Source organism: Durio zibethinus, chromosome 12, assembly GCF_047325235.1.
Source record: "Durio zibethinus cultivar Kanyao isolate XHJ-2024 chromosome 12, ASM4732523v1, whole genome shotgun sequence".
NCBI lineage: Eukaryota > Viridiplantae > Streptophyta > Magnoliopsida > Malvales > Malvaceae > Durio > Durio zibethinus.
The window spans coordinates 26,056,816-26,164,523 of record NC_143173.1 but is presented as its reverse complement, the minus strand read 5'-3'; the positions used below and the strand labels follow the sequence as shown (position 1 = coordinate 26,164,523).

General features: G+C 33.9%; 19 protein-coding genes, 1 non-coding gene and 1 pseudogene across 39 annotated transcripts; 7 read left to right on the top strand and 14 right to left on the bottom strand.

Moving 5' to 3' along the window:
• The first annotated feature begins 14,706 nt into the window (after positions 1-14,706).
• LOC111296978 (uncharacterized) lies at positions 14,707-15,840 on the top strand. The gene has a single exon (XM_022891494.2). The coding sequence runs from the start codon at positions 15,209-15,211 to the stop codon at positions 15,545-15,547; it is 339 nt and encodes a 112-aa protein (XP_022747229.1). The 5' UTR covers positions 14,707-15,208; the 3' UTR covers positions 15,548-15,840.
• A 135-nt stretch (positions 15,841-15,975) lies between these two features.
• On the bottom strand, positions 15,976-21,451 carry LOC111296976 (protein DEFECTIVE IN EXINE FORMATION 1-like). Of its 4 annotated transcripts, none has more exons than XM_022891484.2 (13): positions 20,980-21,451; positions 20,760-20,870; positions 20,517-20,599; positions 20,274-20,391; positions 20,005-20,165; positions 19,236-19,723; positions 19,043-19,113; positions 18,586-18,842; positions 17,818-17,999; positions 17,159-17,442; positions 16,949-17,066; positions 16,678-16,860; positions 15,976-16,548 (listed from the first exon to the last, which is right to left on the bottom strand). In XM_022891484.2, the coding sequence occupies exons 1-13, from the start codon at positions 21,063-21,065 to the stop codon at positions 16,231-16,233; spliced, it is 2,460 nt and encodes an 819-aa protein (XP_022747219.1). In that variant the 5' UTR covers positions 21,066-21,451; the 3' UTR covers positions 15,976-16,230. The 4 variants fall into 4 exon arrangements, with proteins under 4 accessions (XP_022747219.1, XP_022747221.1, XP_022747218.1 ...); XM_022891486.2 differs by having other exon boundaries at positions 15,976-16,584; positions 20,996-21,451; XM_022891483.2 differs by having other exon boundaries at positions 20,996-21,451.
• Positions 21,452-21,845: 394 nt separating this feature from the next.
• LOC111296977 (uncharacterized) lies at positions 21,846-30,078 on the bottom strand. 7 transcript variants are annotated; one of them, XM_022891487.2, is made up of 19 exons: positions 29,777-30,078; positions 29,526-29,696; positions 29,239-29,399; positions 28,430-28,568; positions 27,825-27,976; positions 27,390-27,473; positions 27,249-27,311; positions 26,748-26,876; positions 26,447-26,659; positions 25,869-25,988; positions 25,375-25,424; positions 24,342-24,504; positions 24,112-24,249; positions 23,407-23,529; positions 23,218-23,316; positions 22,852-22,941; positions 22,656-22,740; positions 22,432-22,565; positions 21,846-22,344 (listed from the first exon to the last, which is right to left on the bottom strand). In XM_022891487.2, the coding sequence occupies exons 3-19, from the start codon at positions 29,365-29,367 to the stop codon at positions 22,201-22,203; spliced, it is 2,055 nt and encodes a 684-aa protein (XP_022747222.2). In that variant the 5' UTR covers positions 29,368-29,399; positions 29,526-29,696; positions 29,777-30,078; the 3' UTR covers positions 21,846-22,200. The 7 variants fall into 7 exon arrangements, with proteins under 7 accessions (XP_022747222.2, XP_022747224.2, XP_022747225.2 ...); XM_022891489.2 differs by having other exon boundaries at positions 25,869-25,985; XM_022891490.2 differs by lacking the exon at positions 23,407-23,529.
• Positions 30,079-32,269: 2,191 nt separating this feature from the next.
• Positions 32,270-36,424, bottom strand: LOC111297854 (acetyl-coenzyme A carboxylase carboxyl transferase subunit alpha, chloroplastic-like). Its single transcript, XM_089741822.1, has 9 exons — positions 36,289-36,424; positions 36,138-36,237; positions 35,183-35,297; positions 34,944-35,098; positions 34,689-34,738; positions 34,532-34,602; positions 34,054-34,131; positions 32,845-33,985; positions 32,270-32,558 (listed from the first exon to the last, which is right to left on the bottom strand). Exons 1-8 carry the CDS (start codon positions 36,422-36,424, stop codon positions 32,921-32,923), a joined length of 1,770 nt encoding a protein of 589 aa, XP_089597948.1. The 3' UTR covers positions 32,270-32,558; positions 32,845-32,920.
• Positions 36,425-40,346: 3,922 nt separating this feature from the next.
• On the bottom strand, positions 40,347-41,018 carry LOC149515934 (aminoaldehyde dehydrogenase 1, peroxisomal pseudogene; annotated as a pseudogene).
• Positions 41,019-46,246: 5,228 nt separating this feature from the next.
• Positions 46,247-48,280, bottom strand: LOC149515933 (acetyl-coenzyme A carboxylase carboxyl transferase subunit alpha, chloroplastic-like). The gene is made up of 5 exons (XM_089741514.1): positions 48,114-48,280; positions 47,368-47,719; positions 47,207-47,281; positions 46,653-46,760; positions 46,247-46,516 (listed from the first exon to the last, which is right to left on the bottom strand). The coding sequence occupies exons 2-5, from the start codon at positions 47,686-47,688 to the stop codon at positions 46,403-46,405; spliced, it is 618 nt and encodes a 205-aa protein (XP_089597640.1). The 5' UTR covers positions 47,689-47,719; positions 48,114-48,280; the 3' UTR covers positions 46,247-46,402.
• Positions 48,281-48,382: 102 nt separating this feature from the next.
• On the top strand, positions 48,383-51,466 carry LOC111296964 (Cysteine proteinases superfamily protein). Its single transcript, XM_022891468.2, has 8 exons — positions 48,383-48,657; positions 48,762-48,918; positions 49,013-49,100; positions 49,637-49,700; positions 50,084-50,189; positions 50,303-50,357; positions 50,660-50,713; positions 51,173-51,466. The coding sequence occupies exons 1-8, from the start codon at positions 48,636-48,638 to the stop codon at positions 51,314-51,316; spliced, it is 690 nt and encodes a 229-aa protein (XP_022747203.1). The 5' UTR covers positions 48,383-48,635; the 3' UTR covers positions 51,317-51,466.
• Positions 48,446-48,518, bottom strand: TRNAE-CUC (transfer RNA glutamic acid (anticodon CUC)). The gene has a single exon. It is a non-coding gene; the product is annotated as a tRNA-Glu (tRNA).
• A 1,174-nt stretch (positions 51,467-52,640) lies between the features above and the next one.
• LOC111296724 (reticulon-like protein B12) lies at positions 52,641-54,492 on the top strand. Of its 2 annotated transcripts, none has more exons than XM_089741513.1 (4): positions 52,641-53,009; positions 53,306-53,486; positions 53,575-53,786; positions 54,039-54,492. In XM_089741513.1, the coding sequence occupies exons 1-4, from the start codon at positions 52,943-52,945 to the stop codon at positions 54,185-54,187; spliced, it is 609 nt and encodes a 202-aa protein (XP_089597639.1). In that variant the 5' UTR covers positions 52,641-52,942; the 3' UTR covers positions 54,188-54,492. The 2 variants fall into 2 exon arrangements, with proteins under 2 accessions (XP_089597639.1, XP_022746897.2); XM_022891162.2 differs by having other exon boundaries at positions 52,650-53,009; positions 54,018-54,492.
• An 86-nt stretch (positions 54,493-54,578) lies between these two features.
• On the bottom strand, positions 54,579-56,909 carry LOC111296723 (E3 ubiquitin-protein ligase HAKAI homolog). Its single transcript, XM_022891161.2, has 3 exons — positions 56,532-56,909; positions 56,190-56,248; positions 54,579-55,898 (listed from the first exon to the last, which is right to left on the bottom strand). The coding sequence occupies exons 1-3, from the start codon at positions 56,784-56,786 to the stop codon at positions 54,746-54,748; spliced, it is 1,467 nt and encodes a 488-aa protein (XP_022746896.2). The 5' UTR covers positions 56,787-56,909; the 3' UTR covers positions 54,579-54,745.
• Positions 56,910-58,214: 1,305 nt separating this feature from the next.
• On the bottom strand, positions 58,215-59,647 carry LOC111296432 (large ribosomal subunit protein eL33y-like). The gene is made up of 5 exons (XM_022890730.2): positions 59,525-59,647; positions 59,414-59,449; positions 59,085-59,313; positions 58,939-58,981; positions 58,215-58,502 (listed from the first exon to the last, which is right to left on the bottom strand). Exons 1-4 carry the CDS (start codon positions 59,554-59,556, stop codon positions 58,940-58,942), a joined length of 339 nt encoding a protein of 112 aa, XP_022746465.1. The 5' UTR covers positions 59,557-59,647; the 3' UTR covers positions 58,215-58,502; position 58,939.
• A 5,062-nt stretch (positions 59,648-64,709) lies between these two features.
• On the top strand, positions 64,710-67,947 carry LOC111296083 (O-fucosyltransferase 19-like). Of its 2 annotated transcripts, XM_022890137.2 has the most exons (9): positions 64,758-65,211; positions 65,326-65,566; positions 65,967-66,039; positions 66,142-66,212; positions 66,305-66,393; positions 66,479-66,611; positions 66,703-66,935; positions 67,023-67,499; positions 67,597-67,947. In XM_022890137.2, exons 1-9 carry the CDS (start codon positions 64,982-64,984, stop codon positions 67,847-67,849), a joined length of 1,800 nt encoding a protein of 599 aa, XP_022745872.2. In that variant the 5' UTR covers positions 64,758-64,981; the 3' UTR covers positions 67,850-67,947. The 2 variants fall into 2 exon arrangements, with proteins under 2 accessions (XP_022745871.2, XP_022745872.2); XM_022890136.2 differs by having other exon boundaries at positions 64,710-65,566.
• Positions 67,948-68,462: 515 nt separating this feature from the next.
• LOC111296087 (uncharacterized) lies at positions 68,463-75,523 on the bottom strand. 2 transcript variants are annotated; one of them, XM_022890139.2, is made up of 5 exons: positions 75,003-75,523; positions 74,380-74,558; positions 73,578-73,932; positions 73,262-73,382; positions 68,463-68,680 (listed from the first exon to the last, which is right to left on the bottom strand). In XM_022890139.2, exons 1-4 carry the CDS (start codon positions 75,420-75,422, stop codon positions 73,302-73,304), a joined length of 1,035 nt encoding a protein of 344 aa, XP_022745874.2. In that variant the 5' UTR covers positions 75,423-75,523; the 3' UTR covers positions 68,463-68,680; positions 73,262-73,301. The 2 variants fall into 2 exon arrangements, with proteins under 2 accessions (XP_022745874.2, XP_022745876.2); XM_022890141.2 differs by lacking the exon at positions 68,463-68,680 and adding an exon at positions 72,441-72,578.
• LOC111296086 (agglutinin-2-like) lies at positions 68,944-71,699 on the bottom strand. Its single transcript, XM_022890138.2, has one exon. It carries the CDS (start codon positions 70,208-70,210, stop codon positions 69,137-69,139), a length of 1,074 nt encoding a protein of 357 aa, XP_022745873.2. The 5' UTR covers positions 70,211-71,699; the 3' UTR covers positions 68,944-69,136.
• Positions 75,524-75,875: 352 nt separating the features above from the next.
• Positions 75,876-77,971, bottom strand: LOC111296085 (fructose-1,6-bisphosphatase, chloroplastic). 2 transcript variants are annotated; one of them, XR_016326211.1, is made up of 4 exons: positions 77,394-77,971; positions 76,783-77,006; positions 76,176-76,682; positions 75,933-76,082 (listed from the first exon to the last, which is right to left on the bottom strand). XR_016326211.1 is itself a non-coding variant. In XM_089741510.1 (3 exons), the coding sequence occupies exons 2-3, from the start codon at positions 76,605-76,607 to the stop codon at positions 76,011-76,013; spliced, it is 504 nt and encodes a 167-aa protein (XP_089597636.1). In that variant the 5' UTR covers positions 76,608-76,682; positions 76,783-76,922; the 3' UTR covers positions 75,876-76,010. The 2 variants fall into 2 exon arrangements, 1 of the variants encoding a protein (XP_089597636.1); XM_089741510.1 differs by lacking the exon at positions 77,394-77,971 and having other exon boundaries at positions 75,876-76,082; positions 76,783-76,922.
• Positions 77,972-79,614: 1,643 nt separating this feature from the next.
• LOC111296643 (uncharacterized) lies at positions 79,615-81,399 on the top strand. The gene is made up of 3 exons (XM_022891041.2): positions 79,615-79,773; positions 79,866-80,192; positions 81,018-81,399. The coding sequence occupies exons 1-3, from the start codon at positions 79,710-79,712 to the stop codon at positions 81,143-81,145; spliced, it is 519 nt and encodes a 172-aa protein (XP_022746776.2). The 5' UTR covers positions 79,615-79,709; the 3' UTR covers positions 81,146-81,399.
• Positions 81,400-83,669: 2,270 nt separating this feature from the next.
• LOC111297001 (laccase-7-like) lies at positions 83,670-86,815 on the bottom strand. The gene is made up of 6 exons (XM_022891519.2): positions 86,723-86,815; positions 86,146-86,297; positions 85,446-85,690; positions 85,174-85,302; positions 84,129-85,091; positions 83,670-83,858 (listed from the first exon to the last, which is right to left on the bottom strand). The coding sequence occupies exons 1-6, from the start codon at positions 86,813-86,815 to the stop codon at positions 83,728-83,730; spliced, it is 1,713 nt and encodes a 570-aa protein (XP_022747254.2). The 3' UTR covers positions 83,670-83,727.
• Positions 86,816-89,763: 2,948 nt separating this feature from the next.
• LOC111296390 (transcription factor MYB1-like) lies at positions 89,764-92,195 on the top strand. The gene is made up of 2 exons (XM_022890677.2): positions 89,764-90,173; positions 90,935-92,195. The coding sequence occupies exons 1-2, from the start codon at positions 89,855-89,857 to the stop codon at positions 91,807-91,809; spliced, it is 1,194 nt and encodes a 397-aa protein (XP_022746412.2). The 5' UTR covers positions 89,764-89,854; the 3' UTR covers positions 91,810-92,195.
• A 1,339-nt stretch (positions 92,196-93,534) lies between these two features.
• Positions 93,535-96,445, top strand: LOC111298009 (uncharacterized). Its single transcript, XM_022892682.2, has 2 exons — positions 93,535-95,024; positions 95,944-96,445. The coding sequence occupies exons 1-2, from the start codon at positions 94,576-94,578 to the stop codon at positions 96,182-96,184; spliced, it is 690 nt and encodes a 229-aa protein (XP_022748417.1). The 5' UTR covers positions 93,535-94,575; the 3' UTR covers positions 96,185-96,445.
• On the bottom strand, positions 95,765-100,823 carry LOC111298007 (serine/threonine-protein kinase BSK6-like). Of its 4 annotated transcripts, XM_022892678.2 has the most exons (11): positions 100,211-100,805; positions 99,903-100,123; positions 99,672-99,807; positions 99,431-99,564; positions 99,242-99,347; positions 99,072-99,157; positions 98,501-98,689; positions 98,090-98,254; positions 97,832-97,945; positions 97,126-97,373; positions 95,765-96,202 (listed from the first exon to the last, which is right to left on the bottom strand). In XM_022892678.2, exons 1-10 carry the CDS (start codon positions 100,290-100,292, stop codon positions 97,131-97,133), a joined length of 1,476 nt encoding a protein of 491 aa, XP_022748413.2. In that variant the 5' UTR covers positions 100,293-100,805; the 3' UTR covers positions 95,765-96,202; positions 97,126-97,130. The 4 variants fall into 4 exon arrangements, with proteins under 4 accessions (XP_022748413.2, XP_089597634.1, XP_022748412.2 ...); XM_089741508.1 differs by lacking the exon at positions 97,126-97,373; XM_022892677.2 differs by lacking the exon at positions 95,765-96,202 and having other exon boundaries at positions 96,875-97,373; positions 100,211-100,823.
• Positions 100,824-103,179: 2,356 nt separating this feature from the next.
• LOC111298008 (phosphatidylinositol:ceramide inositolphosphotransferase 1-like) lies at positions 103,180-106,761 on the bottom strand. 4 transcript variants are annotated; one of them, XM_022892679.2, is made up of 12 exons: positions 106,351-106,761; positions 106,173-106,262; positions 105,615-105,701; positions 105,446-105,514; positions 105,185-105,265; positions 104,918-104,989; positions 104,686-104,746; positions 104,489-104,591; positions 104,102-104,197; positions 103,969-104,015; positions 103,730-103,857; positions 103,180-103,632 (listed from the first exon to the last, which is right to left on the bottom strand). In XM_022892679.2, the coding sequence occupies exons 1-12, from the start codon at positions 106,381-106,383 to the stop codon at positions 103,552-103,554; spliced, it is 948 nt and encodes a 315-aa protein (XP_022748414.1). In that variant the 5' UTR covers positions 106,384-106,761; the 3' UTR covers positions 103,180-103,551. The 4 variants fall into 4 exon arrangements, with proteins under 4 accessions (XP_022748414.1, XP_022748415.1, XP_022748416.1 ...); XM_022892680.2 differs by lacking the exon at positions 105,446-105,514 and having other exon boundaries at positions 106,351-106,734; XM_022892681.2 differs by lacking the exon at positions 106,173-106,262 and having other exon boundaries at positions 106,351-106,734.
• Between the last annotated feature and the right edge of the window lie 947 nt (positions 106,762-107,708).

Here is a 107,708-nt window from a genome sequence, read left to right as displayed (position 1 = left end):
ACCATGTTTTTTTTTTTTATATTGATTCCTTATAAAGGAGAGTGTGGGACAACCCCATAATTATAAATAAGAAAAAAAGAAGAGCCCTTCCTTAAATAAGTTCTAATAAATTTTTGTATAATGAAAAAAAATTTATTATATGTTCTAAAAGGCATTGGTTAAAAACTTAAAATGTCACTATTTATTTCTTTTATTTTTTATAAGCCTTTTTTTGTCAAGTTTTTATATTATGTGGTTGGACAAAAAATTTATTTCCATTATTTGAAGATAAAAATTTATAAAAACACTTGATTGTATTAAATTTTTTTTATTTAATATGAAATAATTAGTTACTTAAGTACTTTCTCCATCTCAATTTATTTTATTGGTATTGACTTTTATAGAATTTAAAAAAAATTAATTTTAATATATTTAATATTAAAATTAAATTTTGTATAAAATTAAAACTTCATGAATTTTAATATCAAAAAATTTAAAATTTTGTAAAAAATAATTTTAAAATATAAAAAATAAAAATTTCAAATGTTCATAAAAAAATGATATAATTTGATAACATCCTAAATAAATTAAAAAAATGAGGCAGAAGAAATATATATTAGATGAAAATAAAAAAAGTAAACAAAGTATGAAAGTAAATAATTCGTACAAAGAGGAATAATGAGAAGATTGGCCCAAAAAAAAGGAATAATTAGGAGATGAGTGACACTCGTGCATACGTATGGATCAGGTAGGCTTACCTGCACCGTATGGTGCATACAGGTCAACATTCGACATTCAAGCATAGATTGATTTGGGTGCGCGTGGGAAGCACGTTTGAATCTCCAAAGCCCAAAGGGCAAAAGGCTGGGGACCACGTGAGAATGTTATAATAGGGCCAGTCTACCTATAGTCTATTCGATTTGATGATATCACCATCTGATGATCTGATTGAAAGCTGTAGTTATATTTTGTATTCCCACGTGTGCCCAAGAATGAGAGGAATCTCCCTCCCTTCATTCTCTCACCAAATTTCCTCTACATACGGTATTTCACCAAAAGAAAAAAACCAAATCGTATATGTATTCTTTTTATAATACAATGATAATATTTTTTAAATTTATTATTTTGATTAGATACTTTTTTATACTATTAATATAGTACATTTTAAATTTTATTAAAATTTTTTTGATGATCGAATTTTGGTTGTAATTATTTATTGATTGATTTTTTTGAATTAATTAATATGTCATTATAATTGATATTTGAAAATTATGTGTTTGAAAGAATTTATGTACATAATATATTATTTAATTAAATAAATAATAAAATAAAATGTACAAAGATAAATTAAAAACTTAAAAGGAAATTTTGATAGTAATTATTTAAAGAGCATATATAGATTAGTAGGCAACATTTTTTTTTTTTTATAATTATATAAAGATTTGAGACTTGTTTTTTTTAGCTTATAGGAGATTATGACATGAATAAAAAAAAATTCTTTTAATTGATAACTTAATTTCAAATGATAACACTAACAATTAGACTTGATTTTCTTTCCTCATTTTTATCTCATATCTTAATTTCAAATTAGAATTACAGAACTGTAAATTTGGTTCAATACAACAAATAGTTGTATACTACGTGAGAAATTTGGTGCGTAGCATGGAAATAAAAAATAATAGTTAAAAACAGAGAGAAGAGAGGAAGATTCGATTGACGAGGAAGCATTAATATGCATGCACGTATCAACGAAAGTGAGAGCCGCCGCTGAGTCACGAGTGAAATGAACCTGAGCCCTCGCCGGCTACCCTGAGCCTTTGCTAACAAAGGCCACCTGTCCCTCTGCGGGTCCACCACACCTCCTCCTTTCGGTTGCCCTTTCACGAGTGTCCCCAAAATCCAAGCTCCCTCCGTCCCCGCCCTCGCCCTCGCCGCAGTCGCATGTGCCACATGAACATCAACACGACGGTAAATTTATTAATTTAAAATATGATATAATAATATAATATAAATATAATAAAAATAAAAATAAAAATATAATATAATTTAAAATTTTAATAATTATTATTTATAAATTTAATAAAATAAAAAATATTTTATATTTTTATACCGATATAAATTATTATATATAATTTTTATATAAAACATAATATAAATACATAAATTTTATATTTTATTCTATATAAATTATCAAATGAAATATTGTGGTGGGTGGCCAATTTATAAGCGAGTGTATAATATCTTTCTGCATGAAACGAGGCGTAAAGGCTCTACCTTTACTTTTGCCCTTTTTTATTCAAATGGATAGATGGACAAATAGTTTTTGAGAAAAAAAAAAAAAACCCAAAGAGTTTAAAGCTTTGTCTCACTTTATCATTTTCTATCTAGTCTCTTGGCTTTTGTCTTTCTTGGGTTTTGTTTGTTTTGATTGATTATTTAGAAATTTTATTATTTATTTATATAAATTTTTAAAAGTGATGTGTAAATGCATGCAAGGTTGTTTTTGGAAGGGAAAGAAAAAAAAAAAAGATTCGGGACAAAAATTCAACTAGCTTGGGCAGTGGCCCCTGCCAAGTCCCTATCTTTTGTGCCACTATGGGAACATCCAACCATTGTTTTCAAATTTAGCTTTTATATATCTATTTGGTATTCGTATATATTTATGTATGTTTTCTTGTTTGCTTCAATTTTCAGATTGTGATAGTCCAACTTATTTTCACAGTCCCTACCAATGCTCTTTACATGTCCAATATCAGACTATAATTGACTATAACCCATGCATGTCTCTCTCCAATCAATCTTTTTTTTTTATGTAAAAAAAAAAATTTAAAGCAGAACGGGTTGATTTATCTTTAAGATTAGAGTAAATAGTCAACTTATAATGAAATTTACGGATCTTTAAGATTTTTTAGATCGTTTATCAACAAAAAATTATGAGATTTCAAATCTGAATACTTTATACACATATATTAAATCTTAATCACTTGTATCAACCTTTATTAACTTGTTTTTATCATTGACTAAGTACTTTTTTGTTGATATTTTTCTCACTAAATCTCTACTCTTTGTTTAATGCCCACTACTTCAATATCTACCTTATAATATATATATATATATATTATATTTACAACAAATTTTGTAAGTAAATGCTTGAAGACTTTATAAGAAGTCTTGATTTAATTCAATTGGTTATTCAATTTTCGATATCTATAATTTTTTTATCCACGAGCTACAATCTCTGTAAAAAAACACTTTGTCCTATTTTGTCTAAAATAAAGACTATAGGCTTGATTTATGGTTTGCATGTGAAATTTGTTGTAAAGTCGAATTTAAAGCATTGATAATTAAGTTTGTTTCACCTTATATGTATATACATGATGCAACTTGCAGGAGTAAAATATAGCCATTTCAAGATGAGAGCTACTGAACTTGGAGTCGGTCGAGCAAACTGTGAACACAGTACTTAAATTAAGCTGCATGTTCTTCTGTCATTGGACTCGAAATCCAAAGCTATTTGAGGGTTCACATCAGAAAAAGAAAAAAAACCAGTTTTTTGTGCCAAATTTTCACTACCGATGACATGGAAAGGAGCTGAATCTGATCATATTACTGTTCAGGCATGCAAACAAAGATTAGGAGTATAAGACTTTTGGATTTGGGGGCAATTTTTTAAGTTTGTTTTCTGTTCTTTAGTGAAGAACTGAAGATTCGGTAGTCAGACAAGTAGTTTTGTCTCTCTGATGCTTTATGCAGTGAGAATGAGCTTTCTTTCTTTCTTTCTTTTTTTAATTTTTTTTGTCATTTTCTCAAATGAAAAAGAACAAAAGAAATTCAGCCTCTCAGCATTTGCAATGGCAGGTCAATTAATGTAACCTTAATGGAAATTATCATGATTTATATTATGTTCATGTTATGCATCTCTCTTTAACATCATTAATTCATAATAATCCCTTCGTCCACCCACTGATGATTCTGATATAAATGGGGAACATATTTGAAGCAGAAGATGTGAAAGTCCCTAAATTAAGGGGTGATGATCATTTTTCCTGCTAAAATCATGAAGACCAATGAAGATTATAAATTGATTTGGAAACAGTGAAAAACCCTTGAATAATGCAAAGATAAACATGCGCACCAATGGATTCCACAAATTTGGCTAAACCCATTATATCAAATTATGTTGTCTTATTATAAGACTAAGATCATTATTGTCCATAATTACAGAAACCATAGTCACAAATAAAGTTATATTCTCCTTCTGATATACAGTTCTGCATGTTTGGAACAATATTTTCTTTCCTTTTTCCAGGAGAATAAGCTGTAAAGAAAAACTCAGACGCAAATACATGTCTAACTGTAGATAAAAAAGAAAAAGGTGAGCTCCATCATTACCAAAGAATTATGAGCGGCAAAAGGACAATCTAATTGAGTCCATTGGCCCACACAAAACATGCAAATCAGAGGCTTTTTTTTTTCCCAATTAATAATAAAAAACAATGTGTAGAAGAATGAATGATAGTTCCACTTTAAAGGCAAAAAAAAAAAAAAAAAGGCTCTAATTTGGACCCCAACATGTTCTCCCAAAAACCCCATTGTAATGAAGTAAGTATTTTATTTTGAAATCATATGCAGAAATCCTTTATCATGCAAGGCAAAAAAGTGATCGGTGCATGTGTGTGACAATAAAAAGGAATGCTCCCAAAAAATAAAAGATAATAGAAGGAATATTGAACCCAACTGCCATTTCTTCTTACGTGATATTCTCTATTACCTTTTTTTCCCCCATCAAAGGAAAAGATATGCTATATCTAGCTGATATAAGCTGCCCACCTGATCCCTTTTGATCAAGTTTCTTAGTATTCTTGCAAAAAGCTTCTATTCAAATATAGTGGACAGAAAAAATGTGAGATTCAAGTTTTATAAATAATAATAAAACTACTGCTATGTAATTATAGAGGCAGAGTGAAGGAATCCCAAGAAAGAATTGGGAGTTGGCATGTTAGTAAAGCCAGACAAAGTCATATGGAATTTGCAGAGATAGGCATTCAAGATCATCAAAGAGGATAGCTTCTAGGCAAACCTTCTTTGGGATTTACAGATATATTCCAAACGGATCTTTGCTTTGATGTGGTTATGATAAGGGCTAAGAGACCTACACTACTAACTGACATGCCTTGAAATTTACAATAAAATATAGAGCTTTTCCCCCCCCCTATTGTTGTTGTTTTATATATTATTAGTGCATGAAAATCATCAGTAGAAAATGTTTTTCAAAGGTGGAAGGGAGGGGGTAGGGAAAAGGCAGATGATGATTTTTTGCTTCTTTTTTTTTTTTTTTAATTTCCCCACTTGCTTTTTCTTTTCAATGTTAAAGTTAAAAGAGGCCAATGAATTATGCTCGCAAGAAAGATCCAATATTTTTTTCCCTTTCTGCCAATTTTTCTTTTAATCGATGGAGCCCAGCCTGTTGATTTCAGTGCTACAAAGATCAGACTTGCTCCTCCTTTCTCTCGACCTTAATTCAACTTGGAAACTTTTAGGCCCTGTAAGGCAAAAAAATGGGCCATTTTTGTATGGTTTTATGCCTACTTTAGCCACCACCAACTTGGGCTCCATATGCAGGTTCTCAATCCAGATTTGAGACTCCAGACCTGATGTGCTTTCACTGAACATGCTCGTCATACATTTAAACCAGTTAAACAGTGCTGAGATTATATACATTTTAGTATTTTAACAACTTTTTGTGATAGGCTCTCAACGAGTGCTCCTAACAAAGGTTTGAATGTTGAGCCTTCTACTCTATTTCTGAATGCTGGTAGTGTTAATTTTGCATGACTTTGGCCATGGCATTGACTTTTTTAGCAATCTGTGGAAGTAGTTTATTTGCTTCATTATATCACTGAGCTCCAAATCCACTTGAAAACTCTTCCAATTTTCTCAAATAACTAGAAAACAATCTCGACATGCAGCAGTGTTCACTACTGTCCAGGCTGAGTAATGATGCAGTGATTTTCTTACGAACTTTATCAACATATTGCCTATGATCAACCATGGCTTCTGTTAGAGCAAATACTGAATCTGAAATTATTATTTTTGGTAAATTTAAAATTTTTAAGAAAGGCCCTAAGGCCTATGACGGTGTCACTTTTTTTAAGGTTTTATTTGTTTCTACTGTATTATTTACTTAGAATGTATGCAAAAGGGTTATAGGCAATAAACTTCGAAGATACAATAAAGCTCAGTAATTGATTATATTTTACATTGACAAAATCAATCCACCAAGTAATTATTGGTATATCACAAGATCATTGACTTCTATAGAAGTTTTTTACAGTAAAACTTTTATAAAAGAAATTTGGAGTTTGAAGAAAGAGGGAGAGTTTTAAGAATTATTTTCTATATCTTTTTCAAAAAAGCCTTTTATAAACATATTAGTGTCTTTTACTATAGACATGACTGTCTATTTTGAATAGACAATAACTATTTGTAAACTGTTCATTTTAAACAAACTTATTTCTTTATTTTAAACAGACTTAACTATTTATCTTTTTTTTTTTTCCAATATGGGATTATTTCCTATATTTTATTTTGAAAATCTCTAACAATCCCCTATCATTTTCAAAATAATCCAGATTTATGATAACCTTGAAAATCAATTACATAAATGAAGATATCTTCCAATTTAAACATTCACTTAGTAAAACAAGTTAAAGTTAACTAAAATCTCATGGTGGACTATTCTTTGAACCGGCTATTTTATTTGGTTAACCGAACTTGTTTCACACAATGATTTTAACACCCAATGAATGTTTGGTATCTAGTGACATATTTATACCATGTGTTTGTATCTTCTTTTCGTGAATGCTATTAGCGCGAAGCTCTTAAGCTCCTAGAAATAGCCACATTTCACACTTATATAGGTAGCTCTTATTAAGAGTGTTTCTGTAACTATAACACTCTAACATATTTATGTTATGATCTATTAAGAATATATTACTCATCATTTCTTTACCATTACAGGTATCTAACACTTTACCAAAGATGGCATTAAATATTAATATAGTGTTAACAGTCATATACAGATGATGTATTTTGTCTTATTGAATTCAAGACTTGACGTTATATTAAGTGTTGAGCTGAGTTTCCACTATGGGTGATGTTACTTCATAAGCTTGAGCCCCATCTCTATTAAAGTCTTTTTTACCAACTCTCTAGCAAGACTTTTGGTTAAAGGATCTGTCAAGTTTTCACTTGACCTTATATAATTTATAGTGATCACTCCATCTGAAATTAATTATTTAATATAGCTATATCTTAATCCAATATGTCTAAACTTTTCATTATATACTTGGCGATATGCCCTTGCTAGAGTTGTTTCATTATTAAATAGGATAAAAATTAGAGAAATTGGTATAAGCCATAAATGTATTTCATATAATAAATTTCTTAGCCATTCAACTTTTTTAACTATTGCGAGTAATGTAATAAACTCAACTACCATGGTGGAATCCGTTATGCATGTTTGCTTTTTGGAACTCTAAGAAATGGAACCTTCACCAAGTACAAAGATCCACCCGCTTGTAAAAACATGAACTTCTATATTAGCAATCCAACTAGCATTAGAATATCCTTCTATAACTGAAGGATATCCACTATAACACAATCCATAATTGATTGTTTTCTTCAAATATCAAAATACTCTTTAATTGCTTGCCAATTCAAGTTACTTAGATTACTTGTGTACTTACTTAACTTTTCAACAGTAAATGTTATGTTTGGCTTTGTACAAGTCATTGCATACATCAAACAACTAATTATTTTTAGATATTGTTATTGATAAATTGTACTACCAGTATTAGATATTAATTTCAATTGAAAATATATGGATGTAGATACTATAATACAATCGAAAAGATCAAACTTTTTAAGTAATTTTTCAATATAATGCGATTGTGACAAGGTTATGCAACTACCATTTCGAATTATTCTAATTCCAAAAATAACATCTGTTACACTTATATCTTTCATTGAAAAGTTATTTGATAAAAATTTCTTTGTTTTCGTAACTTGTTCTGAATTAGTGCCAAATATTAGCATACCATCCACATATAAGCAAATTATAACTTTTTTGTCATTTTTAAAATTGTTATATATGCACTTATCTAACTAATTAATTCTAAAACCATTAGTAAGAATGATTTCATCAAACTTTTGGTGCCATTGTTTGGTGCTTGCTTAAGTTTATATAAGGACTTTACAAGTTTACAAACCTTATGCTCTTGACCTAGAATGATAAATCCTTCATGTTGTTTCATATATACTTCTTCTTCTAATTCATCATTTAAAAATGTAGTCTTTACATCCATTTGATGTATAATCAAATTATAAATCGAGGCAAAGTGAAATTACAAACCTTAATTGTAACAATTCTAGCTACTGGAGCATAAGTATCTAAGTAGTCTATCTTTTACTTTTGTGTAAAGCCTTTGGCTACCAACCTTACTTTAAATTTAATTATGGTTCCATCCACCTTTATTATTTTTTTTTTTTGAAAATCCATTTGTAGCCTATTGGATTAGAACCTAGTGGAAGGTCAACCAAAATTCAAGTGTTATTTTCCATTATTAAATTCATTTCACAATTATTGCTTCTTTCAAAAAGCAAACTTTGAGACTTTATTGCTTCTTTAATGTAACAAGATCAGACTCCACATTATAATAATAAGGAATTTTATTGTTTATGCTTTCACCAGTCATTTCTGCAAGGAACATAAAAGAATTTGATCTAAAATCTTTTGCTTTTTGAACCCTTTTGCTTGTCTTTATTTCTTAACAAAATTCATCACTAATTTTAGTTTGTTCCAATAGATTTGGAATTTCTTTTTCACTTGTAGGATGAATTGCTTATAGTTGTCTTGAAATATATTTAAATATTTTTTCATAAAAAATTGTATATCTTAATTCAATAACAGTGTTAATTGAAATTGAATCATTTGGTTCAAAAACCATGAACCTATATGCTTTATTTTTTGTGTATATCTTATAAATATGCATTATATTCCCCTTTCACCCAACTTTTTTCTTTTGGGTTCTGAAATTTTAACTACAGCCCTACATCTCCAACTTTTAAATAATTAAGATTTGGTTTTCTTTTCTTTCATTGGTCATATAGGGTTATTTTTCTTTCTTTGCTAGGAATTCTGTAGACACCTAATTTGGTCTAGGCCCAGATCAATTGGACCTGGTCCAAATGGGTAAGTATATATATATATATATATATATTTCTTTTTATTTTATTTATTTATTTATTTTTTGTTTTGTATTTTACATTTTTATTTTTATTATTACTATTTTATATATATTTTCTTTTCTTTTATTATTATTATTATTATTATTATTTTATCTTAGGTATTTATGTATCTATTAATATGTATATATTTTTATTATTATTATTATTTTTTCTTTTTTTTCCTGTTAATATTTATGTATTATCTGTTATTTAATTTTAATTTATCTGTTAATTTTTTTGATTTATCTGATTTATTTTCGTTTGATTTTTTTTATTTTTTTGATTTATCTGGTTGAAAATTGGATTGAGATTCAATCAGAAGAGTCCATGTTGGATTCAATGATTGAATCCTAATCCAAAGAGGAATTGGAATTGATCAGAAATTCTTCTGATCAATCCCTATAAAAGGGACCCTCTGGAACAGAACAGAACAGAACACACAGAAAAATAGTGAGTAAAAAACTACTGATTTGAGAGAAAAGAGGTGTATAGAAGAGTCTTTGAAGGCTAAAAGAAGGTTGAGAAGTGTTAGAATAGTTGTGGGAATCGAAAATAATTTTTTAGAGATTTTTGGCGAAAATTTTTCTGAAAATTTTTGGAAAATTTCCAGATTTCGGTGATTTTTTCGACGAAGGTTGAATTTTTCGACGACGATTTCGGCCAAATTTAAATTTTTCGACGAGCTGCCCAATTTTCGACGAAGGATCCCAGAAATCGACCAACTTTTTAATGAACTTTCGGTGAAAAACTCAGATTCCGACGAAAAATTCTAGAATCCGGTGAACATTCAATCGGAGTTCTTCGATCGTTTAGAGAGAAACGAGAGGAAAAAGAAAGAAGAGAGAGAGAGGGAAGAAGGTTTCTACCGAAAAATAAAGGGAAAAGTTTTATATACCCTCTTAAAACGATGTCGTTTTTACCTTAAGTGACCTAGAAGATCCGCGTATTTTACCGAGATCCGATCCGACTCGAGCGTCGATCCGTTTTCTGACCCGCGCGTGTCTTCCTCCCTCCGAGCCGAGCCGAGCCGAGATCCCAAGTCGCTTTTTCGAGCCGTTTTTCTTTCTTGAACCGAGTCGAACCATACTTTGAGCCGCTTCAGGTTTTTTTTTTGAATTTATTTATTTATTTATTTATTATATTAGGTTTATTTAATATTTTTTTTATCTTTATTTTATTTTTAATTTTGTTTTACTTTTCTTTTTATTTTTATTTTATTTTATTATTCTATTTTCTTTAAATAAAAATAAAAAAAAATTTTGGGAAAAAGTTGAAAGTATCAATTTTCCTTAAAAATAAATTTTCAAAAAAAGATTTTTTGGGAAAAGTTAAAAGTTGAAAGTATCAATTTTCTTTGAAAATCAAAGTTTCAAAAAAACATTTTTTGAAAAAAGTTGAAAGTATCAATTTTCCTTAAAAATAAAATTTCAAAAAAAATATTTTTGAGGAAAAGTTGAAAGTATCAATTTTTCTTGAAAATAAAAGTTTCCAAAAAATATTTTTTGGGAAAAGTTAAAAGTATCAATTTTTCTTAAAAATAAAATTTCAAAAAAACTATTTTTTAGGAAAAGTTGAAAGTATCAATTTTTCTTAAAAATAAATTTTCAAAAAAATCAATTTTTGAGAAAAAGTTGAAAGTATCAATTTTTCTTGAAAATAAAAGTTTTCAAAAAATATTTTTGAGAAAAAGTTGAAAGTATCAATTTTCCTTGAAAATAAAAGTTTTCAAAAACTATTTTTGGAAAAAAGTTGAAAGTATCAATTTTTCTTAAAAATAAATTTTTTAAAAAAATCAATTTTTGAGGAAAAGTTGAAAGTATCAATTTTCCTCGAAATTAAAGTTTCAAAAAAAATATTTTTAGGAAAAAGTTGAAAGTATCAATTTTTCCTGCACAAGAAAAATCCTTCTTTTCTTCTTTTTTTATTTTGATTTTGATTTTATTTTTCTTTAAATAATCCGACGATGGAGCATCTGCAAGTGAAACAGTAGTTTTTCTTGCATACTCTTGAGGTGAGGGAATTTTTTCAATTTTTTGCTAAAAGTATTAGAGTCAATTGAGAATAATTTCCAATAGTTAATTACTTGGTAAAATTTTAAGGCTTATCGGATAACACAAATTTAAGCTGGTACCATCTTTTGATGGGCATTGTGAGGGTGCTATAACCTTCCTAATACGTAACCGAACTCTCGAACCCTGTTCTGGTTAGTAGACCTGAACCTATTCTTTTAGGGACCCTTAAACTTAGATGTTCCCTAAAAAGACAGATTTTTTAGGTGGCCAATCACACATAGATAAAAAAGATTGGTGGCGACTCCCTAAAAGTCAATGTCTAGCGATAGATCCCTGGATCTAGATGTTATGATAAATTCTATTTAATATATGACAAACTGTTAATAAAGCTTCACTCTAAAATCTTTGTTCAAGACCAGAATATGATAACATTGGATTTACTATTTCTGTTAAGACCATGTTTTTCCTTTCAACTACATTATTTTGTTGTGGTGTATAAGGAGTAGTAACTTAATGGATTATTCTGGTAGATTCAACTAACTTGGACTATAACATTTTCTACCCTTATCCAACCTCAAACACTTGATAAAAAATTCGTACTAAAGTTCAATTTCAGATTTATATATTTTAAACTTATCATGTACCTTATTTTTGGAAGATAACAAATAAAAATAACAATATCTAATACAATCTTTTATAAATATGATAAAATATTTCTTTTCAGATAATGTAGGAGTGTTATGCATATTACAAACATTATTGTGAATTAACTCAAGTAATTTTGTATTTCCTTTAACTTTAGAAAAAATATTTTTAATAATCTTAGTCAACATACATGTATTACATTTATTAATATCTTGACTAAATTCAGAAATTAACAGAAGCTTACTCATAACATGTAATTTTTTATAATTTAAATTACCTAATCTATAATGTCATAAATATAAAGATTCAACTATGTAAGCAAAAACATCATTATTATTTTTATTAATACTATTGAGTTTGAACATTCCCTCATACATATACCATTTCCCAACAAAAATTTCTCCTTTAGATATAATAAATTTATCTACCTTAAATATAAGTTTAAAACCAAATTTGTTCAACAAATTTTCAGACACTAAGTTCTTCCTAACTTCTTATAGATAATAAACATCATTCAAAGTTAGAGTTTTTCCATAAGTGAATTCAAGATCAACGTCTCTTTGCCTTTGATTGTTACTATAGAAGAATTTCTTATGTAAAAGATACTACCATATTCATTTGGTTTGAATGTTGTGAACATACTTTTATCCTTGCACACATATTTTATTGCCCCAGAATCAATCCACCAAGATTCATCATTTTCAAGTACGTTGATCTCGAAAATCATGATAACAAATTTTTTCAGAAGTATCCCCTTTTAAGGAATCATTTTTCTTTTGTAGTAACTGATATTCTTTTTTGAAATATCATAGCTCACCACAATGGCAACATAAGCCTTTTTTATTCTTCTTGAGTTTAGGCCCATTAATAATCTGCTTGAACTTGAATTTCTTTTTGTCAAGCTTTTTAGTTTGTCTTTCCTCCAAAACATGAATTTTGGCATCACTAGAACCAAAATTTTGTTCTTACTTTATGTATTCCTTTTTAATTTAAAGATGATTAGCCAAAGCCTCAAGAGTGATTTTTTTTTTTTTTTTTATGTTTCAAACTTCTTTTAAAGTCCTTTCATGATGGAGAAAGTCTGTCTATTACAAATAATACAATAATTGTTCATTTATACTCATATTATATTGTTTAAATTGATTAAGCATTCTTTCAATTTTACGTAGTTGTTCAATCATAGAACGTTCATAAACCATTTGATAATTATTGAAATGACTAACGCGAAATTTTGTATTTATTGCATCTTCGATCATATACCAGGTCTTCAATTTGTTCTATTACTCCTTTGCAATAACCTCATTTAAGTATCTATCAAACAGATTATTAGACAGACCGTTTAAAATATAACCTTTACACATGTAATCTGCATTATTCCATTTCTACTTTTCTCTTGTTGCAGTAACAAATTCTTCTGTTTCATTTTCTTTTGGCTTGAAAATAGTCAGAACATATATAACCTTCAAGATTGAAAGTTGAAAATGCACATTTTTCTGCTATCTTTGAAAATTGCCACTATCAAAACAACCCAATTTGACAAAACTATAAGCCAATTCTTTGAGCGTTGCTTCAGTAGCCATTGTTGAACCAAATAAAATCTTAAGATTGTTAAAGCAACAATGAAAAATTGAAATTACTACTGTTGATAAATTTGAAATTTTGAGGAAAAGCTCCAAGACGTGTGACAGTACCACTTTTTTTAAGGTTTTATTTGCCCCTACCGTATTATTTACTTAGTAAGCATACAAAAGGATTGCAGGTAATAAACCTTGAAGATATAATGAAGTCTAGTGATTGATTATGTTTTGCATTGATGAAATCAATTTACCGAACAATCATCAGTGTATCACAATATCACTGAACTTCTATAAAAGTTTTTTGTAGTAAAACTATAAAAGAAATCTAAAGTTGAAGAAAGAGGAAGTGTTCCAAGAATTATTTTCTATATATTTTTTAGAAAGCTTAAAGAACCTTTTATAAATAGATAAATGTTTTTTTCTACAAACATATATCTCTATTTTAAATAGATAAAAATTATCTATTTTTAAACAGTTAAAACTGTTCATTTTAAATAAATTTATCTCTCTATTTCAAACAAACTTAATTATCTATCTTAACTTTTTATTAATATAAAATTATTTTTCATATTTTATTTTGAAAATTTCTAACAACTTCTTCAATGCTACATTAAAGCCAATTCTATCTAATAACAAGCCGATGACTTTGTTCATATTTATTGTAGTTTTGCACTTTTCCTCTACTTAGTTTTCAATTTTCCATCACTAACAATAAGGATATATATTCTTAATGGCAACAGCCATAGCAAATTCAGCAGGGACACTGGCTGCCATAATCAGCATCATTGGAACCGGTTGTTTTGTACAGTGGTTAGGATCTTTTCAGGCATTCCTCAGTGTCACAGCCATTTTCTGGAATCTGTTTGCAACTGGGAAGCCAGTTTTCTAAAATGTCAAAGAACATCATGCAGCATTTAAAAACAAGTTCACACCGGGGAAGTAATACGAAATGAACCGAAAAAGATCATTTAGCATTGATTCATGAATGGTACGGCAAGATAATTTAGCGACCTCATTCTTTGTTTTGTTTATGGCAAAAGTGTCATTGTACATTTTTGTTTGCCTTACGTGATCTGTCAATCACAAATCACAGCAGAGTGAAGAACATTAAGTCAACATATTGAAGCTTGATATAGTATTGATTTGTAATATAGTACATGAAACATTTATTACAATTTACTTTCTGGACTCTGTTTGTTTATTTTCTAATGCACATATAAGCTATTAGCTCAAAAAATAAAGAAAAAATACTAAAAAAAAAAAAACTATAAAACATAAAAGAAGTAAGTCCAAATTTCTCTCCGTCACATATCTCAGCGGACAAAGCCCAAGCTACTGTTGCATAAGAGACTCCGAACCTACTTTGATTCCTTCACCTCCAGAGACAGCAAATATTCACCCTTTTCAACTCTCTTACGCCACTTTCCTTCCTTGGAGTACATTATTAATTATATCATTCCAGCAAAGTTCCAGCCTTTCAGACAGGGAGTGACCGGATCCCAGAATATCCATCCCATCAAACCCAGTTTTCCCAACTACCTCTTGATTTAGTCCCTATTTGTGTGATTTTTAACCAAAACCCTCCAGTCAAACCAAATCAAGATTGAATTTTTTTTTTTTGGCTTAATTTATTACAAAGTTTCTGATCAGGTGATTCAAGTGATCAACTTTCTCAGTTTCGCTTTTTCTTTTTTTGTCTTAAAAGAGATGAATTTCAGGAGCTTGGAGGAGTTTTGGGCTTTTTATGTGAATGAGCACTCAAAACCAGCTACAAGGCGCTGGCACTTTGCAGGCACACTCTCGAGTATTCTAGTATTGATATATTCTGTGCTGTTTAATTGGTGGTTCTTGGTCTGTGTGCCCATATTTGGTTATGGACTTACCTGGTACAGTCATTTCTTTGTGGAAGGGAATGTTCCCGCCACTTTTGGGCATCCATTTTGCTCCCTTTTATGTGATTTCAGGATGTTTGGATTGATGCTTACTAGGAAAATGGATAGAGAGATCAAGAGGCTAGGAAAGAGACCTCTCTTACAGGGCTTCTAAGGTTCTCATGTAAGACTTTTTCTATTTAATTCATGATACAATTACTTGTTATCTGTTTTTCAAGATGCTGTAGGCTCTAGTTAAACTCATGTTGATTACATCTTGCTTCTGATAATGTTTAAACACGTTTTTCTTAAATTTATGATGAATAATTGAGTAGAATTCCTTGATGACTGCAATAATTATTTGACTCGGATGATTGTCGGTGTAAGCATAATTGTGGTCTTTCTGAGTGATAGGTTGGATATTTTTGGTTAAATTAATCAGAAATCAAATTATATTTATGGTGTTAATGTTTGCATGTCAGCTGAAGAATCAGTTTGTTCATACGATTTGCTTGTGAAAGCTTCAATTTTGGGTTTGGTTCCAAAGTAAAAATTTATAGAAGAAACGTTTAGATTGTTGCATTTGAGGAATAATACCATCAATAAAGCAGCGAAGAAAAGAGCATAAACAAGTAAATAGCTAATGTCAAAATGAAACTCAAATTCGACTATGATACAATTTCCGACATCCTTGATTGAAAAAGCAAAAAGGCCAACTTTTTAGACAAACGGAAAATCAATGCGAACTTGGCAGTCTAATTTTGTAGGATTTAATGCTCTAAAGACATCTATATCAGTGGCCTTGATTTAAGTGATGTAAACTATAGCATGTGTTGAGGTCCACTGCGGTGCAGTTTCTCACAAGTCAGTGTTTCGGGAGAATGACGGTAAAGGCATGGCCTCCTGTGGACGAAGGATGACAAGCACACCGAACATCCCAAGCATTGGGATGACGAGAAGCCACTTGAGTAGTTTGTAGTAATACATATGGAATGTGAGGGAGAAGTCATCAGAGAAATAGAGTCCATTCCTGTCGACCATCTCCACAACAACAGTCCCTGTTGTCCTTACCCCAACCGTCGGAAGTTTTATCCGATATTTTCCCGGACGCTCAAAGATCTGGCTTTGCTTTATCCTTCTTTCTCCTTGGTAGTTACCCGGGACCAACAATGTTGTCTGAATTGTTTCAGCACAATATCAAAATAAAGGAGACTGAAACAGTTGAACTACTTAGCCAAAAAAAGGAGAGGAAACATTTGAGTTGCTTTTAGCAAATCGTAATTTGTGTATGAAATGGAAGCTTACGGTGACATTATAAGGAGCTTGAAACCCTGATGGATATCTATCTTTATCCACAATCTCAATCTCCACCCAGAAGCTTTTGCCTTCCTCATCACGGAAAGCTCTTGATGAATGTGTAACATACACTCCCTCACGGTTGTGCCGGTTTGCAACATTGTTTCTTCCTTGGTTATTTGATCTCCATGCCTGAAATGTATTATAATTAAATTAATACCTAAAATTGTTAGCAAATGCACAAGAAGTTTGTCATATGTCTGGTTCAGATTTATCCTGCCTTCAGGGGATGATGTGGGGCAGGGGTTGAGAAGCAAAAGACATTTCCATTCATAGTTGTAACAATAAGATCTAGATCATCACCACCATCAACATTGTCTGCTAACACCATGCTATACCTGTCAAGAAATGGTACACTTAGAAGATAAATGAACATGAAAGAGCATTGATAAGGGTATGGAACCATAAGGCATAAGAATGAATAACTTACGAAGTTTCACCAATATCTACAACATCAGCACATGATGTAGGTCCATCTATCAGGTACAAATAACCATCAAAGGATGTTGTAACAATAGTGAGTCCCTTGCTTTTCTCCCCTCGTTTACTAAAGTCAACTAGAAGAAGTTGATTCATTACTCTCCCATGAGTTCTATATGGATAAGGACGAACTACTGAACCATCCTTTCCACTTAGAACATAAATATTCCCTGATAGCGTGGGAATTACAAGATCTGTGTGGCCATCTCCGTCAACATCACCAATGGCAGGACCCTGAGGAATGAGAAAGATATCAGATATATGATCTCAAAGAACTTCAAACAGGTATCCAATCATGATGTATATCAGCTCAGCACTAGTCTCTTTATGCATTATTTAGTTCAATTTAGAGGTTTAAAACCGGAGAAAGATACTTGAACAGATTGGTAACAATCATCCAGGGCATACACCAATGATCATGTCACATACCCCTTCATGCAATTATATAATCTGGACTAGCAATAAGAAAACATGAAATCTAGATGCAAGGAAAAGTAAAAGAGACTGGCTGAACAATATCAAACTATAAATGCATATACATAAACTATCTAACAAATGATCATACTAGCCATGTACGGGCAAAACTACAGAAAAGATGCTACAACTCACCTGGGGAACCAGACTCTTTACATGAGCTTCCCAAATTTCTTCCCCTTGTGCAGTCCATGCTGCAACATTTCCATGTGTATCTGTTGTCACTAGCTCAATCTTGCCATCGTCATTGATATCAGCTGCAACTACAGCACTTTGAATTTCCGCCATTTCAAGAGGAAACTTTTGCCTGACATTACCTGAATGAAATGAATAATTCAGTTGGGTAATTGGTAACAAGCATTGAAATAAAGTTGCTTACATAATTTAAAGTCAGTTTAAATGGGAAAAAACAAAGATGAAGATCTTTGCACAGAAAGTTGCTTTCAATGAAAAACATCAACCAGCATGAGGAGAAAAACTTTTAAAAAGAAACAGAGTATTGTAAGGAAACAAAGTGCAAGCATATTGCAAGTGGATATAGTTAATTAGGGTTCAAGAAGAAAAACTTAGAGTGGTACAGGAGCAAGGGCGTTCAAGCCTTCACAACACATTCACATATGAAACCCCTGAATCAAAAACATAAATCAGGCAACAAACTGAATGTAGAAAAAGAATAATCCTAAAGGAGATTCAGTAAAAAATTTGAGTCACAAGATAACGTGACATTGGAGTATCTTGGCAACTAGCCGCTTGAATTTGCATAGGCACAAAGGAGGGAATTTGCATTAGCTATGTTGTGATTGTGAAGTATGGTTGACTCCTATAAAACAAACTGTAAGAATTCTAAACTAACAATACAGGGGAAATAAATTAAAAAAAAAAGTGTCAATTGAAAGGGACTACCATGGTGATCCAATACATAGAACAAGCCATATGAAGTTCCAACAAGGATGTCCAAGTTACCATCACCATCCAAATCAACAACATTTGGAGAAGAATATATATGTGCACGGAAGTTGGCAGTATCTGTACTCAAATCTAAGTCCTTTGTCCACTTAACCTGCTTTGTATCAAGATTGAATACGACAATGCCACCACCAACATATTTTCCAATATCAATAGCTCCAAGTTCCTTCATATGCTCCGGGTTGTCATAATACCTAACAATTAATGTCAGTTTTTCAGCTCCTTCAATTGTAAAAGAGCATCCCTCCTTCCATGAGATACAAATTAACTTAAAACAGATTGTAAGATCTAAATATGAAAATGGAAGAAAAAAGGCTATTTTCAGGTTGCACTTGAAACTTGAGAGATAACCTAGACTACAAAGTCAGATTGAAAGGAAAGGAAGAGAACTTGCTCGTGATCAAAGAAGTAGGAAACAGCAACAATCATTTCTGAAACCCCATCATTATCAATGTCTGCTATGACCTGAGGACAATTAGAGAGCAAAATTTTTGTGACTGTTTAAGTAGAATTTTACTTGTGACTGGCAACAAAGTTCCTCCACTAGAAAGAAACACATTATCTAATCTATTGAAATTTATACTCACTGGAGTAGACAAGATATGTGAGTCAACATTCACATAATCCTCCATTTTCTCATGTTGTCCTTCAGTCCACTTCTCGTCTCCCCACATGGATTCATCAACATAATCATCATAATCATAATTATACTCATCAGCCAACTTATCACTATCACGGAATAACTCAAAAGATGAATCTGCATCTGCTTCTAACCCTTGATCATTTTCCACGGTAGCTTCCTGAACATTCTTTTTTGAATCAGAACTACCTTCCTGGGAACCTTTTGAGTTGTTATCTTCTAGTAGCCATCTCCCCACACTTGTTTTATTATTTGCTTCATTGTTTCCCACTGATGCAGTGTTTGCAGAAGAATTATTGACACCAGTTGGCAGCTTGATGGTATCTTCTATTTGACTTCCATTCTCTTTCTTTCCATTCTCTGTACTGGACAAGTTAACCTTGCTAGAGTAACTTGAACCTGTAACGTCAGATTCAGCTATACTTCCATTTGTTTCTGCAAGGATAATCAGCATGTATTGGTGTGAGTCATTTCATGGGAAGAGAAGGCTCCATGATATAAATAAAACCATGCAGAATAAGGGACTAAACTTTTGCGAAAAGAACAATATAATCCCCAATGAAATGTGCTGTGTACTTGTGCCTGCTTATTGTCTGCATATTACCATTATGGAGCAGAGTGCAAGGGAGCTTTCATAGCAACAAGTATAAAATGAGAGATTACGAAATTGAGAAATATCAGGGGTATAAAATTATTGAAACATGGGAATAGCATACGGTTCATGGCATTCATTTTAGCAGCCTGCTGGATAAGTAAATCATCATGGACATCTGGATGAGAACGGTCCACTGGATCAGGATGCAATCCCACATACCAATCTTTATGAACTTTTCTACGAGGTACCACCAATTTTTCAGTCATCATGTAGCCTGAAACCCTAAAAATATAACCTTGGGACAAATTAGTATGCCAACACCAGAATAATAAGTTCACATACCAACTTGAGAGCATTGCTGCTAATGAGCAATTAAGTAAGATAAATCACCTGAAAAAAAGCACTTCACCATTGTAGGTAGCCAGAGCAATTTCCCTCACACCATCTTTATCAATATCATACAACAGAGGACTAGAATGCACAGTTGACTGGTGAAAAGCAGGCCAACCTTACAAATTATTGAGAACTCAATTGCATCAACTTCAATCAAATTACTCTAGAACTAAATAAACACGTTCATTTCATAGAAAAACTTGATTTAACATGATTGGAGGAAAAACAAAGCATTGGTACCTGGCATTTTGTCGCCATCAGAACCTTCTAAAACTTCAAGGTAGTGAACAAATGTGGGAACAACGACATCAAGCTTCCCGTCACTACAAAATATACGATCATACTAGAGTCAACTAAATTATTATTATAATTATCAATTTACTCAAAAAAAAAGAAGCAAATTTCAGAAAATGAAATAAATTTAACATGGTAAAAACTCACCATGCAATTAAAAGATAAACTTAAAGGAAGAGAAAACTTCACCTATTGATATCGGCAATTAACGGAGTTGCATAAATGCTAGAGCTGACCTCTGTTTGCCATCTAAGTTCTAAATTTCTAGGGCACTGTGTGTTCAACAAGGCATCTTCATCCCTACACATTCATACAAACAAAAATTTCTTACAACAATAGCTCCTCTAATTGAAGAATCCAAAAAACACCAAAGAAGAAAAAAAAAGAAGTAAAATTAAGATCGCCGAACCCAAAAAAGGAGTTACATTTCGGGATAACCAAGCTCGTCATCAGTGGCGCGTCGTTGACGGAATTTATTTTTGGAATCGTCGCCATGAGAGAAACTCGGGGCGCTAATCAAAAGGAAAAGAATCCAAAAAACCCTAATCACGAAGGATTTCATGTTGTGATCTCTGCTTCACTCCAGAATTTTCGAGTGTGTAATTGAGAAGTTTCCAGATGAGAGAGAGAGAGAGTTCGGAAATCTAAGAAGTAGATGATCGATTACACTGGCTGTCTTCTTCTCAAGATTTCCGAGCTGAAAAAGGAGCTCTGAACATTGATGATTTTGACGAGATGTGCAGTGGATTCAGCTCAACAAAACCTCGTATAATTTTTATTTTTGGAAAAATTAATGTTTGAAAAGAAGAATTTTTAGTTGCCTTACGACTTCTTAATCTCCATGTCTCAGTTACGGTTGAGTACTCTAATGTTTCGCTTTTGCTCCTTTCGATATCATAAAAATGGTATTTATCGTATTATAATACTTTACAAAATAGAATGCCAAGGCTTTACCATGTCTGAAATTAGAGAGGGAGCAAATGAGTTGAAATCAAGTATAAAAATAAAATAAAATCCTATTTCATATACTTATATATAGTATCAATTTATTGATATATATTCTATTGGTGAAGATATTTTGGTAATTGAGTTAAGGGTTCGTATTTCGTAATCAATTCTTTCATTCCCTTTAGAACTTGTTTTATAAGAATGAAAAAAAGATTACCTTACTTAAATAGCTAAACCATGGGATAAAATAAATTAAAAAAAAAAAAAGGAAAAAACAAATAGAAATTGGAAGCGGGAGGAGGAGGAAGGAACTTAAGAGAACTTAAGTTCTGGAAAATGGCTACTTTCAATAGAACTTGAGAGATCACAACATAAGAAAAATTAACACTAATTTACATGGTTATCCTAATGCTAATCCTCTAATATGAACAACTATAAGAAAAATAGTGTACCACCTGGATCATACAACTCACCAGCATAGCACATAACTACAAGATTGACTAAAAAAGGGGATAGCTAATTACATGATACCAGTGTGACCTTTTACATGATGTGCTCAACAGCCCAAGTATGCACCTAACTTACCTACCAAAAGAAGCCTGAAAGCACTTTAACACACAGGCAATGAAAGGCTAACTCCAGCATCCAATACCTCAATCAGCTGCATGACAACCAGTATCCATCACCTACGTCGTACTGAATTTGTCTGAAGGTGGGCCTTGCTGTCAATCTTTATTCTATCAGCATACATGGGCAAGCGAATAATCTCATTAATCTCATTTAATACAATTTCCTCCGTGATATTATCCCTTATACTTCGCATAACCTGTTCTTGCATAAACAAACATCTTACTTCCTGCAGTTAGCTAAGGAAAAAAAATTAACTATTTGTCAAATTAGCAATGAGACGGACCTTCTTGAAAGTATTGAAATCGTTGGGAGTCGACTTATCTGTCCTGATCCGCATATAGACCCACACCTGTTGATCAAGATCCCAAGAACACTCGATAATCTTCCCAGAGAACGAAGGAGGAGGATCTGAAACATCTGCAAAAAATTTAGGAAATTAAAAAATAGCATCAACGGCAATGCTCTCAAATGAAGCAGAGAAACAGAATAAACACAATTCATAGCAACCTCTGAATTCAACTCTATGCCCTTCCATCAACTTCTTTCTCCCCCGTTCATAAAGAAAAAGATGTTGATGGTCGTCACTGCCAATCTGTCGATACATAAAGCTCTCAGTTTAGGGATGAATGTCTACAAATTTTTAAAGCCAAAAGAGCCAAACTTTAGCATAAAAAACAATTAAAAGAAAAATGAGAAACAAAACCTCAAATAAAAAGTCAACAGAGTTCATCTGAGCATATTTCCACTTCAGAAGGCCTTCATGGGTGCGAGGTACATAAGGATCATCCCAGCCCTGGCAAAAAAAAGCCATCAGTGACCACTTGCGCCTATAAACATAACAGTCTTTCCTAACAGAACATGCCTACTAAGCACCACAAACTTAAGAGTAAAGATGTATGAATCGGCAAGGATATAGAGTGTGAAACTGAAAAAGATAAAATTGGATGATTACATATGGTGAGGTACTAAATAATTGATTGAAATATCATTAACAAAACAAAAGGGGAATGAGTAAAACAACAAGACCGGAAGGTTTGACATTCATAATACAATAATCCTCTTCAATCACCTGAAAAATAAGACCATCTGCCTCATGAGAGAGCTTCGGGATAAATTCCTTCAAAACCTTATTTACAGTAGAGAGCAACCAAAAATCCTTCCTCCGCACCTGATAACAGATTTAAGCAAATTCTTAGCCTATCTCACAAAGGTAGGAGATAGATCAATATATTAAACATCGGTGCTCCTCAATACATACCCTGAAGGGTTCAAGGTCATATCTATAATAAGGATTCCTGCTCTGGTAAATGTTCTGGCGTTCATAATTTCGAGGCTCAATCACTTCTTTTTCCAGCATTTTCCATCGTTCATAGAAAGGCCGCTGCACCAGTTTTGATCTATAGTGTTACTAGATATGTTTTATGTGGATTTTTTTTTTTTTTTTTTACATAAGAGAAAATGGAGATAAGATGATTCTGCAAATTAAAAAGGCTTTTTGCCTCTTAATTTGAATCTACTCTTAGATCTAATAACTCCACTCTTGAATCTCTAGAAGAAAAAGAACTAGAAAAGAAGCAACAGAAATTAATACGGGAAACCAACAGAAACCAACAGACACTCCCCTGACAAATTTACTTTGCAGTCATCAAGTAATGTAACTGTTATCTTCCATTACCCCAAATGGATGACAAGCAGTTCCTACATCAAATAATGCTTGTTGGAAAACAGGGTTAGGAAGATCAAAATCCAAAGCAAAATTAAGACTACTGATCATTAAAGCCCTTATTACTGACAAGCCCAACTACGAATGTTAAAACAGAGTCTCCAAAAGCCTAGAGCAAAGTAAGGTAAAATAAATATATTGCAAGATATCAACTGAACTATCAGTTTCACAACACACTTACAACGCCAAAGATGACAAACAATTAAAAGAAAAAATTTGTAATAAATAAACACAACCAACCTCTATGATAGGCACATGGTTAAGTGCCATCATGTCATAGATGAGATATCTTCTCTCTTGCTTTTGTGAGTCTGGCAAGGTATCAATTATCATTTCCCCATCAAGCAATGTGAAATGATGAGTCCTGTCCCCTATACCCTTACAAGTTCAAAAAAATGTCATATTAATAAGACTCATGAAACACTAAATTCCCAGAGTTTTCCTTAGAAAGAAGATAAACAAATACATACTTCAATTGGGTGTCTGCAAGGAAATCTCATCTGAACTCTTCGGAAATTAAAAGTCCTATCAATTAAGTAACATCCATCAACAGTTATTAACATCAAATATCGTGTTCCATCTGCTTTCCAAGTGGCATAATAATAACGTTGTCTTAAAAGTTGTAAATTGTCCCTGCAAACGCAAAAATAGAGAACTCAATTTTATATAAAGATTCTGTACAAAAATAATTATAAAAAAATAAAAAAGAAAAAGAAACCACTAAATAGGACTAGCTCAACATTCACTTTTATCCTAAAAACAGTTAAGAAATGAACATCTGAAGCTGATAAATAAAAATCTTTTGGGGGGTCAAACCAGAGAAATGGAAGACATTCCTGTGTTTTCTACTGAATTTACATCACTGATTTTAGCTACTTCACTGTTCACATCCTACACTCTCTAAAATGGTAAGTCCTTCACACATGCTTGGGACCTTTTCTCAGCCAGTGTCGTACCTTCAGGCACATCTTTACCCTATTTTTCTTCATTATTATTTTGTACTAAAAATAGACATCATAAATACTTTCATTATCACCAAGGACCAAGCTAATCCCAAGAAAGAATGGAAAAAGAGAAATGATTAATGTGTCACCATAAAACCTTAGGAAATTTAAAGTATTTTCATGAATAAAATAAAAAAGACAGATTATTTAAAATGTAAATACATATTCTCAAATTATATCCTTTACATTTAACCTATCCACCACACTGGCAAGCTAATTTCTGACCACTAATTTTTAAATATTTATGTTTTATAACTTTAACATAAAACATAGCCGCTTGCACATCTCAAGGCACCTTTACTCTTTACTAGTTTAAAAAGGAAAGTTTCTGCATGATTAAGAAAACAGCTTAAAGCCTGATCACAGTTCCAAGAGATAATTCGCCTATTTCAACAAAACAAAATGAAGAATCAGAAACCAGCATACAGGTAAACTAGGCATACAAAAAAGACTTATAACCACTTAACCAAGAAAACAAAATAAAACCAAACGTATTAACCTGTTCAGTGAAACTGGATGTGATCCTGGAAATTGTGCATGTCCTCTAACCTGGTTTCAAGAAATGGCCATGCCAGAGCTCATGTTAAACCAAAACTGTAATGAACAATAATAATAAAGAATTATAATACACAAAGTAAACAATTAACTTAAAAAAAAGGCATTCAACTTTTCAATAATTTTTGGTTTTATAAAAGGGAAAAGTTCTCTTAATGTCATCGTTAAGAGAAAATATTCTTACAATCCTCAAATATTATCATTACAACAGTCATCTAACATATACAAAGCCTACTAACTCATCACTTAATTGTCCTCCACAAAATTATCACAGATACAGTAAAGAAACAATAAAAATCAAAGTGGATAGAAAAGCTACGGCATACTCCGCCTGTCACAAATTTGATGAAAACTTGCTGTCTCCAACTCTCATTGTCTTGACAATGTGAATAAGTAGATAAATATCAAAGAAAAAGAACTGGATTTCAGAGTACATACCCCAACATTTAACTTCAAAGTTTGGTAGCAAAATAACCGCATTGATTCCAGCTGGTCTTGAGGTATTTCATCTCCCAAAATGTCATCATTTGTCAACACTACGTCTGTTTCATGACTCTTCTGAAATGAAAAAAGACATTAAAGATGAAACCTAAACAAAATAATTGTTTCAGAATTTTGAGCAAAATCGAAACATCATATATGAAACTAGAAGAAACATAAACAAGCACACCTCAGTATCAATTAGCAATAACTTAACAACAAGGTTAACTTAATAAAATTTGTAAGATTTTTATAACACATAACAAAGTACTCACTAATCTACATGGTGAAGAAGAACAAAAGGAAGCTGACCACCAGCAAAGATTACTGATGTGACCAAAGAAGATTACCCCATGCATAATATTTACGATATGTTGTTTTCAGCTAAAAAGTCAAAACCTTACCTTTTCCATTTGGAAGATAATCAATGGATATTAAAAAGCTTTTGCTATCAGATTTAATATTTTTAATGCCCTTATTACAGTCAATAACACAAAAAAGATGAGAAATAAACAATACTGCAAGGTTGTCCGTACAGGTAATGTAGTTGGACCTCCATCATCATCATCATCATCGTCATCAGCGACTGCTTCACCATTGAGATCAAGGTCAGAAGACCTCTTCCACTCAGGAGTTGAAGGGCAGACAACCATTTCAGGCCTTCTTTCATGATAAAATGCATACAAGGCATCAATATAGTCTGGTTTGTAGATTCCTGGAGGACGTGCCTCAGAAAAAATTTTTATTGCCTGCACAAAAGGTAAAACAAAAATGATATTCCATTATGAATACCTAAATGATACTGAAAAAGATGAAATGCAATAAAAAATAACTGACCTGAGTAACAGACATTGATTGTGATCGCATGAGATAGTGAATAATCATGTATCCAGTGCGGTTATGCCCGTGCGTACAATGGACAAGAATATATTTCTTGGATTTTTGACGTTGGAGGAATTGCGACACCTGATAAACAAATTGCATGGAAAAACCCACAAATTTAATAACAGCACATTAGAAACAATTAACTTGTGAGATTCAGAATGCACACACCATATGTAGATCAGCAAACGTACTAGATGAATGAGAAGTGGAGAGACAGTAGTGATTATGAGATACGGTCTATTTTATGTTTGATACAAAAACATTGTAGTTTGTTGGCTTTGCCATGATGATAAGGAAACATATAATACCAGCCACAACTTCAGTCATCAATTAATAAATGCACCATGGGAGTTGATACTAAATCTATCACCGGAATTACATTTTAAGAAGAAATAAAGGCACATATTCTAGTAGATTCTGAAAATGATAAACAAGTGTCATAGCAAAAAATACCTCATAAACAAAGGCATTTACAGACACATTCTCAGGTACAGCATCCCTTCCCCTGCATTGAATCTAGAAGAAAAACTGAAAATTAAAACCAAAGCCACGAGCAACAAGCAAAGCAATAAACTATACTAACCCTCTGCTCACCTTTACATGCTTAATGCCTTCTTTCTTCAAGTCTGGAGTTTGATAGTAACGAGATGTGTTTGTCAAATCAATCACCAAACCAAGCTGAAAACAGAACATCACAGGTAAGGTAAATATTATTCTCCAACTAACAATCTCACTTTACAAGTCTTATCCAACAAAAACTGATATCTAACTTATTTGGGTGATATGCACAAAACCACAGTTTCAAGTCCTTAGAACAAATACTTTAGCAAAATCTTGAATAGCCATGTCCACCACCTTACTTTGTATAATCTCCTTAACATGACCCAGCATTTCTGAGCATTTCTACTCTTTCACAACATGCTGTTTACATAGTTGACATGATCATAAAAAAGATCCGCTTTGTATTTCATTGGAAAATTAAGATTAACATTGTGAAATAAGAAGAGAAATGCAATATTTACTATATACCTTTCTTCCTAAAACTCTTTGCTGATGAATCACTTGTTTAAAAGAGTATCTTTTACCAGGTGGAACACAGTCATTATAAGATTCACCAAGTGGAACCTTAGAAGGAATAATGCAGCCTATTTCCTGACCAGCCGAAGGACAATCAAGCCAACCTGCAAAAAGATTTGAAAGGAAAAAAAAATGCACAATGATTTAAGCAACAATGTAAATTTTAAATTTTAAATAAATCAATCAAATCGTCATCTTAAGAACAAAAATGAAACGAGTAAAAATTTCAAATTCATGTGTTTAATTTTTAGTCATGATACCAATGTCATAATACACTGTCTGAAAGGCTGAAACAATCATTCAAATCATCAACTTCAAACAATGTATTCATAAAATTCATATATTGATCACTGCTATCATAGATACCATTCTGGTAATTTGTTGACACACAAAAACCATTATAAACTATCAATTGGTATTAAAAACACATAAAATCAAAGATACAGATGAATAACAAACACAATCTAAAAAACACCACAATATTTGTGGTTATTAAAATACATTGACAATAACTATAAATCTATAAAGCAATTATTCTGCAATGTCAGGGATCTTACCAGGAGGGATCCGACTTTTATCGTAGAACTTGGGATTCCTATTTTGATAAAAGTGATCACGTACAGGAGGCGGAGAAACATGCACAGGATGGTCATCTGGTCGGTCTTGTTTCAATCTCTTCCGTCTTTCTTCACGTTCCTAACAGTAGCAAATTCCATTACCATGCATGAATGAACAGTGATGCAAAAATATGAAGACTACAAACTATATAAAGAGTAAAACAACAACAACACAGCATGACATGCTTAACATAGATAGGAAACAGATAAGGGAAGAGTAAGATGGAAAAAGAAAGAGGAACCCAATGTGCATGTTAATTAACAATTAAAATTATGGACACACAGATTTTTCATAAATACAAAGAACAATTGATCACAACTCCACTACAAATATAAGAACAACACAATTCCTTTGCACAAGAGCAAACATTTTCCATGCAATGAATATACAAGCGAGAATGTCTCTTCTCAGTCCTCCATGTTACCTTAACAATAAGTAGCTACTACCCGCGAAATCAACCACATTAATGCAAAAAACTTCAACACTACACATGCACATGAAACCAAAAATATTTGCCTGACTACAGCACCACCTCGCCCTACCCCTCAATCCCTGGAATGATTCATTATGAAATTCCCTAAATCATATTTATCAGAATCATATATATATATATATATATATATTCTATACAAATAAAACCCGGGAATTATTTCCAACCAATGATAGATATCAAGAGCAACTAAATGCATTCTTTACATGGAAGACAAATGAAGCATGACAAAACTAGAAGAGAAAATTCGAGGAGTACCCGCCGTGAAATTTCGACTGCAGATTCTACATGTTCTTTTGGTGCAGAGTAATGTTCTACATGGCTTTCATGTGAGTCTTCATCATCTTCAGGTAACGGCGAAGCATTTAAGTCCATACTAGCAATCATTCAGCATCTACCAAACACCACGAACTTAAAACCTATACCAAAAGTTAAACAAAACGAAAACAAATAAATTCTCTAATCAATTAATACTAAATCATCACAAATACAATGACTAGCTCTCTCCTATCAAATAAATTCATCAAATTAAGAGCAAAATTTACCTAACAGCTCGTGCTCTTTTCTCTCACACTTTGCCTCCCTTTCTGTTTCCTCATTTCGCCTCGTGCTTTTTTTTTTTTTTTTTGCTATAAACTATGTCTAGCTGGTAAGCGAAGTAGACGAACGATTCGAAACAACCCTAACCAACAAAATTATTCGCAAGCGACGCAATCCTTTTGCCAGCAAAAGCGAAACGGTTGATGAGCAAAGAGAGAAAATCGAAAAAGGAACACGAAATTAGGTTCGAACTCACCAGTAACATGAAATCGACGAAGAAATTACAGCGATATGACGGTTCACTATGTCGTTGAAGGCACTAAAATCAACTCATTTCGTCTTTATGTTTTTCCCGGAAAAAGAAATTGAAGCCTCTCTTGAATCCGATATTCACAATAAAGTTGTTCAGTAAGTCGCACGAACCCTACAATTGGGGTGGGGTGCCCTCCGGTTTAGCTGAAAATTCCCTTCGAAACCCTAGAGAGAGAATGTTGTAGGTTTTTGAAAGAGGAGAGATAGAGTAGTAAAAAACAAAAGTTAATAAATCACTCTCATGTCAGGAGAGAGAAAGAGAGAGATTTGATAAATAGAGGGGATAAAATTATGGCAATAAATTTTTAGAAAAAAAATTATGCCGATAATTTTTTTCCATATCAAAAAAAAAAAATGGAAAAGAAAATATTTCTCGAAATATTAAAGTAGCTACAATAAATGAGTTATTTGTGTAAATGGAATCTTACTGCAAAACTCACCCCAGTATTTATTTAACTAAGTAAAAATTGCAAATTAAATGACAATATTGCCCCTGTCAATATTTTCCATTCCCCGCTTTCCTGGCCATTTACCCAATTTTTTTTTTAAAAAAATAAAACAATAGATAAGTTGCTTAATTTGTTGTATCAAAATAAAATGTAAGAGATTTAATTATCTAAAAATACGACATAAATCATATATTTAAAATAATATTAATAAAAAATCTTTGAATTATATTCAATATCTAAAAAAAATGATAAATAATTATTTATTTAAAATAATATTAATAAAAAATCTTCGAATTATATTCAATTATCTAAAATGAGATCAATTGAATTTGAATTTAAAATTTTTAAAATGAGATAAAATGATATTTATTAATGATATTAATGATAATATGAAGTCATTGATCACGTAATTTATTGATAAATTTTTTTTATATTTTTATTATAAAAATTGTTGATGTAATAATGGAATATCAAGTTTCTTACTTATATTTAACCGAGCATGTTATAAATATACAACTTTTTCATGATAAGGTATAAAAGTATTTTTTTAATTCAAATAAAAAATAATTGTTATGGTCAAAAAAATTTTAAAACAGGAAAAGTTATTTCACCTTTAAAATTATAACAAACCATTAACTCATAAAAAAATTTTAAAATTTTTTGAGATTACCTACCAATAAAAATTATGAGGGTTTAAATTTAAATATTTTATATTTATATCCTAAACTTTAATAATTTGTATCAACTTTGAGTGACAAAAATAATTTAAACCCTACCATTTTGCTGATGCAACTAAATCAATGTATTCTTGGAGTATGCACGGCAAAATGAGAAACCTTTGAGGAACTAGAAACTTAGAGCAACGCGTCATAGGCCAAGAAGTGAGAAAGTGCACGTGGCCAAGCAGAGGGCAAAGGCAGCCCGTGATTCTTTCAAAGCCTAGGGAGTAAAAAGAAGGGGGGAAAAAAAAAAAAGCAAAGTGAAAGGCTAAATGAAAGCGGCAGGCAGAGCTATGGGTCTGGGGGAGCAGCAAGCATCGGGAACCTGCCGTGTCCCTGACGTATTTGCCTTTGAAATGGGTGAGTAAAAAATTCAATAATATGGTCCAATTCTAGGGTAAAAGGACAAAAAAAGGGGGTAGTGCGGCCAAAAATTCCAAAAGTAGAAGTACTGTCTGGAAGCTGGAAGGGAATCGATCCGTTGTCTCTCTTCCTCTACTCTCAGTTCAAAGAACCAAAAATACCAAAAGGCCATGGCCTGATTTCCAAATTCATACTCTGGTTTGATAGGCGGTGAAATTAATTTTGAAAAAATTAAAAATAGTTATAAAAATAAAATTAATTATTATAATAATAATAAGATTAAAAATAATAATATATGTATTTAAATATAAAATTAATAATACGATGAAGATAAAAATGACCCAAAAAAAAATGCTGTGAAACTACATAATTTTCACAGGAGATAAAACTCATAATTTTCACTGTAGCTTTTAACTCCAGTTGCTCACTGATACTAATCGTATCTTAAAGATGAAATCCAAATGAAAGAATAATACATTTAAAATGAAAAAATCAAGTGAATTTTACCTCACTGATGATTCGATAAGATTCAAATGGAGCCTCAATCAATTTCGCGTTCGCTTCCAAGCTCCAAATGGTCCATTTGAGTGGGCTCTTTTTTACTGAAGCTTACTAAGCTGAAAACCCATTAGGCTAGATTGACGTTCGAAGCAGGTCAGCCGAAATTTATTTCTAGTAAGCCAGGTGGGTATCTCACTGTAAGAATGATTATGAAAATGACAAGTGGTTTTGGCTGATTGTTACTGTTATGGCTAACCCATAGACTACTTAGGAAACAAGATTCTGACATAACTTGGCAGAAAAGTATATAATATGATAACATACGACTTGGTCTTCATAATTGTGCACCTGACAAGAAGGTATTTAATTTAATTAATCAAAACAGGGAATAAGAAAATGAGGGGAAAAGAAAAAGAGAAGTGTGTTGTTATTCCTGATATTTGGAAGCATGCCATTGGCTTCCCCTAGCAATCACACAAGATTTACAGTGTTCTTTGTAAAACAGGGACCAATTAGTGTCTTCATAGATGCAAAACCTTGTGGCCACTGGTCTGCATGTGACACTGGAGGATTTGGTGGCACTTGAAAGGCTCGAGGTTGAATAATTCCTCTGGAAGAGCTTGATGCAATTGTAGTTCTTCGGTCAAACTTCCAACACCATCTACATCGCTAACATTCTGACAGAACCAATATCCTGAAGAGTAACAAGAAATTATGAAACATAAAAGTCAATTATACCAATCAAGTAAAATAGCAAAGTTTGAAATAGCATAATCACTCTTTAATACAAGGTTGTCCATTTATGATTAATAGATGTAATAGTTAACAGCTATTTATTACATAGGGAACATCAAAATGTCAATGTCCTAATGGTATACGTCCTTAAGCATCCCAATAAAATAATGTCAGAAAACTCTATTATTCATCAGAAATCTAAAGCATAAAAAGAATGATAATGTATAGTGCCTGGAGCTACATACACTAAGAAAAGCTGCGGTTTGCACCCAAATTGATCTCTAGTCTAGGTTCCTCATACTTGGTTTCCTTTTGCAAACTTCAAACAGTTCCAGTAGAAGATTCTATGGCTTCAGATATTTCTGCCTTCAACTCTTCATGCTTCTCCTTCAATTCTGAGGAGCTGATAGCTTCTGAAAGTCTTTGCTTAATCTGTTGTTGTATAGCCTCAATCTTACTTTTTGACTTTATATCAGGTTTCTTTCCTGCCTTTGCTATCTGCAGCTTCAATGACTCGATCATATTTTTCAACTTTGATGAATTGACAACATTTTCAAATCTCTTGTTAATTTCTTCATTCAAATTATCCACCTTATTTTTGAAGGCTGAGAGTGAAGTTCGCTCACTTAGGACTTCAGCATTTGATTTTACAACCTCAACATCCAAACCCAACGAATCCAGAGCATTAACCATTTCCAATTCTATCTCTTTCTTCATTTTCAGAATTTTGTCCTTCAGCTCTTGATCTAAATCCACAAAACTGGATGAACCAGAATTTTGAACCTCAGCCTTTATTGCTTCAAGCTTCTCATTTATCTCAGGCCCACCCATGACTTCATTGAATTTCTTATTAACTTCCTGTTTCAGTGTAGCAGCCTCCAAGAGATTCTTGGCTTTAGAAAACTCCTTCAACATGTCAAGCTTATTTTTGAGGGTTGTGTAATTTGGAACTGCTGATAGACTTAGGTTGAACTCATATTTAAGCTTCTCAATCTTATCCATTACAAAAGGATTTATGAGTTGGTCTCTTGTATTTACTTTTGCAACTTCTTCTCTTAGCATATCAAGCCTGTCCTTCAAGCCCATGGCTTTAATGGCCTCAGAGTATTCATGATCAACCTCCCTTTTCAATTTTTCTATCATGTCCTTCAGAGCTAACTCAGGAGGTTTAGTGGATGATTCCTTGGCTTTCAAGATTTGCTGTTTCAGTTTTTCAACCTCAACCTCTAACTCCGCATTTGAGGTTCTAGGAATGGTTAGTTCTTTCTTTTTCATATTGAACTTTTTCTTCGGATCCACTGGGACACCTTCTTGGAACCCACCCAGATTCCTGAACTTATGCATGCGGTGCTTTAGTAGCTCTTCCGTGTCCATTTTTGTGAGCTCCTACAGAATAAATTTTTGTTACATTACAATACATTTCTTGATGAAAAACTAATGCTAGTGGAACTCACATCCATTGTTTCATTAATTGCAGCTTTTATTTGTTGTGAAGTCCAAGCTGGATCTGCGTAGGCACCACCCAGTGGTTCCTATCAAAAGTAAAAATAAGTGTCAGATGCCATGGAGATTAACATGAACTTCCAAAAGGAAACAAAAAATCTGGAGCAATATTCAACCATTAAAGCTGTACAAAGCAAATACTTTGAAAGCCAAATACAGCAGTTTCTTCAAACATCAAACAGAGATGTGAAATACATAAATCACTCTTCTATATTGTTGGCTTTTGTTTATAAAGAATACACTAAGGAAAGTGGAGCAATGTAGCCTTTAGCAGTCAACTTTGCTCTATGAAATTGCCTGTAGTAGGTTTAAGTTATCATGGTTTTTGTAAGGCATAGAACTACGAAAAAAGAAACAAAAACAGAAAAAAAAAAGGCACAAGCAGAAAAACTAGTTCATTGAAGAAATGAGAGTGACGAAGTTAGTTACACGAATGATTCCATCACAAATTTGCAGCTTGTACAACTCTGGAGCAGTAATCCTCAGCTGCTCAGCTGCCTACATAGATAAAAACGGTGAACGTTCTATCATCAAATGAAATCAGTACTAAAAGATAAGCCCAAAAGCAGTAATTGTTTTCAAAACCTTGGAGCAGCTTTGGCAGTCTTCCACAAAATTGCAGCACATGCTTCCGGACTATACCATTAAAAAATTAAATCAGAGAAAAAGAAATAAAAGCACACGTAGAAAATGCATCTAAAATTAACTCAGATATACAAGGAATAATAGACAATCTTACCCAGGTGCCATGAAAATTTCACACATTGTTTTGGAATGGAAGGCCAAATTGTATATAGTTAATTAATATTCAATAAAAACAATATTGAAAAACTCAAATCACCTGGCAACATAAAAGACTGCATTTTCCAGCTTTAACAACTTATTAGCACAGCCAATGGCCAAGGCACCACCAAAACCACCTTCCCCAATAACAATAGAAACAATTGGGACCTTCAGACCAAACATGGTCCTCAAATTATGGGCAATAGCTTCACCCTACATGAAAGTAACACATACAAATCAGTTAAGCCAACATTAAAAGTGAGTTTTGTAAGCTTCAGTATGCAATAGTGCTCATACTTGACCCAGCTCCTCAGATTTAAGGTCAGCAAATGCCCCAGGAGTGTCAATAAAAGTAACTATAGGGAACCCATGGTGATCTGCATAATACATCATCCGTAGAGCCTTCCTGTGTCTGTACGTATTTCCCAAATATCAGTTAAAAGTGACAATGATTCCCTCTTCTAAACAAATGGAAATTTCAAAGGTACTGTCCAATACGTAAGTTTTATTTAACTTACTCATGGGTAGGAGTGTAAATGATACATTAGTACTCGCAAGCTATTCGGGTTCGATTCGAAAAAAACTCGAATTCGATTCGATTATTGTCGAGTCGAGCTCGAGCTCGAATAGCTCGACTTATCGATCGAACCGAATTCGAGTATTTTTATATCTGATTCGAGTAGCTCGCGAGCCTAATCGAGCTTTTATATTTAAATATATTTTTATTATTTTAATTAATAAAATATTTCGAGTCCGAGTTCGAGTTCGAATTCGAGCATGAATAATCGAACTCTTGTCGAGTATACGAATCGAGCTTATTTTTACATATTAATCGAGCTTAATCGAGCGAGCTCGAGTAGCTCGAATTTGATCACGAATCGAGCTCGAGCTTGAAAAATAAAACTTGATCGAGCTCGAGCCGAGTATCCAGCCCCGAATTGTGAGTCGAGCTCGAGCTTCTCACTATACGGGACTTTCAGGATTTGGGGATGATCTATTCTTAGACTGAGACAACTCTTGCACAAGATTTTTACCATAATTCTGAATGGGAGGTAATTTCTTGCAAGATCGTAACTTCATCTGGTTGACTTTGGCTATTTCTTCAGAAATCGTCAGGCTCAGGCGCCTTGTTGGGGTGAATTTTGAGTGATGCAGCATGAATCTCCTCTTTTGTGACATCACTCACTAACGCTTCATTCATTGTGGGTGTAATACCCGAGATATACCACTCACTGCTTCTGTAATATTTTACGGATTGTAGGAAGTGAAAATGGTGGAAAAAGAGTTGTGTATCACACCCCGAATACCTTCATGATCCTCTTTCCACATACCACTATCATAAAAACCAATCCCTGAATTTGATTATGCCTTCGCCTCTGAACACACAAAGCATGGGAAAGAACTTGTCTTTTTATCACCAGCTTGAAACCGCTGAACCCGAGACTGACATCTCCAGAATTCCTCTTCCCTTTTAAGATCCTGCTTCAATGATTTCACCTTTACATGGTCATACACGGGCTGTCTAGCTAGCTTCTCCATTTCAGTAGCTCAACCCGGGGTTCCAAGCTATGTCACATCTGTCGTTTGCTCAGAGGGCAGTCACAGGTACGTCACGATTAGCAAATGCGATGTCTTGGTCTTTAAGCACTTCTCGGGTCATGGAAGGGGAGATCACCCACCAAAGAGAGGCCTTGAGGGCCTAATGGAGATGGGGCTTCCCCCTTTGTTTTTGCTTCTCCCTCTCCTATTCGGATTCTTCTTCTATCTTTTTCCTCCCTTTAAAACTGTGAATCCCCCCCTTTTCAGCTTGTATATTCATTGTTGATATATAGACGCATGCTGATAGAGTTTTAATTCAATTCCAATTAGTCATCCAATGCTAAAGATTAGCATCCAGATAACAATCATCATAATCACTAAGCTTAATCTCAATCTTTCAGCTTTTTCCTCTTTTTTTTTTAATTAATCAGATAATCAAAAGAAAGAAAAAGAAAATAAATCATAAAATAAAAATAAAAATGATAAATATGAAATAAAAAAAATTAAAATAAAAATGAATAAAAATCTCTACAACTGAGCTTTAATTGACAAAAAATCTTGGACAAAACGGGGTGTCTACAACTGCCCCTCTTTGCACATTTTTTGTGAAATAAAAATTGTGCAAAGACGTAGACACCCATTCAAGACTCAACTGGATTTTTGCTCATTTTTATTTATTTATTTTGATCAAATATCCTCTAAGCAAAGGCTCAATGACTTTGAGAAACATAAACAAAGTTCTAAATAGAGGCAACTTTTTTTTGTTTTCTTGCTTTTTTTTTTTTTAAATGATCAAAGCTCCTCTAAGCAGAGGCTCAACGACTTTGAGAAACATAAACAAAGCTCCCTTAAATAGAGGTAATTTTTTTTTTGTTTTTTGTTTTTTGTTTTTTGTTTTTTGTTTTTTTTTTGTTTTTTTTGTTTTTTATTTTTTGTTTTGTTTTGTTTTTTTTCAAAGCTCCTCTAAACAGAGGCTCAATGACTTTGGAAAGTAAATTGCTCTTCTAAACAGAGGCACCACGACTTTGAGAAAGTAAATTGCTCTTCTAAACAGAGGCACCACGACTTTTGAAAAGTAAATTGCTCCTTTAAACAGAGGCACCACGACTTTGAGAAAGTAAATTGCTCCTCTAAACAGAGGCAACGAAACTTTAGAAAATAAATGGCTCCTTGACAATCATGTCCAAAGGAGTTATAGATCGTGATTGAAGAAGTTTTGTAATGGGAACTGAAAGATTCACAATTTGAGTTCACATTTATAGGTTCAAATTCACAAGAACCTTTCAACTTCGTAAGAATTTACTAAAATTTGATTCTCAAAATTTCAGTTTCATTCAAATTTGCAAAATCTCAAGATTTGCATTTGCAACTTGCAAGACTTGCATTAAAGTTCCTCATTTGAATTTTGGATATTCACATCCAAAAGTTCAAGGTTTTTTTTTTTCAAAGATTTTCATTTGGCAAACTTGGAATTCATATCCAAAAATCTAAAGCTTTTCATTTGAATTTTGAAGATTCACATCCAAAAATTCAAAGTTTTTTATTTGAGTTCAAAGGCTCACATGCAATAAACTTAGAGTTTCACATCTAAGTTCAAAGGTTCTCATTTAAAACATTAAAAATTCATATCCAATAAGTTGAAGCTTTGTATTTTGAAGATTCACATCCAAAAGTTCAAAACTTTTCATTTGTTCGAAGATTCACATTCAACGAACTTTAGGGTTTCACTTCTCAAAAATTTTCATTTTGAAACTCAAAGATTCTCATTTGAGTTCTCAAAAATTCTCATCAAAATATTCACAATTTCTTTTTCAAGTGATTCAACAATTTGCATGAATGAATGTTATGACCAAAGATGCAAATGCCTTCTTAATGATGCAAACGCGGTAACCTATATCCTCATAGTGCCATGCATGTCTAAACAAAGTTTAATTCATCAAATTATGTGCATGTACTATTCAAGCGACAATGCCACCATGATGCATATAATACGAATGTCAATAATGTCATGAAATCCTAAATAATTGTGGAATATGGTCCTCAAGACCCTACCATCTCACATTCTCCCTTGTTCAGTTTCTCAATACTTTGAAATAAGTTTCATCAATCGATCATCACTTGACCACCATTCATAGACTTCTCAGCACTAAAAAAATTTCAGAACAAGTTTTATCCACCATCACTGAGTCATTACTCATAAGTGTCTCAGCATTAACCATTCCAAAACAAACTTTATCCACTGATTGTTTTCATCATTCAATCATAACTTGCAAGTCATATCGACCAATTCATCCTTGTACTCATCACTTGGTTATACCACTTTTCAAGATTTGTCCCATCATATTCTCCATTTGGTCACATCATATATCCTTTCAAATCATCTCTTTTAGGTTTTTACCATTTTTTCATTTTGTTACCACCATCATCTTAGATTTCTTTTCAAATGAATGCAAGATTCTTTTAAACACATATTCATTCATTCATTATCATTTCAATTCTTGACAAATACAATACAATCAAACATTCTCTCAATTCATTCTAGGGGTGTAACAATAAGAAAACACAAGGTGAATTATGGTAAAGATAATTAATGAAGATCTATTTTGGTACAAAATAAATGGGAAAGAAAATAAATTGGATACATGTCATTGGGATGGATGGTATGTCCAAATGATGAATATTCAGATAATTCTCAACATTAATCTAGGATTCTTTTTCAAAAACTCATTTCATTTACTGTTGAAATCATCTTGAGCTTGGTGAACTTTACCCCAGTCTTTGAGGGATCTTCAGATGTCTTTGATCTTTCATTCATATGAGCCATTTGACCTGGATCTTTTTCTACCAAAATCACCCTTTCAGGTTTTCAATTTGAATATCTTTTTTTTTCATTTTCTCATTTTTTCCTTCTTTCTTTTTTTTTTTCATCTTCTTTTTTTTTTCTCATTTTTCATCCATTGTTGATATCTTTCATACATCAAACTTTAAAGCAATGTAACATGATTCCATTGCTTCATCATGAGCATACATTCGCTCAACATATGATCATTCAAGTTGAGTATTCACACTTGATCAAAATGAACTTTTTAAGGTTGTTATGTAAGTCAAGGTGAAGGGTCATAAAAAAAATAGATATAATAAGCTCAAAACATGTATTAAAAAGGTTCAAAACCAAAAGATCATTTGATACAACTTGACATTTTACCCCCACATCGTTTCACTATTTTTTTCTTTCTTCACACAAAGGATTTTCATTACTTTACCCCAAATCATGTGTGACATTTATTTTTCTTTTGCTTTTCTTTCTCTTTCCATCTTTGAGACCTTTTGTGATTTTTTTTTAAATTACCTTTTAGTGTAGAAGGTGATCCTTGGTTAAGGTTCTTAAAAAAAAAAAAATCATGATAGGCTCAAAGGGATAGCAATAAATAATTTTTCAAATGGTAAAAGAAATATGATCATTTTTCATCTCAATTGTGAATACCTTTCTTAAACATCATTTATTGAATAAAGCTCATGAACCTGTATAAAAGATTACACATCTTCAAGATATATCTATTTCACCTCCGATAACAGCTTACTTTTTGCTCAAATCATCTTCTCATATTAATGCGGATGAGTTCTCAAAATTAAATCCCAAAATTATTGTTATCATTGTCAAATATTCATCATCTGAAATTTAAGAATGACAATGTAAAGTTATGAAAGGTAATAGGGCATGGAATAATGGTTGAGTGTAATGAAATGCATTAACTTGCCTTTATTAAAATGATAACAAGTGAAGTCATATTACAAAAAAAAATCTAACATTACTCGAAAAGAACTCTTAGAATGACAAGTAGCATTCAACCAGTTTTAACATCCTCTTTAAAATCATGCCCCTGGGCAACTAGGTGAAAGATTTTTATATCGCCCCATTGATTCATTGTGACTCTTCATATTCTTGATCCTCAAACAAAATGATTAGGCTTTTCCTGCCGAGTTCTAAAGATGCAGGCTTGACCATTTGAGCGGCTGCTTCCATTATCATGCTCCCTATTGTAGTGCTTCTGGTAAAGGCAATCTTGTCAACATTGAGATGAGATGCCAAAGAAATCATAACTTCCGGACCTGATCCAGTCAGAATGTTCTTGGAGGAAAACAAACCTTCCTACACACGTCAGTCAGCTCCAAACAGGTGATAGATACCAACTTGAAAGGTTTCAGTATTGCAGCATAATATTTTACTTCGCATCTAAACCTTCAGCAAGGTACGTATAATACTCAAAACATCCAGCAACATCATCGATGTCCCAAGTTGCTTCATCAAGTGGTTTCTCGTAATCATTTGCTCAAACTTTGTTAATTCAGATTTTTTCTATGTTATTTTGGAAACGATGGCCTGTAAATATTTGGCATAAATAGTACCAAAGACTGAAGCCCAATCTTTGCTTTTGTTTCTAGAAAGAGCTCTCTCAGCAGCAGCCACCGTAAGCTTCACATTTTTAGCTGTAGTTATTGGAATATGATAGATGTTCTGTTCAATTGTAGGATAGATAATTGAAATTCACTTCTTGAGAACAGGCTCTCTCCACTCACTGTCGATGAGTAACATTCGACTCAAAATTTAGACCACCATATTAAATCAGTTTGCCCTTTTTTTTTTGTTTCACTCTCATCCTCAAACCAGTGTCTAAGAAGCTTTTTTCTTTTTTTTCTATGATCTTTCCCTAATCTCCGTACTCATGTTCCTCTATTGCTCTTCCTTGATCAAAACTTACCATTCTATCATTGATTAACCGTTGCACCTCATGCTTTAGAGTAGTGTAATTTTTAGTGCAATGGCCAACAATTCTATAGTGATAGTCACAATGAGCCGTAGAATCATACCACTTAAGATAAGGTGGTTTGAACGGGTCCACATAGCTTGGAGGTAATCAAGTGACTATAATAGAGCTCTCGGTATCACTCCGTATAAGTAATGAGGATTGGATCAGACATAAGTTTTTCTCAAATAGTCCATTGCTCTCGTGAACCACTTTTCAGGCTAATAGGATGAATTTAGGGTCTTGCAAGAGTTTGACTGTTAAGGCTGTATATGAGAGCTTGGAGGATAAAAATAGGCTGATATATGGATGAATTAAGTGGTTATGGGGTTGATTGGTATGGATAAGATGAAGTATTGTTCACAGTAGGATAGTATGAAAAGTAATCTGAGGGTAGATAAGGTTGATATCCCCTGAACTATCTGTCAAAGCCTACAACTTGAGCTTCAGTCTCTTTCTTCTTGGGTGCCTTCTTGGTTTCTTCTCCTTTCAACTTGCCATTCTCAATGATTTCGCTTGAGATCACCATGTCAACGAAATTCTTTGTGATATTCCCTATCTCTTCATAATAGAAGGATTTCAAAGTACTGACAAATAATACGGTGGTGTCCTTTTTAGTCAAAGGAGGTTGCACTTGAGAAGCAATATCCCTCCACCGTTGGGCATATTCTTTGAATGATTCAGTTGTTTTCTTATTCATATTCTGTAAAGAAAGATGATCAAAGGCCAAGTCTATTATATGCTGGTATCGACTAATGAAAGTATAAGCCATATCGCTCCAAGAACCAATACGATTCCTGTCCAACTAGACATATCACCTAACAATAGAGCCAGTGAGACTGTCTTAGAATGCATGCATCAAGAGCTTTTCATTATTGGCATGGGCAGTCATTTTTCGATAATATATAATAATGTGAATTTTTGGACACTTTATACCATCGTATTTCTCGAACTTCAGCACCTTGAATTTTGGAAGAATAACCACATCAGGAACTAAACAGGACCTAGCAGCATCAACTGAGCTATAAAAACTAACTCTCTCCACTGCTCGCAGCATTTTCTCTAACATGTTCATCTTCTGTTCAGCTTTTGAGGCTTTTAAAGCCCCCTTCTCCTTAGGCCTCAACTTTTCTTCTAAATCATCCAAATTAGAGACTGATATTGGTTCTATTACCTTTTTAGTAAAGACAATAATTGTCCTTGACTTGAAGCTGATGGCATTCTGAGATATGTGTATCCTACAGGATAGGTGAACCGATGTGGTGGTAGACCTTGTGCAGATTAGGCTTGATGTGGCTCGAAACCAAAAAGGCATAATGGGTCATCCTCCTCCTATTGGCTAACATTCTCCTCTATTGCCTTCCCCTTAGTTAGCTTGTTCAAAGCCTCTAATATCTTATTCAACTCTTCTTTTAACTTCTCTTGAGCTTTCTCTAATCTCTCGAAATGATTAAAATTTTTTGTTCCATTTGCCTGACTTGAGCTCTTGTGTTGTATTGGTGAGTGGAGTTGCTTGGTGGAGCTATCCTTAAACCTCTAGCACCACAATTATGATTAAAAATATTATGCTATGCTTTATGTATGATGCTTTGATGCACGAATGAAATGTACATTTTTCTGAATGAAATCTAATATGAAATGGATACAAATGATTGTGTTAAAACATGATCATGAAAGTAATGTAGATGCATACAATCAGACAAACAACATAATTAGTTCCATAGATGAAATGAAAGTGATGCTGACGCATAATGTTACATATGATAATGAAAATGATGCACAAAGTTAAACAATCAAAATGATTAGATAAACACCCTTTTTGTATTTTAATTTCAGAGTATATCTATCATTGGGTAAAAAGGGCTCTATCCTAGATTTAGGCACTCTTAAGATTCACTATATGTGGTTCAAGGTTAAAATCTAAAAGTTTTCAAATTACTCTTTATCTCATTGTCCATCACAAACTAGTAAAGCACCCTAATCCTCACTCATTACAGACTACGAGCGAAAAATGTTCAATTTGAATGAGAGTATTTCACTAGCCACTGCGGAGGCATTAAACCTCACGAAAGCAATAGGTACTTTACTCTTTCCTAGAGGGACAGAGCTCGAGTATAGAGCTCATGTTATGCATATGCATATGAATGACATAATTAATAAAGTAAATAAACATGAATGAATAAAACCTCTATACAAAAGGTTCAGTTTTATTAGGCTTTTGGATAACACAAATTTATTTGTTGGCTTAACTCTCGGACTTCCCCAGTGGAGTCGCCAAGCTGTCATAACATCTAGATTCAGAGATCTATCGCTAGACATTGACTTGAAGGAGTCGCCACCAATCTTTTTATTTAGGTGTGATTGATCACCTAAAGAATCTGTCCTTTCAGAGAACACCTAAATTTAAGAGGTCCTTAAAAAAATAAGTTCAGATCTACTAATCATAATAGGGTTCGGGAGTTCGGGAGTTCGGTTACGTGTGAGAAAGGTTATAGCACCCTCACAACGCCCATCAAAAGATGGTACCAACTTAAACTTGTGTTATCCAATGAGCCTTAAAATTTTATCAAATAATTAATTATTAAAAATTATTCTCAATTGACTCTAACACTTTTAGCAAAAAATTGAGAAAATTCTCTCACCTCAGGAGTATGCAAGAAAACTATTGTTTCACTTGCAGATGCTCCATCATCGGATTATTTAACATTAAAAAATAAAAAAAAATGATTATTTTTGTGCAAAAAAAATTGATACTTTCAACTTTTTCTCAAAAAAAATATTTTTTAAAAATTTATTTTTAAGAAAAATTGATACTTTCAACTTTTTTCTAAAAATATTTTTTTTTGAAACTTTGATTATGAGAAAAAATAATACTTTCAATTTTTTCTCAAAAAAAATATTTTTTGAAAATTTATTTTTAAGAAAAATTGATACTTTCAACTTTTCCTCAAAAAAAATCTTTTTTGAAAATTTATTTTTAAGAAAAATTGATACTTTCAATTTTTTTTCAAAAATATTTTTTTTGAAACTTTGATTTCGAAAAAAATTGATACTTTCAACTTTTCCTAAAAACTAAAAACCTTTTTTTTGAAAATTTATTTTTAAAGAAAATTGATACTTTCAACTTTTTCTCAAAAAAATCTTTTTTGAAAATTTATTTTTAAGAAAAATTGATACTTTCAATTTTTTCCCAAAAATATTTTTTTTGAAACTTTGATTTTGAGAAAAATTGATACTTTCAATTTTTCCTCAAAAAAAAATTTTTTTTTGAAAATTTATTTTTAAGAAAAATTGATACTTTCAACTTTTTCTCAAAAATATTTTTTTTGAAAATTTTTATTTTTTGCAAAAAATAAAAATAAAATAAAATACTCTTGAAAATAACTAACACATAAAAAATAAATAAATAAAATACCCAAAATATATATATATATCTTGACTTGAGGAATTCGATGCGGCTCCACTAAATTGTCCATAGCCTTCACCAATTTGATACGATCTCCCCCATTCTCCACGAAAGAAATAATGGTTTGAAGTGTTGCTGAAACACCAGCTAGTTTGTGTTCATCACTACATCTGAAATTTACTGGTTTGTTAGAATTACTCAAAATAAAGAAGTGCTTCTTCCGCTTCCTCCATGATATCGAAGCATCATCCTCATCGACGTGGCGTTGCAGTGCCATGGCTGGGAGAAAATCAAAAATATTGGGCAGACCCAAGCTCTCTATTATTTCTGATATGACGTGCCTGAACTTGGTGCCAAGGCTGGGAGAAAATAAAAAATATTGGGCAGATCCAAAGTCTCCATTATTTCTGAGATGACGTACCCGAACTTGGTGCCAAGGCTGGCCATTGACAGGCGATCCAGCCTTGTGGCATAGCTTTGCTTTCTTAACATCCTGCACTCAAGACCATAGGGGTTAGCCGCTAATGTTTAACCAGCAAGCATTCGTGATCTCCTTCGTTGGGTAACTTTGTTTTGGCTCGAGAGGGTGCCTCCAGCACCTCGATCTAACGAGATGCCCTCAGGGTTTTGATTTTGCGATAGACCATGATCCTGGACGAGACTTTCAGGATTTGGGGATGATCTATTCTTAGACTGAGACAACTCTTGCACAAGATTTTTACCATAATTCTAAACAGGAGGTAATTTTTTGCAAGATCGTAACTCCATTTGGTTGACTTGGGCTATTTCTTCAGAAATCGTCAGGCCCAAGCACCTTGTTAGGGTGAATTTTGAGTGATGCAGCATGAATCTATTTTTCTGTGACATCACTCACGAGAGCTTCATTCATTGTGGGTGTAATACCCGAGATATACCACTCACTGCTTTTGTAATATTTTACGGACTGCAGGAAGTGAAAATGGTGGAAAAAGAGTCGTGTATCACACGCCGAATACCCTCATGATCCTCTTTCCACATACCACTATCATAAAAACCAATCCCTGAATTTGATTATGCCTTCGCCTCTGAACACACAAAGCATGGGAAAGAACTTGTCTTTTTATCACCAGCTTGAAACCGTTGAACCCGAGACTGACATCTCCAGAATTTCTCTTCCCTCTTAAGATCTTGCTTCAATGATTTCGCCTTTACATGGTCATACACGGGCTGTCTAGCTAGCTTTTCCATTTCAGCAGCTCAACCCGAGGTTCCAAGCTATGTCACATCTGCCGTTTGCTCAAAAGGCAGTCACAAGCACGTCATGATTGGCAAATGCAATGTCTTGGTCTTTAAGCACTTCTCGGGTCATGGAAGGGGAGATCACCCACCAAAGAGAGGCCTTGAGGGCCTAATGGAGATGGGGCTTCCCCCTTTGTTTTTGCTTTTCCCTTTCCTATTCGGATTCTTCTTCTATCTTTTTCCTCCCTTTAAAACTGTGAATCCCCTCCCTTTTCAGCTTGTATATTCATTGTTGATATATAGACCCATGCTGATAGAGTTTCAATTCAATTCCAATTAGTCATCCAATGCTAAAGATTAGCATCCAAATAATAATCATCACAATCACCAAGCTTAATCTCAATCTTTCAGCTTTTTTCTCTTTTTTTTTTAATTAATCAGATAATCAAAAGAAAGAAAAAAAATAAATCATAAAATAAAATATAAAAATGATAAATATGAAATAAAAAAAATTAAAATAAAAATGAAAAAAATCCCTACAACTGATCTTTAATTGACAAAGAATCCCGGACAAAACGGGGTGTCTGCATCATCTATGGTTCCTATACCAGTAACAATAGCTGGATCATCATACCCTGCTCGATCTCCGTGAAGCTCCACAAACTGGACATATGGGAATATACAAAAGACATTTATTAAGACAATTCTTTACCATCCACAAACTGGATGTTAAAGATAATATTGATGAGAAAATGCAACAGTTAATATCCGAAAGTTGAAGAGCATGTAACCACCAAACCTTATCGGTAATGCTAAACACATGATCAAGGAATGTAGGTCTGTTGGGGTGCCGGGCAATGTTCACACGTTGTATTGGGATCAGATTCGTGTATAATTTCTTTAGAGCCTGAAATAAATACAGAAAGGGTGAGAAGAATTAGATGTGGAAACCACCAACACGTTGATATGCAAATATCTTCCACAGATCATCAGCATCTTAAAATGCACTTAAAATTTGATAATTTACACAAAGCTCATCCTCTGCAATAAGTGAATGAATCCAAAACTAAAATCAAGTTCTAAATATTCAATAATAAATGCCATAGCAAGAACAACAGCAAAAACTTTGTTTGCCCAATATGAAGAATAAAACTTCCAGTTCCAGGCTTAAAATTCAGCGTTGGCATAATTACATTTAACCCACATAAACAAATTCCATACTTCAACATCACTCTCATTAACAGGCTGAATAGAAATTGATTCAGAGAATTATAAAAACGTATAACTTAGAAATTTCATCACTAAATGGAAGCAACAAAAACACTCACGATGTCTCAAACTTAATACTCAAACCTGTTGATATTTATTTTCCAATGATATAATCTGATCAGTGAAACCCAAACCAACTTCGTTTGCCATCCTCCTCACCTGCATTCGAAACAAGCGCAACATTGAATCAAAGACGAGCATATTATTATCAACTAAATCAACAAAACAGTAAAAATAAGAGTTACATCAATAATCTTCTTCTCTAAATCAACAAGGGGCTTCTCAAAATCCAAAGTAACAGGCTTTTGCTTTTCTTTCAATGGCTTAAAATGTGAGAGATGTGTTAGGACTCCGCCTTTCACATTGGGATCCGGATCTGCGGGCCACGGGTGTTCATGCTTCTTTATTTTCCTCATCTTCGCAGCTACAGTTACATCCCTCCTTTTCACGGCAAACCGTGCCTTCCCAATGGTTTTAAGAGGGATGCCATCACTCACGCCATTACTGGAGCTCCCGAGAAGAGTGGAAGCTGAAGTTCCAGTAAATGCAGACGATATGGAAGCCATCTTCCACTCCAAAATTTGATTTCTCCAATCTCTATAATCAAAATCAAAATAATTAAATCTAAAATTTTCAATATAATGTTTAGAAAAAAGGAAATTTGTCAAAATAGTTTAAACAGTAAGAAAAAGGAAAAAAATTAATAAAGAAAGTTCCTATTTTTAGCATCCTCTGAGCACACGGAGTAATATTTTGATATCTGATTTTTCCATAAAAATGTCCCAATAAATTCCTCTGAATATTTAGTTTACATATATTTGAGCTGAATATGCACATTTTTAACTGAAAAATACAAACTTGAAACCAAGCAGAACATCATTAAAATATATAAAAAAAAGAACAATCACGACGTATGGATTATGAATCAGCATGCATCAAAAGTAAATTTAAAAAAAAAAAAAAAAAAAGCTGAAACTAGTCGGGAAGTTACCAGAAAGTGAATGAAAGAGGAGGTGAGAGAAAATAGTTGAAAGGTTGGAGAAGAGAAATGGGATTTTATTAATTTTTAAGGAATGAGAAAGAGAGAGCTTCGCGGAGATCGTCAATCCAAGGGCTTGTTTGGTTTTACTAATTTTTTGTTCTAACATTAAAAAGAGAGTGGGTGGTGCCATGTCGATACTTCTTATACGAGGCCAGATAGAGAAAGTGAGTTTGTGCTTTGTTTTAAAGAGCCAACATTTTTGGGTTTGGCCGTAGAAGGAAATGGGTGTTAGTGTGTTACCTCACCATCTGGCACGTGTAGGATGGAACAAAAGGGGATATTTCCGTTGCCGGGACTTGAACCCGGGTCTCTCGGGTGAGAGCCGAGTATCCTAACCAGCTAGACTACAACGGATTCTTGAAATACAGCGCTTCTGTTTCCTATAGACGACTGGGCAGAGATTTACTCGTCGCCTTATCCAATGCTCCGCAGCAATTTTCATTGTCATTGTTTTCCTATGGTCGATGTTTGATGGCGGACAAGCTTCTTAATGGTGATCTTTAACTTGTCAATTCAAACCCGGGTAAATTTTTTTTCTTATTTTTGGTATGAATTCTCAGATTTGTTTTTTTTTTTTTTTTCTGCTAAAATAAGCAGAGAACATTCTCGAGCAAATCAGAAATGGGATTGCAAAGTTCGAGCTTGTGTCTTCCCCTGTTTCGTCTATTGCAACTCCAAGCGTCTTTCACACATTGCCCACAGCTTTCCTAGGAAATAACAGCAATCGATTCTTTGCTAGAATTGGACCTTCTCTGTAAAGCTCTTATTTTTCCTCATTCCTTGTCTTTAACCCAAAACCCGTCTTTCACAATCTCATGTTTATTTTTGGTCCGTTTTTGTTAATGAAGGGGAGGTGAGTCGCCAGCAACGAGGAAAGTTGAGCATTTTTCAGTTCACAAAGTTACTGGGGATGGCCGCTGCCTATTTCGAGCACTGGTAACACTTGTCTTTGTTTATCACTTGACTCTGGGTAGCTTTGAGTGAATCGGAATTCGGGGTACCATTTTCACATGTATTAAATTAGTTTACCAAGTTGCCACATTCAAGGAAAAAGGATGAAGAATTGTTTACTTTTTAAGTGGTACTTTTAACAGTCATATCACTTCAATCGAACTATTCAGGAGAAAAGCCAATGGTTGGAGTTGGTAGCTGTGGATGATGTTGGTTGAGTCTGTTGGGATAATGATGTTCTGTTTTGATCCTGAACCTATAATGGTAGTTTCACAGCAATCTTTGCCTTCGAGTTCTTCCACTAACAAATGTTGGTTTTGCTATTTGTCTGTAATTATATGAACACCATATATAATATAATACTACCTGATTTTGCACTCCATTTGTGCCAAAACTTTTCCTTCCCCGTTATAGACTTTCAGCTTAACTGATATAATAATGAAAGAACAGATAAGTGACCTCAGGAAATTCAGAGATATATCATTGTTGCTCCTGAACTAATTCTAATTGATGGGATTCAGGTCAAAGGGATGTCGTTCAACAAGGGTATTGCTTTAAGCCCCCGGGAAGAGAGATATGATGCAGGTATGATTCATGTACTTCATGTTCACTCAAAGTAGCTGTCGCACATACCATCTTTCTTTAATTCTTTTGCTTTTCTTCTTTGAATTCTTTTAGCAGTTCCAAATATCAAGGTAGTGTGGTTGAGTTTAGTGAGATGTCTGTTACTTTGCCTGAAAATCTATTCATATTTCTGCTCCTCCACCCTTCTTCCCCACTCTTCCTCGTAGACATTTTCAATGGTTGAGAAGCAAGGGCTTATTCTTTAGTTTATTAATTCAAGATTCATGGAGAAACCAAAAGCATCAGCATGATTACACGTTCTATTTATTTATTAGCAAGTTATTTAGTCCATAGGCTTCAAACTTGTTAGATACAGTACTAAACTCAGATTCATATCATTGCAGATGAATTACGAATGGCTGTGAAAGAGGTTTTATGTGATAGTGGTAAAGAGCGGCAGCAGTATGAAGATGCTTTGATTGCAATTACAGTAGAGGAGTCTTTGAAACGGTTACTCTCTAATCTTGCTGCTGACTCATTGAAACTTTTTAGACTTTTAGCTCTTAATTTTCGGATCCATTCCTTAGCATACCCTTGTTATGAGAATCTATCAACTTCTGCAGTTACTGCCAACGCATTCAACGACCTGATTTTTGGGGAGGCGAGTCGGAGCTCCTGGTTAGTGTTCTTTTGATTTATATTTATTAGACTCTTTCTCTTTAACATAAACTTCACTGCTAATGTATTAACAAAGTTCTGAATAAGATGAGTTGTTAATGTGTTTGCACCAACTTCCTCTTCCTTTTATTTTTATGGGGGGAGATGTTCTTGATTGCTAAATTAAGCCTTAAATTAATAGTGTTTATGTTATTGAATTCGTGAAGAGGCCGTCCATTTTCTCATAACTCATATCTCTATTCTCTGTGCACTTGTTTGGAGAAACAACAGATACTGATTAACGTCCATGAACTCTGTCCCAGGTGCTTTCAAGACTGTGTGGTCAGCCAATAGTTGTTTATATCCCAGAGCATGAGGTATGTTGGTCTCCAGGGGGTAAAAGTTGTCATGTTTGTTAAAATTTTAGGCCGGTTTTGAAGCTTGATTTCCCCCCTGTTTTAATGATCTTTACATCCTATCTTTTGTTGTTTAATTGTGTTAAGCTGTGTGTGTACGCCTAGGGTAACTTAAACTTGCATATTTAGGCCTTCTTTTTGGTGACATTTACAAGATCAAGTATTGTTTGCTAACCTTTATTTCAAGTTTCGTTGATGAACGAGTGACACGGGTTCTAATTGCCTATACAATCCACTGGCCTTATATCTGTCAATGAAAATGAATTGTTGCTAGAGCCAAGTTGATCATTACGTATGTACATGCATCAGCCTGACTTTCTCCACATGATTGTGATGATTGTGTGTACATGCACTTGACCTTTTTATCCTCTCAGTTTGATGCTGCATTAATATATTTATTTTGTGTTTACAATATTGCAGCATAGAAAGGCTGGTTGGGGCTCAGGTTTTATTCCCATTGCAGAATATGGAGCTGAGTTCCGCAAGGGCTCCAGAAAAGGAAAACCGAGGAAAGTTGTGAGGCTCCTTTATAGCGGTAGAAACCATTACGATCTACTTGTCTGAGAGAATTTGCTACAAATGAACAGATTAAAACACTGAATCTTACCAATAGAATATGATTAACAGAACAGAGTGGGGTGTTCTCAACACATTTTTGTATCTTTATTCATGGAAGATGTACCATGTCACTCTCTCTTTCTTGCTCTTGCTCTATGTTTCCAGGTTCATATCAATTTCACCAATTGGTTTAGCCAGTTGATTCTCCTCCTAAATAACTTTTTACGAGGAGGAAAATTTGTTTGAACTCTGAAATTTCTTAAATGTTTGGCCGGTGGTTACTGTTTGAACATCGATTGTGATCTAAGTTTGATACTAATGCATTTGGTACTGAAATCCAAAGTCAGAATTCATTCCCATGCCTTCTTATTTAAACATGACAAAGCTTGCATTTCAACCTCCACTTTTTCCCAAAAGAGGGCCCCCAGAGAAAAAATATGGCTCAACAGCATCCTGAGGGGTTGCTTTCATTGGATGAGACAGACATGCAAATGCTTTCAGATATGGAAGATGAGGATTCGAAGGCTGCAATCGCTGCCAGTCTGATGGATTCTTCCCCAGCTACAGCCAGTGCTGAGGCTAGCACTCCTAAAACTCAAAATAAAAATAACCAGGAAAAAAACTGCATAAGAAATATTCTTTTTATATGTATTTGCTGGGCTAGTGACAATGATTCACGTCAGATTTTAGATGGTTTGAACAAACATCTTTGGCGCGAGGTTGATGCATTGTGCAGTATATACATTCATTACACGTTTTCATGTCGAAATTTAACATTGTAAAATGCAACTTTTCTGAGATAAATCCTCGTAGTTTTGCTGATAGTCTATAGATTATCTCTGCTTCAGGGTTTCAGCCATGGTTCCTTTAGTTTCTTTTGGGGCATTGTTGGTTTATGCCTCCATGTTTTAACTGTGCCTTGCCAACACATCACATAACAGGCAGTTTTAAAATCGGTTCTGTTAGATAACATTTCCCTTGACCGTTTTGAACGCTTTGGTCGTTTTCAGACAAAAGCCAAAACCGAGGTCAGGAAGTGGCTATTTTCTGTTATGAATGACGACGACCTTCGTTTTCCCCGAAATGTGCCGTCTTTCTACAACATTGCCTGCTCGTGAAACATGGTGTAGAACATCCAGCTGGCCAACTCGAGTACGATAATAACCTTGCTGAATTCCAAAATACCCCACCAATCCAAACCCTGAGAGCACTAAATTTTACTATGAACTGTAAAGTATGTATTATAGTTCATTTACTATGTTGCATTTTAGGACAACCTCGTCAAACAACAGGTCTAACCTTAAAACTTCTAACATCGTAGGAAACAAGGCACATGAGAATCTGTTGGGTGGATAATATTTGGAATTTGAAAGAAAAACAAAAAGAAGAAAATTTGGAAAAGGAATGAGTGGGATGACGCTTTTAGGCTGGAATCTGTGGCCACCAACCTTGCTTTCAACAGCTATCCCCATGTAATTCCAAGGACATTGATAAAAGTTTAAGAAACCTGTTGCTTTTATATCTTTTTTTCCTCTGAAGCCTGATGATCATCTCAAAACCATCTATATTTTGGGTTTAAAAGATCTGATGATATTTGATTCAACTAAAGGGTCTACTTCCAGTTTTTTATAAATGGGTTTACCTAATCGATTGTTTAACAGACAGAGAACCGTTCATGAGATCCTTGGGGGAGGTTTAGGTAAAGTATCTTACTTTTTCAGTATTGGGTTTTTAATTTGAATTCATTTTGATAAGCTAGATGGAATCCCCATAGAACTTCATTAGTTTTGTAGTTCTTTCACTGTGAAGTGGATCTTCCCTGATCCTTTCTGTAACTTCTGCTTTACATCTTTTGGATCAAAGATGTTGCTTGATGGTATATGAGACTTCTTCTTTAATACAGTGAATGACAATCCTTGATCTAATGTCATTTACCGGTTAGTTTTAGAGTTTATGCACATCAAAAAGGTTGATGATTGTTTTTGCTTTGAACAGTAGCAGATGTGATGTTGTGGAGGCGAGGGAATTTGACTATGGGGATCTTGATGGTTACTCTGACTGTTTGGGTGGTATTTGAGAAATCTGGCTACACTCTGTTGTCACTTGTCTCTAGCGTTCTCCTCCTTCTCATTGTCATTCTATTTCTCTGGGCCAAATCTGCTGCAATTCTTAACCGGTAATTAATGCAGTTTGCTACTCAAACTCAGATATAGTTTACTTAAACCGGTAATTAATGAAGTTTACTTATTGTTGTTTTAAAATAGACCTGCTCCACCTCTTCCGGAATTGTATCTATCAGAAGAAATGGTAAATGAAGTGGGAGCTTTCATCCGAACCCATGTAAATGATTTGCTCTCAGTCTCTCAGGATATTGCATTGGGCAAAAATGCAAGGTTGTTCTTCAAGGTTGCTACATACTTGTTGCTGATTTCTGTTATTGGTGGCTTGACTGATTTCCTTACTTTGGGTTACACCAGTAAGTTTCAATTCCAATTTGTTATCATCATCATCATCTACAACAGGGGGGGGAGGGGATAGATTTTAAGACTACCTTTCTCAGACTACTTTCGAGTCCCAATAGGAAAGTAAAGAAGAATTTCATGGTACATGCATTGTTTCTCTTAGTGTTTATAATTCTAGAGATATTTTGAGTGTACGAATCTCAGATTCCAGTACCATAACTGTTTATCCATTTTCCTTCTGACAGGCCTTGTTGTTATTCTCACAGTTCCAGCACTCTACGAGAGATACGAAGACTATATTGATTCATATGTCATAAATGGGTGTGGGAAAATGCAGCAGTTGTATGTGGAATTTGATTCCACGTTTGCGAACAGAATCCGGAAATGGATTTTGGAGATGCAGAAGTTAAGCTGATTTCCTTTGTTTCTTCTTAAGTTTTCTTCTTTTCTGTTTGCGAATACCAGCGTTTCTTGTTGAGCATCAGGGATGTGTAGAAATGCATTTCCTCTCTGATTTATTGTTTCCGGCGTGTGAGTTCATTAGGTTTTGACCAGATCCTATGGAAGTTACCACTCAATGAAATTATTTTTAGTGAAATGAATAGTTAAGGAACATCTAAACAAGGAAATATAGTTTTTACTTTTTCAGACATGTTATACTAGTTAATGTAGGCAGGTTGGCCTGTCATGATAATCCTTTACTCTTTCAATGGCTCAAAACTTGAATAATCCGATCTGAACCAAAAGAGAGGCAGTGGAGAAAAGGATATTTCTGTTAACAGTTGAATATTATATAGAAAATTCCATTGAAGAACCTAAAGGAAATCATAAATTTGCAAATTAAATCTAAATGATATAACAGGGAGCAGAATGCTCTTAAGAAATTAAGATATGGGCGGCCCATTACAAAGCTTAATCAAAGACCCAAAAGGAAAGAAGATCACATTTTAACAGCAAAAAAAACAAACAATTTCTAGTCCTGGCTACCTGCAAAGCCATCATGGTTCTCATGTTGCCACCCAAACCCTTGGCCACCACGACCCATATCACCAGAGTGGAACTTGCCTCGTTTAAGTTGTGACATATGATGCAGAAGTGGTGGAGGTGGTGGCGGAACTTGCATGGGCTGTGGTGCCAACATACCTTCGCCATCCCTAGGGTCTATGGCACCAGTACCTTGGACAGCTTCCATCACTTTGTTGGCTGATGCCGGGGGAGGAATCATTGGTAAACCTCCAGGATTTCGCCCATAATCGCCTTGATAATTTGCAAAACCCTCCCCCGTCATGTGACCAGCTGGCATAGATTCAAAGTGGACTCCAGGTTGCCCTCCATTCCACGGCTGAGGATAAGCTACTGGATAATTTACCCCCCCAGCTGGACCCGGTGGGAAACCCAACAATGACCCCTGTTCAGAACCAAAATCTGGTGCTGAACTCGGCCTGGCCATCTCATATGGAGCACCATAAAATGGTTGAGCTCCATCGGATGGAAATGGAGGAATGCCATATGGAGTTAACATAGGGTTCGAATTCATTGGCATAACAAAGTTTGGTGGTTGCGTAGAATGCATAGAGGGGTATTCTGAAAACTGGTTCTCAGATAAAAGTCCCTGCTGCTTGTCAGAAAACTGGCTAGATTCTGGTTGTGGGGTGCCCGGCCTGTCAAAACCTTGTTGGAAGTGGTTGTGAGGGCCAGGTCTGTCAAAGCCTGGGGGATGGTTATTGTCTGGTTGGGGTTCTAATGGATAATTGTGAACTTGGCCAAATACTGGCGGCCCCTTCGGCTGCATCATTGGCCTTGGAGGCAGTTGTTCTCTGGGCTGCTGCCAATAAGCTTTGTCTTCAGTATCATGGAGCTGGGGGTTTGAGCCAGGAGAAATGGCATGCCTTGAAGGACCTAGAACAGTGGAACCTGAACCTGTAGGTTGTTTAGCACTCTGAACCTCTGATTCTTTACCACCTTCCTTCTCTGCGTTAGGCTGTAAAAGGTCAGCATGGCTCTCATGGATATGAGATTCAAATTCGGTCTTCTTCAAAAACGACTTAAGACAGTGAGGGGCTGCACAGATGAAGATCCCCTCCATTATCTTGATTGTCTGAATCTTCTGTATACGTTCATCACACCTGTGCAAAAAATAAGAAACAATAATTTTTGTCAATGTCAAGTTACTTGTGTTTAAACTAACTAAAAATTAGTTCATGAATCAGGTAGAATCTGACTTTTCCACAAGAAAACAAACAAACACCAGAGTATCAGGGAAAAAGCAAAAAAGACAAGAAACGCCCCTAAACTATTTGATCATGGCTGTGATTACTCATGAACCATTCAAGAAAACAAATGGATAAAATAGCTATGAAATTCTACGAATCTTTAAACACAATTTTGCATTAAAGAATTAAGAAGTGATCACTTACAGGTAGCAAATTGAATCACTCCTTGCACAATCCAGGCAGAAGGAATGCTCACAAGGACTCTGCAACCAAAAGAAAAAAACATAGACATTTTCAAATACATAAAACAAATACCAATATACGAAAGAACTCCTAGCAACAACTTTTGCACAATTGCAACCCTTAGCCAACAATCAAAACCCTAAAGTTTCAAGTTTTCGCTTAAAAGCGAACCTAATATTCAATAGTCTATACCAAGCAAGGAAACTATTATCTATTCATTAGTTAGTATTACTCTACTCTTTCACAAATTAATTGATTTTAATTCAAAGCTAAATAAACATAGTAATAATTATTAAAAAGTACCAAGCGGCCGTAGATCGCTATCGGAAAATCGCAGCGAACGCAGAAGTGGACTCGCTCGCCAAGCTGGCGACGGGACCTCCGACCAATTGTCTTCACGAGCGAGGAGGAGGTGGCGGAGCCAATGCTCTTGGCAACGGGAAGGTCGGCGAGAACGAGGTGGTCGGGGCACGCTACCGTCACCGTTTCCACTGGCAAGGGCTTCACGGTGCTGCCAGCGTCGGAGGATGGGCCCTTGCTTAATCGGATTTGAAGCATCTTTTTTCCTCTTGTTTCTTCGACTATTCCACGAAATCAAAATCGAACCAAATTTCTTTTCCTTTTTTTTTTTAAGGGACAATCGAATCAAATTTCGCACGGCTCTCAATTAATGAAACTTGTGAAATTGCAGTTTGGTCTTATACGTAAAACGCTTTTTTTGGGCTCCTGGATTAAGGCCTGTCTTCTTTATTGGGCTTTTTAGCCTTTTATCTATTAGCATTTCTAAATTTTTTGGCCAATCAATGAAAGCCATTTGGAATTGGAGTAGTGGATAAAAAGACTTTTTCTTTTTTTTTCTTTTATATTTGATTGAAAAAATTTCACGATACAAAGGTGATGGTAGACTTTTTTCAAAAGCTGAGCTATTCGCCCATCGTCCAAGTTTTGCAAGAATTAAAAAAAAAAAATTTATTAAATGAATTTGAACATAATTTCTAAATTCCTTTATATTTTAAATTTTAGATTGAGTACTAAACAAAACAATTAAAATTTGTTTAAATTTTGAATTGAATCTTAAACAAAAAAGTTAAAACTTAAGCCGATCCTGTAAGATTCAAATAAAATATATAATTAAAATATTATAATTATATAATTATATATATTAATTTTTTTTATTATATAAATTAAATTTAATAAATAAACTTACAATTTATTTTTTAATTTGAGCCTAATTTAAAAAAAATTTTAAAATCCGAAATATCGAATTAAACCAAGCTTAAACAAGAATATAAATTCAGACAAGCATAAAATTTTAATTTGAATAAAAAATTAAAATTTATTAAATGAATTTGAATATAATTTTTAAACTTAAATTTAAAAAAATTAAAACTTGAGCCGACCCTAACAAACCTTAATAAAATATATAATTAAAATATTAAAATTATATAACTATATATGTGAATTTTTATTTTTATTTCTTTTTAAAAAATTTTAATTTTTTTATATAAATCAGGTTTAATGATGGATTTACTATTTTTTTTTTTTCAATTTGGATCGAACTTTAAAAAATTTTAAAACCCAAAATATGAAATTGAACCAAGATTAAACAAATATATAAATTACTAATATCAATCATAAGCTAGATCCAAACCCAGTCCATGAACAACTCTAAGTGATTGATAATAAGTTTTATTAATTAAAAGAAGTGAAGGTTTTATTTTTTAAATATTCAATCAAAAATTAATGTAAGATTTAAATTTATAATTTTCTGTTATTTATTTTTTTTCAGATTAACATATTGTTACCATGCTATTGTCATAACCTCACAAAAACAAGATTGGAATTTTTTTCTCATAATAAGATTTCTTTTTTATTAATAAATGAATTTCAATTGAAATTTAGATATAACTCTAGTGGAACCAAATCCTTGACAACAACTACCAAGGAAAATACACTAAAATCTCTTTTCTAGCTACAATTAGATCATGATCAAAGTGAAAACATTCATTCATTTTATTTAAATACATTGCTATAATAACAAAGCTCCAAAAAGCAATAGAGCAAGATTTTCATGTTTCAAAATAAGGATAGTAGATCAACAAAGATTCCACTTTTAGAACTAACAATAATCATTAGCATAAGAAATATTGTAAGTTTTGAAAAAAATCATTGAGCTCTCAAATACAAAAAGACCAAAATTTAACTCTAAATTGAGATTCAATCCCTACTAAGCCTATCCACTTGCAATGCCTATCCTTCATCTACATCATCCCACTGCAAGACAAAAAATATATATAGATATATAAAATTAATGTGCATATAACATGAACTCTAATAGGAAAATGTATGCAAAATTGATTTCCATCCTACTATGACCAGCATATAAATTCATTATAGCATGAGATAATGAACTAATCAATCGACAAGATCAAGAGGAAGTACAAATTGTAACTATAATTTAGCAGAATTTTCCATAACCATTCCAAGTTTCACTATCACTACTTTAATCATGGAAAATCCAAGACAAATTTCAAAACTTATTTCATCATCTACATACAGGAAGCTATCCACAACAGTTTAAGAATCCAGAAATGAGCATCACTTGAGTATAATGTTATCATATTAGAATGACTTCTCAACTACACATAAAATGGAAAATGCTGTTAAATAGAATAACAGTCAGGGGAGTGAAAGAATCGTTTCAAATTACCTCAAATGTTGCTAGGATACATGAAAACTCTCACTTTATCACCCTATTCAACCAAAACAAGAAACCCAAATCAGCAAAACCAAAACCAAACAAATCTGATACAAAGAAGCTGATGAGTAATTAGCTGATTACAATTGGTTAATTACCATGGATTTGGGAGGGAGGTTGGACTTGAACTTAGCACGAACAATGCCACTGTTACCATGAGGCCTTGTTACTTTACCCCAAATGCAACGATAACGAGACCCATTCTTCTTCACTTTGGCCTTGTAAATGTACGCCATTCGCTTCCCACAGTACCATCCTACTTCCTCTTTCGTGTTCACACCTTCGATCTGAATCAGAGACGTGTTCGGATACTGGTTCGACTTCGACCTTTAACAAAACCACACCAAACCAAAAGCGGATTTTTTAAACACCAATCCAAGCACTCCCTTACCAGCTCAACAGACCAAAAGGGAAATTTTGCCGTTACCTCTTGTAGCCCAAAATGGTTCCACGAACGTAAAGCCTATTAAACAGAAAAATTAAAGACCAAATGGAAAAGAGGAATGAAAAATAATTTTGGGATTTCAGAGATTAAGACCTGACGCGCTCTCCTTGGCGACCTTTCACCATTTTCGATTCGAAGAAGCCTCCACCGCTGCTTTGTCTGCGAGGAACAAAAACCCTAGCGAAAGAGGAATTTTATCTAGGACGGGAAATATTACGGTGCGGGTGGGCGAATACTTTTTTGGTGGTCACGTGAGGTGCAGGTGGGATTTCTTTTGGGTTTTGGGCTAGCCATTAGGCATTTGAGTACCCATTGTCTTGGGCCACCCCTGACCCGATATTCACTGGTTTTGGACCCAGAAATGAACAGACAATTCCTTGATTTTCGTTCTTATCGAGTAAAAAGTAATAGCGCATGGACCCAACTTGATTTATTATCTGTTAATCTGTGATATCATTTTTAAAATTATTATAATAATTTAATTATAAGATGATTTATTATTAAAATAATTTATTATTTTATTTAATCAAGAATCATTAATTTTTAATAATTAATACAAAATAACATAACACAATTATATGAATTATCTATCTAATGAACACGCAATCAACACCTCAGCAATGTCTCAACCATCGAATGTTATCTACATTTTTTGCATAACAGAATAATGTTAATGAGTTATGACACGTTAAGATTTGGTATTATGACAGTGGGAATAAAATGAAATCTGATCATTATCGTGATACACATGCACTGAACAATTGTCTATTTTATACCTTATTATTCCATTTATCTATTATTTTCCATACTTTCTCATCAAATCAGATTCCCTTTTGATCCTCTCCAACCTTCCACCTTGGCTTTACAAGGCTGGAATACTTTGGCATGTGAGAGTGAAGTCCCATTGTCTCGTTTCAGTTTTCTCTCTGATTTTCTAGCACATTTATACATTTTCTCAATTAGTTGAAAGGCTATTTAATTTTTAATTTTAAAATTCAATTTAATAGACATTCATTTGAAACATATCACTTATAATTATTATAATATAATTAATCAATCATAATTTAGCATTATGTAAGACTTATTAAAAAATTAGATAAAACCCATGTTTTTAAGTGATAAATTCTTTCATAATTTTTAATTTTGATTGATTAATTAAGTATTGTAAAAAATATATATAAGTGATATAGATCTCAATTCATTAAAACTTTATTTTTTGTATCACTAGATTTAAGGTCGGTTTATATTGATCTATCAAAATCTTTTTGACAACTATATTATATATACACCATCATATTTAAGTTGAAAACTAAAAAAACAAATAAATAAATTTAATTTTTCTTTTATAATAAAGGCAAAAGCTGAAGTAAAGAAGTAACATCATTTTAATTTTTGAATAATTTGAAGGAATTTTCAATAACGTCAGTAAATTTCAATAAGAAATTAATAAAGTTATTAACGCAACGGACAAAGCAAACAAAAGATGAAACAACTCCAAAGGACAGACATGACACGACATGCGAACTTTTCACACTGCCTGTGGATTCCCGCCGCGTTGAAAACTAATTGTTTTGGTCTCTTTCGCGCTTGATTGCCACCGCACTTTTGAGCTCGCATCACATACGTCGCAATCTATCATACTATTTTGCCAATCCAAATCCAAATCAAAATCGTCGGATCACATCACGATTAAAAGAAAGAAAAGCAATCGTCTCTGGGATTATCAGTTCATGATTTATCGTAACTCCAAATGCATCTAATCATAGCTGGCTGGAATAAAATAAAGGATAAAAAATAGAAGATGATGAAACGCAGTCAGTGGCCCGACGAAAAGATTGTACTATGAAAGACGCAAAGAGTGAGAAAAGTGCCACGTGTCTTTTCCACTTTTAAAAGTAGACTTTGTAAAATAAATGCAGTGTGTGGGATTTTTAGAGTTTCAAAGAACCGAGACCGTCATTTCGGTACGAATTTTTTACATTGAGTTCCCAAATTGCCCTTTGCAATTAGTATTTTTTCAAGATAATTCATCTAGGGGAGTTTGTGTTTTGGGAAAAAATAAATCAAATTTTTTATTGTTAGATTATAAATATTATAAAAATATAATATTAAAATTCATTACTTACGAGTACTAATGAAAAATAGTATTAAAAGCAAAACGCATATAAAACTTTTAATAATATTAATGATATGCACTTGAATATTTAAGTTTAATAATAAATAATACTTATTTTATACATAAAAAAATAAAAATGATATTAATAAGTTTAATTGTCTAATCAATATTTTAATTAGATTTGATAATCTTAAACATAATACTATGATACGATATAAAAATAATATGAATAAAAATATAAAAATATATAATTTAAAATTTTATAAAAAATTATAAATAAATTTAATAAAATAAAAAAAATTTTATATTTTTTTATTAATATAAATAATAATACATAATTTTTTATATAAAATATAAAATAAATATATAAATTATTAATATTTTATATAATATAAATATATAAATTATCAAATCTAATTTAAACTAAATCTACAAGAATTCGATGTATAAGCCACTTGATTTGGGCGTTAATATCAAGTTCTGTACAAAGACATTCCTTTTGCACGTAGTGATGGCAACGGGTCGGGACGGGTCAGGTTTTTGTTCGCCTCGAACTCGACTAGATTTTAAATATATAATACTCGAACATGTACTTGACCCGATAAATTTTTTTATTTTTAATACCCAAATCCGACTCGATCCGACATTATATAAAATCAAATTTGACCTAATTCGACTCAAAATTAATAAAATATTATTTTAAATATAAATATAAAATTAAATATATATAAAATATATATATAAATTAAATATAAAATTAAAAAAAATAATTTTTTTATATATATCAGATCGGATAAGATCAGGTTTGTCTAAAACCTAACCTGAACTCGAAAATTTTTTATCCTATCCAATCTTACTTTATCTGATACCTAATTTTTAAAAATTAAAAAAATTAATCATAAATGATCGAATCGAATCAAAATCAAACGATTTAGGGAGTTTTTGACTTCCCTATTTCCACGGCGAAAATGATGAATCATCACAAAATTTGAAAAGATGAAAAATTCAACTCATAGATGCTAGAGTACTTACCAGCACGAGTGTACCAAAACAAGAGTTTTATACATACATGGGACTGTTGGCTTGCTTTGTCAGTTTATGCTAAAAGACAAAAAAAAAGTCACCGTCGAAACCGACGTCACTGTCTCTATCTGCAATTGTTTTCACATGGTGATGTTTAGTTGCTTGTTAATCTGAGATTACTTCTTCTAATTAGGTTGACAAATTGTAAGTTTTAGGGACCCAAGTTGGTAGTACGGAGATAGTTTAGTTTCATTGTTCACATTAACAAATTAACTTTTTTGAAATTTAGTTCGTTGAGTTCGAAAAAAAAAATGGAAAGAGAATTAAATGATTCATAATAATTTAAAAAAAAAACATTTTAGTACAAAAAATATGGAATATAAAAAGAAGAGAATATATTATAAATGTTAAATTTTAAAATTTAAACTTATTAAATATAATTGTTTAAGTTCCAAATTAGTTCCTTAAACTCGAACAAAAAAATAATAGAAAAACAAAAAAAAAATTTAATGATTAATAATAATTTGAAAAAAAGATTTATATAAGATATCACAATATTAAAATAAAAGAATGTATTGTAAATGTTATAATTTAAATATCAAATTTATTAGATGTTGTCATTTCTTTAAGGTGATTGTATAAATTAATTAAGTTTCGGTTTAGAAAAATTAAATTATTGCTTAGGGATTCAACAAAGTGTATTATGATATTTTAACATGGTTTGGCACAAAATAAGATAAAGCACATGGTGTCAAAAGCATTAATTAATTAATTAAATCATATTATCAAAAGGATTTTTGTTATAATATTTTGATGGGTTTTTATTTTTTAAGTGTTAAATTAGATTAATTTGATTAAAAGTGAAAAAATGAAGAAAATATTACTTAAATTCTCCAATAAAAAAAAAAAGATCTTGTTAGAGTATTAACTTTCCAAAAGGATTATCTTAAAAAAAATTTCCAAAAGAATAATGTGAACATGTAAACATTTTTTCATTGTACTTGAGAAAGGCTTTCTTTTACAATATAGTAAAGTTGACTCTACCTTTGCAAAGTGATCCTAAATTTGTTGTCAAAGCAATAATTTTTTCAGACCTTTTGATGGTTTGATAAAAAGAATCTTCTTTTTTTTTATTTAAATTCCTCTTTTTGCATGTTCTTTTTAGAGAATAGCTTGGACTTCACTTTGAAGTATTTGGACCCTCTTTTTGTTTGTTTATTTTTCACCATCTAAGGGTTTTTTTTTTTTTTTCTCTTCTCTTTATTGGAGGATTAAATTTGGCAAAATTTTCTCAAATTGCATGATTTTTTTTCTTTTGGCATTCATTCACCTTAATTTTAGAAAAAGAAAAGAAATTGGAAATTTATTTTTAGTAAAAGAAATTAGTAAAGAAAAAAATATAATTGGACGGATGGAGTAATATACAATAAAAAAAAATGGCCATCCAATATGTTTAGGCCCCTTTTGGAATAGGCAGCTACATCAATGCAATGCAATTTGACACGTTTTTGTCCTTAAATTGCATTGTAATTTCATTTGGATAAAATATGTAATGTCTCTATTTCTCTAGTTTTATATCGCATATTCCAAGATTAATGGGAAATCTTAGGATCCAGTGGAAACTTTTGAATCATAATCCCCGTTGTACTTTTTTTTTTCTAAAGCATTCTAACATAATTTTTTAATTTAAATATGTTTATTTTGTTATTTTATATATGTTTAAAATTAATTTATTTAAATATCATTTGTAATTATTATAAATATTATATATTAAATTTCAAATAATTTTAATTATTATTTTAATATTCAATAATATGCATAGGATTTTTAATGATTATTATTTTTATTATAATTTATTTTATTGTTATCGTATTTACATCAAAACATATATTTTTATTATTACAAAAATTGATCTTACAATCATTATTATTTTCAATGTTATTAAAATCAGCATATTCAAATGAACGTTTATATGCAAGAAATAAAAATCCTTCTAAAAATGATAAAATGGAGGACATTTTGCTAAGTTCAACCAAATAACTCAACGTAACAATGATTGAAAAAAAGAAAACCGAACCGACCATGCTTCGGACGAAAAAAAACATCCCCATAAAAACATGTCCCCATTTCCCAATCGACAATCGTCATGCTTTATAAACTGAGAGAAAAAAAAAAAAAAAAAAAAACACAGAGAAACCAAAACATAAAATCTAGAGATAGAAAGTGCGGCAAACACCTATAAAAAGAGAAAAAATTTCACACCTCTGCTTCTGCCTTACATTTCGGAACCCTCTGTTCCCTCCTTTTCCTCACCGTCTCTTCTTTTTTATTCTTTTCTATTCCTTTCCGTCGAGTCGAGTTGTTTCTTCTTCTTCTTCTTATTCTTCATTGTTTTAAGCTGCCGCAATACGATGTCGTCGGGAGGTGCAAACAACTCGGCAAGCGGAAGCCCAATACATGGTGGATCCACCACTACAAGACGACGCGTGGCAGATCTTCCGACAGTAGAGTCTGACATCAACAGTTCATCTTCTTGTTCGGACTATTACACCCTCGCCTCCAACAATGAAGCAGCCGACAACCCCAACGGGTACATTCCCTCCTGCGGGTCCCATTGTTTGCACGACCACCCCGTGATCAGGTATCTGCTGCTTCGCAGGAAGTTATTCTCTTGGGTGCCCGATACGTCGTTCATCTGGATTGACGACACGTGTCATCGGGCTGTTACTATGGCTCAGAGTTTGATATCCTGCAGGAACATGGGCCGTAAGATCCTTGGAGTTCTGTTGTTTGTGGCGGTTGTTTCGTTTTTTCTCAAAGTCTCGATTCTTAGTAGCCACGTCGAGGTTAACGGCAAATGGAAAAGAGAAAACGGACTTGTGATCTTGCAGACGTTTAAAGAGGATTGGACCTTGGCCCAACGCGTTGTCACCGAGACCCATGTCGAGTCCCGAATTGAACGCTCCATGCCCAAACGCGTTCTTGAAAGGGTCTCCGTAAGTTTATCTTGTTTTGGTTTTTTTTTAATTATTTTGTGATGAATTTTTAACGGTCGATGAAATTTTTATTTTTTTTTTTGGCATTGAATTTTATCGAGGAGTGGTGGCTCTGACCAAACAGCGACTTTCCACCGTTTTTGGGTTACTTTATCATGACCATTTGTTGAGTTGGCTGTTATGTAATTGGTTGGCTTTTCCTTGCGCATGCACATGAACATTATTTGCAATTTCCTTTGGACTTCCATCTCTGGAATTCTACATCTCTTAGAAAATTCTTACCTGTTTTTTGTTTGGTGTAATAGTAAATGAAGTAATTTTATTTGTTGGTTTAGCTAGGGTATTCTTTTTCTATTGTTCATTAGACTTACGTGTTTAATTTTACTTGCCTTATCTACAGAGCCCAGAAATTTGGATGAAACCAAACAGTGACAATTATAAGCAATGTATATCTCGACCCAAGAATCCAATAAGTATGTCATGTTCCTTTCTCAACTTGTTAAGCATTTCCATCTATTAAAAAAAAGAGAGATTTGTAGGTGATTTTTATCAATAATATTCTGAACTGACTTCAGGGACCGGATCAAAGACTAATGGTTATATTATGGTTTATGCCAATGGTGGACTGAATCAAATGAGAACAGGAGTAAGTTTGACTCTTGGCTGGACTTGGCTTGACCTTTGTTTTTTTTTTTAACCTTTTAATCTTTTCTCCAAGCTAATCGTATTGACTTACAGATATGTGATATGGTTGCTGTTGCCAAGATAATGAATGCCACCCTCGTTCTTCCTTCTCTTGATCATGAGTCATTTTGGACAGACCCAAGGTAACATTAATCACTGTAGTTGTTTGATATCAGTTTTCTTCTTTGCAAGCTTCAAAAAGTTAATTTTTTAATACATTTTTTACAGTGATTTTAAGGATATTTTTGACTGGAGGCACTTCATCAATGTATTGAAGGATGATATTGAAATTGTTGAGTATCTACCCGTTAAGTACACAGCAATAAAGCCCCTTGTAAAGGCCCCTGTTTCCTGGTCAAAGGTATGGAAATGACTGAAATTTGTCAAATGCGTGATGATACTTCATTTGATTTACTATTACTGGAATGGTGTCTTAGATGCTTCTTTTGCAGGCTAGTTACTACAGAAGGGAGGTGCTCCCATTACTAAAGCGACATAAGGTGATCAAGTTCACGCACAGTGATTCAAGGCTTGCTAATAATGGCCTCGCAACCTCCATTCAAAGACTACGGTGCCGTGCCAATTATGAGGCTCTCCGCTATACGAAAGAGATACAGGATCTTGGGAGGACATTAGTTGATAGACTAAAGAACAATAATGAGCCATACATTGCTTTACACTTAAGGTACCTACTACCTACCATCATTACTGGCATCTAGTAGAATTTCTCCTTACGAAGTCTCTGAGAAAAATAGGCTAATCTTAATTGCAGGTATGAGAAGGATATGCTTGCATTCACAGGCTGCATCCATAACCTTACTGCAGAAGAGGGTGATGAACTCACAGTTATGAGATACAATGTTAGACATTGGAAGGAGAAAGAGATAGATAGTGAAGAGCGGCGAAGTCAAGGGGGATGTCCAATGACCCCTAGAGAGGCAGCCGTGTTCCTCAAGGCCATGGATTACCCATCCAGCACGCCTATCTACATTGTCGCAGGAGAGATTTATGGCAGCAATAGCATGGCAGCCTTCCGATCAGAGTATCCAAATGTCTTCTCTCATTCTACTTTAGCAACTGAAGAAGAGCTGGAACTGTTCAAGCCATATCAGAATCGCCTTGCTGCCTTGGATTATATTGTGGCACTTGAAAGCGACGTCTTTGTTTATACCTATGATGGGAATATGGCCAAAGCAGTACAGGGGCACAGAAAGTTTGAAGGATTTCGAAAGACCATCAACCCTGACAGGTCTGTTCAAATTAGGGTATTAGATTGATACATGCAGAATATTTCTTGAACCAGGGATATTAAGACCACTGTACTGACATAATCTCTTTTATTTCAGACAAAATTTTGTCAAACTCATTGATCAGCTGGATGAGGGTGTAATATCTTGGGAACAGTTTTCTTCGGAAGTAAAGAGTTTACACTCTGATAGGCTTGGAGCACCGTACCTAAGACAGCCAGGAGAGTCACCACGACTAGAGGAGAATTTTTATGCAAATCCCCTTCCTGGGTGCATCTGTAGCAGTTCTTGGGAGCAGCAAATTAGCAGCCTGAAGCTTGACCAGAAGTTCAGATCAAAGATAGCATATTAGTTGGTGGATTGTCAGTTGAATTATACACTGCCCTTTGCAGGATGGCTGATAGGGATTCTTGAATTAAGGTGCTTTCCCCCTGGTAGGGAGACTTGCAGCAGCCACCTACACGGCTGAGAAATCTTACGGTTTCAGATCTCTCATGCGATTCGATCTCAGCTGAATTATATGATACCAGTTTCAGTTTTGTTAGAGGACCCAACCAGCAACTTGGTAAGCAGAGAAGATGATGTATAATTCTGAGGCAAATTAGGTTAGTTATACACGCACAAACTGATCATACGTCTCAGTGGAATCACAGCATTGACTTATTCATTATTCTTTCAATAATTTGGTTGTAAAAAAAATGCATTTGCCAAATTACCCTCTTAGGAATTCGGATGTAATATCTGAAATGGTACATAATAGAGATTGTTTCCCAAATGTTACCAAATTTCCATGCATGTTTGCATATTCCATTTTTATTCTTACCAGCAGCTAGTACCTTAACAAAAGATGGAAGCGAACTCCCTCGAATAACAATAGTAGATAATAAATCCTAATACTTTGGCAACATTTCTTTCTGTGCCATTATTAGGTAGAGATAAAAAGTAGCAGAATTGAAATCCATACGAAAGTTCAAAATATATATTCATATATTTAATTTGTGATGAGTAACACGACCTGTCAAGACTAATGATTATGAGAAAAAGAACAGCTAAACAAACATGGTAAGCTAACCACCTTCACAAAAGCCACATAGTTGAGCACTCACTCGACTGGTATCATAATCTCATTAGTTCTGAAAGCAGGCAAAGTCCAAGGAGTACGGAGTGAAGCTGTTGTCAGTACCTGGCAAAAAGACATTTATGCCTTGATAGCCAAAACATAGCATATTATATTAAACGTGAAATCAATTCATCCATCACTTAACGATACAAAACAAGGTGCATACATAAGACAGCCTACCGCACTGAGCATGATGGCCAAAACCACAAGATAGACTTGTAGTGTGTCCCTGCAAAGACCTTAATTCATGCATTTATCCTCAAATCAGGTCAGAGTTATAGATTTCTTACACAAAGACCATAGTCAGGAATTATGTACAACTAAGGTTACCACAAGCAATAATGCAATTTCTATTAAAGGTAAATCTCAATGCTTCCAACATTAAACACTATGTAACAGAGAGCTACATTTTTCACAATTGGTCATCAGCTACAAGCACACACAAAACCTACAACTACAATTACAAAAAGATCATCAATTTACAACATAAAACATCCAACAGAACCCAAACTCTAACGTCTATTTCTTGCTGTCTTTGACAGCTTTGTCTACTACTAATTTGACCTTTTTGTACTCAAAATCAACAGGGTGCACACCACACTCTTCAGGCACTACTGGGCGCCTATTACCAAGGATGGTCCATATGTATAGAACACAAGAAGTTGTCAAGGCTCCACATGCACCACCGAAGATGAACAAAGCAAGCACTTTCCAAAAACAATTGCTACTCTTGTGCGCTGTTGTCAGAGATTTGGTGTTCTTTGCAATAGCCTTAGGATCAACTGGTTCAGAATGCATCCAATTTGGAACCGGTCTTAGGTTAAAACTCCACAAGTAAATAAAACAGGTCTGCGAAGAGTTCCCATTTGAAGAGCTGAAGCCCACAAACACTTCCTCATCATTCCATTGTTTTGACAAGTCGATTGAGTATGAAAGTAATGGATCATCGGGTCTAGTACTGCTAGATTGTCTCAACCTAATCTCTAGTCTCTTTGAACTTGCCTCATAATCAATCCAAGAATGTAATTTTTCTCCGTTGTTCAATACCAAATTGACAGAGGATAGATTTCTCACTTTAACTGACACAAGACTACCCACATCAATGCCCAAATGATTTTCATTCAAATCACCATACTTGGCATCTTTGAAGGTATCAAATTCTACAGAAACAACATCACTTTTACTTTTATCCAATCCAAAAGAAATCCCAAACGAACTATTGCGCAATACATTAGCAACAAAACTACCAGGAACCATAACGAAAGCCAAACCATCACCATTTTCATGGGACATTGAAAAGGAAAAGTAAGTTGAAAAGGAAGCAAAATTCCTGGCTTTACCTTCAACAAGCATGATGGGTTTCTTATGCATAACTCTCCCAGCACTCCAACTCACTGAGTTAGTAAGTTGAATCCAAGAACCATCATTAGCAACATGCGCATCCCCATATAAAGCAATATTGGACTCAAAATTTGGATCTTTAGCAAAACTTTTGAAGGAAAAAGAGAAACTTTGGTCTGCAGCTAGGATTTTGAAGAGGAAAATAAGAAAAGTTAGGGCTGTGAAGTAGTTGAAAATGGAGAATGAGGCCATTGCTGAAGGGGGTTAGAGCTGAATCTAAAGTTTGGAATTTTCTTTTAGTTGGTCTACTAAGATTTGCTGGGTGATTATTCCATTTACAACTAGGTGATTTCTTTTCCCTAATTTTTTTAGGGTCTTGGGTGAAGAATCACAGTAAAGAAAGTAAAGAACTGCGGGGTTGGCTTGGCTTGCGAAAATTAAATAATTTTGCTTCTTTCTTCAAGTTTTTTTTTATCCACTTTCTCTTCAAATTTTTGTCCACCGGGTAATATTATAATGGACATTTTTCAGTTTTGCACTTGTACTTTTTCTAAATTCTCAAATGTACCCCATGTTTTGTATATTTACATTCCTATTCACAAAAAATCATTGATTCTTGGGTTGGGTGTTGATGAACCCACCCAAGGTTGTTGTGCAACGTTCCTGTCTGCCTGGCCTGCGCACTTTAGCAAGCTAAGCTTTTTCCAGGAAAAAACCAATGTAGGCGTGCTCTTATCTTGTTGGTAAAGCAACGGATAAGTCTTTATAAAAATGATTCAAACTAAATTCTAGTGTGTTTGAAACATTAAGGAAGCTTCGAGTCTTCGAATTGACCCTTGTCTGTCGCAAAGGTTTGGATAAGATTGTGAACAAAGGGTTGGTGACTTTAAAAGAACCCTTCATCAATGACTGGTTGTTATATTTACTCCGGGGTGGTTTGATTCGTGAGCCTGGAAGAGAAGAATCTGCAGATTTTTTGCTGGCTTAGGGCCCTCAGGCCGTAAGGCGTTGTTAAATCTGAATGATGACAAATTTAAGACAATAACCTTTGCATTGATTAAGCTTCTAAATTGATTATAGTATAGTGGCAGATAGAATTGACCAACTGTAAATAATCGAGCAAGGTAACTTGTATGATGTGAACTTCTTTTGAAACCCTACTCCCCACGCACAACGAGACAAAGTTTAGAACCACAAGCACATCAAATTTGAAACATGTTAGGGGACCACTGGCTTTTGAGGGGCGAATCTTGTGACCAGTATTGTCTCTTTGCTATTAAGATTGATTTTCAAGTTTCAACCCTATCAGGTTTGGTTGGTTTTCCTGAGATCTTTACTCTGTTTCTGAGGCTGTCATTAGATCAAAGAAATCAACAAATGAATCCAGGACACAAAAAACGTAAGGTTAGCTTGTATTTTCCAGGCCAACATCTATTTCTTAGATTAAGCCAAAAATGGTTATTATCCGAGCAGATATGCGAGTCTCTTTAGAGACAGCAGATCAAATCATAGATTAACAAGCAATAACTTCTCCAAGAAAGAGCTAGGTTTTACCATATGCTAGGAGGAAAGTGGTTGAAGTGTGCTTTGATAATGTTCTGGCAATCAATCAGAGCGTGACAGAGAGACAAAGAAGAAGCTGAATGAAGAAAATAAAGATGTGCATCAAGTGGAAACCAACTACAGTGTAAAAGGTAGCATGGTTTTTCAGTCTAGATCGGGGACAGATTATATTTAAGAAGAGGGGACGGATCATATGGAAGAAGCTGGCGCATTTAAAATCGCTAAAGTCTATACATGTCTCAGAAATAGAGCATTAGAGGACCACCCTTAATCCAAGACAGACCATGCAACATAAACTTCCACATTAGTGGCTTTAACAACTGGATTCCATTTCAACTACCCCTCATTTTCTAAGGATCATTGAATTGTCAGGTGAAAAATAACATATAAATTACGTATATACTATCAATTTTAAGAAACTATGACAGAAAAAGAGAGAGAGAACAAAGCTAAAAGTTAAAACCATGTAAGGACATAAGGTAACCAATTTCTTAATAAACATTAGACTACAAATTAAATAATTTAATGCGAGTATCATCAATGTGACTTTGATTTAACCATACTTCAATATTAAGGGGCAGCTATGTCAATCAAACTGCTCCTCAAGTTAAAATTTGAAGTATTGTTTGTTTTTTTAAGCAAGTTCCTGTAAGCCTCCTCAAAAAAGGAAAAAAAAAAAAGAAGAAGAATAAGAAGCAAGTTCCTGTTATCAGCACACAGTGCTGTGGCTAGCAAAGTACAGGGAAGGGGCGAGGGACAGTTATGATATGGGGAAGAGCTACCTTTAATCCATAGCTCAAGACCCAATCAAAGCAAAAAAAAAGGAAAAAAAAGAATGTTATGGCTGTCCTCAACCACATATTAAGCCTCAGGCTTTGATGGAAAAAGGAAGGGTAAAAAACAAAGGGTTAATTAATTTGCTGACTTTAACAAAGAGCGTGAGATGATGTTCTTGCTATTGTCCAAATCAATTTCAAAGACGGCAATCAATTCACTCCATGAGAGCTGTCAAATCCAACTTCCAAAGGTGCCTGCCCATTAACCCTTAGCTACTTAACTGGCAAAATCAAAATTACGATATCACATCAACAAAGGAAGTATGATTAAGGGGACAACTCGAGAATGTGAACCAGTTTTATGAGGATTCACAAGTGAAGATACATAACTCCAAGGTAACAAAAGCTTACAATAGCCAAGCTTCAGCCCGAGCAAATCAACTATCGGCCGGGAAATAAAAATAGGCAGAGCATCACCTTCAGACACATGCACATACAAGCACACACAGTTCTATACACATCAGACAGAGGTTAACATCATGAATCTCTAGTTTTATCCAGTTGCCTCCTCAAAATATACATTGTATTAACCTACAAAGTTTTTGACAGACTTGCAACGTATAAACTTTTAAAATATATTCAAAACGGAAAAATATTCTTCAAATTTACTTGGCTAATTATGAATGTGTACTTAGTATGCAAAAAATGTATACATCCTTGAGGGCGAATATGAATGTGATATATGAAAGGATAATGACTTGACAGGTTATACAAATTCAGAAAAATTCTGATTACCCAATGGCAAGGTACAATCGATACGGCAAGCAACTAACAGAATGATCTACAAAAGCTTACAAGCAACGATGAGGTGTATTTTATGACTTATGCCACAATCTACACTCCATGTGGAAGAAAAGATACCCACAGAATGGATAGCAAAAGGTCATGAGCTCAATTAACTTACTCTTTTTAACCATAATGATTATCAGGAGAGCACATTCATATCACTTTGTTTCCAGAACAATATCCTTGACATCTAGCTCTACTAAGCTTTCTTTCCCAAATAGTGTAAATCCCACAGTTGCCTGCAAGAAAACATGTTCTCAATTCAAATTCTAATTTGATAGATAAAAACACAAGTATCCACCATCATCTGCAGAAAGGACATTTTAGATTTTTTAAGGCTATAAATTGGTTTCAAGATTCTTTCAAAAAGCATGCAAGCACATTAGCTCATGTATGACTTAGTAACCACTTGTTCACCCCTATGAATGTCATACCTTTCCAGTTTTGCGGTTCAATTTCTTAAGGCTGCCTACAAATTCTGCAAAAGTCCCGGATAAAACTCGAACCATTGAACCTGGGACAAGTAGCTTCATATCCTTTGCTCCATTTGCTACAGTATTAGAATGCTTTCTAGATTGTCGTTTTTGCTTAGAATCCAAAATGGATGTTGTAACACCATTGGAATCTAAATTATATTCTATATTCAGCTTATCAGACATGAGGGTTTTTTCTCCTTGCTGTTCCTCCTGAAATGCTTGATCGGCTTTTTCTTGTTCTTCTTTGGCCCGCCTGAAGATTGCCTCTATGTCATCAACGGACACTGGCCTAGGTTTGTTTATTTGTCTTTTTCTGCAAACCATGTACAAACACTTAATATACTAACTGAAAACTGAAAATCAAAGAATATCCAAAAAAATGCTAAGAATTTAGTATTAGTTTTGTAAAATATGTATTAATGTATATAATTTCCCTTGAGTTTTCTTCGTTCAGGTCTTAGTGCACCATCTTTACAATTTCAATACCTTTGAAATCTTACATGCCTCCAAACAAAACACAAAAGAATCATGAAACCAACAATTTCAATTAGCTTGAGGTAATTTGAATCACAAAAATCATAACTATCTTTTTAAAATTTCTTAAGAAATCCCATATTTTGTCTAAACTCAAGTAGAAGAAAATATCAGATGTTACCATCTTCATGCTACGCAAAGGTGCATAACAATCTACCTTATGATTTGTGACATATGGTTCTAGCAAATTTATCAATTTTCATCAAGAACAAAAAGTAACACTCACGTATTTCCAACCTTGAAACCAACAAAACCACCAACACCGTCGCATTCTCTTATGAAGTCATGAATCTCTTTGTTCAATACACATCTTAAGAAAACACACCCTGGAAATAAGGGCTTTGGTTTAATTGATATAGAACCACTTTTTAATCTCTTCTTCTCCTGAACAGCTGGAGTATACATCTGAAGACCAAAAAAAAAAAACACTAATCAATGTAAGTATATATTATATATGTATCAATTTCTTGATCCTTTCTACTCTAATATCTTATAATCATAATATCTTAAAACAATAATGCCTAAAATGTCTTAGGAAAATCTTTAGTTTTACATACAAGGAAGTTTGGGAAAGGGTGCTTCAAACATTGGATCCCAAGGCTCCTGCAAAAGGGTAACAATGGCTAGACCAAGTCCAAGCCTATAGTATGTCTCAGCCTCTTAGCAATGTTTAGCACAAACAAAAATTTAAGATGAATCATTAACATGTTCTCCCAATTACAATTCAGTTAAATCCTCCAATGAATCCCAATATAAGATTAAAATGCTACATATAAACAACAAAACAATGCATTTTATGTTTTAGCAGTCGACAAATTAAAATGACAATAAACTAAACTGCATTTGTACCTTGAAATCGAAGTCCGGGAAGTTCCTAGCGAGTAAGCGAGCCATGATCTCAGCTGTCTCGAGACCTCTAACCCTGGAGACTCGAACGACCCACCACTGAGGACCCAAGTGCGCCAAGTTATCAAGATTGAGTTCCTCGGACCTAGAACCGTATCTCTTCTTGGGTTTTTTTATGAGCCTCTCTTCAACTTCTTCTCGCCAATTATACCCTGCTTTGCTCTCTCTTCTTTCGTTTCTTAGCTGCCTTTTCTCCCTCGCTGATAACTGCTGCTGTTGGACTTGGGTGTTGGTCGAATCAAGAGACGCAGAGATTGGTGGGAGTTGAGGGGTTTGTTTGGCTGTTGAAATTTTGATGGAAAGCGAGTGGAAAGATGGTGGAGAGAGATGGCAAGGACTCCATAGAAGAAGCCCCTGCTTCATTTTTTTTCTTTTTATTCTTTTTTGTTGATTTCTTTGAGCCTCTGCTGTTATTGCCTATTTTATCTTCTATCAGATTATATATATCTTTAGTTTAAACCATAAATTCTTACAATATTTATAATTTTTTCCATTATCAAGCATTGACCTCTATCCTTGGAGATATGGTTGAAGGACCCGAGGTAGCGACAGAATTGTTTTCCTGGTAAAACACTCTTTTCCTGGATTTGCAGCAAAAGATCGAAGGAGTTCTCTGGAGCAACAGAATTGTTCTGCTATAAACTAAGCTGTAAATGGTGCCATTAGTTTTTCTTCGACGGAGTAGGGCCTCAAATGAGATGGACAAACCACTTCTTGATTAAAGGCATTAGCCATTTCAAACAAGTTTTTAGTAATTTTGGTTCAATGAATATTGATTGATTAAAATGTAAAGATAGTTACTTAATTCAGTGACCTTTCTGCTGTGCCGCCAATCAAAGATTTCCCCAAAATTTACAGAATAAGGATAACTTTATCTTCATCTTGAATTGCAATTTAATGTATTTCCTTGTTTCCATAAACAAAAATAGTATCTTTGATTTTGCATCTTATTCAAGCCAAGTATTTGTCCAATTTTTCTACCTCTTCTTGGCTTCCAATATAAACTGGTACACGTTGATGTATCTGTTAGAAGAACACAAAAACAGAACACTGATTATTATAATTACCGGCAAGAAAAGGAAATCACAAACTAGTTAGTAGTTAAATGTTTCTCACCTCAACAGGTTGGATATTAAGGATTCTTTGATGTCCGTCAGATCCTTTCCCACCAGCTTGTTCCACAATAAAGCTCATTGGTGCACACTCATACAAGAGCCTCAGCTTGCCATTTTTGCTCTTTTTGTCTCTGGGGTAACCATAGATTCCACCATATAGCAGTGTCCGGTGGAAGTCTCCAACCAAGCTTCCAATGTATCTAGCAGAATAAGGCTTGCCACTAGGACCAGGGTCTTTGAGGTCATCAATGTACTTCTTCAACTTGTCATCCCACAACTGGTAATTTCCTTCATTGAATGCATATATTTTTCCAGCTTTAGGAATCTGAATGTTCTCTTGAGTTAACACGAATTCACCATACATGGGATCCAAGGTGAATGCGAATACCCCCTTTCCTAATGTGAGCACGAAGATTATAGAGCTCGAGTACATGCAGTAGCCTGAAGCTAGTAGATTACTCCCTGGTTGGCACACGTTCACAACACATCTTTGTTCAGATGAATCAAGCTGCAGGCCATGCATGAAACAATTAGGATTTTCTAGGTAAAATTATTTGAGATTTGCATGTGTTAGAAATTCAATGAAGTACTAGATATGGAGCACTTACGGTGGAATCGTCACCGATATCTGCCAGGCATTCATCATTGGGCTATATATTCCAAAAATAGAACCTGTGGATACAGCAGCATCAATGTTGGATGATCCCTCAAGTGGGTCAAATACCACAATATAGTTTCCAGAGTAACTCTCTTCTACTGCCACTGGCACATCTTCTTCTTCTGATGCTATAATCCCTGTCCTTCCACTTGATCTCAAGCAGTTGGAAAATACCTGTACGTGCAAAACAATTAATCAGTTTCTTGGATTTCGCCTGGTAGCAAAGAAATCTTATCCTAAAACAACTATTGCCTATTTCTGCCAAATGGCCGAAGCAAAAGTAATGCCAATTTCAATAATTCTTCAGTCATAAATTTCTGAAAGCCATTTTTTATAAAACATAACGTGTAGATAGCCAAAACAGCAGGGCTGCTATGGTATTTAAAGTGAGAACTGTCAAAGTGTCCAGTCTCCGGAATTGAACTGTTTAATGAATGATATACAACCAATTGACAACTATATTAAGAACTGACACAAGTTTTGAGAATGTCCATGTTGTTTAATTGCAAAATATAATTCATAGAAACTGAATTCATGGTTGATAGTATTTGATAACAGGACCTCATTTGAGACGACGTCAAGCCTCTTCTGATCCTCTCCTTGCACGTTGACAGCGCCCTGAACACCAGTCAAGCTGGAAATGCTAGCCCTTTGCACCAAAGAAGCAATCTGCTTACATGCCATAGAAATACTGGAAATCACAATAGTGAGCTCTGCATCAATAACACCCCCTTGTTCCTGCGTCAACAACCAACTTGTTAGTGTCTGAATTTCAAACCCAATTTTCTTCGTTTTTGCCTGTGATGCTGTCCCCACACCCATGCACCAAACCCCGGCAGCAACATGCCTTCTCTTGATAGTGTTACTGCTATTGCTGGGGTATGAGACAAGGGTTTTGGAATCAAAGACGCATAACTGAAAAGGAGACAGACGAGACAAAGAACGGGAGCCTGATAACAGTAGTTGAGATGATGTCGTTACTAAGGCTGCTGCTACTGCAACCATAATTTTGGTTTTCTGCTTTGTTGTTTACTTCTTCTTTTGTTCTTTTTGATATCTGTTATTTTCTTTCCTGTCAGAGCAGCCCAGCAGTGCGGACTAGGATTGCAATGTGGACGCCGAAGCTGGGATTGTGAGGTTGCAAAAACAATTTCTGTTAATTTGGGACCCACTTATCCCCCTTTACGCATCCAGTTTTGTGATCATGGTTCATTTAACTTGATGCCTCCAACGGGACGAGCCTGGGATGCTTATAATTTACAAGAGCCAAACCAAGTAGGCCCCAATATGGGCTGTATACACTTTCGTGGAAGTCCAACCATTGCAATTCAGTCCAAAACTTCTTGGGTTAGGGCTTGGTTAAATTAGCTCAATCCCCGAGGAAAAACTTGGTTTTGTAAGGCCATCTTGTGGGAAATAAACTGATGCTTTGGTCTGATAAAAATCCAAAACATGGTGAACATGTGATGATCCGGTTTTCATTGGGACTTGAGTTGTTCATATTTTATTATATCTTTTTAATAGTGAGAGATAATATTTGTTTAAGTTGAATTAGATCCCTCATTCCTTTATTCTTAATTATTTGAGCCAACTTTGTTAACTTTATTCCTCCTTGGTTATCAATATCAGTCTCCACCTTTCACTGATGCGCTGCAAGTTCTTAGGAATTGGAGTTTTAGAACCTAATACATCCTTGGAGACCAAGACGAAAACATCATCATCATCATAGTCCATGGTGTAAAAAGTAAAAAGAATGAAGATCATTTGTCATTTTAGATGACGTTGGCAAATGCAACATTATTCCTAGAATTTCCTTGAAAGCTTTCAAAACCCTGGTCATATTCTCGCGTAGCAGAGACACCAAAACTGAGGAACAAAATGAAACTTCTTTGCTTTTTAATTCAGGTGGGTGCCACCCCTAATTTTCCATGAAGACCAAATGACTAATGTTTATGAATTTCCCTTTCACGTTCACTGTCAGCACAGCAAAGTTGACAGATGGCCGAACCAGCCGAGCTTCTCGATGTGAACAAGAAAACCAACAGAGTCTTAAGGAAAAATAGATGACTTTGAACCAAATTAAAAAGGGTTGACCCATCAATTTTCCCAGTATTTAATGGCTTTTCGGCTTTCATGTCTCTCCTTTTTTTTTAAAATGGAAATTGTTCCAAAAATTAGCAAATATAGGTCAATACCTTCATAATTATGAATGACAACAGAAATTAACAAATTAGTCAATGATCCTGAAAATCAAAATGGAAATATGTGTATATTAAATCTCAATTGGATACTTTAATTTCGTTAAAATTCAATCATAAAACGTAATCCTGACACAATAAACATCTTAACACGCATCCAAAACTGATCTTGTGGGAAAGTTTTCAAATTTTCGTTTTTGATTGGCAAGAACTTCAAAAGAAAGAGAATATAGTATTCGAAAGTTAGGCATTGAGACAATGGAGAAGGGCCGAATAAGCTAAGCCAAGTTGTTCAAAGTTTCAAACATTAAAAGTCTAGAAACAAAAAAAATGGAGTGGAACTAGAAAATTCTTGGGGTTGAAATTTGGAAAACTGGAGCATACAGACAAACAAACACGTCCTTAACTAGGTATCAAACAAGGAAACCACGTATCCAACAAAGAATCGACTCCAAAACTTATTAAAGAAATGAAAAAAAAGCTTTGAAAATGGCGTAAAGGAAAATTAAAACTAAAGACTCGAGAAATTCGAAGGAGAGACTGGTAAACGCCCAAACGCGTCTTAATTGTTTGATCGTTCACATTTCTTCTTCTATATGTACCAAAATAAATAAACCGCTCATCAATCTCCATCTCATTTCACAGAAACCTAAAAGCTAGCTTGATCATCAATTTAATCATGGTTTCTTTGAAATACCCCTTCTTCCTCTTCCTTTCTTCTCTTTTCCTCCATGCTTCTCTAGGTGCGTAATTGTTTGATAAGTCAAATGGTTTGATGCATCAAATTACATATCTTTTATTTATGTTATATCTTTGTTTGTTTTTCTCTTTGCAGCTGAGATTGTTTGCGAAGATTTGCCAAAGGGTGTGTGTGCGTTTTCGATAGCATCTTCCGGGAAGAGATGTTTGTTGGAGACAGCGGTGGAGAAAGACGGGAACGTAGAGTATCAATGCAGGACATCGGAGGTGGTGGTGGAGAGGATGGCTGAGTACATTGAGACTGATGAATGTGTGCGTGCTTGTGGGGTTGACAGAAACTCTATTGGCATTTCATCTGATTCCCTTCTTGAACCACAATTGACTGCCAAGCTTTGTGCCCCGGCTTGCTACCAAAACTGCCCCAACATTGTTGACCTTTACTTCAATTTGGCTGCCGGCGAAGGTAACAATTGCCACCGCTTTCTGTTTTATGAATGAATTTCTAGAAGATTATGAAATCTGTCCTCAGTTCTTTGCTTAAGCTTCACGTTTCGATAACCTAATACTAAAAGTTTAATCACATCTAGAGTAGTTTAGGGAACATGTATCTTCCTTTACAATTTTTCATGCATGTTTTCCACTTTCTGATTTCTTTTGTTTTTACATGTGAAAGTGCTTTGATGGCGATCGAGATGGATTTTTGCTTATCACAAGCCCAATTCAATTTTATATAATAAATACTGATCTACTCAATATTAAAACATTATTTTTATATTTAAATTTGATCCATATATATATATATATATATATATATATATAAACATAATCAATCTTACTTGATTTAAAATTAATAAAATATTATTTTTTAATATAAAATATTATTTTTAAATATAAATATAAAATTAAATAAATATAAAAAATATAAAATACATATATATATGCTTTTAAAATTAAACAAATAACAAAAAATATTACATATATATATATATAAAAGATTGAATCAAAACAAATTTACTTAAAATTCGAATTCATCTTTTTTTAAAATTGACTTGATTTAATTTTGAATTTGATATATATATATATATATATATTTTATATCAATTTTATAAGATTAAATCAGGTCGGATGCGGATTAGATTGCCGACTTGCTGTCATGATGCTTTGCTTGTGACATTTTACCTTTTTAAGGAATCTATATTGTTTGGTAAAGAAATCTCAATGTTCCTCGAGACCCCATTAATTAGAAATGAAAGTCGAAGCCTATTAATCTATGATTGCTTGCATGCAGGAGTGTTTTTGCCTGATCTCTGCAACGCTCAGCGCACCAACCCTCGGCGTACCATGGTCGAACTCTTGAGCTCAGGCGCTGCCCCTGGTCAACCGGTCGGTCTAGCTCCTGCGTCAGCTCCCCTGTGATAAAGTTACTTTTACAATAATGGTTTCATCAGAATTGCTTTGCTTCGAGATGTAAATTGGTGTGAGGAATAATTTAGTGAATTTTTAGAGAGGAGGGAATTTGAGGTTTGTTTATATGAGTGGAGTTGAATGAGGGATATGGTGTGGTGGGCAGCAGGCAGCTGCTGCTTCCTTTTCATTTCTTTAAACAATCATATTTGTTTTCCATTCGTTATAAATGGTGATCCATAAAAATACCATACCAAATTCATAAATTAGTACTTCTTATTCCTTAGTATATGCTTTACGATCATGTAAGAGAAACGTTAATAACATGAAGAATAAAAAATGGATTAAGAAATCAGATTTAACAATTCATATATTGTATCACATTCGTGATATTTTAAACATATATAAAATATAAAATTTTATCGTATCAAATTTGTGTGATATATCAAAAATAAAACATAAATTTTTTATTTTTATCAAATTAATATATAATTTTATTAAAATTTTAAATCATATTATTTTAATATCATTTTCATGTTATATTTATAATTACTAAATTCATAAAAATATACAAAGATAGCTATTATTTATTTATTTATTTTGGAGAAAGATCCATCGTTATTATTATTTCGTGTCTCTCGTATACTAGCCCATCTAATCCATCAGATCAAATTTTGGCCCAAATTTTCAATGATCAGCATTTTTTGGTCCAAATCAGTGTCCTGTAGGGCCTACGCGATTTCTAAATCCTGGTTGCCGGATGCTAATTAAAAAGCCCAACCAACAAACACTTTGCACGGAACAAAGGGTAAAGAGAATAGGATCCCTTGTAAAACTAATTTAACTTTACATTATGGGGCTAAAAAATTTTAATTTTATACTATTTCATATTTTTTATATAACTTATATATATTTTAATTCACTTGTTGAATTTTATATTCTATTCATGTGAATCATGCATACCAAATTTTAAGTTAATAAAAAATAATTATTGATAATAATAAAATTTTAACCGTTAATATATATTGAAAAAAATGCTCTTATTGATTGAAATAATAGAGATATGAGATCGACTTTAAACTTTATGTGTACGACGAATACAAGTGGTTTGTTAAACCTAACAGTTGGTTAGTAAATGCATTAATTGTTCATGAAGTTATTAAAAAATGTAAAATAATTTATATATATATGAAGAACGATTCATTTATATTTTTTAGATTCTTAAATCAAAATTATTAAATTTAAAAATATTTTTTATTCCAATGAGTTATAAATTTATTTTTTAGCTAAGAGTCCAAAAAATATATAAATTATATTAATACAAATAGATCTCATATATATATATATATATATATATATATATTAAAACAGTGGGTAGCCCTCATAATTAGAAAATTATTAACAAAAGATTTTATATAAGTTGTTAAGTTATAGAAGCTTCTGTAATGGGGACTCAAATACTCACCTATTCAACTTTCAAAAAAAATATTAACGTTTGTCGTTTGAGAGGACAAAATTAAGACATGAATTATTACGTATCAAGTTTATAAAAGTTTTCAAAGAGCCCCCAAATAAAAAGTTTTTGGAGTTGGGATTTAACTTAATTTCCAAATGAAATGTTGTCGGTTAATTATTCTTCATGTGTTCTAATTCTTATCTGAATTTAGAAGCTGCCAAATTTGTTCTTGGTTTGAATTTTATATTTTATAAATAATTTCGTATATTTGTTTCCCCTCTTGATACGTGTAAATTTTAATTGCATTAATATTTTTTGGATAAGAATTTCGATTGCATTAATATTACTAAGAAATTGTTAGTATTTTATTTTCATTTGCTTTAAATTTTAATATTTTAATTTTTTTTATTTTCAAATTATGATTTTTTTATAATAAAAATGCTATAAATTATAATATTATCCAATCCATAAAAACTAAGTGTGGATATATAGCAAAAGAATAATAAACAATGAATTATTCAATTATTATATCGAGAATAACTTGACTAGAAACACTGAAAGTGAAAAAGAAATTCAAATTATAAAAAGAAAAATAAAAATAAAAAAGTTAAAAGGGACATAAATTTCCTTAAATTATAATTTAATAATAATTTGAGTCATTAAAATTTTATTAAAATCATTTAAGGTTTTAATAATCCTTAAATTATAATTTAACAAAGTTTAATCACGTAAAAAAAATTGAATTAAGCAATTCTTGAATTACAATTAATTGAATTTTAGAGTGATCTTAGAGAGAAAGTGGGAGAGAAAATAAAAAGAAAAAGAAAAAATGAATATCTTATTTTTAATTTATATATATATATATTAATTGCACAATGTAGAAAATTTTTATTTATTTTATTGATATCATATGAAATTTTATTTTTGTTAAAAAAATTAAAATTGTTAATTTTTTATTCAAATAAAACTTAATTAGATGTAAATAAATATGAAAAAGATTAATTAATTACAATAAAAAAAATAAAAACTTTGAATGGTTTTTTAATTATAATTCAAAGTTTTTTATACCCTTTAGAAAAAAAGCACTGTCATCTAAGAGAACTTCAACTTCTTTCATCAATCTATATCTTTATAGATGCTAGCATTGTGGTAGATCGGCCGGGGGTGGAGGCAAGGTTGTCTCCGGAGTTGGTCCGTTCTCAATCACGAAGGCGGTGGCCAGGCCCGTTGACAAGTGCATGTCTAGGTGGCAATGCATTAACCATACACCTGCACAGTAGAGATCATGAATAGAAACAACAATATTAAGTTTAATCTTTCAATGCTTTCACAAGGGGCTAGACAAAGAAATTAAAAAGAAAGAAAGAAAGAAAGAAAGAAAGAAAGAAAGAAACATTGAACCATCACTTTCATCACTGCACTAGAGAAAGGAACTCTAATACTTGTATAAACCAGGTTTGGAAGTAATTCCCTTGACATGGTCACAAAATTTGACTATCTAACTTAATATGAAATTAAGTTAATGATCATAGAATTAACCTGGATTATTTGCTCTGAATCTGATGACAGCCCATCCTCCTACTGGCACACCAATAGTGTTGCGAATTTGTGGGTTGATAAAATTGAGCTTCTTTCTATCCGTGGCGGGGTTATAGTTTCCAAACCCTTGAGCCAATACGTAAAAGTCAAAGCCATGGAGGTGCACGGGATGATTCTCCACTGCAAGGAGAGCTGTGTTCTGAAAGATTAACTCCACAGTTGAGTCAAACTTAAGCTTGGTGACCTTGGTTGCTTTCGGAGCGAAGAACAGAGATGGGTTATTGATGTTAAAGCTTGCGTTGGTGTAGTCAAACTGAATTGGGGGTTTAGCAGGGAAATCAGTGGTGTAAACTCCTCCGACGTTGAAGTAAAAGGCTTGCAACATAGACAAGCTGATGGGAAACACGAAGGACTCGTTGTTCATGCTGGCAGAGAGTTTCGTCCCAATTGGACCCTCGCAAGTCGTGTTTGCTGGACATACCTCGAGCCCCAATCCAATGGTGATGAACATTTGGAGGTCCACCATAAGTGGGACCGGGATCCAGTGAGGCCCACCAACCAACCCTGTAATGTTGGTGAAAAACTTGTTGGCCGTCGGGGTGTCGTTGAATGCAGGGAGGGCTGGCATTACCGGTGTTGCTGAAGACGGAGCACCTTCATATACGACGACACCCCTTGTTGTAGTACTATCAAACGGTATAACAGCTCCAGCTACACTTGCATATGCTCTAGCGGCCATGTAATACGACCCAACCTGCTGATCGGCGGTTAGCAAAATGTCGACTGTCTGGCCAGGGGACATAACCACGACATCAGTGACATAAGGCTTGGTGTAGCTGGCGTCAGTGGCCACAACTGTCATCTTGTGATTCGCTATCTTGTAGAAGAGCTGGTTATTGAGTGCAGCGTTGATAATGCGTAAGAGATAGGTCTTTCCTGGCTCCACCTTAAGCTTGTACATTTCTGATGGTAAACCATATAATTTAATTTAACATTAATTACTAAAATCGGGTACGTGCATAGAGATGTATTGGTAATCACTTACGGTTTTTAGAGCATGGGTAGAGATCACCAGGACATCCATTTATCGTATAAGCATCAGAAATGTTAGGAAGAACGCCAGTGGCAAGTGCCTGGTTCTGCACATCAACGACATTAGCATTCCACCACTCACCTGCAACGCCATTGATATTTTCTGTTAAGCCAATTGCTTTTATGGAATTGCAACATTATGAAACTATTTGTGATCAACTAATAGTCTTAGACATTCTTCAGTAGAATCTTAGATCCTGTTATAAATTGAAAGCGATTAACTACCTAATATGATCAGAATTTCCTCGTAGGGCTTAGGGAATGGGTAGGACTGGCCGGCTCTGGGGCGAATGATTAGTGCACCGTAGATGGTTGCACGGAGCCATGACACATGAGCATGCCACCAGAGGGTTCCCTCCTGATCAATGATTGTGAATTTGTAGGTGTATTGACTTCCGGGGCAAATTGGACATTGAGTGACCATGTTAGGTCCATCTGCCCAGCCACTCAGTTTCTGAAACACTCCATGCCTGCTCAAACAATCATTAGTCCACCAACACAACCGATACCGATAGTCAAATTAACATATGAATATCAATATCTATTAGTATAAGAGAAAAAACTAAGCTATAAATTTAGTTTTAGTACTAAACATATGAATATAACTATACTATCAGTTGTTGGAGTTGAGCATTCTTTTTTTAATTAAATCTCTCTTCTGAATTAATAAAACAAGAACCGACTTCGCTTCAAGATGTATGGACAGTGATGTTCATTTTCTTCACGAAAACACAAAACATTTTGAAGAATAAGTAAAAAATAATTACACAAATGAATTAGCAAACTGACGCTAGAAACAGCTAGCTCTTAGCAGGAAGGGAAGATTTGATTTGTTATTATGCTTCATTTTTCTTTGTCAAATTCAAATAAAAAAATTTGGTGAAAACTAATTAAATTCTACTTGTATCTTTCATGAGGATTTTACCAGTGAATAGTCAAGTTGTAAGGTGACTTGTTAAACACATGAACAATTAGTGTGTCACCCTCTTGAATGTCAATTGTTGGGCCAGGGAGGCTGCCATTTACTGCAGTTATCACTTGGCTGTTGCATAGCTTACTAACAGTTAAATTTTGCACCTGCCAACAAATTAAAATAATAATGTTAGGGACAAATATTAATACCAGTCAAACACTAATCACTTTCCTTCAGAGAAAAAAGGTTAATAGGGAATCTGCCTATAAGGGCAAAGAAGGTTGAGCAATAAACAGCGACTAATGACCTAAGTATGTACCTAATCAAGGTTGCTAATCAAAGAGATAGATATCATTAAAGGAATATCCTAAAGGGTATTTGAAAAAGCTGGTACGATTAACTTTTAAGTTTTTAATTTCTTTTTGTATATATTCAACGTGCATGGTGTTACTTGGCAAGGCCATGATTGCAATGACAGCCAGGTTGCCCTGAGCTTGAGTTGCAATGCAAAAAATTGACCCTTTGGTTTTTAAAGGAGAGGTTAATTCAATTAATCCATGAAAAGAAATGAAAATGGATTGTGGATTACATAGAATGTGTGCTCCACTATTGTTGCAGCTGAAGCTGTTGAAGCAAGCAGAAGAAGCAAAGCACAAGCAAAAAAGAAACCAGGGCCCCCCATTTTAAATGAAGGGTTCCAAGTGCCAACCAAGACGAAAGAAGAGAGGAGAGGGAGAGAAAAATATGGATTTCTTTGCCCTGAATGAGAGGGTAAGAGAAACGAGAGCTTCTATTTATATTAGAAGTGTGGGGTTTTTTCTTTTAACCTACGTAAATATTTGTCAACTATAGCCTGCAATATCCAGAATTTAAAAAAGAAAAAGATGGGCCATAGCATTTGGCACACGATTGCGAAACAACCTAGCCATTGGAAAGTATTTTCTGCTATTAGAATTTTGAGTTGGGCAGTCAATGAGTTAGTCGAACCTTCGTTAATTAGGGGGATTAAGTTTGGCCATTGAAAAAAAAGGCTTCCTATGCAGAAGTATATGATAGAATCTTGGTTGTTCAAGCAAAAAAAGTCCTTCAGAATTTGAAATATTTTATCTGTAGTCCAAAGGGCCTCTTCCCATTTTCAACCAATATTATTGCCTCAGTCGAATTTTCCATTGGGTTTTGGGGTAATCTATTAAAAAGTCTGCTGGCTCGTCCTGCTGGCTCGTCCTTTAAGAAATCTAATCACAGTGCAATTTTGAGGCAAAGGGCACATCAAATAGGTGTTGGTGCATAGTGCTTTGGGTTAGTAAATATTAAATTACTAAATTTATATAAAAATGATTGAACTTAGATGGGAAAAAGAAGGCAAATATGCATATAGCTATAGCGTATACGTTTTTGGTTCTAATTGAAAGGAGTGCTCAAGTTTATTAATTGATTACTTATTCAATATGGAATTAGTAAGCTCAATTAGTCATCCTTAATGATCAAACCGTCACAATTACAATTGTGGAAATCATCAATTTAATTTGGTTTTTTAACCAAAGGTTGTGAATTGTGATAATAAGATGTGCTTCGGTTCTTCATTAGGTTGAACAGTTAACCCAACTCTCTGGTTCACCTTATAATATGCAAAATTTTAAACAATCTCTAAACGTTGAACCAACTCCATTCAATATGTACAATATTAAAATATAATGTAGATTTCCATTTCACCCTTTACTTCAACCTCAAAATACAATAAATATATATATAAATACTCAAATTTAAATTTCAAACTTGTGGAACATCATATTTTAAAAGTAACATAAATAAATGGAGTCTACTTTAATGTGGGATTGGTTAATACTGAATAAATTACGTCGTCTAGCTTACTTCCGACGCCCTATAAATACTTGAGGTTAGTAAAGCATCACATTAGTCTTAAATTATTGCAATTTGTTATCTTGATAGTCTTTGACTCCTTGGAAAAATATGATATTGAGGATAACAAATAATTGTACAAAAAAAAAAAAAAAACTTCTTATTATGAATCATAAGTCAAGTTCTCAACTATTTATCCCCTTGAATATTCAAAATTTCACTAAAAAAATAATTTTCTGAATTTGGCCAAGTAAAATCAGGAAAAATGAAGAAAAATGGTGTATATAATATACCATGCTTGGATTGAGTCAACCCTATCTTAAAATCCATTACTTTATTTAGATTTAATGATTCATATAGTTATATAACGTAAAATATTAAAATTTGTATGTTTATATTATTTTTATACTAAAATTATGTATCTTAATTTATGTCAATACAAAAATATAAATATATATTTTTTTAATTTTATTAAATTTATGTATAATTATTGCTAAAATTAATGTGGTGTTGTTCTGGTGTCATATTTTCGTTTTATATCCATATTGTGTTATCATATAATTATAATAAATAAAATAAATAATAATAATAAAAATATAAATCTTGATTCAATTCCAACAAACTTGCATATAAGTGACCTAAACATTCCGAAACAATAGAATCAAAGCCCTGGAAAATCTATTCTGGTCTGAACGTATTCTCTCAGCCTCAAAAGCTGGAATTAAATCAAAATAATATAACATGCCAAAATCAACAGTCACATTTTAATGTCAATGTTAACTATTTGAACTTTGTTCATTATAAATTTATTTTTTATAAAAGATATTGTAATTTAAAAATAAAAAAATTTAAAATTTAAAATTATTAAATAATGACATCAAAATAAATCAATCGAATTAAATATAAAATTTATTATTAACATTTTTAATAATCTATCAAAGTGGCCCAAAAAATAGACATGACTTGCCATTAATCCAAGCCCAGTCCAACAGCCCAATTGCAGAGTCCATAAATTATTTTTTAAACCAACAAAAGGAACTTTATTATTATATTTTTTGAAATAAAGTAAAATTTATAAAAAAATTTATAATACTAATAAAATTTATATATCCATATACAATTTATATTTGATATAGTTATCGATATATAAATTTTATATATTAATAAAATAATATGAATTATATTATTTTATTAATAAAATAAATTAAACAATATCATAGATAAATTTTAAAAAAATATTAATTTTTTATAATTATTTAAAAGATAAATATTTATTAATAATATATAAAATTTATACGTGAATCAAATATAGATCGATAATAACATAAATAGCAGAAATTACATGATGCTTTCTTAATCTTATTCGAATTAATGTAAATAAATAATAATCTTAATCATGAATTATAGTTGTTCAATGATCCAAACGATGTGACATGTCGGCTGAGACCTGAGGGCAGCAGCTTTCCCGCTAATCCAAACCGCGGTGGCCGCTCAAATTTTCAAGGTTGAAAGTGTTGCGATTTGTCCAAATTGGATCAAACGTGAAAATACAAAACTACCCTCCCTATATATCCTTCTTTTAAAAAAATAGCTCGGCATTTTATAAAAGAAATCCAATTATTGACTATATTTGTTAGATAAATGCAATTTGTTTAATGCTATTTTTAGTATTATATTTTTTAAAATTTGTTGGGCATATCCGTCAAGAGGGAAAAACTTTGAGGTTAAAGCCGTCAAACAAGAAGATTCCCCACAACACTCGCCTGATAAGTCTATTTCAAGTTGTCTTCGTTGTTCACGTAATAAACACTCTTTGCCGTTAAGTCTGGTACTCAACGGACTGTCATCACTCTCGCACTAAATGGAAACGGAAATGGAAGCCGTTGAAAACGGAAACGACACGACCGTTACCGAAATCAACGTCCAATCACCAGCAGCCCTAGATGGCGGCGATGAGGGAAGCCGCGACGATTTGGCGGTCGGAGAGCGAAGGCGAAAAGAGCGAGTGAAAGGGCCGTGGTCGCCTGAGGAAGATGCCATACTGATTGAACTTGTGAGCAAGTTCGGGGCGAGGAATTGGAGCTTGATTGCGCGCGGAATCGCCGGTCGGTCTGGCAAGTCGTGTCGGCTTCGTTGGTGTAATCAGCTCGACCCGGCCGTTAAGCGCAAGCCATTTACTGGTACAAAGTCTACACCTTTATCGATTTTTGATCTTTGCATGTGGTTTTCTATTTTTATTAATTTTTGGGAATTGCTTGGATTTTTTTGCCTGTTAGATTCATGTAATAATTTGAAGTTGACTTTTTAGTACTATGTTCAAAGTTTAAGGTTGACTTTTGAGTACCATGTTCAAAGTTTAAGGTTGACTTTTGAGTACCATGTTCAAAGTTTAAGTTATGTCATGTAATTGTAGCGAAAAGTATATCAATTTCCCAAAATTCGGATCTTTTTTTGTGAATTTTGGGGATATGTGTGAGAGAAACAGAGATACTAATGTAGAAAGTGAAATCCAAGTAGCTAGCTTTTGCAATGTAGAAGCTTGATTCACATGTTTCTCGACCAAATTGGACAGGAGTCTAGTTGTTTGGAGATGTGAATAATTTTGGCAAGCATCAGAGAAACTGATTGTCTGTTAGGGAAGCGTCATTGCTCGTAAGAAAGTAAGAAGAAGGGGAAAGTTATCTTGATATCATATGCTTAGTGTTCGAGCAGAAATAATATGTATTATCTTTAGGTCAAAGCGTATTGTGCTCATAGTTATATCCATATACATAAGTTCAGGACGTAGCAGCCAGTATTAGCTTGCAACTTTCACTTCATCAATGTTTTTACCGTGTATGCATATCTATGCATTTGATAGTTGGTTGGTGTATTTAGGCTTACATACAGGAATGGAAAATATGCTTTCTGATAAACTGTGCTGATAATCATGTTGCTGCAGATGAGGAGGATCAGACGATAATTTCAGCACATGCAGTACATGGGAACAAATGGGCAGTGATTGCAAGGCTTCTGCCTGGAAGAACAGATAATGCTATTAAAAACCATTGGAATTCCACACTGCGGCGTCAGTACATGGAGCTTGGTAGGGTAAAATCAAAATCTGAAAATATGGTGGAAGATGCTAGCTTGGACAAAACCAAGGCATCATCTGAAGAAACTCTGTCTTGTGCGGAGGACAGTTCATTCAGATCCCTGGAAGGAAAAGATATAAGCTCTTTGGAAAAGTTAGATGATCAATTAAAGGACAAAGACCTAACAGGGATTCAATCTAGTCATGAATCAATTGAACCGCCTACTCTTTTCCGTCCTGTAGCCCGTATCAGTGCTTTTAATGTTTATAATAATGTGGATGCACCAGAATTTGTTTCACCACGTTCAAGGCCAGTTCCAATGCTAGGAACTCCAATTCAAACATCAAAGCCAGATGTTGGAATATGCAAATTGCTTGAAGGAGTTTTCACTGAACGTTTAGTGCCTCTACAATGTGGTCATGGCTGTTGTGGAACTCAAAATGGTAGAAACCTAAATAACTCTTTGCTGGGGCCAGAATTTGTGGAATTTTCAGAACCTCCATCTTTTCCAAGTTATGAATTGGCTGCAATAGCCACTGATATAAGTAACCTTGCTTGGCTGAAAAGTGGATTGGATAATAACAGCATCAAAGCAATGGATGATGCGGCTGATGGTACAGCATTTCATAGATCTCAAGTGAGCGTGGGGCATTTTGAAGAGGGCAGAATGGATGATCATTTACGCATTGAAGAGAAAAACAAGAAGTTAATGAGCACAATGACCAACTTGCTGTCAACATAGAATAGGAGCAATCGTACTTCCAGGTTGAGACATTGCCTTGTCCTTGGTATGTATTATTATGTAGAAGCCAAGAAGGTGGTCAGAAAAACGATAAAGAATGATAGTCAAGGATTTTTAATAGCCTCTCAATTAGCTTGGTAGTGATGTGTGATCCCGGTTTCTCTGTCTTTGAAGTAAACGCAGTATGGTACTGAAGTGAACTGTAAGAAGTGCTTCATTCTTTCATGGTAATTGCAAAGCTTGACCTACATGCTTAAATGGTCATAGCAGTTGATGAATTTGATTCAGGGAAGTTTTTTTTTACCTATTCATGTTACAAACAAAGCCTGTTAATACCTTTGTACCAGCAGCATGAATTGATGGCAAAGTTTGGACATATTGATTTACATTCTGATTACTATTCTTCTTTTTTGTTGTGTATCTAGTTTTTTTCCTATTGAAGTTCAATTCAAGCGGATAATGTGGGCAAATTATCTTTATTTTCTATTGCTAGCAAATCAGAGTGAAATGTTTAGAGCTGGGATGGTGCTGATAGAAAGTGGAAGACATCTGGTTTCAAAACTAACGAGTGCCCTTGGCTAGTGACAAAAGCATGCTTATAACCCTTCACTCACAAGTTTCTAAAAAAGAAAGGAAAAGAAAAAATTGCTTTAAATCTTTCCTGGATACAAACCACCCTGAAAGAGACGCATACCAGGGGCTGCTTGAAAGAGATAAACACGTGGCATTGCATTTGCAGAGCCGCTTTTTCTTTTAAACCTGACGTGAAATATCAGCTTGTGGTACCTAACTCCGAATCATCCATCAGTCTATTTTCATGCCAATTCTGTTGGTTTATGAATAGACAGATTCAACTTCATGCACTGAATCTTTGTTTTTTAGCTTTGTGTGTGTGTGTGTATTCTGTGTTGGCTTGTGTTTACAAGGATGAATTGAATATTTGTCTTAGAGACCTAATCCTGGAAATTTTAACCAGAAAAGTTCTAACCATAAGATATCATATCTGGTAAACAAACGCAAGTAAACGCCAGACTTGATGGATTGTGCACTCTTTTGAGTTTGAACCTAAACACCAAGGGACCTTTTAGAAAGAGATTAGAGAAGCAAATTGATAAACCAAAGTGAGGTACAACTTGGATCATTTATTGATGTTAAGATGGAGGGTTTTCAGTTTCTAAAGACAAGGGAGAATTCTTGGTAGATGCTTGTCTTCTTTTAACAGCTCTAACAAACTATTCCTGAAAAAAAAAGGGAAAATAAATAAAAAAAGGGAATATTAGGAAAACAAAGATGGCAGATTCAACAAAAAGAGGCTTACCAGCCCCACCACCATGTGCACAGTTCACTTGCTCCTCTTTAGTTCTCGATGGGAAATGGGAATTGCTGGAGTGGAATGGTTGATGATGTTCCACGCGATCCAAAACGGTTTTACTTCTTTTTTGGGGTTGTTGGCTGCAAATAATTTTCATGTCAACAGAAGAAAAAAAATCATAGAAAAATTAAAAGTTCCTTTTAACCTCTCTCTGGCTAGACAATGGAGTTCCCAACAGATTTCCAATTACTCCATTAGTTTGGAGTTGAAGCTTCAGACTTCAACTTTCAATTAGTAATTGGTGAAGTAATTGTTCACCATTGGTTGAAGCCTTCAAAGCCTAATTGAAAGTATTCATGACACCAAAAGGAAAAGAAGAAAATAAAAGCAATGTGGTACTGAGCTTTTTTGCCTTAGTCGGCAAATAAACATGTCTGGTCCATTTTCATCGGATTCTCAAATCCCTTAAATTTTGCTCTCAAAGCTCAGTTTTCCAGATTACCAGTCGTGTCTTCAAACCAATTTCACATTTCCCACAACTACATAAATCAAATTACTTCATAAAATTTGTAATTGATGATTCATACGTCTAAGCATTTGATGCATGATTCATCTTAATATAAACGCTTCTAACCTTTTTTTTATCAGGTGTTTTGCTTGTTTTATCAGTCTCCATTAACGGTACCCTAATCCACCCATTTGATACATCAGTTCATCATCACTGTTCTCTTGCCTGATGTGATCACTGATCAAATTATTAGTTTACTTCAAAACTACCCATTGCTTCTTATCCAGGGTTTCTTGTGTCGTAAAAGGATCATGCTATGCTAAGGAGTGTGCGTACATCGAATCTCAACCGTCTGATTATCTTAAAGATTCACACATCGCTAAACTGATACCATCGGACGTACAGATTCTGCTCAAGACAAAGATCCCAAAGTACCAACACGAAATCTTCCAACAACTTTGTTTCTCTGTCTCTCTTTTATTTTATACTTTTTAATTGTCAAATAATGTGAATGAGAAGCAAAGATACCTCTTCTCAGTTCTATATTCACTCATTGCACGTTTCGGTTCTTCTTTGTAGTGCGTGTCTAAGTCTCAACTCTCAACACTTCTAGCAGAGCATGAGTCCTTTGTCTTTGAACAACTCTTGTTCTCTTTAAGCTTCTTGTCATATTTTCACCTTTTGGTTTCTCATTTATGGAGGTTCCAATTTTTTTCCATTTAATAAATTTTATTCGTTAGTGAAACGTTAATGGACGCAAAGGGTAAAGAGTCACCTAATCCAATAGTAACTTCTTTAAATGCTCACATTTTATCCAAACTTTGTTCAAAACCCACTCAAAAAGCTTGAAACTTTGAACCTATTGAGTATTGATCCTCAAACCTTGAGAGTTTAAGCCTGTTATGCTCTTTACAGAGCCTCAGCTCCAAGTTTCAGCGTTTCCAAAATGTCATCATTAGAGATGTCCCATATCGATTTAGAGCAAGGAACTCACCGCCGGAACTGGAGTGACGTCAGCGCCGGCGAGGCTAGCGTATGCTTCTCGGACGCCGAAGAGGGTTCATGCTACTCTCAGTTTTATTCTACCACAGGTGGCTCTTACGATGAGTACAGTTTTGCTTGCGCTTCTGACGGAGAGATTGGTGACGTGCCCGATTCCAGGAGGCTGTCTTCGGTCTCTGATTATTCAGTGGAGGTGGAGATTCAGAGGGGAGTTCCTGAAATTAAGGTGCATTTGGCGAAACTTGAGAAAGATTGTAGAATTTGTCACTTGGGTTTGGAAAGTAACAGCCATGAATCTGGTGTTCCTATTGAATTGGGCTGTTCTTGTAAGGATGATCTTGCTGCTGCTCATAAACAGTGTGCTGAGGCTTGGTTCAAGATCAGAGGAAATAAGTAAGTAAAAGAGTTCTAGCCCTTTTTTACTTGTTCACTTTTATGTTTACTTTTGCCTTCCTGGTGAAATTCTAGATGTCTAGTTGGTAACTTCTTAACATTATGAACCTTTTAGTGAAAACTATCTTTTGTATATCATAATTGTAATTTGTATGTATTGTTCTTTTGATGATTGCTTAGACTCGGGATTACTGTTTCCTGATAGTATTTTACAATTTACTATTTGTATAGAATTGTTTTAGGTTTTAGTTTTTACAATCCTAGTTAGATTAAGTCATAAGGAGAAAAGATGCGAGTGAAAAATAGAAATTTGCTTAATGGAGAAGAAAGTGGGATGGATATTATATTTATAAAGGAGTTTGATAGAAATTAAAGTAAAGCTAAAGGCTAAAAGCATTAAGAACACCTCATGATATGTCTGACGACACCGATAATTCTTTGCTGTTATGTGCTTTTTTGAGGTTTAGGAATCTCTCTATCCTTTTCCTTCTGGTTCTCTTTCCTTGTAGGAAAGTGGGGATTTGACCCTCAGTGTTGCATTCTTCAATCTTTGGTTGAAGATAATTGCTTGCTAGTGCGCCACTTTGGAAAATTTTAATCCACAGTTACAGATTCCTGATTTCTTGCTTGACATGATTAGGGATTGTTGATGTTTTAGATACGAAACCATTGGTGCAAGACGTTCCCTGATTCTAGTTATTATATAAGTGGCAGCTTTAACTTTTAACTGAAATGCAGGGTGTAATGATTGTGTATTGTATCATTAAATCTATAATGCTGCATGTTCCATTACTCATTCAACATCATTAACCATTATCCTTGCCTCCAATGGTATATCAGCTCCTCCTCGTACTGTGTTTCCTTGATAGTGGGACTTTTTCTTTTGTGATTTAACAGTCAGTCTGCTTAATTTTGTTAGGACCTGTGAGATTTGCCATTCTATTGCACGCAATGTAGTTGGAGTGAACGAGATTGAGTCGACAGAGCAATCAAATGAGACCAATAGTTCCACGGTAACAGCTGCAGTCTCCGGACCAGCACCCCATACAGACTCTCGAAACTTCTGGCATAGCCATCGCTTCCTCAATTTTCTCCTTGCTTGCATGGTATTTGCATTTGTCATATCATGGCTCTTTCACTTCAATGTGCCATCATCCTAAAATCCTGTAGCAGAGTCCCTGAACGAAATTGAAAGAATGACAAATAAAGAAACCGAATTACTGCCTGGAGAAATTTGTTGCCGTGATGATTAGTAATGGATAATCTAGAGTCTTGTGATGCTTAATAGATGTTATAAACCCCTCTTCTTCACCATACTTGTAGAAAGCTTGTTATATCTAATATCTGCACATTCATCATAATTATCAAAGCTGTGTCTTGCTTTAGTATTTTAAAGTAGGCAATCAATATATCTGGTTTTAGACGAGTTCTTGATGGATATGGTCTTGGTCTGTCATTTGTTATGGAGTCGTGATTGGTAAATGCAAAACTAACACAAACAATTATATTGTCAGGTACCAAATTTAGTGTGAAAAAATATTTTTAAGTATATCATATTTTAATATAACTAAAGTGTATTGGCTAGTACCAGCTACAGTCGGTATCAAAACAAAATTAACTATAATTTAATTTCAGTTAGACATTCTTCAATATGATAATTTAAAATCTTGAACACACCTCTCTGAGAGATTGAACAAACATGAAATATCAAAACCAGTAATAAATATTGATGAATTTTGCACCAAAATCAGTTGAAACTAACAAAAACAATTAATATTATCAGGTATCAAATTCAATGTAAAATATTATTTTTAAATATATCATATTTTGATATTATTAGAGCGTATCAATCAATACCAAAACAAAATTAACAACTATGTATTAAATTTAAGACATTCTTCTATATGATAGTTCAAAGCCTCTAACACACCTCACTAGAAGATTGAACAAACGTGAAATATCAAAACCAACAATAAATATTGATGAATTCTGCAATGCAGCGAAAACCCAGAATGCTAAAACAGATGGAAAATAAGGAAAAAATGTAAGAGCCTAAAGAAAACTATGGGAAAAAATATAAAACAATTTTAAAAACATTTACAATTTTCAGTTTTTGTTCCTTTCGGCTTCGAAGTTGGTCCCATCTTTGAGCATTTCTTGGGCGTCACTTTCCATCCCTAGGCTAAACAGGCAAGCCGCTTGTAGATACAAAGCAGTAGGCCACTCAGGAGACACCTCCAGCGCTTGCATAGCATCCCCAAGGGCCTCTTGTGGCCTATCATTCATCAAGTAAGACAAGCAGCGTCTTGCGTAGACGGTTGGCGACACCATGGTCCCGCCATCAATGAACTACATAAGGCAGACAACATCTTTGAGTTGAGTCTATCCCCGTAAAAAATCTTTCCTGTATGGTTTATTAATGCACAAGTGTTCGACTTGAAAATGGTACTACATTAATAATGAGTTGAGTTCAAATTCAATGCCTGCTACTAGCAATAAATTTTCAGAAGAAAATTAGGTGGTGCCCATGTGGTTGATAAAGAACCTTCTCTGTTTTTTTGGAAAACACTAACCAAGTGCTTCACCCCACCCAAATCCCCATTGTTTTCCAGGAACATGTATCTGGCCATTATCATTTCTTTCTAAATATGTTGATTTGAGCTAGTGCTGTCCATATTTAGCTTATAGCTATAATCATCAAACCCTTATTTTCTTGTTTCCCTTGCTTCTTTAGCATGGTGTTTATTATTTAGCATGTTATACTGCAACAATCACAAGTGGTGCACATTTTTACATGGGAAACTCACCTGTGTGTAGCAATCAATTGCACTGGCAAAATCCTTAGCTCGAAAAGCAGTATCTCCATGCTTCTTAGAATTCAACGTTTCCTGCATTTGGCTGGTCCACATTTGAAAAGAAAGCTGAAAAAGAAAACTCAATTAGATAGAAATTACATAATTGCTGCAGTAACCTAGAAAGTAGTAAAAATAGGCATCACAATAGAACACAGGCAGGAAATGCTCCTTTGCTCATGCAAATAGATCATCAGTGATGGAAAGGCAAACCTCATTAGCGATACCCTCATCATCTTTGTATCCCATCTTCTCCAATATTTCATGTATAGCAGTCAGATCCATCCTCAAGCAAGCCTCCCCAAAAGGTGTCAACGACAATGGCTGTTTTGATGTAGCAGTTCCTTGTGGAATACCCATCAAAACATATGATGGTACCTAGCAAAACTCCATATAATGAGAAATTTAATGGTGTTTACAAAAGATAATCCAAAATAATGAAGGACATGGAGAAGAAATGTGCTTAGGTACAAAATAAATTTATTTCCTTGAGCTTGCAGTACAAAAAATACATTTATTTCCTTGAGCTTGCAGTACAAAAGTCGGGAAGATACCAAATTATACAAAATAACAGCTAGAGAATATGAACTTGCAGTGATCAATTCAATCAGCAATTATATGTACCTCTGCTTCCTTCTGAAGTGCCATGAGAGATATAACAAGGGACTTCGCATTTGGCCTCTCGCGAGCTTCATACTGCAAACAGCGAGAAGCTAACCGCACTAACTCTGTTCCATCATCATTAGAGAAATGGCCCTCCAAAGCAGAATCCATCAACATGAGAAAATTCTTGCCACGAATCAAGTCAAGTGCCTACAAACAAAGCATACAGACACTTAAATACCATAGATTAATTCAATAGCATCCAAATGTTGGCATCATATTTTCATTTGAAATGCTTTAGACCATCAAAAAGCTTTACCAATGATCATTAAAACTACAGCATCTAATGAAATTACTCAGCATGCAGCTATAACAGCTCCGCCAATATAGGAAAATGCTAACTCATTAAGTAATCAAATCATACATCAGAAATAACAGTAAATAGTAATTTTTCTAACCAATTATTGGTATATCCGGATTCACAATATGAATGAAGTTCACATGACCAAGATTTGTCTTGCAAAGGAAACTTCAGTAACATAGACAATATCCTAATTGAAACCAAAATTATAATGAGACAAAGAGAATTTACATGGCTGGGAGGAATATGTTTGCCACTCATAAGATCTAGCAGCAAGGTTCCAAAGCTATACACAACACTTTCTGGCGTCACTCTACCTGCCAAAGAAGCACATCCAGACTTTGAGTTGAGATTCCAAAGTATAATATTCAGAAAAAATGAATCGTTTGAACATACTTAACCTGTTCTTAGGTATTCAGGAGGTGTGAAAGCTAAGTTTGTGCTATAACTCTTGCCATCTCTGCTATTCTTCATGAGCCCAAAGCAAGACAGCCTGGGATTACCATCCTGTTACAGAAAACACAATTCAGAATCAAAACCCAAGATGACTAAAAGGGTCATTTCACAAGCAAAATCTTCGTTAACTTTACATTATCAAACAAAATCCTGTAAGCATTGAGATCGTGGTATAAAGCTCTTCCCTTACTGCTGCAATACTCCAAACCTTGCGCCAAGTACAGTGCCACCCTCAGCCTCATTGCCCATTTCATTGGCTGATTTTCCCCTGACAATTCAACCAAGTAACATTCTTTACTTTTAACTGCTAACTTCACTTTGAGGCTCGACTGAGCTATCATTTTCACAGTGGAAAAGAAAAAGGAAATAACTTACAGTGAAAAAGATGCTTAGCCAGCGTTTCATTGGGCATAAACTCGGCGACCAACAATCTCTCCTCGCCTTCACAACAGCAACCAATCAGATTTGCCAACCGCTCACTCCTTAGACTCCCAACTGCTCTTGCTTCCTCCTAAAACACATTTTAATTTAATATTTGTATAGTTTTTTAACCAAAGATTAAAAAAAAAAAAAAAACAAAAGCAATTAGGATTGAATTAAACGGACGAGGAATTGGCGAGAATCGGGCCAGGCGAACTTGTTAAACCGCTTAACGGCAATCAAACGGTCATTATCGAGCTTCCCTTTGAAAACCACGTTAGGAGCTTTTTCACCGTGTTCCGACACTATGTTATCGGAAGAGAACCCACACGTGGCTGCTTTCAATTGCTCCAAGCTAAACACAGTGAAACTCGGCCATGTGTTCTTCTCACCTTTGCCCCCATTTTCTGCATTTAATTACAATTTTACTCAAAAAAAAAAAAGAAAAAAAAACGAAGATTCTTTAAACGGAGAAACAGGAGACAAAAGAGTACCGAGTTCGGAGGATTCGAGGACGGAAGCTTTAAGGTTAGACTGAAACCAGCAGATAGAGAATTTAGAACAACGAGCTCCCATTTCCCAGGTCAAAAGATCTAACAACGGAGAATCAAGGGCTTGTTATCAGATTCCGTACATTGCTGATCGTCGTGAATCCTGTGTGTTTCGGTTCAGCTTTAGTAGTACTTTTTTTCCTCTCTGTACTATAAAAATGCGAACTTTTATGGCTTAAAATTCGTCGCAAATTAAGTATTTATCCAACCAATTCCAAAAAGCTCTCTTTTTTGTTCTTGGGTTTCATCTTTTTTCTACAATCTAATCATTTCCTTTCCCTCTCCATCCTCTTTAAGTAATTCTGTTCTAATCTTTTCAACTTTCTGGGTGGTTTTTTTGGAAAATATGTTATGGTTTGATGGGTTTTTTGGCCTTTTTGAGGTATCAAAACCGGGTTCTTTTAACGCGTAGGTGGCAAAGGTGGAATCAAATCAAGGATCGTAGAGTTTTGATTTGGTCAAAGTAAAAGAAAAAATGACATGCGATGCGATTGTGTGTCCGTTTGGTCTTTGATTTGGTAAAGTTCCATTAAGAATTTGATTAACGATCAATTTCACTTTGTTATGTTATGTATTTATCAGATTATTATCCAATTTTTCTAAGTATCTATCTTCCTTGACCAGGACCAATTCACCATTTTTTTGGTATATGTTTCCTGTTTTGGCTAAAAAAGATATTGGTTTAAGAATTAAAAACGAGAAGAAAACATGGAATTTGGATTCAAAAGCTCACGCTTGGTTTGTTGAAAATGTGATAAATTAAGTGAAAGTGGGGTTTGAAAGTTATTTAAGCATCACGTTTTGCATGACAAATTCACCACGAAACAAGAATCGTGTTTTATTACAATGAGCATGATCACCTGGAAAAGATTGTTACTAAACTTGTAACAAAAGAATTTCTTTAACAGAATTTTAAATTATAGGCTTCATTGATAACTGAGTAGAGAAGAAGTAATCGCTGACAGCAGACTGTAGGAAAGAGTGGGAAAGCACGTGATCATTGACAATGAAGCAACTTGTCATTTGACTCGTCAGCAGAATTGAATTCCAATAATGTCGATCCAAGAAATCTTAATCAACGGAAGCAAAGGCTGATGGCTTTTTGAAATAGATTGTATTACAGGCTATAACGTACCTATAAAGCATGTATTGTTCTAAAGACTACCTACTAACCTATGAAAGGAAGGAAACTATCTCAGTGAACAGCCTGTCACCGGCTTTTCCTGGCAACATAAAAAATTGTAATTGGCTAATTGAGCAAAGGCCTTTCCCAAAGCCCGTTTCTGAATTTATCAGAATGAATTGGAAGTTGGAACTTCAGAACTTCTATCTGCTTACTGCATATTTAACCAGTTGGTCTATGCAAATATACGTACGTTGCTATCTCCAAGCTAAGATGGAAGCTTAGAGTCAAGAAATGGACCCAAGAAATCAGATACAACAAATACATAAAAATCCCTGTTGCAATTTAAACATGCCCTAGTCACACTCTTCCACCAAGGGATATAACAAAAAAAACAAAAGAATCAAGAGAGCCATGTCTGACAGGAGGTGGCATAATTAGTACATCCACTTAGGGCTCAAGAGGACCCCTTTTCGGCTTTTTACTGGGAAAAAGAAGGGAGGGCATGCAAAAGGAGAAAGTGGTCGTTATTCAGACATGCAACAATGATGATGAAATTGCAGCTTCTTTCTCTCAGGCCTCAGCCTTTCAATCAGACATGCCATTGTTCTCCCTCACTCTTCTCTTTATTGACCAAACTTTCACAGCTTAAATTGCGCCAGCATCGCTTTTCTGGTCATCCCCCACAGGTGGGGGTGGTGCAGCAACCCACTTACCCTTGCTTACAAGATCACCGAAGAAATATGGGGCCTATTTGCCGTCAAGTTGTCGACACAAGCACACTTCCAAACAGAGCCCACATGGGCAAGCAAGACTAGCTGTTATACAGCCCATATTCTTGAAATACAATAAAGAATATACAGATCCACTTAGAAATACATACCCTTCTTTTTGTCTAAATCCTTTCCAACGATGTTAGAGATAGGATTAGATGGATCCTATTCAAATTATAACTTGTTTCTGACAGAGTTGTGACATAAGAGCTCCTTTTTTTCCCCAAAGTGTATGGAAAATGTTTCAAGTATTAAACAATCTTTATGTATCCCCCACTAACGTCCACATGATCTTTCCAATTTGAAGTCATACCGACGTGTCTTGGTCCCTCCCTGTTCCCTAGTGCCGACAGTTAAATGGGAGTGTTTTCGTTCCAGAGCCATGGCCATGTTGCATTTGTGTTCTTCAACGAGGCCACGTCGCTTTTGTTGGATTTTATAGGCAGACGATTATTTTTGGCTTCGCATTCTCTTCACTGTGTTGGTATAGTAACAATCAGCACATTCATATTGCTACCATTTTCACTGTACGAATATAAATGGCATGTACTTTGACTCATCAAAAAGCCCATTGGAGTGATTTAAAGATAAAATCGTTGAAATGTGTAGCTGTTGAACTTTGCCTGAAAGTAACTATGGAACATTTTAGCCTGGCTTGGTTATGTAAGGAAAAAGAAGCATTTGCTGCATACCATCGTGGCTTTCAAACGTGTAAAATATGGGAAGGGGGGGGGGGGGGGGGGATTTTAGACAACTGGCGCCTGGGAACATTCAGACAATACGCATTGGCTTACATCACCAGCTCATGCAGCAGTGCAGAGATGGAATGTCATGTGCTGCATCCTGTCAGGAATCATAGCTTTTAAAGCCTAGCTACCGCAACTATATGAACATTAAGGAGCAACTGTTCCCCTACTCTAAATTCTATGATCTTTCATCACACTTTTCATAGTTTTTCAGATTTTACTAGGGTTTTTAGTTCTATTAAGATTCAAGTCCCCACCTGCAATCCTGTCTTGAAATGAAATAAAAAGATTTAATAGTCACTTGAAACTTTAAAGTAGTTTGTCTCAATGGCCTTCGGCATTGAGAGATAACAATTATATTTTCACCATTCGACATTGTTGACCAGAAAAAAAAAAAAACAGTATTCCAACAGCTGCAGCAGCGACAGGAACCTAGAAAGTTCCATGATACATGACGCTGATGATAGCTAATGGTTTTGACCAAGACACTGGAGAACTGCACAGTATGCAAGTGCACCACTCAAGTTCTGTTTTCTTAAGAATACAAATCAAATTTACCAGTCTTGGAAGGAGTTAAGCTTTAATCCAAGTTCTTAAGGATTAAAGCAGCCCCAATACAGTGATAGCAGCAGCCTCCATCATCTATACACCAGTCATTGCAGTATCAACATGGATTCCATTGGCATCTTCCAGAATCTTGCCATTAACTTGAGTTCTCGGCCTCTAAACAAATAAAAGAAAACATAAATGCCAATCTAAATTGGATATCACCATGAAGATATTCAAAGAGGAAAAGAATTATCCAACAAAATTATTATACCCAATCTGCAGGGTCTACAGAATTCCCATTCATGAGCTTGTGATTTTCTTCTTTGGTCTTACTATCCTTGTCTTTGGAGCTCAATGGTAGCAACAGAGGTGAGCTTCCACTGGTTCTGTCAGGCAATTCTGCACTAATATCTTGGTGTTAGATCCACTGCCAAAGGTTATGCCTCAACCAGTGGGGGAAGAATTAAAATAAGGTTAGACCAAAGTTAGATAAGATCAAAGCGTTCTAACCTGGCAGTTTCTTATCTATGAAGAATACCACTAAATTAACAGTATACCTGCAGAAAAATCATACTATAGTTAAACTAAATTGAAAAAATAAAACTTTAATTATAAATAGAAATTTCGAAATTATACTTCATACCATGCAACGACTATGTCAACCGTGTAATGTTTGCGGGATGCTACAATCAAGAGACTTTGAATAACGGCTACCAGCCAAGCAAACTGCTTTATACACCTGCAATTATACAACAATACCATCAGAGAAACCAATCAATTTGTCTACTTATATGTATGTCAATAGAGCAAGATAGAATCATTGCCCATTGATTGCATACAAGAAAACTAATCAAACATACTTGGGGAAAAACCTTATCTAAACATTTTGCTATTGTAAATCAGAAATGTTATAAGAATGGTACTCAACATAATACTCTTGATGTTCTGAATAGTTACATTTCCAACATTCTTTTCCCTTTATCTTTGTGGCAATAGCTAAAAACAAGAAAAACGATAAGCTATGTTTTACCTTCGTGTGCCATATTTCTGATAGGTAAGCACAAAAACCAAGGTGAAGATCATGTGAGATGAAAAAATCAAGTCACCACAACCATATATTACACCTCGAGGAACTGCAAATTTGACAAGCAAATGAACCAAAATATTTATTAAAAAACATCTTTAAAAGCAACAAATTGAAATTTTCAATAAAATAAGAATATGTACAATTAATTAAGAGGACTTCTAGCATGCTATCCGGTTTTGGCAACGTGGCAAGCTTAGAACCCTGCAAAAAACACAAGTTATTTACTAAAATAATCTTAAAATCAATTTCATTTCTTGCATTAATCCTCAGAGAACAAATGTTCAATGAAGAAAAAAAATTAATAAAAGAAAACCATTTCGAAAGGTAAACATAACAATGAGAGCAAATACACACATAATTTGAAGACTATACCTCTCGGCAATGATAATTTGGGCCAGGAAGCTGAGTAGAATAGAATGTGACGATTCGGAGAATCTGAGATGCCTGCAACAGATATATAAACAACAAAAACAAACAACGGTAAATAAAATACTGAGAAAATGCTTTTCATTTAACCAAAGTAACATACATTAGCATAATATGACAGTAGGAAGAACCTAAAAACTAGTCCTAGAACAAGGCCCTATGTTGGTGCATATATAATCAGAACAAAAATATAGACTAAGCATCAGCACTCACAACTAAAAATGCTAGCACCCTGCACCAAACTAGAACTGTGTAGATCTTTTTGCTCTTGAAGATGAAAGGATGGAAAGTCCACTGCGAATAGCAATTCACATGTTAGAAGTGGAGGCACAAAAGATGCTAGTAGAAATGAAATAAGATAACCGCAATACCATGTAGTGAAAATGAGAGAACTGAATAAAACTAATGAGAGGAATTATCAACAGAGAAGGAAGTAAAAGAAAATAAAAGCCAACAACATCAGAATAACCTTACCAAGACAAATGATAAAAAGATAAAGGTGAACACTGTCTCACTAATGTAGGCTTTATCTTGCCCAAGCTCCTAAATTTACAAGAAATTAAATATAAGAATGCATTTCACCAAATAATTGGCATGTAATAGAGATAGGCAAAGAGCAAGAACAAAAGAAACTTGTTCTTACTGGAAGAAGAAAGAACCCAATATCCTGAAGTATTGGCCCTGGCCTGTGTAGATAATGAACTCCTCGGGCAGCTAGACCATGAATGTACTGCAGAAGAAATGCACATTTCAGACCCAACAAAAGCTACAGCCTACAAAACGTTCTAATCATAAAATGACCATAAATTAAGCATACTTGAATTTTGGAAGATACAAACACAAACAAGCTTGGATGACCCAAAAATCTTTTGAGGAACAATGAAAAGTAACATACTAAAGCTTAAACAATCAACAATGACATCCATTCAGATCAAAATTTTCATTACTAAAGCAATTTTGTCTCCAAGTAACAACTATAAGATACCACCATCATTACAGTTCACCAGATCCTACTTTTTTCATCAAAGCAAGCATCTCTATTAAAAAAAAGGCTAGCTATTCCACTACCCATCCACTACCTAAAATGCTTTTCTTTTTTTTCTTTTTTTGAGGAAGAAATCAAAGTTTGAAATTAGTCAAAAGAAACAGATACTGAAAATAGAAATGAGTTTAATTTGAATAAAAATTATAAAAAAAAAACCTGAAAAATGAGACCAGCAAGAAGGTATTTCCAATTGTCTATAAGAAGGTTGATCTCTGTAGTTGTCTCTACACAAATTCTCTTCCATAACTACAAAACAAAAACAAAAAATTAAAATCCTTTCTAATTTCCATTTCTTGTATACAAAGAACAAGAACAAGAGGAAAAAAGCACACACCTTTGAAGCTTCCCGACCAATGTAAAGCGTCATCTTGTTGTCGTGTAAGAACCAGTTCCATAGTACTTCAAAACCCACCAGTTAACGCCAACATCATTAAAACTAAAAACCGCTCAATAACCAACTTCAAATCCACCATAACTGAAAAAGGCCGCCGCTTGATCGATTCTAGAAGCGATCAAACACTCGCGATCCAACTATCAAGATCGAGAAACAGGGTTGAATTAAGGCTTCTTCGGCTTCGATTCTCTGATTTTCTCTGCTTAAAAACGCGAGTTGAACACGGAGAGAGACAGTTGAGAATTGTGACAGTAAGCCCCAAAACAAAATTATAAAGAGGGTTTTCTTTTTCACTTTATTTAAAAAAAAATACACTTTTTTGTGTATATTGCTCCTATGATGATTAGATAAACATTAAAGAGTACTACTATGTAAAAATGATATTAAAATAAAATAAGAAAGTGATATAATTTAAAATTTTAATAATATTATATATATAATAAAATAAAATAAAAATATTTTATATTTTTATATAAATAAAAATTATAACATATAATTTTTATATAAAATAAGATATAAATATATAAATCATTAATTTTAATAATAATTTATAAATACTGCCTTGCACTAAACATCTTTAAAAACTCATTAATTTTTTATTTATATTGTAATATCCTTTGGAAGAATTTTGATTTAAAAAAAAGTTTGGTGAAGAAATTTTCAACACAGAAAACTTGACAAAATGAATCAAATAAAGCCCTTTTATGGGCTGAAAAATCTAATCTATGAAAAGATCACCACAGTAATAGTTTCTTAAAGACTAAAGTAAGATATGACCCTATGACTTTTGGTGCAATCTTTGATTCATTTTAAATATTGTTTGTTCAATTTAATTTTTTTTTATAAAAAATTACAGTTTAAAAATAAATTGCAAGCGTTGAATTTGCATAATATTATAAGGTGAGCATATATTATAACTTTTTTTTATTAGGATTTGCTTAGTTGAATTTGCATAATATTGGACCCACTTTGGCATCAATTTGAATTTGAATTGGCTCAAAGGGCCACTTGGTTCAAAGATATTTGAAAAATATAAGCTTGACATGTATTTCTTGCAATCATTTATAAAGTCATAATTGCTCTTTAGGTGAAACCACTTTTTTTCCATAGTTTGATATGTAGGAAATTATTTCTTCTTTTGGGTGCTAACAAGAAAGTTGTTTTTTTTTTTTCTTGATTCATGAATAATGTTCCTCCCATGGTACCATTTATTGCATGTAGGAGTTGAAAATTTGAATCAATAATGATGAATGGTTGAAAACTAATCTTTCATCATAGCAGAAAAAAAAAAAAAAAAC

Bases quoted from the DNA above. Each gene is read 5' to 3' on its own strand.
- LOC111296978 (XM_022891494.2), top strand. From the start codon at position 15,209: ATGAATTTCAGGAGCTTGGAGGAGTTTTGGGCTTTTTATGTGAATGAG.
- LOC111296976 (XM_022891483.2), bottom strand. From the start codon at position 21,132: ATGAAATCCTTCGTGATTAGGGTTTTTTGGATTCTTTTCCTTTTGATT. The intron at 20,871-20,995 runs GTAACTCCTTTT...ATGAATGTGTAG, and splicing joins GAGCTTGGTTATCCCGAAAT to GGATGAAGATGCCTTGTTGA. The intron at 16,549-16,677 runs GTAAGCTTCCAT...GAAACAATTCAG, and splicing joins AAGCTCCTTATAATGTCACC to ACAACATTGTTGGTCCCGGG.
- LOC111296977 (XM_022891487.2), bottom strand. From the start codon at position 29,367: ATGATTGCTAGTATGGACTTAAATGCTTCGCCGTTACCTGAAGATGAT. The intron at 28,569-29,238 runs GTACTCCTCGAA...TGCTACTGTTAG, and splicing joins CAGTCGAAATTTCACGGCGG to GAACGTGAAGAAAGACGGAA. The intron at 22,942-23,217 runs GTGATTGAAGAG...TTTTTTTGCCAG, and splicing joins CAGATGGTCTTATTTTTCAG to GGCTGGGATGATCCTTATGT.
- LOC111297854 (XM_089741822.1), bottom strand. From the start codon at position 36,424: ATGGAGAAGCTAGCTAGACAGCCCGTGTATGACCATGTAAAGGTGAAA. The intron at 34,739-34,943 runs GTGATTTGAGTT...TTAATGGTATAG, and splicing joins GCAGTCTTTTATGTTGCCAG to TCCGGAAGCATGTGCTGCAA. The intron at 34,603-34,688 runs GGTTTTGAAAAC...TTTTATCTATGT, and splicing joins GACTGCCAAAGCTGCTCCAA to AGGCAGCTGAGCAGCTGAGG.
- LOC149515933 (XM_089741514.1), bottom strand. From the start codon at position 47,688: ATGGCTTCCATATCGTCTGCATTTACTGGAACTTCAGCTTCCACTCTT. The intron at 47,282-47,367 runs GTAACTCTTATT...TTTCGAATGCAG, and splicing joins TAGAGAAGAAGATTATTGAT to GTGAGGAGGATGGCAAACGA. The intron at 46,761-47,206 runs GTTTGAGTATTA...TATTTATTTCAG, and splicing joins TGGAAAATAAATATCAACAG to GCTCTAAAGAAATTATACAC.
- LOC111296964 (XM_022891468.2), top strand. From the start codon at position 48,636: ATGGCGGACAAGCTTCTTAATG. The intron at 49,101-49,636 runs GTAACACTTGTC...GATGGGATTCAG, and splicing joins GCTGCCTATTTCGAGCACTG to GTCAAAGGGATGTCGTTCAA. The intron at 50,714-51,172 runs GTATGTTGGTCT...ACAATATTGCAG, and splicing joins TTTATATCCCAGAGCATGAG to CATAGAAAGGCTGGTTGGGG.
- LOC111296724 (XM_022891162.2), top strand. From the start codon at position 52,943: ATGGGTTTACCTAATCGATTGTTTAACAGACAGAGAACCGTTCATGAG. The intron at 53,487-53,574 runs GTAATTAATGCA...GTTTTAAAATAG, and splicing joins TCTGCTGCAATTCTTAACCG to ACCTGCTCCACCTCTTCCGG. The intron at 53,787-54,017 runs GTAAGTTTCAAT...TCCTTCTGACAG, and splicing joins CCTTACTTTGGGTTACACCA to GCCTTGTTGTTATTCTCACA.
- LOC111296723 (XM_022891161.2), bottom strand. From the start codon at position 56,786: ATGCTTCAAATCCGATTAAGCAAGGGCCCATCCTCCGACGCTGGCAGC. The intron at 56,249-56,531 runs GTACTTTTTAAT...TTTTGGTTGCAG, and splicing joins TAGCGATCTACGGCCGCTTG to AGTCCTTGTGAGCATTCCTT. The intron at 55,899-56,189 runs GTAAGTGATCAC...TTTTTTGCACAG, and splicing joins AGTGATTCAATTTGCTACCT to GTGTGATGAACGTATACAGA.
- LOC111296432 (XM_022890730.2), bottom strand. From the start codon at position 59,556: ATGGTGAAAGGTCGCCAAGGAGAGCGCGTCAG. The intron at 59,314-59,413 runs GTAACGGCAAAA...GTTTTGTTAAAG, and splicing joins ACCATTTTGGGCTACAAGAG to GTCGAAGTCGAACCAGTATC. The intron at 58,982-59,084 runs GTAATTAACCAA...TTGGTTGAATAG, and splicing joins ACCTCCCTCCCAAATCCATG to GGTGATAAAGTGAGAGTTTT.
- LOC111296083 (XM_022890136.2), top strand. From the start codon at position 64,982: ATGTCGTCGGGAGGTGCAAACAACTCGGCAAGCGGAAGCCCAATACAT. The intron at 66,040-66,141 runs GTATGTCATGTT...AACTGACTTCAG, and splicing joins TCGACCCAAGAATCCAATAA to GGACCGGATCAAAGACTAAT. The intron at 66,936-67,022 runs GTACCTACTACC...TCTTAATTGCAG, and splicing joins TACATTGCTTTACACTTAAG to GTATGAGAAGGATATGCTTG.
- LOC111296086 (XM_022890138.2), bottom strand. From the start codon at position 70,210: ATGGCCTCATTCTCCATTTTCAACTACTTCACAGCCCTAACTTTTCTT.
- LOC111296087 (XM_022890139.2), bottom strand. From the start codon at position 75,422: ATGAAGCAGGGGCTTCTTCTATGGAGTCCTTGCCATCTCTCTCCACCA. The intron at 74,559-75,002 runs GTACAAATGCAG...TTTGGTCTTCAG, and splicing joins TCCCGGACTTCGATTTCAAG to ATGTATACTCCAGCTGTTCA. The intron at 73,933-74,379 runs GTGAGTGTTACT...CATGGTTTGCAG, and splicing joins GGTTTCAAGGTTGGAAATAC to AAAAAGACAAATAAACAAAC.
- LOC111296085 (XM_089741510.1), bottom strand. From the start codon at position 76,607: ATGTACTCGAGCTCTATAATCTTCGTGCTCACATTAGGAAAGGGGGTA. The intron at 76,083-76,175 runs GTGAGAAACATT...TTCTTCTAACAG, and splicing joins TTAATATCCAACCTGTTGAG to ATACATCAACGTGTACCAGT.
- LOC111296643 (XM_022891041.2), top strand. From the start codon at position 79,710: ATGGTTTCTTTGAAATACCCCTTCTTCCTCTTCCTTTCTTCTCTTTTC. The intron at 79,774-79,865 runs GTGCGTAATTGT...TTCTCTTTGCAG, and splicing joins TTTCCTCCATGCTTCTCTAG to CTGAGATTGTTTGCGAAGAT. The intron at 80,193-81,017 runs GTAACAATTGCC...GCTTGCATGCAG, and splicing joins CAATTTGGCTGCCGGCGAAG to GAGTGTTTTTGCCTGATCTC.
- LOC111297001 (XM_022891519.2), bottom strand. From the start codon at position 86,815: ATGGGGGGCCCTGGTTTCTTTTTTGCTTGTGCTTTGCTTCTTCTGCTT. The intron at 85,691-86,145 runs GTAAAATCCTCA...TTGTTTGAGCAG, and splicing joins TACAACTTGACTATTCACTG to GCATGGAGTGTTTCAGAAAC. The intron at 83,859-84,128 runs GTTAATTCTATG...TCTACTGTGCAG, and splicing joins ATTCAGAGCAAATAATCCAG to GTGTATGGTTAATGCATTGC.
- LOC111296390 (XM_022890677.2), top strand. From the start codon at position 89,855: ATGGAAACGGAAATGGAAGCCGTTGAAAACGGAAACGACACGACCGTT. The intron at 90,174-90,934 runs GTACAAAGTCTA...ATGTTGCTGCAG, and splicing joins TAAGCGCAAGCCATTTACTG to ATGAGGAGGATCAGACGATA.
- LOC111298009 (XM_022892682.2), top strand. From the start codon at position 94,576: ATGTCATCATTAGAGATGTCCCATATCGATTTAGAGCAAGGAACTCAC. The intron at 95,025-95,943 runs GTAAGTAAAAGA...TAATTTTGTTAG, and splicing joins TTCAAGATCAGAGGAAATAA to GACCTGTGAGATTTGCCATT.
- LOC111298007 (XM_022892677.2), bottom strand. From the start codon at position 100,292: ATGGGAGCTCGTTGTTCTAAATTCTCTATCTGCTGGTTTCAGTCTAAC. The intron at 99,565-99,671 runs GTAAGTTATTTC...TTGAATTGTCAG, and splicing joins GGCTAAGCATCTTTTTCACT to GGGAAAATCAGCCAATGAAA. The intron at 98,255-98,500 runs GTACATATAATT...GAGTTTTGCTAG, and splicing joins CACTTCAGAAGGAAGCAGAG to GTACCATCATATGTTTTGAT.
- LOC111298008 (XM_022892679.2), bottom strand. From the start codon at position 106,383: ATGACGCTTTACATTGGTCGGGAAGCTTCAAAG. The intron at 105,266-105,445 runs GTAAGGTTATTC...TGCTATTCGCAG, and splicing joins TCTTTTTATCATTTGTCTTG to TGGACTTTCCATCCTTTCAT. The intron at 103,633-103,729 runs GTATAATAATTT...TTATTTGTTTAG, and splicing joins CTGTAGACCCTGCAGATTGG to AGGCCGAGAACTCAAGTTAA.